This window comes from Crinia signifera, chromosome 6 (assembly GCF_055691185.1).
Source record: "Crinia signifera chromosome 6, ASM5569118v1, whole genome shotgun sequence".
Classification (NCBI taxonomy): domain Eukaryota; kingdom Metazoa; phylum Chordata; class Amphibia; order Anura; family Myobatrachidae; genus Crinia; species Crinia signifera.
The window spans coordinates 64,812,491-64,956,669 of NC_139222.1; the positions used below are offsets into that span (position 1 = coordinate 64,812,491).

The 144,179-nt window shown below is 46.2% G+C and overlaps 2 protein-coding genes, 1 long non-coding RNA gene and 5 pseudogenes across 3 annotated transcripts; 4 read left to right on the top strand and 4 right to left on the bottom strand.

Annotated features, from left to right (window-relative positions):
* Window positions 1-1,415: 1,415 nt before the first annotated feature.
* LOC146007660 (peroxisomal N(1)-acetyl-spermine/spermidine oxidase-like) lies at window positions 1,416-20,046 on the bottom strand. Its single transcript, XM_083146157.1, has 7 exons — window positions 19,692-20,046; window positions 15,827-16,310; window positions 14,999-15,192; window positions 13,963-14,215; window positions 13,677-13,789; window positions 12,247-12,404; window positions 1,416-3,722 (listed from the first exon to the last, which is right to left on the bottom strand). The coding sequence occupies exons 1-7, from the start codon at window positions 20,029-20,031 to the stop codon at window positions 3,573-3,575; spliced, it is 1,692 nt and encodes a 563-aa protein (XP_083002283.1). The 5' UTR covers window positions 20,032-20,046; the 3' UTR covers window positions 1,416-3,572.
* A 1,444-nt stretch (window positions 20,047-21,490) lies between these two features.
* Window positions 21,491-71,529, bottom strand: LOC146006958 (uncharacterized). The gene is made up of 3 exons (XR_014444146.1): window positions 71,365-71,529; window positions 67,981-68,157; window positions 21,491-21,619 (listed from the first exon to the last, which is right to left on the bottom strand). It is a non-coding gene; the product is annotated as an uncharacterized LOC146006958 (long non-coding RNA).
* Window positions 39,119-39,237, bottom strand: LOC146011623 (5S ribosomal RNA; annotated as a pseudogene).
* On the top strand, window positions 42,708-42,826 carry LOC146011625 (5S ribosomal RNA; annotated as a pseudogene).
* LOC146011626 (5S ribosomal RNA) lies at window positions 48,975-49,093 on the top strand (annotated as a pseudogene).
* Window positions 71,530-119,635: 48,106 nt separating the features above from the next.
* ECHS1 (enoyl-CoA hydratase, short chain 1) lies at window positions 119,636-144,047 on the top strand. Its single transcript, XM_083146158.1, has 8 exons — window positions 119,636-119,755; window positions 127,215-127,412; window positions 130,623-130,750; window positions 133,899-133,998; window positions 137,839-137,943; window positions 141,835-141,954; window positions 143,398-143,465; window positions 143,720-144,047. Exons 1-8 carry the CDS (start codon window positions 119,668-119,670, stop codon window positions 143,783-143,785), a joined length of 873 nt encoding a protein of 290 aa, XP_083002284.1. The 5' UTR covers window positions 119,636-119,667; the 3' UTR covers window positions 143,786-144,047.
* LOC146011708 (5S ribosomal RNA) lies at window positions 122,075-122,193 on the bottom strand (annotated as a pseudogene).
* LOC146011709 (5S ribosomal RNA) lies at window positions 124,538-124,656 on the top strand (annotated as a pseudogene).
* Window positions 144,048-144,179: the final 132 nt, after the last annotated feature.

Here is a 144,179-nt window from a genome sequence, read left to right on the forward strand (position 1 = left end):
ATATATGAAGGAGTCTATTTGTTGTTTTTAATTAAATGATGTAAGTACATACTTTATATTTCTTCTAAGAGGCCCAGGGTCGGTGGTGGACTGGTGGTGGAGCCTGGAGGCTGGGTGGCTGACCTGAGCGCTCTATCCTCTCTGGCAGCTGATGGATGGTAAAGCCAGGACTTGGAGCCTAGGAGGGTGGGTGACTGAGGGTGAAGGAGACTGGCTGGGTGGAGGAGCCGCTGCTGACTGAGCTCCTGACTGTCTTAACCTCACCTGGGCCTGCCTGCCTTGCCTTGGTCATTGACGGTCAGAGAGAGAGCGACTAGGCTGGCTGTGTCATCCTGAGGCAGCGCGCCAAATGCGGAGGAGCCGGGAGATTGAAAGAGTTGGAGTCAGACAGTGACACACACACACTATCTGTGTGTGTGTCCATTCAGTCTCCGCCTCCCTCCTCCCAGCGAGCGCCACGGCGGAGTGACGGACAGTCAGTCACTGATAGTGACTGGTCACTCTGCGCCGCGACGCTGCCCCCACCTGCCCTGCATCGTTCCCGCCTCCTTACTGCCTTCAGCAATCATGGCAACCCGCACTCGCCCAGCGCCGCTGCACAGCGTAGCGCTGCAGCGCACCTCAACCATGCTCTCACTTTAAAAACTAGCGGAGGGAGCCGGGCGGCCGGGGCGGGAAGAGAGGGACTCATTCCCGGACTATGTATAGTCCGGGAACGGCACCCGTCCGGACTCCGGACACCCGGTCTAATTACCGGACTGTCCGGAGTAATCCCGGACGGGTGGTAATCCTAGGTGAGGCAGGTGTTACTTGTGCAGAGATAATTAGATTTGGGTGGGGTTTTACACCTGTCTCACCTGCAGTGCACATGGTTTTGTCCATCTAAGGAATATTTTGTCAGAAAGAGTGAACTAGAATAAGGGCCTCAGTTCCTGCTGGAGCCTGCTGAAAAATAGCCCTGGTGACGGCAATCATACATTACCAGGGAAGTCCAGAAACAGAGCATTTTCTCCTGCATGGAGAGGGTCAGGTAGGCAAGTATGACATAACCGAGTAAAACACTGATCGATGGCTGGGTGCAGAATCGCCATCGATGGCAACCATCAATGGCGTCTGCCATAGGCGTGCACAGCACATTTTATTAGGGGGTGCACTGTCAAAGCGGTGTGCCTAGCACCACCTATTGGGCATGTCTAACATCGCCATTGGGTCTAACACCGCCAATCAGGCGTGCACTCACTACAATATAAAACATCTCTCAGTCACACCATTATATCCTGCCTATTTCAGTTTCAGTCTTCTAATTACTCTGTGTAACAGTACATGCAAATAAAGTCAAAATCATATCTGGATGACACAGATATGTAGTGATATGACAATGGTGTAATACAATTAATAATGCAAAACACACATAATTGATTTATGGGAGCTTATTTTAATGGGATACAGGTCTAAAAAACAAAAGTCTTTGGTAAAAGGTATTGCTGGTATTACTAGCAGCAATAAGTGTGGGGGTGGGGCACAGCATTAGGGGGTGCCTGTGCACCCTTAACACTCAATGTGCGCACGCCTAAGGCGTCTGCACCGATGGCCATCCCTAGCAGCAGCAGCAGCAGCCTTGTTATTTTTTCTTTTACTTGCAGTAGCAGCACTGTACTGAGTCTCCTGAGTTAGTACATCTCAGCTGCCACAGGTGGCAGTGCTGAAATGAAAAATGACACTGAAAGTAAAAGAACGACAGTTCACCTTTTTGGGATCGGCGGCTCCCTCAGGGTAGATTTATTATTAGGCAATCAGGGGAATATGCGCTATCCCCGTGCCTTATGGCAGGGGATAGCGTTTCCCCTGATCTATGACACTGGCTGAGCGGGTGTCTAGCGTGCGGCGCTGTGGGGCAGGAGGCATAGCGCAGCTACGATATTTCGTAGTGCGCGCCTGCCTAATTTATGAAGGTCAGCATCGATGACCGTTCCGCCGCCTGCAGCTATCGACTTCGACTGCTGCAGGTGTCGATGCCCTATGCCCACAGCAGGGACAGCGCTGTCCCTGCTACTGGCTCTGAGCTGCGCTGGGGATCTCGTGAGAGTAGCGAGATCCCGCGCATGCGCAGTCAGCTGGCCAAATCGGATGCGTATGACATTGCATCGGGGGCCGTGCATATCAGACCTGGGTTGGAGGTCGGACCTGCATGCATGATCTAACTCGGACCCCCTCCCGTCGGTGGGGAACTGGGGTTACATGCAATACATCACATGTGTAAGGACCGCATGCAATTTATCGCATGCGATCCTTGTGCCCACGCAGCTTGCGCGGGATGGGATGGCCATACACTGCTGCGATACATCGCAGTAGTGTATGGACAGCTTTAGACATACACTCCTACACAATGCATGGTCCCGTGCGAATCATGTCAGAATCAGAGGTCAGACGGGCTGCACATAGGATAAATTGTTTGTGCAGCCGTCATTGGCATGTCACAGGTGCATTTTAGCACCCGCAATGTATTACATCCGACTTCCCTTAAAATCCTCCTGCAGCTTCTCAGGAGGACTTTGACGTGCAATAAAGTGCCAAGTCCGATGTGAGCTTCTGGGGAAGCTCAAGGTAAATCGGGCATGACAGTCGTACTAGTGTATGAGGGGACTTTATAAAGGTGGCAATACGCTGCTCTGACTTATCAGCATCCGATCCCCCTTAAACCTCCCTTCCTCCCTTGAGCAGCGTATGGTCATCCAATCGCCTGCAAGTCCTTCTGCATGTGACAAATCGCATGCGATCCTGCGCCCCGCCGCCGGGAGGCATGGGACCACGGATCGGATGCCAAACACTAGCCTTTACTAGCCTCCAAACAAGCCTTTGATATTTAAGTGCCACATGCATATCCCTCTAAGGCACTTATATAGCTTCCTTTCTGGCAGCGATGGACTGGGCCACCGAATCAGCCCTGGCATTTGTGCAGGCCCGCGACCTTTGTTGCGCACATGTGGCTTGCAGGAGATGGGATTAGCGGCTTGTGATGCCCCCCACTCTCCTGGACCTCAGCGGCGCACAGAGAGACCTGAAAGACCCGATGCGAATCCAGCGACTCTCTCTGTGTGCCGATTGGGAGGCGGAGCCTCCACTTTGCATGAAGAAATCAGCCCACCTGGCCATCGGGCCCTCTGGCACTTGCCAGAAGTGCCTGATGGCCAGTCCGGCCCTGCCTTCTGGACTTGCAACTTGGTGGAACTCCTATGCTATTACTGGTGCCTGTTCTTGTGTTTCCCTCCTACGTCCCTATAGATTGTAAGCTTGCAGCAGGGCTCTCCTAACTCCAAGTCTGTCTGTTGTTACCCAGTTTGTTTTATCACTGTCTACAATTGTAAAGCACAATGGAATCTGCTGCATTATATAAGAAACTGTAAATTAATCAATAAATTCCTTGATTTAAATACACTTATACCATAAAACAAGGTACATTTTTGGTATAGTTATGCATTAGTTTTTTTTATTGGGGTATATTTATTCATTTTACTTAAACATGACTCAAATAATAGATTGAATAATTAGTGTAGATTGGTATTTGTTTTATTCTAGAGCTTGGCTTCGCTATTAGTAGCTCCCAGCCCTGGATATCTGCTAATCAGACGCTGCGCTTCTCTCCGGCCAGATATCAGAGCCCCATGCGTTGTAGAATAAAAATTTCGTTCTGTGGCTTCTCCAGCAAAAAGTACCTGCAAAGGCTGAACGAGACAGAAGAGAAAGATACATCAAGTATTTCAAAATTCATTTTAATTTTGTTTACTTATTAGCAAAAATGAATGTGGTTGTCTTGTGCATAGCATGTTTGGCGTGCTTTGTATAATTGATAAGAATATAGTGTTAGGGCTAAATTTACTAAAGGTTCTAAAAATGCAAAGTGGAGATGTTGTCCATCGCAACCAGAGTCAGGCTATCATTTCTCTGTTGCATCAAAGAAAATAATAAACAGGATCTGATTAATTGCTATGGGCAACATCCCCGGTTCTCACTTTTTTAACCTTTAGTAAATTTACCACTTTATCCTTGGGGTGCTGTGAAAAAAATTCTGATATGCCAGGGCAGACTGATTCAAGAGAGTATGGGAACCCCTAGTATGTGATCCTTGCAAGTCATCATACTGACAGCACTGGAGACTGCTCAGCATTTGGCAATACAACACTATATGGAACTAGTAATCCTGGTTGAAGCTAATGCTTCTAAAGCTAGTCTGCTGCCTTGTGATTGCCTCTGTGTTTGTGCATGTGCGAGAGAGAAAGAGATGTCGTTTCACTCGCTACCAACAGATGGCAGTGTTTCAGAGACAAAATACAGACACTATACCTATATATAATATATAGATGGGGGCGTGGCCTGACGAGCTGTGAAGAGGACGTGCGGGAGAGGAGCTCCTCCGTTACCTCATGCACAGCCTTTGCATGAGGTTCAAAATTACAGGCCCATTGCCCTTTTAAATACTGATGCTAAATTGTACGCTAAACTTATTGCCCAACGCCTCTGCCCTCTATTACCCTCGCTAATTAGTGCTGACCAAGTCGAGTTTGTCCCTGGGAGACAGGCCTCGGACAACACACGAAGAGCTTTTGTCATTATAGAATCTTGTAATGCTGAATGGGTCCCTGTATTAATCCTCTTCCTAGATGCAGAGAAATCTTTTGATAGATTGCGCTGAAAATATCTCTGGTCAATTTTGGAGCGCTTCGGCATCAGGGAAAGGATATTGGATTCCATATTAGCATTATATTCATCCCCTTCTGCTAAAGTGAACGGGTGTTTATCATCTGGGTTGATATCACAAATGGACCCAGGCAGGGCCGGTGCAAGGTTTCTCTGCACCCTAGGCAAACTGTTAGCCCAACGCCCCCCCCCCCCTTCCCCCACCACCAAAATGTGGTCACGCCAGGCTATTATAGCATGTCCTGTTCCCAATGTTTAAAGGGCAAAATGAACCCTGCCCCTTTAGCAGTGCCCTGCTAAAAAAGCCTGCCCATGCTGTCATCATGTGTGCATCCAGCATCTTGGTTAATTAGTATGCGTGGTTGGCTAGGGAAGGGGGGGCTCCGATTATTTTGGGGGGGAGATTCTGTGATGCCCTAGGTCTGTAGATTATATAGCAATATTTAGAAGATATTCTGTTGTTACAGTGCAAAGACCAGGTTTTATATCGCCAATGAAATCCATTTTATCAAAGTTAATCCTATATTACAAACATTTAAATATATTTACTGTTGAACAAGATTCTATGGAACTAGGAAATCACTTGAATGTAATAGAATATGTTCTAGTCACTTAATGCAGACTACTCAGTGTCTTGTAGGAAAATCTCCACTTTATGGCTAATAAGAACGCTGGACACACATGGGCCCTTATTCTGGTTGGTGCGGTCAGAGCCGCACACGGGGCTCCGACCGCACAAACCAAGGGCCGCCCACCCGACGGATCGCCACGGCCGTCCGTACACGGACGGCTGGCGATCCGCACAAAAATGGTGGAGGCTACGCCTCCACCATGGTGGGAGCTGCCCCCTGCCTTCGATGGTCGACGACCATCGAAGGCAGGCCCGCACGCCGCGGCAGCTCCCGCAAGCTCAGACCACACGGACAATCGTCCGTGTGGGAGCTTGAAAGGGGGCTGAAAGCTGACATCCGGCGACGTCAGCTTTCCGCCCCCATGTCATGGTAATGAGGGCGTCATGCCCTCATTACCATGCATACGCCCCGCGTTTGCATGGGAACGCCCATGAAACGCGGGGCGTACACATAGGGTAATGAGGGGCTGAAGCCCCTCACGCCCCTATACGCCCCCTTTGCGGCGGACGAAATCCGTCTGCGGCGAAGGGGGCTGCACATGCGCAGAATGACCTCTGCGCATGTGCAGAACAAAAACATCGGCGGTACGGCCGCACGCGGGCCGTACCGAGCCGAGTAGAATAAGGGCCAGTAGCTGCTGGGAGAGGACTGACAGGCACTGATTTGTACTGTAGCTTATGAGACATACACTGACCAGTGCTAGTGCAAAACTGCATGGCTCCAGACTCTGTGGTACTACACGTGCCAGCATGCAGCAAGCGGTCTCTACCTGTGTTACAGCAGGCAGGGGAGCAGCGGAGAGCTGTCACACACTGGCTCACCCTCCGTCCTGTGAGTGGCCCTGGCGCTGCGATGATGTCACGGTGCGCGCAGTTCAGACTTGGGATAAAGCAGCGTGAAACGCTCCGGGCGGCAGCGATCGCAGTGAGAGGAGAGGCGACTGCCTCAGAAACACAGCGCTCCCTGTCACTGCAGCACCACTGCTACTAGTCCCTTACCACTGTCAACAACCCCTTACCCACTGATACTAGCCCCTTACTACTGCCTAGAGCCCTGGGGAGGGGCAATGAATGCTACCCTGTCCTGCTAGAGCGCTAGGGACTTTCTTCACTGATGGTAGTGGCCCGGTCGGCTGGAATGGTTAATTGGCGGGCGGCTGTATCTGTCTTGGTCCGCATTGCTTCAAAAGAGCTCAGCATGGTGCCGCCCTCTAGTGGCCGGCGCCCTAGGCAAATGCCGTAAGCTGCCTAGTGGTGGCGCCGGCCCTAGACCCAGGCCATAGTTGCCTACCCTCCTGCATTCTGCAGAAGACTCCATGAAATAGCAGCAATCTCCCTCTCTCCCTCATTAGTCTAGCAATCTCCCTCATTTCACCTAGCCCATATTACACTGTTACATTTTTGGGGAAAAAAAGAAAGAGAGATAGATACAAGTATAGTATCTCTTACTAACTGCTTTGGGGCTCATCTACATTTGGATGTAAGTCATTTTAACCCCTTCCTGACAGAGCCAGTTTTTGCGTTCCTGACAGAGCCATTTTTTTCCAAATCTGACATGTTTCACTTAAGTGGGGATAACTTTTTTTTGCTTTTACTTATCCCAGTGATTTTGAGATTGTTTTCTCGTGACACATTGTACTTCAAGTTAGTGGTAAATTTGGGTCGATACAGTCTGTGTTTTTTTGTGAAAAATACCAAAATGTCGTGAAAAAATGGAAAATTTTGCAATTTGCAAAATGTCACATTTTCTGCTTGTGAGACAAATAAACATACCATTAAAAATAGTTAATAACTAACAAAGACCATATGTCTACTTTATGTTGCAATCATTATTTCAACCTCCTTTTCATTTTTTTGGACACTAGGAGGCTTCAAATATGAATAGCAAATTCTCAAATTTTCAAGAAAATTTCAAACACTGATTTTTTTAGGGACCAGTTCAGTTCTGATGTGACTTTGAGGGACTTGTATGTGAGACACCCCCATAAATGATGCCATTTCAAAAACTGCACCCCTCACAGTATTCAAAACAGCATTTTGGAAGTTTGTTAACCCTTTAGGTGTTTCACAGGAATTAAAACAAAGTGTAGGTGAAATTTCAAAATTTCTTTTTTTTTGCAGAGTTTCAATTTTAATACGTTTTTCTAACGAACACAGTCGATTTTACTAGAGAAATGTGACTAAAAATTGATTCCCCCAATTCTTTTGTTTTCATAAATATCCTATATGTGGCCCTAGTGTGCACGTTGACCAAACCACAGGCTTCATAATAGAAGGAGCACCTACTTGATTTTGGAGCCTCCTTTTTATGAGATTTTTTTTAGGCACCATGTAGGTTTCTAGGCACCATAAGTGCTAAAAGTTAGGAACCTCCCCCACAAGTCACCCCATTTTGCAAACTACACCCTTCAGGGAATTCATTTAGGGGTATAGTGTACATTTCAAACCCCCAGGGGTTTCACCAATTTTGATACAACTGGGCTGTGAAAATGAAAAAATAAAATTTTTCATTTTCACAGCTCAGTTGTATCAAAATTGGTGAAACCCCTGGGGGTTTGAAATGTACACTATACCCCCTGATGAATTCCCTGAAGGGTGTAGTTTGCAAAATGGGGTCACTTGTGGGGGGGTTCCACTGTATGGGTGCTTCAGGGGTCATTCAACCAGAATCTGTGCTGCAAAATCCAAAAATCACTCCTTCCCTTCTGAGTCCTGCCATGCACCCAACTGGTATTTTTTGGTCACATGTGAGGCATTGCCATACTCGGGAGAAATTGGGGCACAGATTTTGGGGTGCTTTGTCTCCTTCATTCCTTGTGAAAATGAAAAATTTTAAGCCAGATCTGCATTTTTGTGTAAAAAAATGTAATTTTTTACACAAAAATGCAGTTCTGGCTCAAAATTTTTCATTTTCGCAAGGAATGAAGGAGACAAAGCACCCCAAAATCTGTGCCTCAATTTCTCCCGAGTATGGCAATGCCTCACATGTGACCAAAAAATACCAGTTGGGTGCATGGCAGGACTCAGAAGGGAAGGAGTGATTTTTGGTGGTGGAATGAATGGTGGGTGCTATGTCGCATTAGCAAGACCCCCGAAGCACCAATACAGTGGAACCCCCCCACATGTGACCCCATTTTGGTCACCAGCTTTGGGAGGGGGGCTGGCGCTGCGGCTGGTGGGGGGTTGGGAGGGGTGCTGGCGCTGCGGCTGCCGGGTGGGTGGGAGGGAGGGGGGCTGCCGGGTGGGAGGGGGGGGGGGGGCTGGCGATCGGTGGTGATCGGTGCTGTACTTAACAGCACCGGTCACCACCGATCACTGTGTTACCGAGCGGCTTAGCCGCCGGTAACACAGAAAACGCTGCAATTGGCTGTTCACATTTGAACAGCCAATCGCAGCGATCGCCGCAAGGGGGGATGTCTGCTGTCAGGGACAGCAGACATCTCCAAACTGTCACTGCGTCTATAGACGCGGTGACAGTTTATAAAACCATGACGTATATATACGTCTTCGGTCGGGAAGTACCTCCCGACCATGACGTATATATACGTCATATGTCGGGAATATCTGTCTGGAAGCGCATATATATATATATATATATATATATATATATATATATATATATACATACATACATATACATACATATATATATATATATATATATATATATATATACATATATATACACATATATATGTACACATATATATACACATATATATATGTGTATATATATATATATATACATATATATGTGTGTATATATATATATACATATATACACATACATATATGTGTATATATATATATACACATACACACACATATATATATATATATATATATATATTTATATATATATATATATATTTCACTGCTGCAACACATTTTATTATTTGCTGCTGCTGCTGCAGCTTGCGGGGGGGGGTGGGAGGGGGGAAGCGCTGCGTGCGCTGGGGGAGCCGGGTGAGCCTGCTGTTCCGGGCGGCGGAGCTGCCGGGTGAGTGCCGGTGGGTGGGAGGGGGGTGCTGCCGCTCGGTGGTGATCGGTGCTGCACCGATCACCACCGTTTTCTGTGTTACCGAGCGGCTTAGCCGCCGGTAACACAGGAAACGCTGTGATTGGCTGTTCAGATTTGAACAGCCAATCACAGCGATCGCCGACCGGGGGGGGCACCCCTGCCCCCCCTGGGCGGCGAGGGGGGATGTCTGCTGTCAGGGACAGCAGACATCTCGTAACTGTCACCGCGTCTATAGACGCAGTGACAGTTAGAAGCCATGACGTACATGTACGTCAAATGTCGGGAAGTACTTCCCGACCATGACGTACATGTACGTCAAATGTCGGGAAGGGGTTAAAAGATTCCTCTCAGATGTAGCAGTACACACCCATGCGTCTAGATGCCACGTTCACAATCTCTCCATATACAGTATGGAGCTAGACACACCCTAATGGGGCGCTGTGCAAAATACTACTACCAACTATAATCTCCCTGAAACTAGTTATCAAAAGTAGGCAAGTATGACCCAGGCAATGTTGTCCTCTCTCCCCACTTGTATTTGCATTAGCTATAGAGCCCCTGGCAGAGAGTATCCAATCCTCTGCTGAGATATTAGGACCTGTAATAGGCGGAATTTCTCTCAAAATAAGCCTTTTTCGCTAATGATGTTCTGTTGTATTATGCAGCTGGCTTTATCTTTACCTTACTTACATTCTATTTTAGAGGACTACTCCAGGATCTCTTACTATAAGTTGAATACCTCCAAAACACGCTTTACCTTTTAATTTTTCAAGTGACGATGTTAAAGCTGTGAAAGACACCTATAAATATTCATGGCAAACTAAATATTTAGGAGTATAGTTGGTAAATGATAGCGGCCTCTTGCAATGTAACTATATCCCCTTATTGCGGACATTTGAGACATTAACTAAAGAGTGGTTCCTACACAAAGTCTCCTGGTTAGACCAAGTGGCTGCAGCTAACAGGATTTTACTCCCCAAACTTATGTTTCTTTTTCGTACGATCCCTTGATCTATTCCTCTACACCAAATGAAACAAAATTCTCTCTCACTATATATGGAAAGGAGCCAGACCTACAATATCTAGAAATGTCCTTATCCTTCCTAAATGTGAGGAAACCGCTGTAAAAGCCAATAGCTAAGAAACGCGTCAAGAGGCCTGGGCAATTTCTCCTCTCCTCTGGGAACCCTATCCTATTGTATCTATGCGCAAGAGTACATATACACATAGATATTCATTGTTTACACTTTGGTCCAAATCAGCAATTTTCCAGATTGCTATTGGGAGCAGCCTATTTCCATAATCATCCATTTGCCTTAATAGGCAGAGAGTAATATAATATAACTTACTATAATCTAATTTGCGCCTGATTTCCCCCCCCCCCCTTTTTGTTAACATAAAATATGGCCTTCTACATCAAAATACTGATGTAGACAATGTTGTGTTATTGGTACCCTATATCACATTTTTTTGGTCCTGCCCGATGTGACAGTCTCTATGGTCTATTGTATTTGCACTTATTAATAGTGTTGATGGAAGATGTCTCTGTGGATCCTGTACTAGCCATTTTTAACTACCACCCCAGGTTGCTAGCCGTGGGTGATGCCTATCTGCTAGGTCATATCCTGATTTCCACGAAGGCAGCTATCGCTCAAGTCTGCATCGCTTCCTAGCCTTTCTATTATTATTTAAGGGATTCATAAACATTACATATATGAGACTCAAGGACGTGCGGTGAGGTAAATGGCTGAGGAGTCCCTGGCAAATACAAGAGCCAGATTTGCACACAATATATGAGCCCAGGGGTACATGCTGGCATTATACACATGTGCAGCAGTATATACTGCTGGAGATTCACTGAGTTTTAATAAGAGATGTGCAGAAAAGGTAGCCAGGTGAGGCACGGCCTCACCTGCCATAGACTTTTTACTATAAAAATAGTTTTGACTATAAAAAATATTTAGAATCATAAAAATAATATATTTTATATATATTCTTCGTATTTTTTACATACTTTATATATTCAAAACTCCATCATATACGTTAGTATGACAGGAAAGGCTGTGCCTAACCTGCCTCACCCCACCGCATGCCACTGATGAGACTTATGATTGTACTTATCCCACTTCGGCCTCGTCGCCACTCATGAAATGGTTTAAGTGGGGTGAATTAATGGATAAATGGGGACATTCCCTCCTTGGTACTGCACCTAGTGAGTTTTCTCTAACTTTATAATTTTGTCTCTTGATTTCTCCTTTTGTTTTCATGGCATGCGCCTGGCTCATCCTTCCCTTTCTATACTTCTCTTCTCCTTGCTCTCATTTCCTTCTGCCTATCTCCTTCCTTTTGTCAAGGAGGTATTCCCTTTTCTATGTTTCAGTCTCATACTCAGCAAATGGTCACAATGCAGTAGTTTAGGTGATCAATGTTTTGATAATATTTATTCATCTTCAGGATAATGTTATCCTGAAGAAAAATAAATATATTCGAAGCGTTGATCACCTAAATTACTGCATCGTGACCAGTTTTATTATTTGCTGTGCTGTATGAGAATTGCTATATACGTGTTCCTGACTGGGTCCATTAAAGAAAGCACCAGCTAAGGCTGCTTATACAACGTGAGTGCTTCTACACACAGATATATATATGTATATATATATATATATATATAAAGAGAGAGAGGGTTATCATCTGCCCAGTTGTGCCCAGGATAAGGAATGTCATAATATAAGGTATGAACATGCCCAGTAATGCATGGTCCCAGTTCCTTTATGTTCAATGTAACATAACATAGAATTGTTTTTATTTGCTTTCTATGTAAGAACAGTTGTTTTCCTTTGGTCTCAAAATCTACATTACAAACTCATTTTATTGGCTATTGTTTCTCCATGTACATTACCTGTGGAGCATCTTTGTCTGTAGGCAGTGGCTCTGCTAGAATATCAATATCCTCCCCTGAGCTGCCCACTGCCACATGGCTGTAAGAGCCAACGGTATAAGGCTGGCTGTACCACTGTGAGCGCAGGATGCTGATTGGAGGGGGAAGGTTAGGGTTCCCTGTATGGAAGAAGAGAAATATCGCCATTTTTATCAATAACTTATTTTACAGTGCTGTTGAACCATACCTCCCAACTGTCCCACTTATTGTGGGAATGTCGCGATTTTTTGGGACGTTCCTGCGTCCCTCCGGTGGCCGGCAGTGTCCCGCGGTGGGGGATGGGGGCAGTTGGGAGTCCCCCCTGTCACCCTGAATAGATCCTGTGTGCCACTGCTGGGATGTGTAGTTTCACAACAGCTGGACGGCCACAGTTTGGACATGCCTGGTCTCATTTGACATACCTTAGGTCGACACTACCAAAAGGTCGACCCAAGCTTATGGTCGACATAGGGAAGGTCAACAGGTTGACATGAGTTTTTCATGATTACAAAAAAAAAAAGATGTTTTTTTCATTCTTTACTATCCAAGTGGGAATATATTAGTGTAGCGGAGGGAGGCACTGTGCCTGAAGCATGGCAAGTGAAGCGGTACATATATATATATATATATATATATATATATATATATATATATATATATATATATACGGTGTCCATATCGACGTACGATTACATAGACACCAAAAAATCATGAAAAACTCATATTGTCCTTTTGACCGTCGACCTTCCCTATGTCGAATATAAGCTTTTGTCCACCTTTTGGCAGTGTAGACCTAAGGTATGTTGACACTTTTTTCAGTGTCGACCTATTCACTGTCGACCATTATTCCTTGTGACCTAGTGACTGTTGACATAGACATTGTCAATAATCTATAGCGTATCCACTTTTACACTAATCTGCACTGTTCAGCAGAGGATTCTGTCACCTAGTGTGGAGGGGTAAGGGGACGTTTTATTTAGGAGGGGCGTACACTCTACGACTCGGTATTCGGTAAGCCAAGTCAACCAGAATCAGGCCCAGTGTGTATAGTGCTTAAGGTGGACGAACAGCCAGGTAACCAGAGGTACAGGCAAAATATGGTGATAACAGGCAAAGGAGTCAAGTCAAGATGAGTCGGAACTAGTAATCAGACAATATCGGTCACTAAAGGCATCAGCACGGAGAGATGACCTATCAGAATAAGGCTTATATAGTCTTCAGAGTTGTTGACATCCTGATGTCAAAGGTCACCAGAAAGAATCTTTAGCTCATGCTGTATGCCCACTCCTCAAGAGACCCCTGAACAGGGAATGGTGGCCCAACACAAAGAAAAAAGCTGGAGAGATCAAAATGATAGGCAGAGGAAGGACAGAGGATATGACAAGAGGCAGGACACCTCCTAAATTCATTACCTGTGAACTGTCTCAGAAGAGCAGTCATTGTGGTGAGGACTTCTTCATCTGACAATGTCTCCATAAATTTAGACTCCTCTCCGGCTATGAATGCACACAGCACATGGCCAGGCCTGGACACAGAAGGCATGGTAGGAAGAAAAACAGAACGTTACAGATATTAACTCACCCATGCAAGGTAATTAACTTACTTAGGTAACAGGTTTATATTAGTCAGTGAAATAGCATAAACTCAAGCAATAAAATGAACTTAAGTAAATTGTCCAACAAGTGGTGTCTGACTTACTGTTCTGGTGGCGCAAGGACCACAAATCCAGACAGTTTTTTCACCCAGTTTTGCCTCAGGTCCTTCTGGGTCTCAGTAAGGGAATCCCCTTCCCACGCCAGCATGATACTCGTGCAGTTTGGGTCCCAGAAGGGTTTTTCAAATTCCAGCAGAATCTTATTAACGGCTCCAAATCCTAAATTCTTAATTGCTTTAATTTTACTTGGTGGCAGAGAAGGACTCAGGAAATCCGTGACTCGCTTCTTCAGGAATCCTGTAACAAGACAAACATCTAGTCTGGCTGGTGCAAATACTACAGAAGCCTATGGGCTTCTTACCTCAGCGCTGTGTGAGGGATCCGTCCCAGCATGCCCCGCGGCCAGACCCAGTGATCTGCACATGTGCAGAAGGACTCTCGGGTCTCATACCTGGAAGTCCAGCGCCAGAGCAGCATAGCAAGGTACAGCTCTTATCCTAAGAGCTGTCCCTTACGTTATTAATCACATATGTTAGAGCGTATGCGATTATTAAGAATGCGAAGGCTGGTGATGTGCGGTGATGTAGAGTGGCGGATGTTAGAATATACCGCCCTGTGTTATTTAATAAACTGGCCACACCTCCATTAAGAGGAAAAAACAGGCCCTCCAGCCATAGGTCTTGCCTACTAATTTCGGATGTGCAAATTGCTTTGATCATGCTAATGCATGAATCCACCAGTGTATGCCAAACATCCATACATCCACATGTAGATCACCATGCCCCCACTGTTTCACCACTCATACCTTCAACTGCCAACATTGTATCTGGACTTGCAAAAGATCTGTTTGAAACAGGTGTCCCACCTGCATGCCTAGCTCTGCATGCAGGTGTCTGCATGCTATGGAAGTTGGCTTAAGCCCCATACACACTAGGCAATATTGTTAACAATATCACTCAGAATCAGGTTCTAAGTCAGCAATCCATAGCTTTTTAGGTAGGTGAATGAGAAAGGTGTTTGATTACTTATAAACAGCAAATATCACACACATTACTGTTACCTATGGGACCATAATGTTACCTAAAGGAACAGTGACAATGACGTGATCAGCCACAAAGGTGTTTCCATCCTCACACTGCACCTGTACAGGATACACATGAGAGTCGCTGCCTTGGTAGGATCCATTCCAGTGGATGTTCTTCACTGCATGGTTCAGTAACACAGTGTCATTGGGTAGCTGTGCTTTAATGTGGTCCACAAGGCTTGAAAAACCCCTAAAAGTATGAAAAAACCCTGTAAGACAAATGCGGGACAAGGCACGTGTATAGCCACAAGTAATGCAAACACGGTGGTGGGAAAGATGCTGAAACAAATGGGAGGAGGCTGACCGACACAGGGGAGATCAGACAATGGCTGGAAATTGAGAGTCACAGGGGAAAAGGAAGATACATTGATTCAGACCCATTCTCAGGGCTGCCAATTATTAAACAACCTCACATGCGCTCGGTACACAGTGCGGATGCATGGGATCCCTCTGTGAATAATGCCAGCAACTGCGCCATTCGCAAGATGATTGACAGCCGGTGGCCATTTCTGAGCAGCAACCTGGTGTTTTCGGGGAGTGCCCCGGAAAACTCAGCCAGCTCCCGGCCATCGGGAGAGAGGGCCGCTGACATCATCAGCGTTCTCCATCTCCCCATGACCATGCTTGCTTTGCGGCTGCAGAAATGAGTAAATCCATGCAATGGTGAGGGATTGAGAAAAGGATTTCCCGTTATTGTGCATGGCCACAAATGCATTTGGTGGGGAGCCACTCTGGCAGGGTGTCGTTTACGCGGTCACTGGGATTCGAATATTTGCAGGCCGACGATGAGGTCTGAATTATTATATTTTTTTCATTTTACTTACTTGGGAAAGGTACAATCCAGCCCTGGAAGTGTTTTATACTCCCCTAAGGGACAAAGTGCCACATGGTCCATACTATGGGTTCCTATGACGCTGCACTCCATATCGAGCATCCCCTTCAAAAAAGCCATATTAATGCCAACTGATGCTTTATCCCAATCCTGTGAGCTGCGGGCAATCTCTTGTTGTATGAAACCCCCCACGCTGGCATCTGGATCACAATCGATTTCTGAGACATTTCGTGCTTTCTCCAGCCAGGATGAGTATAAATCCCTGATGCTGACGAACACTTCTTGGCTAATCTGTTTTCCAGAGCTACTGTAGATAACTGGGATGTAGGACGGGTGGCCTCCCAATTCTACTTTCTGGTTCTCCTCAAGCAAAGCATCAGGGCTTAAAAGGCCAAACTCGGCTGCCAGCTGGAAGACGGGATTTCCCGGAGATGGTCCATGGATCCACTGTGCACCAACCTCAGCCAGGCCCTTTGCTGAGATACAAAATGATGCCTTAACATTGTACTGCTAAACAAAACTATACTTATTGTATTCCGCAACCCAACACGATCACAAAACTTGTATCAACAGGTCGGCCAAGGAAAGAATATGCCCAAATATAATACACTCGTGTTACTATCATTAGTAGTAAGGAATGTTTCTTAAATAATAACATAGCTCCTACAGTGCAAATTATATTTTGCTTGTCCATGTGCTCTTTTTCTATGAATATTTTGAGAAACACACTTGAATTTTGCATAAAAAATGACTAAGGTGCTTGGTTGCACCGAAACGGCCGTCGTGCCATGACCTTAATGGAGATGTACCGGTTTTCATCTATGCTGCTAAGTATTTTTTGATTGCACTTTACTAGCATTTACCGGATCTCTTTTTGTATACCTTTGTGTACATTGTCACTCTCGCACTTTAATAATATGCCATAAAATTCTTTTTTGCATTTATCTGATGCTGCTGGCTACCAGTTTGTAAGTCTACAAATCCAACATATCTGTGCCGGGCACTCAGGAGTTGAATCGAGTATGTGTGTGCAGCTTATCCTTCATCTCTCTCTCTCTCTCTCTCTCTCTCTCTCTCTCTCTCTATATATATATTTGTTGCTTGTGTTTCAACGGTGGGAACCCATCAATGGAATAATTATTCAACATTAGTAAAAGACCATTAATGATTTTGAATCCGTGATGATCGATGGCCATCACTACACCATTCTCGCTTTGGCACCTTATTCAGCTGTGTACCGGCATAATGGTCCGGCCAGCTGTGTCTATAATGTTATAATCACTGCTGCTAATAGTCCATTTATGCTACCACAGAAATCTCGTCACACCATACCAATAATTCTACACCCACCTCCCCCCCCCCTCATTTACCCAATCTCAGTTCTCATCTCCCACCTGTGTATCTTGCATATATACATTTGCATTATTATAAATTGCCGCAAGACAATGGGGGACACTCTACAACCCAGCTCTTATGTATGTGGGGAAAGAGAAGAATGTCCTTTTGCTAGGTGCACCTCAAAGATAAGACTTAAAATATAACTTTTAATATTTTATTAGTAAAAGGCTGCGAAAATTTAAAACCATATAACAGACAAGGGTGGGTACATACACATATAAAAATGGGGTGGCAGGCAGGTGTTTTGCTGACAGTATACGTTTGTTGAAGCTCTGTGAGATAGCGGTGTGTGGGGTTAACACAATATCACCAGTATGACCCTGTTAGGCGGAGAGTAGTATAATTCCGCTAGCAGGGTCTGGATAGGTGCCCCTCTCGTGAGTGACTCACTCTACTTTTTACATAGTATGATGTGCTACATAACATGTAATATAGACCTGCTGCATGTGCTGTATTGGTGCTCACAGACCGTGCTGCAGCTATAATATCACAAATTTCCGACAGTGTGTCTACTCCGTGAAATATCGAAGAGACCTCGACACTGGTGAAATAATATACAGACCCAGCAGGTATTGACAAAGAGTGGTATCACTGGGGTTAATTAAACATCCAGTGTATACTGCAGGGGCATATAAGCCTCCAGGCAGATACCACTTTGTATGGAAATGTAGAGACCCAGTATGCGGTATCTCTACTGGTAGCACATCAGTGGGTAGGAGCCCTAATAAGGGCTATAGAGTCACCACACCGCTAAGACATAAATCAAAATGCATTAATATGAAAAATAATAAATCAGCTAAACAGGACTGCCTGCGCACCGCTAGCCGGCACGCGCTTCGCAGTTAAGCTTCCTCAGGGCCCTGAGGAAGCTTAACTGCGAAGCGCGTGCCGGCTAGCGGTGCGCAGGCAGTCCTGTTTAGCTGATTTATTATTTTTCATATTAATGCATTTTGATTTATGTCTTAGTGGTGTGGTGACTCTATAGCCCTTATTAGGGCTCCTACCCACTGATGTGCTACCAGTAGAGATACCGCATACTGGGTCTCTACATTTCCATACAAAGTGGTATCTGCCTGGAGGCTTATATGCCCCTGCAGTATACACTGGATGTTTAATTAACCCCAGTGATACCACTCTTTGTCAATACCTGCTGGGTCTGTATATTATTTCACCAGTGTCGAGGTCTCTTCGATATTTCACGGAGTAGACACACTGTCGGAAATTTGTGATATTATAGCTGCAGCACGGTCTGTGAGCACCAATACAGCACATGCAGCAGGTCTATATTACATGTTATGTAGCACATCATACTATGTAAAAAGTAGAGTGAGTCACTCACGAGAGGGGCACCTATCCAGACCCTGCTAGCGGAATTATACTACTCTCCGCCTAACAGGGTCATACTGGTGATATTGTGTTAACCCCACACACCGCTATCTCACAGAGCTTCAACAAACGTATACTGTCAGCAAAACACCTGCCTGCCACCCCATTTTTATATGTGTATGTACCCACCCTTGTCTGTTATATGGTTTTAAATTTTCGCAGCCTTTTACTAATAAAATATTAAAAGTTATATTTTAAGTCTTATCTTTGAGGTGCACCTAGCAAAAGGACATTCTTCTCTTTCCCCACATGTCTATACTCTTGTCCTGAGGTAGCACACCCCTACTCGTATATACTCAAGATTGTTACACAGGGGTCCTCGTTATTTTTGAGTCTTGTGCGATCATCCTCCAACCCTTCCCCTTCCAGCTCTTATGTATGCCTTTCACATCGCACAAACATCCTGGGTCTGAGTCGCTCCCGGGACTGACTCATGTCCAAATCCTGGGTGCAAAGGGTAACACATTCATTTTTGTAGAATAACATATAGTATACAGTAATTTCACTGTATAGCCTAATAGTACTGTAGGTACTTATGTAGTATCTGGACGCCCGATTATCGCATCGCATCCGACCAAATCGCATGCGATGCAATGGACCCGATTTTCCATAGGATTCTATGGGAAAAAGGGTCCTTTTCATTTCCCCACTATCCAACTACGCATGGAGTTGGATATAAACATGTGGCGAGCGTAGCTCGGTGGCTCGCTACGCTCGCCACAGGTTTATATCCAACTCCATGCGTAGTTGGATAGTGGGGAAATGAAAAAGACCCTTTTTCCCATAGAATCCTATGTTAAAATGGACTCAGTCCATTTTAACATTGAATCCTATGGAAAAATCGGGTCCATCGCATCGCATGCGATGGACCCGATTTTTTAATCGGGCGTCCAGATACTACATAAGTACCGTACTGTATTACCAAATTATTTGATCCCTGGCTGTTATTGCAATTTACAACAAGACAATAGGAACCTATGGCCGCTCTGCACCTCATGCAATCACTTTATGTGGCAGAATTCATATATATCCTGTAGCCGCGTTGCATGCATAGCCTAATTGTAATGTATTACCGAATTTCTGTGTCCGGATACGGCCTCCTGTCCTCCCAGTAGCCTCCAGGATCTTTACGTTTTGGAAGCCATGTTTGTGCAGCTTCTCAGCAGCTGTGAGTCCAGAGATACCAGATCCAATGATCAGTACGACAGGACCCCCAGAATCCATGGACTCAGGTTTTGCAGATACCACAGAGGGATAGTTCGAAGTCTGAACTATAGAGACCATGAGGATGAGGAGAAATCGGGCCCAAGAACTGTCCCGGTGTATTTGCATGTTGTCTACTTTTCTTCTTCTAGAAACACAGTAGATACGACCAAAATACAAAGCAAGAGCCTCTTGTAAGCTATTTTCCATTAGCTTTAGCCCAACCCAATGAATAGAAGCCAAATATATGTGTGCAAACACTGACACAGTGCAAAGTCTTGCAGATGTGCTATGTTAGACAAAACAAATAGCTAAAAAAATTGTGCAATTGTTCCAGATACATTAACACTACATGGATAGATTTATAATGCTGGTGCTGTGTCCACAAGTTACATATTAATAAACAGTGGCGCTGGAACGTTTTTAGGTTGGGGGGGGCAAGATATAATCTAATTTTTGCACCCCCTAAATTGCTATATGTTACCCCCTGATAGTTAATGAAATATGTTTTCATCAATAGTAATAGAGTAACAGAAAAACACTATAGTTTTATTAGTAACAAAATAACATTTGTCCAGCACATGTCCCCACATCCCTCATATGTCCAGCACATGCCCCCACATCCCTCATATGTCCAGCACATGCCCCCACATCCCTCATATGTCCAGCACATGTCCCTATAACCCTCATATGTCCAGCACATGCCCCCACATCCCTCATATGTCCAGCACATGTCCCTATAACCCTCATATGTCCAGCACATGCCCCCACATCCCTCATATGTCCAGCACATGTCCCTATAACCCTCATATGTCCAGCACATGCCCCCACATCCCTCATATGTCCAGCACATGCCCCCACATCCCTCATATGTCCAGCACATGTCCCCACACCACTCATATGCCCAGAACATCAATTGTTCACACACTCCCCATAACTTAATACATCCCCAATGTACATTAACTCAAATTGTGAGCAAGTTTAGAGATCTCCTCAACTTATTTTTTTTGTTTTGCTGCCTGGATCCCTCCCATACACAGCAGGGCAGACACGCTGGCCGCAGCAGGATGGGGTTGGAGCGCGCTGGGGACCTGGATGCTGGATGCCATGCCCATGCGACGCTCGTCGCTGAAGCAGCAGGGGACGGGCGGCCGCGGCGTCGGACACTGTAAGTGTCAATCAAACACCACTGGGCAGGGCGGCCGGCAGGGAGGGGACTGAGTCTGACAGGGAGGACGGATGGAGAGACCCGGCGCAGCGGCGCCAGCGCGCATAGCACTGCAGGATATGTGAGTGTAGAAAAGACCTCACACATACATGAAGACACAGACGGGCCCACGGTACTTTAGCGCCTCAGTAATTTTGGGGAGGGGCAAGCTGCCCCCTCGCCCCCCCCCCCCCCCCCCCCGTTCCGGCGCCCATGTAATAAATACATTAAAATGTTTTGGTTTCTTTCAATCCACTGGAATCCCCACCGTCATCATGGGTGATTTCCGATCCTCAATGATAAACCATTTTTTCCTTCTGCCTCCAAAACTACTACCACATCCTTTTAGAGACATTACCTTCTTAAAATTAAGATTTTAATTTATAACACAATGAAAATGGGATGGGTTATGATATGCAAAGAATCCAGTTATATGAATTGGAAACATTTACCTGTGCATTGAAATTCATAAACTTCTTGTCCAGCATATTCGGAGACTCAAAATCCCGCAGTACTATATCCGGATGCTCTCTTGTTATGTCCACCACTAAGCCATCTATAATAGCCAGTGTTCAAGGACATTGGCTTACTCTGTGGAAGTAGAAACAACACTACCAATGTTACATGCAAATTTTATATTAAGCACCCTACAGGAAGTCAAGGCTGGATATACAGTAAATAAACCTGTACCGTTCACTTACGGTACACTGAAAATACTTTGTATGGCTGGATGTTCTCTATTAGGAGATCAAGGGAAATGCAGCTGGATCTGACATATCGTAAAGCACAAAAAATATTCATAACTTTTTCATTGATGAGGGAAACCATGTGGCTCTCCACATCGATGGTAAAAGTAATTTACATTGGTCATATACCATTGATGATATTGAATCACCATTGGACGATGGTCATTTCTAGTAGGGATGCCCATTGTCACTCATCTTTGTTCACCATCAATGGCAATAGTGTAACCAGCCATCAATGGTAGCATGTTATGATGATGACTATTGATGATCATGTTTTTTGACTAAATTGAAATCATCGTTGGCCACCCTAAACCCAGGGGGGAGTCAAAGTGTGCACCACAACCACAGACCCACAGTTAGCAGGGTGCCCATTACGTAGTCTGCATAGTGGTGTATTGAAATTACCAATACACCACTATGCTGGCTACGCAAACTACGTAACTTACGCAAATGACGTAAGTTAAGCAAATTACGTAACTGGAGCCCTGCTAACACATAAAGGACCATATGCCCACTATCCACGTCATAACCCCAGTGTCCACGTGGGCGTGGGGTTAATTTAATAAAGTGTGGTGAGCGCAGCGAGCCACCGAGCCCGAAGCGTGGCGAACCCCGCGAGGGGACGCAGATACGCGTGCGCTCGCCATGCTTCGGGCTCGGTGGCTTGCCACACTTTATAAAATTAACTCCACGCCCACGTGGACACTGGGGTTATGACGTGGATAGTGGGCATATGATTGTGTAAGTGCGTGTTGTGTGTGTGTGTAGTGTGCATGATATACTTACCATCCTGACGTCTCCGGCACTCGGCTCCCCGCAGTCCCAGCCACCATGACAGTCCGACATCTCAGCAATGTACGCCATTAGCGTAGTGCCACTGGGGGAGCTGGGAAACCATGTGATGCTCCCCCAGCAGTGACTACGCTAAATCGCCGCCATTGTTTCCCGCCGCCTAGAGACTTCGCCGACATCCGGCCGCCGCTGATTCCCCGCTACCCGCCCCGCCGCCAGTAATATGTAAGTTAACCCCTCCTCCAAGGCTACGTTGTCAGCGCAGCGTAGCCAGGCGCCCGGCTAACATATAAGTACCGAATCACCATTGGACGATGGTCATTTCTAGTAGGGATGGCCATTGGCACTCATCTTTGTTCACCATCAATGGCGATAGTGTAACCAGCCATCAATGGTAGCATGTTATGATGATGACTATTGATGATCATGTTTTCTGACTCATTGAAACCATCGTTGGCCACCCTAAACCCAGGGGGGAGTCAAAGTGTGCACCACAACCACAGACCCTCCACAGTGGCTGCTTGCAATGTCCCATTCTCTCACAGCACTTCACCAGACACCTCCCACCCACCCTCCATTCACAAGGCAGCACACTGCATCTTCACACATGACAACAGTATACTCTGAATCCCCCACCACATCACATGTGCAGTGCCCGAAGAGTCACTGTTGGGAGGGAGCAGCGTTGCAGTCTGAAGGTAGAAAATTCCCTGCTGTCCCAATGCTTAATCTCTGCAGGATGGGGGGCTCCCCAGTGGTGACAGATCAGTGGAACACATGGAAATACTAGGGTTGTTTGAAGTTGATGGCTGGGTGGGGGAGTGTGTCACCGCTCAGCAGATCGGGGCTGCCCAATCCTTGGCTGGTGGATAATGCAATAGTGACAGACCCATATTCATCCCTGCATTTCCTTTATTGGGAGGGTACCGCTCTGAGGAGAGGAGCGGAGAGCTCGTCTCCCAGTCCGTGGGTGGTGTCATCATGGAGGGGGAAGGGTGGGATGCAGGCAGTACACATGTCCTTGAGGACCTGCTCAGTATGTAAAACTGAATCCCCAGTCTGAAATTTAGCACAAATTTGAAATCACTGAATATTTTAAAGATAATTATAGGACAGAAACCACCAGGAAAGCAGTGTACAGCATAGCACCACAATGCATGATGCCATACTTCTAGTTTTATGATCAGAATAGTCATATAAACCTTTGAATATGATGGAAAAACAAGATGAACCTAGGACTGAAACACACAGGAAGTAAAGCACAAAGCTGCGCCTTACAGCACAGCATGATGCCATATTTGAGATCAGAGGAACATGGAAAATCATTTGTATGGCTGGGCATTCTATATTAAGACATCAAGGGAAACACAACTGAATCAGTAAAGCACAAAACCATATAATGACAAGTCGCACGGTGCCATACGGCAAAGCATCACGCAGTTTTCTGCCATAGTAACGGAATTAGGGATGCTGATTATAGATTGCACCCAAAAATACAAACTATGAGGGTAGACGCGTACCTGCTGAGCTCTCTCCGACTGGCTCTATATCCCATCTTTTGAGCCAGCTCAGAGGGCTATAATCAGCGCCCTGCAACACCGGAGGGTCCCTGGACGTCCCCGCCGCATATCAGAACATCCGCGACTCCGGGGAGACAGCCGAAGAGCCGCTCCAGATCGTGGCCTAGTCACGGCGCCGGAGCCGCGGCCTCGATTTCCGGCCGCTAGCCCGCGACGCGGCCACCGCAACGATCGCGTCGGATCAGACGCCAGCCAGCACCGGAAGATAGGGGTGCCCTGCCGGCTCCCACACTCACCCGCTCACCCCCTCAATCAACCCCGCAGAGCCGCCCAAGCACCCGGCGGGTGCAGACGAAAACGGGGACATCCAACTCACACAGGCCCCAAGCCTCGGCCTGAACTACAGACACCCCCCCCCCGGAGGCAGCACTGCAGCAAAGAGGACTCTCGCAAACAGGGGGTAAGGGGACTCTCATAAACCCCCTCATCTAGACCCACCGCATGGTGGAAGCATTCCCCTGATCTGCCAGGCACTAATACCAGCTTCCTGTGGCCTGCTGGGCCCAAACACTCCCGGGGACCAAGCCCAGGCTAAAGCCTCATTGTGAAGAGGCCATCAACTGCTAACTCATCACAAACAACTGTGAAAAGTGACCAAGCCTGCAACCCTTCAGAAACCACCAAGTGCTGCATCACCCATAAAAACTCCACACAGAACAGTGCTCTGATACAACAAGTGATCATCCCTGCCAACTAGCTGATGTGGGTAAGCACTACTTTACTGACCTAACTATCCAAGGCCTGTCAAACAAACGACCTACGGCCCTACCCCCTCCACCCCCCCCCCCTCACGCCCCGCCACAAAGTCACAATCCCCCTGCTACTAGCACCTTTGGATAAACGTCTTAGTCTGTCCGGACTCTCTCAACCAATTAGCCAGCCACAGGCACTTACAAGACCATTGAACTACCTTATTGCTGCTCTGACACACTCCAGGCCGACAGCCCCTACAATCAAGAGGACTCCCCGAGGCGGCAGGCACTATTGCTGACCCTTCACCCCTCTCCACATAACCAATACACTGGCACTAGCCGCCCTAACAACTTGATAACTTTGCCCCGGCTTCTTGGGCTCGCTGCGGGTCACGGACTCATAGGACCCCAGGGACACGGCCAAAGCTCTGACTTAGATCGCAATTCTCATCAGACTTTGAAAATATAACATTTCCATAACAATTCCTGACTTTCCGGAGGTACTTCGGATGCCCGGAATGGATAAATACGTGGCCAAACCCCAACGTGGCACCAAGTCCCAACAGCAAGGGAAAAACCGTGTCAGGGAGGCCACCCCCATATCCTCCCCTGGCCCACACTCCCCTGACCCGAGATCTTCCGCCTCGACTGAGGATTCTGCTATCATGCCCCAACCATCTGGGGAACTTGTCTCCACCAACGAGCTAACTACCATACTGGCATCATTATTAGACCAAAAACTGACTCCATTAAAGGAGTCAATTGACTCTGCCCTGACGCAAATACTACAACATGACCAACGTCTGTCAGAAGCTGAACAGAGAATTTCTGATCTGGAAGATGAACTGGCCACCACAAAAGCCACCGCCTCCTCACAGGAAAAACTACTGTCCTCCATCCATGACAAGCTGGAAGATTTGGAAAATCGAAACAGGAGGAACAATGTTAGGATAATAGGCGTCCCAGAGAGCGTTAAACCGGCCGCCCTCATGTCCCTGGTCTCTGAATGGCTACCACGCACCCTGGGCTGTGTCTCCTCAACCGAATCAATCCAAGTCGAGAGGGTACACCGTGTAGGCCCAGAACGCCAGCAGCACAAAGAAAGGCCCAGACCTGTCATCCTACGCATCTTGAACTATGCCGACAAGGTCAGCTTAATGGATGCTTACAGGAAATACTCTGACCTGCGCTACGAAGGTGCTAGGCTACTCATTTTCCAAGACTTTTCATATTTGGTCTCCATGAAACGAAGAGAATTCGCACCGATCTGCAAAGGTCTATACGAGCTGGGATACCGCTTCGCCCTCCTGTACCCAGCTAAATTACGAGTTCAATACAACGGCAAACCATATTACTTGGAAACCCCCGAAGCCGCAAAGAACTTCCTCGACTACTTACCACAACAGCCCCCCACAACCATGGACGATGCAGACTGACGGGTTGACCGTCAGGAGCCTCATCTTTTCCTTACGTTTCTATGTTCATATCTAAGGGACTGGTAATACACAACAACTTCTTTTTGTTCTTTTACACTGGTTTGTTATGTGTTGTTGCTTTTCAGGACTGGTTTGGGAGGTCTAGTTTTATATATGGTAGGGGCCAACATGCCACCTACAGAGGCGAGGGATCTACTCCAAACGATGGGACCTCCCCGAATTATGTAGTGGGGGATTGTGTGTTTCTTGCTGACAAGGTCACAGGGACAGGTATGGGCTCACACCCCCCTTGCCAGCAATTACCAAATAATATTCCCCCTTCCCTGTTGGGATATCCCATAGTTGATTACTTTAAATATTGGTCTACACGACCACTTGTTTTGATTCATGAAAATGTTCAAAAGTTTATTATAATTAGATGGTTACAGTTTACAATATGTGGTACGCGATATATGTTTTGTGATGAGAGGTGGCAATCTGGGTTCATATCGCCCCTTCACAGTCTGCTCGCTGGGACAGACTGGGGGCCCGGAAAAAACTCATTATCAGTAGCATATAGACCCCGTGAGGGGATTGGCTAAAGATGCCCACCATGACAAACAGACCAACTAGGACACAGACCACGTTAAAGTTCGTGTCCTGGAATGTAGAGGGACTCAATTCACCGATTAAAAGGCGCAAAGTAGTAACCCATCTGAAACGTATACGTCCAGAAATAGCCTTTTTACAGGAAACGCATTGGGATATTAAGGATCCTAACACACTAAGGGATTCCTGGATAGGGGAATTCAGGGCAGCCTCTTTTACAGCTAAACGTAGAGGAGTACTAATCCTATTCAGAAAACACCTGCCCTACAAGATTCGAGACACTTGGTTGGACCCAGAAGGCCATTTCTTATTTATAAAAATTGAGATATGTGGGTCAATGTATACTTTAGCAACAATATATGCCCCTAATGGACCTAATGCCCCCTTTTACACATCATTATACACTAAACTACTATCTTGGAAAGAGGGAGACTTAATTATGGGTGGTGACTTTAATAATGTCCTGTCAACAGGGCTAGACAGATCTGGACGAAGGACTGGTGGGGACGGTGCAAATACACCATCCCCCGTCTCTTTATTATTAGACAATCTGGGCCTGTGTGACCTCTGGAGATGCCAACATCCCACATCCAGAGAGTACACCTTTTACTCTCACCCCCATGGCACCTCCTCACGCATTGATCTTTGGCTGATTACAAATTCCTTATATCACCAAGTGGTGGAGTCGGGGATAGGGCCAATAGATCTATCTGATCACGCCTGGGTTTGGTTTACACTCACCTTAAATAGTCCAATCACCACATCTTACAATTGGCGATTCCCCTCCTACCTGACCCACTCTACAGACTTCGCACTACATTTGAAACATGCTTTTTCCACTTATGCATCGGACAATGCACAACATATAGAGAATATACATTTATTTTGGGCGGCCTCAAAGCCAGTGGTTAGGGGACAAGTAATGGAATACGTGGCCAGGAAACGCAAAAAATTAAACCTCGCTATTGCGGATCATAGTAACCGCCTGTCGAAGGCATATAACGCTATGCTCCTCAATAACTCAGAGATATCCAAAACGGCTTATGCAGAGGCAAAACAGGCTTATGATGCACTCTGCACCGAAAAGGCCCAATTCTCCTACGACATCTCCCGTAACAAATATTTTAGAAGCTCAAACAAAACAGGGAGACTTTTAGCTAATCTAGTTCGCTCACAATCTGCCCCACTACACATACTACAGCTGTCCACGCAGAATGGAACGCTGACCTCGAACCCCGTCGACATTTCAACAACATTTCAGAACTACTATAAACACCTATATGAAGCACCTACTGATAAGCCCTTAAAAGGTATGCGGTTCTTACAGCAGGCCCAACTACCTACCCTTACTACCGAAGAGAGGGACGCTCTTGTCGCCCCAATTACGGAGCTGGAATTAAAAGCAGTGCTCAGCACCCTAAAAAAGGTAAATCCCCAGGCCCCGACGGCTTTAGTGCCGAATATTACCAACTCATGAAAGAAAGCTTAACTCCCCACCTGATATCGTTGTTCAACTCTATGTTACAAGGTAACGCACCTCCCCCAGAATTCACAGCTGCACGCATAGTGGTGTTCCCAAAACCAGGGAAGAATCCCCAACTAGTTCAGTCTTACCGCCCGATATCCCTACTGAACCAAGATTTAAAGATCTTTACCACACTATTAGCCGGAAGACTACAACCTATCTTACATAGGATTCTACACCCAGCTCAGACTGGTTTCGTGAGAGGTCGAACCTCAATCCACAATATTCGCACTCTAACAGCGGCACTAATACGTTATAATTCTCTACACAGCAAAGAGGCGATTATTGTAAGTTGTGACGCAGACAAGGCGTTTGACCGCGTTTCCTGGTCTCACTTACTAAGGATATTACAAATGCAGCATTTTGGCCCAGACTTCATTAATATTTTTAATATGCTATACTCCTCCCCCGAAGCATGCATAACCATTAACGGATTGAACACACCAACCTTTAAGTTAGCCAGGGGCACACGCCAGGGCTGCCCTTTGTCCCCACTGTTATTCAACCTGGCATTGGATCCGTTAATACGCACCTTTTACCAGGAAACCACATGGCAGGGGTTGGAGATAGGGGGGTCAGAGGTAAAGGTTTCCGCCTTTGCTGATGATCTCCTCTTATACATTAGCAATCCTAAACAAGCCCTCCCCAAATTATTGGAGATATTAGATATATTTTTTAACATATCAGGCTTTCTGGTCAACTATCAAAAGACGGAGGCATTGGCCGTTCACCCCGAGGCTCAGTCTGGATGGGGAATCACTTTCCCATTCAGGTGGACCACCGAATTTTTAACATATCTTGGTCTACGCTTTTCCAGTAAGGTATCAGACTTATATGACCTAAACTACTCTCACTTCATTGCCCAAATGGTAGCAGACTTTCAAAGATGGAGACACTTACCACTATCATATCTGGGACGATGTAGTCTTTTTAAGATGGTTTCCTTCCCTAGACTGTTATACCCGGTTCAGATGCTACCCTTTTTGCTGAGAGACCAAGATGTCACAACCATAAATAGAGCTCTTACTAAGTTTTTATGGGCAGGTAAGCGCCCTAGAATTTCCCAATTGAAATTGCAGCAACCCCAGTCTAGGGGTGGTATCAACCTGCCCTGTATTCAAGATTACGCCCTAGCTGCCAATCTACGCTATGCTATAGACTGGGTGAGTGGTACAAACAACTACACACACAGAGCATTAGATCAGTCTTTTCTTCACGAATGCACTTTAGACGCCCTACTGTATATACCGCCCACGACTGCCCCACCACATGTCAAAGATAATCCCCTACTCTACTCACCATACAGAGCCTGGCGCATTACACGGAAGCGACTCCGTTTATCACCCACAGTATCCCTTCACACACCATTGATCCATAATCAGGATTTTCAAAATGGAAACCCAGACCCTATATTCTTTACCTGGCATCAACAGGGACTTAGGTCGATATATCAATTTCTAGGTGAAGATTACACCACTCCTCTTACCCTAGCACAGTTGAAAGAAAACTTTCCTCAGACACAATTCCCCATGTTTGCCTACTTCCAGGTCCGAAGTTACATAACAAAAAGTTTACAAACATTATGTAAAACAGGCACAAACAGAGCGTTTGACCTAATGATAGTCTACAGAAAAGGAGAACCAATACCCACCTCAATATTGCACTCCCATATCCGCCCTACCCTAGACCTTTCCAAGGTTAAAACGGGACTGACTCACTGGAAGGAGACCTTTCCTGACACATCAATAGATACCATCATAAAAGCCACAATTTCATTAAACAAATTACTCACCTCATCATCCTATGCTGAGATGCATTTCAAGATCCTGCATAGGGCCTATTACACGCCCAAACACCGCTTCTTAATGGGAATATCGGAGGACTCCAATTGCTTCAAATGCCTCTCCCCAGAAGCTGACATATACCACTGCCTGTGGGCATGCCCCACAGTACAAACCTTTTGGCAGGACGTACAGCAATACATCACCCACACACTAAAAATATCTTTTAACATGACCCCCTCCTGGGCATTATGGAATATTTATGATGCAAATACACCCCCACGCCTTCCCAGAGGCACCAGGTGCTTACTGGCGAAAATTGCGGCAACTGCAAAAAAAACCATCCTATCCCAGTGGATACACTCCAACCCAATTTCACTGCAACTCATGCTCCCAAGACTAAAATTCCTATACCAGATGGACTGGATAGAATGCCTATTGGACACAGAAACAGGGGCCAAAAAATTCTTTGACATTTGGCTATTGTACATAAATTCTCTTACGGCCCAAGAAAAGAACAACATTAGACAGATAGTGTCACTCACAACTTGGTATAATATGGCCACCCTGGAAAGGGGACAACCTCCCTTTTAAAACAACACAAGATGCCCCATAAAATCTACTTGTTATCCATTGGTTGAACTGTCATAACATGCACCTCTAAAATGTATAACCCTCTTCTGCTACTTCTGTTCTATTGAAGCTGATTTGTCACTCATTGTAAATATCGCTGTACCATATCTGACTTGAATCTGTTAATAAAAATATATTTAAAAAAAAAAAAAATACAAACTATTTGCATATTAAGTAAAAGCTGATGACCGGAATGACACTGCCAGGAAGGCAGCTTACAGCTTAACACCACAGTGCACGATGCCATACTTATGGTCTTATGATCAAAATAGTCATGTAAACCATTGGATATTAAGGAAAAACAAGCAGGACATAGCGCTGTAACCGCCAGGAAGGCAGCATGCAGCATAATCAGTGATTACAAATATGTGCTATACCTCCAAGAATCCAACGGGGGGCTCAGTTTTACAAACTGAGCAGCAGGTCCCCTGGATCATGCTCTGCCGCTGCTTATCATGTGGAGCTGAAAGGCAGCCACCCCAGAAACTGGGACAGAGCAGCTGCCGCCTGATTCCCAGCCCTGTGCCTGGGTATATGAGCGCCCACCACACTACCCAGTCCAAAGCATCACCAGCACAGGACTGGGGGAACCCTCTCTGCCCCCCTCCTCACAGAGAGCGGTGCCTGCCTTATGTTACACTCGGAAGCCGGTAAATGAGCCCAATCATGGTCTGCAGCCATCATTGTGTTACTGGCTGGGAAGGGATCAGCTGGCCTCAATGTACCAGGCAGTAACCTGATACCCCACCCAGCCATCATTTCCCCCAACCCCAGTACTTCCATCTGTCCCACAGAGTTGTCACCACCTGGGAAACATCCACATCCTGCAGTGATTCAGACTCAGGACAGAAAGGAATTTTCCCCATTCAGGCTGCAGCTGTGCTCCACCAAAAGAGAATTCAGACTGGAGCACAATAAATCCAGAGTGCAGATTATGCAAAATCATACTTGCCTACTTTTGAAAACTAGGGGTGGGTTGAAGTGTATTGCGCTGCTGATTTAAAGAATTAGTTGTAACACACTGATTTGCTGAATAAAAATCAATGCTGGACACACTGTGTTATATTTTTAAATGTTATATAGGAAAATAGAAAATTAGCAATACATATACATACATTTAATGCCTAGATGTGAAAATAAAAACAAGAATATAAAAAACAACGTTAAAATATCTCATGAATTGGGATCCCAGTAAATAGATACAAATGATTTTGTGCCGTTAATGGCAGACCTTCAACAATAGCTTGTTTCAATATAATGATTCGTTGTATAGAATATATCGATTATGTGAATTTGCAAATATTGAGATGCAGTCACAGATATAGATGGTATGCTCACCCTTTCTAGTAACACTTGCTTCGTGCTGATTTTGTAGGGGAAGATGAAGGGAGGGGTGGATTTCCTCCAGCGATCAGGTCCAGGTATTTGGAGATTAGTTGCTCCCTTGCTGGTGTACCTGACACTCCTCTCGGCACTAGGCCGGTGTAGCCTGCATGCGGTTACGTACGGATTCACCGCACTGACCGCAGCAGTAAAGGAGTGATGTAGGTGATAGATCGGATTCTCCGTTTAGTGTAGGAGTCCTGCTCCCCTGTTGTAGCGTGGAGAGCGGCTGGAGCTGAAGCTGGAACACGGGGTCAGCGGTGAGCCGGCAGGTGGATCTGCGCTTCAGTGGAATCACAGTCGGCGTGAAGCGGTTAAATTGCCGGCAGCGTGGAGCGGATGTACTTCTCCTGAAAAAACAAGCTAAGGTCTGCTATCCTGGATCACCAGTTCAGGTGTGCAGTGACGTCAACGCGTTTCGTCCCCTAGGTCAGGTGGGAACTTTTTCAAGACGGATACCAGTGTTCTTTGGCAAACTTTATTTATAGGGAAGCCTTTGCTTTTAATGGCCAATTAATTAATCAATTGTATTACTTAATGTTTCACCTCAGCGAACTGAAGCCATTTAATGCACAATTTAACCAATAGCTTTTGCTCATAATTCATCTAACTTTCTACACAGTGTGTCCAATAGATTAGTATATTTCATAAGTATCTACAAAACATAAATTATAGATTATTCATAACAGAGTAGAGTGTATATTAATTAATAAATCTATTTGCGGTATACACAGACCCGGCATTTATTTAGTATACCACGTAGAATCGGTACCAATACATGTTATTTTGTCTATATCCCTTCATCGGTTTATATCAAGACTGCTTCAAGAATATTTATAAAATATGGTATCACTTAAGCATTCTCAACACAATTAGAGGTATTTGTCGGATGCTTTATATACTAATACATGATAAAGAACATCCAAACCAATTATAGGTAAGAAAGGCTGCCGGTATATAAATAATGTACTTATATTAGACATATTTATTTAAAAAAGAGAAGAAATGGGAAGATATATTCAAATGTATTTTTTTTTTTTAAACACACTTTATTGGTTGGAACGTGTCTGAATACAAACAGGTTAGAGTACAATGACATGGTTCAAAAAGGATTGCTAAAATTTTACAGGTCTAGTTTGCAACAAGGTCATGTTCCAGAAAAAAAAAGAAGAAAGAAAAAGAATTTTCTGGTTTTTATAGAATGAAGTGAGAAAAAGGGAGGAAAGAGAGGTAAGAGAAAGAGGAGAGAGTGAAAGGGGGAAAGAAAGAAGGAGAGAAAGTGAGGGGGGTCCTCTCGGTGACAGGAGGGCACATTGCTCTATTAGAGAAGGTCAGGTGGTGTCTCTGAAAGACATGGAGAAGGTATGTGGGGAAAGGATAAAGGGAATTAGGAATAAAGGGAATTAGGAAGGGAGGAAGGATGGGGGTGGGTGGGAGGGGGGGGTGGGCCTCCTTTAGTCTAGGTCAAAGGGAGGGGGGGCATTCTGGGACGTCAGCCAGGGTGTCCATACCTTATGAAAGGATTTGAGGGAGTGGCATATTATTGCAGTCATATATTCCATTTTGTAAGTATACCAAATACGGGAGAGTATTGCTTGCATTGGGGCCGGGTCTGTTTTTTTCCAGTCGGCTGCAAGTTGGCAAGTCATAGCTGAGGTAACATGTCGGAATAGTTTATGTTGGTGTAAGGTAAGCATGGGGGGTTTAAGTGGGAGAAGAAAGTATTTGGGGTCTAGGGGGACGGCCATACCAAACAAATTAGTAAGCAAGGTCGCCACTTCCTTCCAGATTGTAACTATCTTTGGACATGTCCACCAGATATGTAGGAAGTTACCCTCCACTGAACAGCCCCTCAACACCTATCTGGTGTGCCGGGAAACATCCTGTGCAGTCTGGATGGGATATAATACCAGCGATAAAGGAGCTTATACGTGATTTCTTTGATTTTCACGCAGATCGAGCTAGAGGCCGCGTTGTCGCGGATTTCCTCCCAGTCCTCATCGTCTAAGGAGAGACCTAGGTCTCTTTCCCAGGCCGTCTCATGTGGGGCCCGGGAGGAAGCCGCGCAGGTGTCCAGGAGGGAGTAAAGTGTTGAGATTAGACCCCTGGAGGAGGTTTGCTTCCAGCATATGTATTCGAAAGATGTTAGGGGTCTGGATGTAAGGATTGGTGTGATTTTGGAATGAAAGTGCCGGATTTGTAGGAAGCGGAAAAAATCTATGTTCGGGATCGCCGTGCCCCTTCGCATTTCGGCGAACTGAGGGAAGCTAGCGTCAACTGAGACGTCGTTAAGGTAATAGATGTTATCTTTTAGCCATCTGGAGAGGGGGGAGCGGCTCAGGCCTGTGGGGAAGGCTGGGTTATGGAATAGCGGTATTAGAGGAGAGGGGAGTGGGGCTAGATTATATAATTTGTTAACCCTGTCCCAAACCGATAAAGCACGGGAAACCACTGGGTGGGATGCGGCTGCGTGAGGACGTTTGGTTTTGGGTAGCCATAGCAGGGAAGACAATGTGGATAATCCTATATCGTCCGATTCTATATTTACCCATACCTTTTGGGCTCCCCAGGGGTTACACCATTGGACGTTCTGAGACAACCGTGAGGCGTAGTAGTACCTCCGGAAGTCTGGGATCCCTAGCCCACCCTGGTAGGAGGGCCGCTGCAGTAGTATTAGCCTTATTCGGGGGCGCCTTTTGTCCCATATAAACTGAGTGGTTTGGTATTGCAATGATTTAAACACGTAAAGGGGGATGTATATTGGTAAGGTTTGGAATAAATATAGGAGGCGAGGGAGGACACTCATTTTGACTGAGTTAATCCTTCCTATCCATGAGATGTAGTAGGAGGACCATGCAGATAGGTCTGTTTTAATTATGTCTAATAATCGCGGGAAGTTGGCCTGGTAAAGTTGGTGATAGTGGTGAGTCAGGTATATGCCGAGGTATTTGATTTTCTTTTTGTTCCAATTGCATGGAAGCTGTTTCATTAGTTCGGATTAAGAAGATCCGGGTATATGAAAATCAAGGACCTCTGTCTTTTCTACATTGATTTTGTAGCCAGAGTGTTGGGAATATTGCTGTATTTCAGAAAGTAAAGGGGGGATAGAACTAGCTGGGTCAGCAAGGTTCAGAAGCACGTCATCGGCATATAACGCAATTTTGTGCTCCGAGGGGCCGGTGCTTATGCCATGAATAGAGGGGTTGCCGCGAATCCTCGTCGCCAGGGGTTCCATGATGAGGGCGAAAATGAGCGGGGATAAGGGGCATCCCTGACGTGTGCCATTCGCTATTTTGAAGTGATCCGACATGACTCCGTTGACAGAGACCCGAGCGGACGGCATGCGATATAGCGCTTTGATGCCTTCTAGGAAGGGTCCTGAGAAGCCTATCTTTTCTAAGACTGCAAAGGCAAAAGGCCAAGAAATACGGTCAAATGCCTTCTCTGCGTCTAGCGCTAAGACCAAGGCGGGGTTTTTCTGCCTCTGGATGACGGGGATAAGGTCAATTGCTCGTCTTGTGTTATCCGACGCCTGGCGACCTGGAATAAAACAAACCTGGTCCGGGTGAACCAGGAGTGGGAGCAAAGAAGCAAGCCAGCCCGCCAAAATCTTAGCATAAATTTTTAAATCTACATTTAAAAGCGAGATCGGTCTATAGTTTGCACATCCGGTCGGGTCTCTGTCTGGCTTTGGGATCACCACTATATCCGCTTGGGTAGCCTCGGGGGAGAAAGAGGCGCCCTCTAGGATGTCGTTAAACAACATCACCAGGTGAGGGGCTAGTTCTTTTGCAAAGCGCTTGTAATATTGGGCTGAGAAGCCATCAGGACCCGGGGCGGCAGAGGAGCGCATTGATCGGATCGCGGATACTACCTCCTCCACTGTTATCTTTGCGTTCAGGGCAGAAAGATGGGATTCTGAAAGTGTGGGTAGGGGGGTGCTGGCTAAGTAGGAAGTTAAGTTATCTTTGTCAGGTGTAGATGCAGGGGGGGGCTCACTCAGGTTATACAAAGCCTTATAAAATGCACAGAATTCCTCCGCTATTTCTTTAGGGTCATAGGTGCGCTATTTCTTTAGGGTCACAGTTTTGAGGAATATATTTTATCAATAGTTCTAGACGCTTGTTGGCGCCGGAGCTTATTGGCCAGGATCGAGTCTATCTTATCTGCTTTGTCATAGAACCGTTGTTGAAGTTTTTTAAGTGTTGGCAGCTCGGTGTGATAGAAGTGTATTTAACTGACCTCTAATTGAGTCTATCTGAGACAATAAGGCAGATGTGGGCGTGATTTTATGTTGATCCATTAGCGAAGTTAATTGGGATTCTAAAGTGTGTATCTGTGTCGCCATCTTTTTCCGGATAGAGGAGACCTTGGAAATTATCAGGCCCCTAATCGTTGCCTTATGGGCTTCCCAGATGGTGTTGGAAGAAAGGTCAGGGGAGGAGTTTTCTTCAAAGTAGTGAGTGATAGCAAGTTTAACTTCTGCTAGCGACGAGGGGTGTTCAAGTAGAGAGTCGTCTAGTCGCCATCTATAGGTCCTAGGGGGACGTTCATAGAGATCAATAAATATATAAATACCTGCATGATCTGTCCAGGAGAACGGCGTTATACCTGCCTCTTTTACTCGAGGAATCAATGGGGATAAAATATGGATCATGTCGATCCTAGAGTACTGTTGGTGGGGGGCTGAGTAATGGGTATAGTCTTTAGAGTGTGGGTGCTTTAGTCGCCATGAGTCGCTCAGTCCATTATGTTTTAAGGCTGCAATAAGGGTGCGGGAAGCTTTAGGGATGTTTGACATTAGGGTGTGTGGGGGTGGGGAAGACCTGTCTAGCAATGGGTCAATAATAGTGTTAAAGTCCCCTCCAATAATTATATGGCCCTGTGCTATTCTACCCAGTCGTTTAAAGAAGGTGTCAAATAATTGAGATTGGTCTTGATTAGGGGTGTATAAAGAAACCAGGGTTAAGGTCAATGAACGAATGGTTCCGATTACCAGCAAAAACCTCCCATCTGGATCAGCAACTGATTTAATTGGGACAAAAGGCACCCCCCTGTGAATCAGGATAGCCACTCCTCTTTTTTTGCAATCTGCCGATGCAAAAAAATTTTGAGAGAAATAGCGACCCTTAAGTTGGGAGTGACTGCCAAAGAAGTGTGTCTTATGCAATAACACAATGGATGCGTTTTCCCTTTTGCAAGCTCCCAAAAGGATCGTCCGTTTTTTGGGAGAATTCAGGCCGTTAACGTTTATGGACATTCATTTAAGGGCCATGGTAAAGTATGTCAAGGCGAGTTATATATAAAACTAAATTACCAATGGGGGTAGAATGAGAGGGAAAGGGAGGCCACCCTGTGGGGTAGAGGGTAGGGAAGACGAGAAGAGGGGGAGAGGCACCGAGAGGACACCAGAGAAGAAAAGAAAATAACTGATAGGAAAGAAGAGAGAGCCCAAAAAGGCTATTACCCTGAAGAGAAGGGTCCCAGGTAGGGACCGCTACAAGAAAACAAATTTTTACAAATAATCTAAACATTTGTGAAAGGGAGTTTGTGGGGGAGTGAAGAAGCATAGTACTGGCGTGTTAGGGACCGCCGGGACCGATAGCATCCCAAGCTATAGAGAACTATCGAAACTAATTAAGCTAGCATATTGTAAGTCTCTACACATATAATTATTAACTCTACGGATAGAACTAAACAGAATTAACAATATAACAGGGGTGGATCTCACCCATAGAAGGTCGTTGTTGTAAGCACACACATGGGGCCTACTACGATGTACTTCAATTTAGGTAAACACGAGAGAGTTCAGTTAGGCTCGCCATTTTCCACTCGGTGACGAGAAACCCTTGTCCAATCTGGTGGTGGAGGGGAGTGTCGCTGTGGTCTTGGGGTAGAGGGACTCGCTTCGGCTCCTGTTGAAGGGGATGGAAGAAGGTCTAGTTTGGCCAAAAGGTCTTGACCTTCGGTCAGAGTCTTGATGTTGTGCAGTAAGTCATTTGCCGACACTTGTAGCATGAAGGGAAAACCCCACCTATAGCGAATCTTGTGTTGACGAAGGATTTTAGTGACCGGTTGTAGATCGCGCCGTTTTTGGATGGCCGAAGCTGGCTAAATCTTGAAATATTTGTAGTTGCATGTCTCGGAATTGGGTGGTTGGGGAGTCTCTGGTGGTTGAGAGGATCTTATCTTTTGTGTGATAATAATGGAATCGGACAATAATATCTCTTGGGGGTTGTGATGCAGGGGGTTTCGGGCAAAGGGCTCTGTGGGCCCTATCTAGAAGGCAGTCCTCGTCCGAAAGCGATGGAGCTATTTGTTGAAAGAATTCTTTCAGGAATGTTTGTAGGGAGGAACTAAGAACAGTTTCCGCTACATTGCGGATGCGCAAATTGTTGCGCCGGGAGCGATTTTCTTGATCTTCTTGTCTCTCTTTGAGGGCGAACACTGGGGTTTTTTTTCGTCAGAAAGAGAGTCCGACAAAAGAAAGAAAAAAACGCTTTTTGGGCGCACTCATTTGTTAAAGATGTAGTATGATATTATTAAAACATAGCTTTTATTTAGACTTTATTTAAAATAAATGGCACAAAAGTAGTTTGATGTTTAGATATTAAAATGTAGTGTGATCCTTGGACTGGTTTGGTTCCAGGGAAATTAGTAATTTAGTCACACATTTAATTTGTCATTCAAGCACTGATGTTATCAGAGGTATGATTACCAATGATTATAGGCAGTGAAATGATTCGATTCCCCTAGGTATGAACAGTATTGTGCTTAATAGCATAAGGTAATACACCTAGTATTGATGGTATGGGGAAAAAGAAAAAAGATGTCACAGCCTCTATATATGTTAATAACTTCTTTAATAGACACTCTCTCTGGCAGTCATGTTACAGGCGTTTGTTTAATACGGCGGCTTATACCCCTAATTTTAATATTGCCACACCTGGGCTTCCCCAGGGGTCTCCCACCTGAGTACTGTCCTGGCCCTCCACTGCTTGGCTTCCAAGTTCGGGGAGGGTTTGGGCAGACCAGTGGGGTATGGTGGCAATATATTGGGGTTGGTATCTGATCACAAATAGCCTGTTGGGCTGCAAAGGGAGGTGGCTCAGCAGGCGCAGCACATGAGTCACACTGTCACTGAAGAAAAATTATTATATATATCTATGTTAAATTTATGGTGGTTGTGCTGATATTAATGAAAAAAGAGTGGAGTTAGTTACTGAGTGCTATAACTGCTGGGGAGTAGAAAAAAAACAGAAAAGAGCAACATTGTGTGTTTACACAGAAATTAATTAGTAACAAAGTTATCACTGAATAATACTCTTCTGAAGGAGACAGTCAGCATCAGAAATGGTGGCACAATTAGTAATTAACAATTAGGTTGTCACCAAGTATTTAAGCAGCTGATGAGAGATAGTAGCGTCAAGCAGACATTAATCAATTCCTGTATTTCACTGGATACATTAGATCTCCATGGGATACAAGGTAACAAGGTAACTGTGTCTGATCACTCATCTATAACAATTGCAAGTTGCTTTTTGTAGCGATGTACAAGATGTGATGACAGACACTCTGTGCACGATATGAGGATTGCTGATCGCAGTCTGATTGGGGTTACAGATAGTACAAACCCAGTTTATTTAAGAAAAAGGGGGCTCATGAATAATTGGTAAAGCACATCTCCAAGGGGAGATGATCACAATTTGGACAGGTATAGCGAGCACATCTCCAAGGGGAGATGATCACAATTTGGACCGGTATAGCTGACAGTACAGGGAGCGCTAACCGACTGCTTGCTGCAGTAGCGGTGCGCTTATCTGACCTGATGCCGCTGCCTGAGTTAGCGGCTTGACGGAGATAGGGATCCTGGGTGGTCGCGCTGGCTGGCGGCGAAGTTGTGAGCAGAGACCGGCCGGATACTCTGCGCCGGAGCTGGGCGCGTGGAAGTCTGGATACCTGATCTCTCGCTGTCTGAGCCGGAGCTCCCTGGGGAGTGTGTCAGCGGCGGCGTGTGGACGCTGAGAGTTGCTGCCGGTATTGGGTTGACGGTCAGAGAGGTGAGAGGCTGGACATCGGGGCTGTGGACACGTGTTTCGCCTATAGGGCTTCTTCCTGCAGTGCCATTTTGGATGAGGGCAAATGCCCTTGCTTTATTCTCTCTCATTTTGATGGACAGCCTTTTTGACCAATCAAGTCTTGAATGGGGCTGTATTGGTTTAATTCAGGGGATATTTGTTCCTCTCCTGGATACATTGGTTAAAAGTTTTTGTTATAAGACGCATATATATTAGGTTGCATGGTATAATTGGCTAGTATATGCAAAACGCATATATATTAAGATGATATCGGCTGGTATGTTTGTATCTGGCATTCTTTCTGTCACTCAGCATTTTTATTATTTTGAGAGATTGGCTTGTAAGGAATGACTGGCTTATGAGGAATCCTCTCCTGGGTACATTGGTTGAAGGTTTTTGTTATAGATGCATATATAAGACGCATATATATTAGGTTGCATGGTATAACTGGCTAGTATATGCAGAATGCATATGTATTAGGATTATATCGGCTGGTGTGTTCGTATCGGACATTCTTTCACTCTAAATTTTTATTATTTTGAAAGGTTGGCTTGTGAGGAATAATTATCCTCGGGGTATTGTGAACTGGATAGTGATGTGCTGAAGATTGGGGAGTGAATAATATTCTATAGTGATGTTAGTCATAAGTAGTAAATACATGTATATACTAATGAAATAGGTTAAAATAAGTTATTGGTGAGACCTCATGAATTATCGTGGGTCTGAAAATTACCTATTCGGGGGATGTTTTTTTGGGGGTAATGGTGATAACTGATTGGTGCCAAAAGTGACAAGAATATTATTCACTCCCCAATCTTCAGCACATCACTATCCAGTTCACAATACCCCGAGGATAATTATTCCTCACAAGCCAACCTTTCAAAATAATAAAAATTTAGAGTGAAAGAATGTCCGATACGAACACACCAGCCGATATAATCCTAATACATATGCATTCTGCATATACTAGCCAGTTATACCATGCAACCTAATATATATGCGTCTTATATATGCATCTATAACAAAAACCTTCAACCAATGTACCCAGGAGAGGATTCCTCATAAGCCAGTCATTCCTTACAAGCCAATCTCTCAAAATAATAAAAATGCTGAGTGACAGAAAGAATGCCAGATACGAACATACCAGCCGATATCATCTTAATATATATGCGTTTTGCATATACTAGCCAATTATACCATGCAACCTAATATATATGCGTCTTATAACAAAAACTTTTAACCAATGTATCCAGGAGAGGAACAAATATCCCCTGAATTAAACCAATACAGCCCCATTCAAGACTTGATTGGTCAAAAAGGCTGTCCATCAAAATGAGAGAGAATAAAGCAAGGGCATTTGCCCTCATCCAAAATGGCACTGCAGGAAGAAGCCCTATAGGCGAAACACGTGTCCACAGCCCCGATGTCCAGCCTCTCACCTCTCTGACCGTCAACCCAATACCGGCAGCAACTCTCAGCGTCCACACGCCGCCGCTGACACAATCCCCAGGGAGCTCCGGCTCAGACAGCGAGAGATCAGGTATCCAGACTTCCACGCGCCCAGCTCCGGCGCAGAGTATCCGGCCGGTCTCTGCTCACAACTTCGCCGCCAGCCAGCGCGACCACCCAGGATCCCTATCTCCGTCAAGCCGCTAACTCAGGCAGCGGCATCAGGTCAGATAAGCGCACCGCTACTGCAGCAAGCAGTCGGTTAGCGCTCCCTGTACTGTCAGCTATACCGGTCCAAATTGTGATCATCTCCCCTTGGAGATGTGCTCGCTATACCTGTCCAAATTGTGATCATCTCCCCTTGGAGATGTGCTTTACCAATTATTCATGAGCCCCCTTTTTCTTGACTAAACTGGGTTTGTACTATCTGTAACCCCAATCAGACTGCGATCAGCAATCCTCATATCGTGCACAGAGTGTCTGTCATCACATCTTGTACATCGCTACAAAAAGCAACTTGCAATTGTTATAGATGAGTGATCAGACACAGTTACCTTGTTACCTTGTATCCCATGGAGATCTAATGTATCCAGTGAAATACAGGAATTGATTAATGTCTGCTTGACGCTACTATCTCTCATCAGCTGCTTAAATACTTGGTGACAACCTAATTGTTAATTACTAATTGTGCCACCATTTCTGATGCTGACTGTCTCCTTCAGAAGAGTATTATTCAGTGATAACTTTGTTACTAATTAATTTCTGTGTAAACACACAATGTTGCTCTTTTCTGTTTTTTTCTACTCCCCAGCAGTTATAGCACTCAGTAACTAACTCCCCTCTTTTTTCATTAATATCAGCACAACCACCATAAATTTAACATAGATATATATAATAATTTTTCTTCAGTGACAGTGTGACTCATGTGCTGCGCCTGCTGAGCCACCTCCCTTTGCAGCCCAACAGGCTATTTGTGATCAGATACCAACCCCAATATATTGCCACCATACCCCACTGGTCTGCCCAAACCCTCCCCGAACTTGGAAGCCAAGCAGTGGAGGGCCAGGACAGTACTCAGGTGGGAGACCCCTGGGGAAGCCCAGGTGTGGCAATATTAAAATTAGGGGTATAAGCCGCCGTATTAAACAAACGCCTGTAACATGACTGCCAGAGAGAGTGTCTATTAAAGAAGTTATTAACATATATAGAGGCTGTGACATCTTTTTTCTTTTTCCCCATACCATCAATACTAGGTGTATTACTTTATGCTATTAAGCACAATACTGTTCATACCTAGGGGAATCGAATCATTTCACTGCCTATAATCATTGGTAATCATACCTCTGATAACATCAGTGCTTGAATGACAAATTAAATGTGTGACTAAATTACTAATTTCCCTGGAACCAAACCAGTCCAAGGATCACACTACATTTTAATATCTAAACATCAAACTACTTTTGTGCCATTTATTTTAAATAAAGTCTAAATAAAAGCTATGTTTTAATAATATCATACTACATCTTTAACAAATGAGTGCGCCCAAAAAGCGTTTTTTTCTTTCTTTTGTCGGACTCTCTTTCTGACGAAAAAAAACCCCAGTGTTCACCATTGATTCTAAACGCTGGGCGCACCGCCAACCAAGTAACTACCAGAATTTGTCAAGTATAGTAGTTCATTAAGTTGGTATCAAAATCACTACACAGATTACAAGTCTGTGCGGATCTTCAACCCCTTTCTTACCTACTAGAATTTCCTGAGGCCTTTCTCAGCTCCAAGATCCAGCACGACACTTTGGTATTGGCACCATATACAGACTTTACTCATACATATAATTTTTGCTTTTGCTCTCTCTCAACTTCTCTACTCAGTCCTCGTCAACCCAAAATTACTCAATGTCAACATTTAGTCTGAGAAATGAACTAGCATCCAAAAGAAGGACTGACAACTTGGATAATATCTTCCCTACTACCGTCAATGAGAACGTGCCAGATTCCAACTGGAATGATGATATCACCAGACTAAAGTTTACATTACAAAAGCAAATTAGAACAAATTGGGATCTAACAAGCCTAGAAAACTATTGCAAATTAAAAATTACCCCACGAGGTCTTAGACCAAGGACCTTTCCAGCGTTTGAGTTATGCACCGAAAACCTCAAAAAAGAGTGGGAAAATAGCCTTTTGAAGTGTTCCCAGGAATTGATGGGAATCCTAATTCAACATAATCACCTTGTACTAGAGTCCATCTCTAAAGAAGTTGAAGCATTAGGTAAGAAATTGGAACCGTGGGAGACGAATACTTCCTTCCAACTCCACTTTGAAAAAAACAAAAAAGACCTAGAGGAGTATGAAAAAGTAATAATTGAAAGGAAGAGAAATAAATTCCATCGTGACCAAACTGACTTCCACACAGGACGAGTCTTCCGCTGGACTAAGCGAAATCAACGCAGGGATCTGAACCGACACCAGCATCTGAGACAGACTACTCTAGCACGGATGAGTTAAGTGAGGACAGCCACCAAAGGGAGGATCCCATACCCAGAAGACCGACCAACCATTTCTACCACTCACAATCAATCGGAGCAACTCAATCCATACCGGAACCTTTTTTAGAGTACAGCAGAGGCCGAGGCCCCAAACAAAACGAAAGACCAGACGCAGCAAAAAGAAGAGGAAGAAGAAACGCATCACGATGGGGGCCGCATATACCGAACCGATATCCCCTGAGGGGCACGGAGACGCAAGAACAGACATATCACAACTTCAGATAATTAACTTATCTTAACATACTTTAACAGCAATACAAGAACAAGTTCTCCAGAAAGGTTTAACTTTCTGCCCCACATCCTCTTTCGACAGGTTCCAATGGGAAACCAATTTGCAATTATTTAGTAGGAAATTACTACTCACCAAATTTCATGCCAAAAAAGACGACAATATCCTCCACAACACCGCATGGACCAATCAAGAATTGGAAGCCCTACAAGCTTTGGAGGAACTTGGTGACACTACCACCCAGGAACCTGAGAAAAGACCGGCATGCAAGAAAAGATCAACCTTCTTCCCCCCACCAAACATCTGCCCTGAGGTACAAGTTTTTACCAAGATGGTCGCCCAGGACTTTGATAAACTGTACAAAAAAAGGAAACATCATGTATATATTGGTAATACCAATAAAAAGGAAAGGAAAGCAATTAAAGAACTAAGAGAATGGAAGGATGTCCAAATCAAGCCCTCGGACAAGGGGGGCAATATAGTTATATGGCCCCACTCTCTATACTTACAGGAAGCCAACAGACAGTTGGATGATGCCACCTGCTACACTAAGACCATGTTCAATCCTACATCAAATTTCCAAATTGCATATAATCGGCTCATTGATGGTGCATTAAAGGATGATGTCATTACCAAAAATGAACATCAATTCCTACAAACCCCTAACCCACGCGTAGCAACTTTTTATTTGCTACCAAAGGTTCACAAAAACCTACATGAACCTCCCGGACGCCCAATTGTGTCAGGGAATGGAGCATTAATAGAGAAAGCATGTGTCTTTTTAGACACACATCTCAGACAACATGTCACATCTTTGCCCTCCTACACACAGGACACTGCAGACGTTTTGAAAAAACTACATGATGTCTACCTGGATGAGGAAGAAATACTTGTCAGCATGGACGTTGAAGCACTTTACACCTGCATCAGCCATGACCTGGGTATTAAGGCAGTAAAATATTTCCTTGAAATGGACAACATCGGTGACTTTCAGCTGTTTCTACTGGACCTACTAAATTTTGTCCTGCACAAGAATTACTTTATATTCAATAACCGATACTACATCCAAGGGAGGGGGACGGCAATGGGGGCGGCTTGTGCCCCCACGTACGCCAACCTCTTCCTTGGATGGTGGGAGCGAGAGGTGGTATTCAGCGAATCAAACCAGATCTATGATAACTGCATCACAACATGGATGCGTTACATAGATGACATCTTTATGATATGGAGAGGTACCGAACAACAACTGAAAGAATTTGTCAACCATTTGAACACCAATACTTTAAACCTCAAGCTGACATATACCCAGGACCGTTCCAGCATTTCGTTTTTGGACCTAAAAATTTACAGAGGCGCTCATAACATGATAGAAACAGAACTGTTCCGCAAGACAACGGCTACCAACAGCCTTCTCCATCAGTCAAGCGCGCATTTCCCGCCCACTGTGAACAACATCCCAAAAGGAGAGTTCTTAAGATTACGCAGGAACTGCTCAAATGATGAAACCTTTAAATCCAACTGTAAAGACCTCACCAAGAGGTTAAAGGATAGAGGATATTCTAATAGGTCAATTAAGAAAGCAGAAAGAACCGTTACCCTGACAGACCGATCCAAAATGCTATTCCAAGACAAGGGATCCTCAGCCAAATCCATGGACAATACCATCAGGTTCGTGGGCAACTACTGCTCAGAATGGAAAGAAATCAAGAACATCATACAAAACCACTGGCCCATAATTCTCAGTGACAGCGATCTGGCCGCAAAGGTGAAACCACAAGTAGACATGAGCTGGAGGCGTGCCCCAAATCTAAAAGATCAATTAGTGCACAGCCACTTCACTAATACTACGACCAAAGCTCCACTCCTCAAGGGTACCCATCCCTGTGGAAGCTGTAAAATCTGCCCCCATGTCAACAAAACACTTACAATAAATGATAAATATGACAATACCATCACAATTAAAGACTTCTTCAACTGCAAGAGCAAAAATATCATTTATTGTATAACATGTGAGTGCAATATGAAGTATGTGGGACTAACTACAAGGATGCTCAAGCAGCGAGCCTTAGAACATCTTGGCAACATCCGCAATGCTCCATCAGACATCATTAAAATGAAAAAACTGACCACGGTCGCCAGGCATTTCTTAAAAAAACATGAAGGAAAACCAGCCGGTTTCCAGATACGTGGCTTGGAACAGATCCATTTAGGATTAAGGGGAGGAGACTTGAACCAAATACTCCTTCAAAAGGAAAGTAAATGGATTTTCAGTTTGGGATCTTTGGCCCCTGACGGCCTTAATGAGGACATTAAATATGGATCATTTCTGAAGTAAAATCACCAACATGCATACTCCTTGATTTACAATCAAACAGTGGGTAACTCCCACTTACCAACCAATCTCCGATAACCAATCTCACCTATTGTCCCCACACACTCACACCGGGTCATCCTCTCCTACACACCCAATGATTGGGCACTATATACTGTGTGATCTCACATTGAATACTGGAATCTGCACCAGCATCACCTAATCCATCATGACCCCCACAACCATATACCTCACATGTTATTATTAACCCAATAGATCTCACCATGCAACCGTCACTTTGGGGTGTATATTCCCCCAATAGCACGTCACCATGTCACAATTTTTTGCTTGATTTTCTTGTCACTTTTGGCACCAATCAGTTATCACCATTACCCCCAAAAAAACATCCCCCGAATAGGTAATTTTCAGACCCACGATAATTCATGAGGTCTCACCAATAACTTATTTTAACCTATTTCATTAGTATATACATGTATTCACTACTTATGACTAACATCACTATAGAATATTATTCACTCCCCAATCTTCAGCACATCACTATCCAGTTCACAATACCCCGAGGATAATTATTCCTCACAAGCCAACCTTTCAAAATAATAAAAATTTAGAGTGAAAGAATGTCCGATACGAACACACCAGCCGATATAATCCTAATACATATGCATTCTGCATATACTAGCCAGTTATACCATGCAACCTAATATATATGCGTCTTATATATGCATCTATAACAAAAACCTTCAACCAATGTACCCAGGAGAGGATTCCTCATAAGCCAGTCATTCCTTACAAGCCAATCTCTCAAAATAATAAAAATGCTGAGTGACAGAAAGAATGCCAGATACGAACATACCAGCCGATATCATCTTAATATATATGCGTTTTGCATATACTAGCCAATTATACCATGCAACCTAATATATATGCGTCTTATAACAAAAACTTTTAACCAATGTATCCAGGAGAGGAACAAATATCCCCTGAATTAAACCAATACAGCCCCATTCAAGACTTGATTGGTCAAAAAGGCTGTCCATCAAAATGAGAGAGAATAAAGCAAGGGCATTTGCCCTCATCCAAAATGGCACTGCAGGAAGAAGCCCTATAGGCGAAACACGTGTCCACAGCCCCGATGTCCAGCCTCTCACCTCTCTGACCGTCAACCCAATACCGGCAGCAACTCTCAGCGTCCACACGCCGCCGCTGACACACTCCCCAGGGAGCTCCGGCTCAGACAGCGAGAGATCAGGTATCCAGACTTCCACGCGCCCAGCTCCGGCGCAGAGTATCCGGCCGGTCTCTGCTCACAACTTCGCCGCCAGCCAGCGCGACCACCCAGGATCCCTATCTCCGTCAAGCCGCTAACTCAGGCAGCGGCATCAGGTCAGATAAGCGCACCGCTACTGCAGCAAGCAGTCGGTTAGCGCTCCCTGTACTGTCAGCTATACCGGTCCAAATTGTGATCATCTCCCCTTGGAGATGTGCTCGCTATACCTGTCCAAATTGTGATCATCTCCCCTTGGAGATGTGCTTTACCAATTATTCATGAGCCCCCTTTTTCTTGACTAAACTGGGTTTGTACTATCTGTAACCCCAATCAGACTGCGATCAGCAATCCTCATATCGTGCACAGAGTGTCTGTCATCACATCTTGTACATCGCTACAAAAAGCAACTTGCAATTGTTATAGATGAGTGATCAGACACAGTTACCTTGTTACCTTGTATCCCATGGAGATCTAATGTATCCAGTGAAATACAGGAATTGATTAATGTCTGCTTGACGCTACTATCTCTCATCAGCTGCTTAAATACTTGGTGACAACCTAATTGTTAATTACTAATTGTGCCACCATTTCTGATGCTGACTGTCTCCTTCAGAAGAGTATTATTCAGTGATAACTTTGTTACTAATTAATTTCTGTGTAAACACACAATGTTGCTCTTTTCTGTTTTTTTCTACTCCCCAGCAGTTATAGCACTCAGTAACTAACTCCCCTCTTTTTTCATTAATATCAGCACAACCACCATAAATTTAACATAGATATATATAATAATTTTTCTTCAGTGACAGTGTGACTCATGTGCTGCGCCTGCTGAGCCACCTCCCTTTGCAGCCCAACAGGCTATTTGTGATCAGATACCAACCCCAATATATTGCCACCATACCCCACTGGTCTGCCCAAACCCTCCCCGAACTTGGAAGCCAAGCAGTGGAGGGCCAGGACAGTACTCAGGTGGGAGACCCCTGGGGAAGCCCAGGTGTGGCAATATTAAAATTAGGGGTATAAGCCGCCGTATTAAACAAACGCCTGTAACATGACTGCCAGAGAGAGTGTCTATTAAAGAAGTTATTAACATATATAGAGGCTGTGACATCTTTTTTCTTTTTCCCCATACCATCAATACTAGGTGTATTACCTTATGTATTACCATTGATTCTAAACGCTGGGCGCACCGCCAACCAAGTAACTACCAGAATTTGTCAAGTATAGTAGTTCATTAAGTTGGTATCAAAATCACTACACAGATTACAAGTCTGTGCGGATCTTCAACCCCTTTCTTACTCTCTTTGAGGGCCTCCATCTCTTCATGGAGTCTGGAGTGTTCTTTATCCAGACGGGATTGGGAGCGACATAAGTCGTCCGTTTTAGATTCTAAAGCGTCAGTTCTGTTGCCCAGAGCTGTCAGGTCGGACCTGAACTCCGAGACTGCCTTGGCTAGCTCCTGTTTGAAAGCACTTTGTACCCCTTCCAGGAGTCCGTTCATAACTGCTTGAATGTGGGGGTCTATAGTCGTTTCTGCCGTTCCAGGTTGGGAAGGGGAGTCTGAGAGCTGCATGCTGCTTGAAGAACTCTTAGATTTGGAGCCAAAGAAGTTTCCGGATGGCTGGGGAGTTTTCTTGTGTCTCTGAGACATAATAAACAAGACCGGTCGTGGCCTAGATCAGCGACCAAAGTGTAAACGTAGTATTTGTGGAGTGGAAATGGCTGAGGTGATCGGTAGTGGAGGATAGCTTCGGTCCCCGCAGGTTACAAAGTTTACTCAGGTGAGCATATTGGTGATTGTCCTGACCTCCAGGGAGGAGGTTGAACTATTTAGAGTAGGGAGTCTCTCCCCTCTGAGCCCAGGGACCGGCCCTTGAGCTGATATTTCGCCGCCAATTGCACCAGGGGGAGCAAATAAACGGTCTTGCACGGCTATCAGGGGGGTGGGAGGGTTGTTATAATGAGAGGGTCAAGCCGAGGCTAGAGCTGGAGCCAGGGGCTTCTGTAATGGTGGTGGACCAGACGGAGGGAGTGTGGGGTCGCTGGGTGCAGATTGAGTCTCACGTGGCCCCAGGAGTCGGTCACCGATTTGAATGAGAGGTCCTCACACCAGTCCCCAGAGGGGAGGAAGCAGTCCCCGACACTCAAGCTGGGGCACCTGGTGACGTCTCAAGTCCCAGGGTCAGTTCTCTGCCCGGGAGTCAGCGAGGGCTGTTAGGGAAGGTGTCTGCTGGGTTCGGGGCACTCCTGAGCCACGGGGCACCCACAGATCTTAGTCAGCTAAAATTCCTGTGCCCGGGGTCTCTCCAACTGTGTCCCCGCAGTCTATCAGGCCTCTAAACGTGTAGCCGGGCCCACCAGGGGAGGGAGGGGAAAGGAAGGGCAGCAGGGGTTTTCACTTTGACCTTATGTGAGGTGAGTGCCCATGGGAGAGTCTGATGCTTGTCTCCGGTGGTCCGGGACTAACCTGCTTGGTGCCTGCCTCTCCCCGGAGATATCCAAGATGGCGGCCGCCCGATGATCGGAGCGTCCGCCTGAGCTGCTGGGTCTACTCTGGTCCTGCCGTTGGGGACCAGCGGCTCCCCGACGCGGAGGGGTCTCCGGGCTGCTGGGTGTCCCGCCGAATGAAGCGGGTGGATCGCGGCGCCGCTCCGAGCGGCCTCCTGGTCCGTTCCGGCCGGCCGCGTCTAAAATCGAGGCCCCGGCTTCACTGGATTGGGTAGGCCGCAACCCGCGAGAGCGCACGGAGCACTCCCCGGCTCCGCAGCTGCTACCCGATCGTAGCTGGAGGGTGGTGGGGACGGCTGGGGGTGAGGGAGAGGGTCCTGGGGTAGAGGGGATAGGGTAAAGAAGGCTTCAAAGGAAAGCAGAACGGGAGCTCAGGCTGGATGCGTCTGCTCTCCTCCACAGCGTAGCCACGCCCTATTCAAATGTATTTTTATAGTATTATTTTATTTTATTTTATGTTATAATACACGAGAAGAGAAAACATAGTAAAATTATAATGAAAATGTTCGAGAAGAGAGAGCATTGTGAAATTATAAAAATGTAATTATGTTAGAAATAAATTTGTTAGCGAGATAGGGAGAATGATTGGACAATATTGTCTCAAAAATATCTATATATATAGTACTAGACTATATTACTTTTTTTATTATTGTTTTATTTTATAGAACCAGTGTATATTTATTTATTTGTAAGGAAAGATTTTTATTATTATTCTATCGAGAAAAAGATCTTATAGGATTAGCATATGAAGTTTGTGCTGGTTATAGCCAAGATCTGAATTTCTTTGATAATTCTTATCAGAAGTCGACACCCATTTGACATCTTCACAGTTTCACTTCTGTGTCGATACTCCTGTAGTAAATTATTTTTCAGTGTCCTATACCCAAAACATTTAGTTGTCCAATAATTCTTATCTTATAAGTGAATTTTCTTTAAAGGTGAATCTATCAAGGGGGCGGGGCAAGTGGGGTCTGCAAACCCGGGATGTCACAATTGATGCGCATGCCGGGTAGATCCCTGTCGCTCCGCCCCGTGAGAGGTCCATAAGTCAACTATTGTATTGTATTTTGATATTATTATTATTATTTGGGGGAATTTATTTAATCTAGACAGGTGAAGTCGAGGGCCCTTATAAGATAAGAATTATTGGACAACTAAATGTTTTGGGTATAGGACACTGAAAAATAATTTACTACAGGAGTATCGACACAGAAGTGAAACTGTGAAGATGTCAAATGGGTGTCGACTTCTGATAAGAATTATCAAAGAAATTCAGATCTTGGCTATAACCAGCACAAACTTCATATGCTAATCCTATAAGATCTTTTTCTCGATAGAATAATAATAAAAATCTTTCCTTACCAATAAATAAATATACACTGGTTCTATAAAATAAAACAATAATAAAAAAAGTAATATAGTCTAGTACAGGGGTGGCCGAACGGTCAGAGGTAAAGAGCCGAAAAATATCGGTAGTCAAACTAAAGAGCCGAAGGCACATGCGCCAAAAAAGGGGCGTGGTCTATTTTGACCCCTTGGGTGGGTGTGATACAAATATGCCTCCAATAGTGCAGTGCCATATATACATATGCCCCCAATAGTGCTAGATACACATTTGCCCCCACGGTGCCAAGTATGCGCCACACGGTGCCGGGTATGCCCCCACAGTGCCAAAAAGCTGGTATGCCCCCACAGTGCCACAAACTGCTATGCCCCCACAGTGCCACAAACTGCTATGCCCCCATAGTGCAAATTTCCCAGCAGCAGCACTCACCGTTGTTGCTGCTGCTGCCGGGCGGGGAGAGGACAGTCTGGTGTCCCCCTGCAGTCCTGTCATGTCACTGATGGGAGGAGAGCACAGCACACCACGCATCTCCTTCCCCCTCACTTCCCTGTGACTGGGCCGCCCACCAATCAAAGCTCACTGGCTGGCTCCTGATTGGCTGCTGGCCCACGAGCTCTAATTGGCGGACGGCCCAGTCACAAGGATGCACAGTAAGGGGTGGGAGAGATGCGCGATACGCGCTCTCCTCCCCTCAGAAGGAGAAGGGATTCAGGGAACCGGCAGCAGGAGGGACTGGGACAGATGGTGGGCGGCGGGCAGCAGTGGGAGCAGGAGCCTCACTTTACAAGGGGGAGAGCCGCATGAGGCTCAAGAGCCACAGGTTGGCCACCACTGGTCTAGTACTATATATATATATATAGATATGTATGAGACAATATTGTCCAATCATTCTCCCTATCTCGCTAACAAATTTATTTCTAACATAATTACATTTTTATAATTTCACAATGCTCTCTCTTCTCGAACATTTTCATTATAATTTTACTATGTTTTCTCTTCTCGTGTATTATAACATAAAATAAAATAATACTATAAAAATACATTTGAATATATCTTCCCATTTCTTCTCTTTTTTAAATAAATATGTCTAATATAAGTACATTATTTATATACCGGCAGCCTTTCTCACCTATAATTGGTTCGGATGTTCTTTATCATGTATTAGTATATAAAGCATCCGACAAATACCTCTAATTGTGTTGAGAATGCTTAAGTGATACCATATTTTATAAATATTCTTGAAGCAGTCTTGATATAAACCGATGAAGGGATATAGACAAAATAACATGTATTGGTACCGATTCTACGTGGTATACTAAATAAATGCCGGGTCTGTGTATACCGCAAATAGATTTATTAATTAATATACACTCTACTCTGTTATGAATAATCTATAATTTATGTTTTGTAGATACTTATGAAATATACTAATCTATTGGACACACTGTGTAGAAAGTTAGATGAATTATGAGCAAAAGCTATTGGTTAAATTGTGCATTAAATGGCTTCAGTTCGCTGAGGTGAAACATTAAGTAATACAATTGATTGATTAATTAATTGGCCATTAAAAGCAAAGGCTTCCCTATAAATAAAGTTTGCCAAAGAACACTGGTATCCGTCTTGAAAAAGTTCCCACCTGACCTAGGGGACGAAACGCGTTGACGTCACTGCACACCTGAACTGGTGATCCACGATAGCAGACCTTAGCTTGTTTCTCAGGAGAAGTACATCCGCTCCACGCTGCCGGCAATTTAACCGCTTCACGCTGTCTGTGATTCCACTGAAGCGCAGATCCACCTGCCGGCTCACCGCTGACCCCGTGTTCCAGCTTCAGCTGAAGTGCAGCATATTCCCCCCGCTGCCGGCCATCAGCTGTTCCAACCAGCCGCTCTCCACGCTACAACAGGGGAGCAGGACTCCTACACTAAACAGAGAATCCGATCTATCACCTAAATCACTCCTTTACTGCTGCGGTCAGTGCGGTGAATCCGTACGTAACCGCATGCAGGCTACACCGGCCTAGTGTCGAGAGGAGTGTCAGGTACACCAGCAAGGGAGCAACTAATCTCCAAATACCTGGACCTGATCGCTGGAGGAAATCCCCCCCTCCCTTCATCTTCCCCTACAAAATCAGCACGAAGCAAGTGTTACTAGAAAGGGTGAGCATACCATCTATATCTGTGACTGCATCTCAATATTTGCAAATTCACATAATCGATATATTCTATACAACGAATTATATACGATCTGGATAAATTCCTTCCTGATATCAGTGCAATTGACTGCATCATTATATTGAAACAAGCTATTGTTAAAGGTCTGCCATTAACGGCACAAAATCATTTGTATCTATTTACTGGGATCCCAATTCATGAGATATTTTAACATTGTTTTTTATATTCTTGTTTTTATTTTTATTTCCACATCTAGGCATTAAATGTATGTATATGTATTGCTAATTTTCTATTTTCCTATATAAAATTTAAAAATATAACACAGTGTGTCCAGCATTGATTTTTATTCAGCCAATCAGTGTGTTACAACTAATTCTTTAAATCAGCAGCGCAATACACTTCAACCCACCCCAATTTTCTCTTGTTTGTGTGAGTCGAGACAGGCTCACAGAAGTGCATGCTGCAGCTGTATAAAATTTGAAAATATATAAAAGAATTTGTCTGAATACATTTTTAAAAGCACTGCTAAGCGCCAGGAAGTGCGTCTCAGGGTACTCCAATTTTGGGTCACCTTGATACACACCCACCCCACCTACTTTTGAAAACTAGTTTCAGGGAGATTATAGCTGGTAATAGAATTTTGCAAAGCGCCTCATTGAGGGGACGTGTCATGCTCCACCAAAAGGGCGTGTCTAGTTCCATATATGGAGATTGTGAATGTGGCACCTAGAAGCGTGGGTGTGTAATTTAAAATGACTTATATCCAAATGTAGATGAGCCCCAAAGCAGTTAGTAAGAGCTACTATACTTGGTAAAGTGCTGGGAAATGGATGACTCAATGTAAATGTATCTACAGTATCTCTCAGTGTAATGTGGGCTAGGAGAAATGAGGGAGATTGCTAGACTAGTGAGGGAGAGAGGGAGATTGCTGCTATTTCAGGGAGTCTCCTGCAGAATGCAGGGGGGGAGGTAACTGTGATGTAAGTGTAATGTGGGCTAGGTGAAATGACGGAGATTGCTAGACTAATGAGGGAGAGAGGGAGATTGCTGCTATTTCAGGGAGTCTCCTGCAGAATGCAGGATGGTAGGCAACTATGTGCAAAATATATACATCCAGAATATTCTAAAACATGTGACAAAAGGTACAATAATAGTGCTCTCATAGATAATAAATACCCAATAGCAATAAGATGACAGAATAAATAAATAAAAATCATGCAGCACATAATACTCCTATTGATGGTATGATATGTGACTGATAATCAGCAGGTTTCCAGATTGTGCTGGAGTTTCCCACTTCACATATATATGGCATTAATGTGTATGAGAACATCAAAAAAAGTATCCCTTTTAAATGGTTATTTTTTATGTTAAAATGCACTTACAATAATTGAGGGAAGAAAAAGCGTAAATGTGAACGTCCCACTGAGGCAAAGCCGCAAACTGGTGTCCTGGATGTCCAGTAAGAATATGGAAAAACATCGTGCAAGAATCCAGATCAAACAGTCTGCTCACCAGCCAATAAACCAGACGAAAGCATGCACTTTATATCTACACAACGCTGAGTCAATCTCCGTCTGAGACTTTGCCTAGTGAGCAGACCGTTTGATCCAGATTATTCCAGATTCTTGCAGGCTGGTTTTTCATACTCCAACTGTGGACATCCAGGACACCAGCCTCTTTTGCTGCTTTGCCTCAGTGGGACATTTAGATTTTACGATTTATTCCCTCATTTATTGTAAGAGCATTTTAACATTTAAAAGGTTACTTTGCACTATCCCATTTCTGGATGTTCTCCCACACAGTAATGCCATATTTATGTGAGGTGGGAGACTCGTTACAGTGCAATCTGGCGTAGGATCCTGCTGATTGTTATTCAAAAAGGTATTTACAGCCACAAATTGCACCAACAATTGGAGTATTATGTACTGTATGATCTTTATTGATTCTAAGTCAACTTATTGATAAAGGATATCTATGATTCTGCCATTCCTATGCATATTTTACCTTTTTGCAGCTGTACTCCCCAAACAGTGACCCCGCAGGCCCAGCACCTCCGCACAAGTGATGTGAGGGTGGGGTCCGGAGTATGCTGTTGCAGTCTGTGTGGAGGGGTGCAGTATACTGCCTTGTACATGGAGGGTTTGTGTGTGTGCGGGGTGTCTGGTGACGTGCTTTGAAAGCATGGGAGGTAACCCATCACATCGCAAGCAGCCACTGTAGAGAGACTTGTGGTTTTGGCACACACATTCTCCATTTAACTCCCCCAGGTTTAAGATGGCCAGCAATTATTTCAATCAGCAAAAGAAAAACTGATCATCATCAATAGTTAAGAACATTGATGTCATCCATTGCATAACATGCTACCATTGTTGGCTGCTAACACTATTGCCATTGATAGCAAACATTGATAATGCTTGTGCCGATGGCCATTCCTACTAGGGATGGCCATTGTCCAACAATGATTCTGTATCAATGTCTATGACCAATGCTGAACACTTACCATTGATGGGGAGAACCAGAAGGTTTCCCCCAAAGTTATTGAATAATTTTTTATTTTTTCACCACCTCAGCTCCTCTCGCCCCTTTAAACCCATCACCCCACTCCTTTGTTTTACCCCCTCTTGCTCCCCATCTCCTCACTTCCTTTCGATCCCCATGGAGTCACCGCCACCCCCTCACCTGTTGCCTTATCACCTTTCGCCGCCCGTTTCTTCACCCCTTCTTGCCGCCCAACCCTGTCTATTCCTTTTTTTTCTTTCTTCTAGTCCATTTCTCTCCCATGCTCTCCCCCAACCCACGCTGTCACCCTCTCAGCTGCTTTCTCCACTCTTTTTCTATCCCCTGCTTTTTTAGCTCTCTCTCTCAACACCAAGTCTCTACTCTTGCATTTCCCCTCTTCTCTCTCACAGTCTCCCTTGCTCTTTCATACCCCCTCACTGGTGCTGTTTCTTGCACACTCTCTATGGGCCTTATTCTGGTTCGTGCGGCTGGGCCGTACGCGTACGTTCCGGGGTTTTTTTTGGATCTGCGCATGCGTACCATCTCCAATGCGCAGGCGCGACCACTCCACAACGCTCACGGACGGGTCTTTCCGTGCGAAAAAACCTGTACGCGAGAGTGCGGTCATTGTGGGCGGCATAGGGGCGTGTTGAGGGGAGCGGCCGGAATAATGAGGGAAACTGGGCGTAAACATGGGCGTACACGGGGGTGTGCACAAAAAATGTACGGTGCTACTACCGCTCGATCGGCAAAAGCACCGTTCATTTTCGGACACAAAACAGGCGGCCGCCACCGCCACCTCAAGCCACCCCTACAGATACCGCATGAGAGCGGACGCCTGGGTCTGCTAATTAATGCTGATTACTACTCAAACACATACACCTGAATGTAATAAGCAATGCTGCCTATTAAGTCCAAACCATTATTTCACTACCTGCAAGCTACACACAGCACTCAAACACATTGGATTTTTACTTTATACACTTCTCTACATTTAAAGGTTTGTTTAATTTAAGGTAAGAATCATTTTAAGACCTGCTTATATATGCTAAGGTAGGTATTTGTTAAACATTTATACACATTCACTACGTGTTTTCATATACTTTACACAGTAGCACACTCAATCTACACAAGTCGACATGTGTCAACGTGTTCACTCTAATACAAACATATGTTTTGTATTTATGATACAAATACATAAACCACATCTAACAGCTACAAAGGATGTTTCAGCAATGTTTTTAGCCCATGCCCACTATTTTGCACACAATCTTTGTATAGTACCCAAAATACAGAACTGTACCACTTTCTGATCTGCTATGAATTGGATTTTACTACACTCTGGATGTAAGATGCCACCAATCACATTATTGCAATCACATCTCTCTAACAAAGGATTCCTACATCTGCTTATGACACTGAAAACTCATATATTTACATATTTAAACATGTTTGTTCACAAGCAATTTTATCATGTTGGGCCGATTCACACATCTTTAACATACCTGTACCAACACATGACTGGTTTTTTAGGGAGGACACATATGCATTCCTACACAAATGTCCCTTTTGACCCTTGTTTGCCTACCTCACCCACTCCATGAGGAAATCATTGTTCTGGACCTGCTTTTACCTACTAATGTAGGAGCTACCTCACCTGCACACAAACTGCTTTCTCACCTATTAAGTTGCTCTGCACATGTGCTGACACAAACTAATTAGCTGGGAAAAGTTGGATATGAACATGTGAATGGCCATGGAGAGGGTTACACATGGGAAACTTCTACAACACTTTAAGAAATACACAAAAATACCCTGGTCAGTAAGTACACATAAATGTATTATTTGTTTGACACAAGAAATTACACATACAACAATTGTGTGGTAATTGTCAAAATAAATTTATTTGCTGTTCAGCATCACAGCTTATTTGACACTTTATTGTCATAAATAAAAATAAAATATACAATATAGACAAAAATAACAAACAGCCAGAACAAGAGGTTGCATATCTCCAAACATGTGTTACCCTGTAAATGCAATGGTGAAAGAAATGTGGACACCAGAATACGAACTGCAACAACCAGGGAGAATACTAAGCATGATACACACCACCAAAAATTAATCCTGCATTTCTAGAGGTCAAAATAAGAACTTTACTGCCCATGGCACGAAAATGGATAGATGGCCAACTCAGAAAGTGGATGTCCAGTGCAATTTAAACATTTGGGGTCCAACCACAGAGGAAGTGAACCAGGTGTCATTATTTTGGCCCTTTTTTCCCCTTTTTAGATGGGGCCTTGGGGACAGGGGCCTTTGGCTCTGATGGCTTGCGCCGTCTTGCCCTAGTGGACACAAGAGGGTCAGCAGAGGTGGAAGGTTGGGGAGCAGCTTGGGGTGGCCCAGCAGATGGGGGATTGTCCCTTAGGGACCTGGCGGTGGTGAGCAGCTCCACCAGAATGTCATTCTGGCGGCTGAGTTGTTGGGCAATGCTTTGCATGCCAGCCGCCAGAATGCCATTCGTGCGGTTGAAGGCCTCACACTGCTGCCTGTTTGTGGCCTTCCAATCTGCCAGAAATTCCCCAACCTGCTGCTGACGGACCGCAGCATCCAACCCTTGCTGCTCGATCCTCTCCAGCATCACCATCCACCTGGCATCCCATGTGTCCTGTGGCTGGGGGTGTCGTGTTGGTGGAGGCTGGACCACTTGCTCCACCTGTGGCTCTGCAGAGGAAGATGCTGCCGGTTCATCCTGTGTTTCTGCTTCTTCTAGGATAATAATTAAAAACAATGTCACCATCACATACACACAAAACACTATCTTACCAAATACAATGCATTACTGTGACTTACCATCAAAAGCAGCATTAAAGACCTCCACCGGGAGCTCACTATCCATATTGGATATCCCCCTGACCAATGACATCCAAGGCGTCCTGCTCCAGGGGGGTATATTCCAAATTATCTGGCATAGGTCCCCTCCCGGTGGACATGCTGTGGTTGTACCGGTCAGTCATCTTCCTCTTCAGTGTAGTTTTGAAGTCTGACCACCTACAAGTTCAAAAATACAAATATCACCATGAGATATGTGCACCACTGTGCTAGTGAACATCATGACTACGTTACATTTCCTAGTGTGGGTGATCTTATGTTTTTTAGGCATATGTTTCCCACACACACATTAATCTCTCCATTATGAGGCATTTCAGTGTCTCATCTCATTCATTAGGCCACTAAATGCACATACATAGATCACTATGCAGAAATGACATCATCCATGGTCAAATTATGCACCTCCACCTGGTGTGAAACTACACATTCCACCATAGCTTGACAGTGTTGTTATTATGGAGTAATTTAACTATGGGAAGGCATACTGGGATGTGTAGTTTCTCACCAGCTACATGTGCACAGTTTGGACATTTTTGTTTCAGTAGCATCATATGGAACATGTTACAACAACTCTTTTTCAACAACACACTTTCTGTTGTCCCATCACATACTTCACATGAGCAGAACTGTGCCCATAACCTCACATCACACCAATGGTGCATGTTTCATATATAAATGTGGGTTATTAGACATGGTTGTGTTCACATGTGACATTGAAGTGTAGCACTATCTACAAACACACCTTTCTATTATTCTCAAAACATACATGTAACATATGTACATATGACATTATCAGGGGGAGAAACACACTTGCCTTTTCTTCACTGATAGCCAATCTCTGACCACTGGTGACACCTGGTTCACTTCCTCTGTGATCTTCTCCCAAAGGTTTCTCTTTGCACTGGCACCCGGCTTCCTGGTTGGCAATTCGATCCATTCTCGTGCCCTGGGCACTAAAATTCTCAATTCTGCCTCTAGAAATGCAGGGTTTCTCTTTTTGGTGGTGGTATCCTGCTCAGTCCTCGCCCTAGATGTTGCAGCTCGTTTTCTGGTGGCCCCAGTTCTCTCACCATGCACCTGCTGGGTCACACCTGTTTGGAGAGATGCAATCTCTTGTTCTGGCTGGTTGCTTGGCCCTTGTGGAGCTGGTGGCGTTGCAGTAGTGCTTGTTAGTGAGGGGCCCCTAGCTCTTGGGTCCTCCTTGTCCTCTCCTGCTCCCTCTGCCTCAACCTTTCAAGCAAGGATTCTGCTCTTGCTCTCTGTAGATCGTCCTCAGCTGCGGAAACATCTGAGCTAGACATGTTTGCAGCAATTATGGCCTGCATCTGACTGGATATTTATATGGTAAACTCCCGCCATGAACAAGGGGGCGTATATTTTTCACCGCAATGTAGTAGCTAATTTACGCCGATATTTTACGCCGATAATTCCCGCTTAAATTACGCAGGTCTCAACGCACCTGAACATTCACCTGTACATGCACATACACAGGTTGTTGACCATTGTGTGCTACATGGTTAAATGTGTGCACCTGTCATTCCAATGATGAGTGTTTTTAGGTGGTCTCTGTTGGAGTTCGTGTATGCTTTCTTAAACAAATTTAAACACATACCAACGTTACAATGCTTTCCTTACATTTGTTATGAGGATTAATTTGTCATACACCAACATGTTGTATGTGCGTTGGTATCAGCGTATGTATTAGTAGATGTTGCGTGTATAATTTTTCGCACACTGTATATACAGTACGTGTCTCCCTACATTGAAAGCATAATGTATGTTATGGTATGCATATCGGAACGGTCCGCGAAAGTTTTTATTCGCATACATATTGTTAATGTAAGATGGATTAATAAAGTTAACAAAAAAAACCTACCATTTCGTCCAATCAGCAACCACCAAAACTTATATATGTACCTGCAATTAATAACTGCGCCATTGCCAATATGTCTTTAACCAGGGCTAACCCCTTTTCTAATGAGGAGCTGGTGGCCTTGGTTGAGGTCATGGACCGGCGCCTGGGGCCCAGGGGCCCATATGTAGCGAACAGGGAGAAGAGGCGGGCGTATAATGCTGCCCGCCGCTTGATCCTAGCCCGGATCGGCGTCCGCAGAAGCCTGGGCCAGGTGGAGCGGCGCTGGTCTGACCTGCGGCGGCGGCAGCCAGTGCTGCTAGGCACAATTCGCCGGCATATTAGCTGATGTAAGTATATATTTACAAAGATGTCTGCATTTGTTAGCAATGATTTCTGTAGTTTTTAGAAATATGTGCATGAGTATGTGGGTGTATAGGGGGTCTATAGGGGGTGTATATGGGGTGCATATGGGGTGTATAGGGGGTGTATATGGGGTGCATATGGGGTGTATAGGGGGTGTATATGGGGGTATATGTAGTCCCTCTGTTTTTGGGTGTAGCATATCAATTAGTTAGCATGATAAATGTATTAAATATAACTGAAATTATAATTTGTAAGGTTATGAGCATGACTAATGTGAATTTTTCTATCCCCCATTTTTATGAAACCCAACCTTCGATTTCTATGCCATCAACATGAACATTTCAGCACGCGCAAGGGTACGCATGGCAGCCCGGGAGGAGGCAGCCCGGGAGCAGGCAGCCTGGGAGGAGGCAGCCCGTGAGGAGGAAGAGGAGGAGGAGACATTGGGGCCTGCTGGTGCCCACCCCATTTCAACCTCCCCTTCCACCAGCCACTCCCCTACCCCCACCCACACCCCTACCCCCACCCACTCCCCTACCCCCTCCCCACCCCATTTCCAACCCCCCTACACCTCCCCACCACCCACCCCCAACCCTCTCCAATCCCCACTCCAACCCACTACCTCAATCCCAAGTCCAATTTCATCCCCCTTGCTCCTGACCCCCGCAACCACCGGACACCCAACCAGCGGCGAGCAGGATGGCTCAACTAGCCGTAAGTAAATAATGTGGCTAATGTTTACCTACACATTTCTACACATAAACAATCACAACAACCACATATGTGTATCCAACATCAACATTAGTTGCAACATATCACTGCAGGGCGACCATGAGGTGTGGCCTGTCCTTCTCCAGGAACAAGGGTCCCCTTGGTGGTTTTTTGGAGTGTGGCCATGCCTCACCACTTGAATAATTGACATAACAGTACATCCAATGACATATCTGACATTAGTGGTGTAGTTATGTGGGTCCAGGTGTTGTGTAACTCCACTTCCCAGCATGATGTGCAACATTAATTTATAGATTGTTTTGTTAATAGTGTGTGAGGCCATGCGGATGCATGCTTTACAAACATAGCTTTAGGCCTATAATTTGTACAGCAATGGCCAACATTTTACTAAGTAAGGAGTGGTTAAGCCACAACAATGTCATTACCCTTAAATAGCACAGGTTAATTGTGAGGTTAGAGGTGATTCCACCAAAACAAAACTACCAATTGGGATACAGCATACATTCATCCAAGAAGCAGTAGATTATTTAATGTTATGTAATATGTACAGTATGTGTGTGTCAACAGAATAGTATTTAGGACCGTGTTTACAGCATACCCATCTTCAATGTAGTTGAAAAATGTATGTGGCCTTCACACTTAACTCACAACTTCTTATTATGTACAAATACAACAAACATTTGTGTATGTTATATATTATTATTTTTTTTATCCCTTCACTACAGACACTGAACAGCACCAGGAGGAGGTGGCCCATATACTACAAGAAATGTTCCTGACCATCCTCTACTTGAATATTCTTTTCGCCCAACTGCAGGCCCTTGTTTAATTTTTTGTAATATTAAAATTTTATAATATTAATAAAAAAAGTTGATGTTCAGTTAGAAGTTGCCTGTGTTTTTAATCATAAATATGTGAGAGGGTTTGTAAGGGCAGGTACATACAGATGTGTAATGTAAGTTATATTTGTAATTAGAGGTGAGGGGTAACGATTGATGTGTGAATGTGTGTGTTTTTGGGTTAAATAACACATAGTGAAAATGCATGAATGTTTAATGTTGTTAGATTAAAACATCACACATAACATCAGGGTAGGTATACATGTTAAAAAATCAGATCAAACTAATTATGGACATCATTTAGTACATATACACAAACACCAACATAACTTGATTTAAAAGTAACAGCAATGTGGGGACACATAGATAGTGATTAAAATGCAACATTAGAACATAATAAATATACATGTAATGAGGGTTAAAATGTTGTTTTATTAGGGTCTTTATTAAGGTAGACAATTGAGTTAATAGAAAACAATAATTGAATAACATTTAGAATAATTAATTAATTGTCTTAATTATAGTTGAAAGGCAAGATTTGCAGGTTGTTATGTCAGCACTGCCATTTGGGTCTTGTGTGGTCTGCAGTGCCTCTGGTTACTCAGAGGTGCTGCTATTATTATTTGCATCCTGCAGTGCCTCTGTGTGGCCAGAGGTGCTGCTGTTTGGCCCTGCATGCGGGGTTGTGGTCTGCGGTGCCTCTGGTTACTCAGAGGTGCTGCTGTTATTATTTGCATCCTGCAGTACCTCTGTGTGGCCAGGGGTGCTGCTGTTTGGCCCTGCATGCAGGGTTGTGGTTTCTGAGGACAGTCCCAGCTGGTGTAATCAGCTGGGCTGGGCTGTTCTCAGAGTGCCATCCCCAGCTGCAGCACATGTGAATAATTGTGGGTTTGTCTCTATGGGCTGCAGCCATTGGTCTGGGCTGCCTTTAAAAGAGGCATTGGCCCTGAGCTCAGGGCCTTTTCAAGTTCTCTGTTAGTTCTCTGTTTGTTAGCTTCCTGTTAGTTTGCTGAGAGCTTTCTTATGCCATGTCCTGTATCCTGAGTCCTGTATCCTGAGTCCTGTAATCGTGTTTTTGTCCTGTATCCTGAGTCCTGTAATCGTGTTTTTGCATCTGTTCCTGTAATTGTATTCTGTACCGTGTACCTGTTCCTGATCTACGATAAAGCAGTGAGTTCCATCCATCCTGCCTCTGTCTGTCTGTGCCTCCAGCAATTATACCTATCGTGCTGTCCAAAGGGACTCCTAACATTATCAAAGGCCATACCGAATTGCTGGAGGGGGAACAGTGTAACTTTTGCCCTGTCTTGTTATGGAGCCTGTTAACCGCAATCAAGTCCTGGCAGATCAGTTCATGGCCTTGACTCGTACCCTGTTGGACCTGTATCGGAAGGTGCAGCCCCCCAAAGCGGTGTCCAATGTGCACTTCCGCAAAGCTGCATCCGATGCCTCAGCCGATGGTGTGCCCCCAGGAGAGGTGGCCGATCCCGTAGCTGATGGTGTGTTCCCAGGAGAGGTGGCCGATGTCATAGCCGATGTCCCGGTCTCCGCCAGAGGGTCCGATGTCCCGGTCTCCGCCAGAGGGTCCGATGTCCCGGTCTCCGCCAGAGGGTCCGATGTCCCGGTCTCCGCCAGAGGGTCCGATGTCCCGGTCTCCGCCAGAGGGTCCGATGTCCCGGTCTCCGCCAGAGGGTCCGATGTCCCGGTCTCCGCCAGAGGGTCCGATGTCCCGGTCTCCGCCAGAGGGTCCGATGTCCCGGTCTCCGCCAGAGGGTCCGATGTCCCGGTCTCCGCCAAGGAGCCCGATGATCCGGTCCCCGCCAAGGAGCCCGATGATCCGGTCCCCGCCAAGGAGCCCGATGATCCGGTCCCCGCCAAGGAGCCCGATGATCCGGTCCCCGCCAAGGAGCCCGATGATCCGGTCCCCGCCAAGGAGCCCGATGTTCTAGCCCCAGGAGCTGGTTCCGTCTGTCTAGCCCCAGGAGGGGGTTCCGTCTGTCTAGCCCCAGGAGGGGGTTCCGTCTGTCTAGCCCCAGGAGGGGGTTCCGTCTGTCTAGCCCCAGGAGGGGGTTCCGTCTGTCTAGCCCCAGGAGGGGGTACCGTCTGTCTAGCCCCAGGAGGGGGTACCGTCTGTCTAGCCCCAGGAGGGGGTTCCGTCTGGTTAGCCCCAGGAGGGGGTACCGTCTCTCTAGACCCAGGAGGGGGTCCTATCCAGCCCCAGGAGGGGGTTGCTATTGCCCTGGCCTCCGGGTCAGAGGACGTTATTGCCCTGGCCTCCGGGCCTGAGGACGCTATTGCCCTGGCCTCCGGGCCTGAGGACGCTATTGCCCTGGCCTCCGGGCCTGAGGACGCTATTGCCCTGGCCTCCGGGCCTGAGGACGCTATTGCCCTGGCCTCCGGGCCTGAGGACGCTGTTGCCTCCGCGGCCTCCGGGCCTGAGGCTGTTGCCTTTGCGGCCTCCGGGCCTGAGTCTGTTGCCTCCGTGGCCTCCGGGCCTGAGTCTGTTGCCTCCGTGGCCTCCGGGCCTGAGTCTGTTGCCTCCGTGGCCTCCGGGCCTGAGTCTGTTGCCTCCGTGGCCTCCGGGCCTGAGTCTGTTGCCTCCGTGGCCTCCGGGCCTGAGTCTGTTGCCTCCGTGGCCTCCGGGCCTGAGTCTGTTGCCTCCGTGGCCTCCGGGCCTGAGTCTGTTGCCTCCGTGGCCTCCGGGCCTGAGTCTGTTGCCTCCGTGGCCTCCGGGCCTGAGTCTGTTGCCTCCGTGGCCTCCGGGCCTGAGTCTGTTGCCTCCGGGCCTGAGTCTGTTGCCTCCGCGGCCTCCGGGCCTGAGTCTGTTGCCTTTGCGGCCTCCGGGCCTGAGTCTGTTGCCTCCGCGGCCTCCGGGCCTGAGTCCGTTAATGCCCATGTCATTGAGCATAAGTTGAGAGCCGCCGTGTCGGCTGTCAGTCGCAATGTTCTTTCTTTTAGTGCACTAACGCCTGCCATGCCAGAGGTCCGTGAGGGTCCACCTGATGTGCCAGAGGTCCGTCAAGGTCCAGCCCCAGAAGGGGGTCCTTGCATCATAGACCCAGGAGGGGTTCTTTCTGCCCTTGCCTACGGGCGTGAGGTCCCGTCTGTCTGGAGAGCCGTCACGGGGGCCGTCATTCTGGGAAAAAATTTTTTCGAACGGAACAAGATCTTGCCGGTGTCTGTCATCGCAGAGGTCCTGTCTACATATGACGTCCTTGTCGTTCTCAAAGAGACTGTTGCTATTCCCATTAAAAGAGGCATCAGCGTGAATTTTCCCAAAGGCGTCTGGAATCCACCTTCTCAAGGGGGGCATTATGTTATGTCAGCACTGCCATTTGGGTCTTGTGTGGTCTGCAGTGCCTCTGGTTACTCAGAGGTGCTGCTGTTATTATATGCATCCTGCAGTGCCTCTGTGTGGCCAGAGGTGCTGCTGTTTGGCCCTGCATGCGGGGTTGTGGTCTGCGGTGCCTCTGGTTACTCAGAGGTGCTGCTGTTATTATTTGCATCCTGCAGTACCTCTGTAGGGCCAGGGGTGCTGCTGTTTGACCCTGCATGCAGGGTTGTGGTTTCTGAGGACAGTCCCAGCTGGTGTAATCAGCTGGGCTGAGCTGTTCTCACCATCCCCAGCTGCAGCACATGTGAATAATTGTGGGTTTGTCTCTATGTGCTGCAGCCATTGGTCTGGGCTGCCTTTAAAAGAGGCATTGGCCCTGAGCTCAGGGCCTTTTAAAGTTCTCTGTTAGTTCTCTGTTAGTTCTCTGTTTGTTAGCTTCCTGTTAGTTTGCTGAGAGCTTTCTTATGCCATGTCCTGTATCCTGAGTCCTGTAATCGTGTTTTTGTCCTGTATCCTGAGTCCTGTAATCGTGTTTTTGCATCTGTTCCTGTAATTGTATCCTGTACCATGTACCTGTTCCTGATCTACGATAAAGCAGTGAGTTCCATCCATCCTGCCTCTGTCTGCCTGTGCCTCCAGCAATTATACCTATCGTGCTGTCCAAAGGGACTCCTAACACAGGTCCATATATGTGAAGGGTATGCCAGCGTGCACGGACGTACGCTCACTCTCACGAGCGGTGACATAAGCTGAGTTTTCCATTGAAAACAATAGCGACCCGTCCGTGCAAGCTGGCGTACGCAAGCTGACGTAGTCGGTGGGAAGACGGACGAGAGACGTCCGTAAACGGTGGCGTACGCTCTGTTGTACGCCAGTTGTCGGAGTCTAAGGGGTGATCCGTCCGTGTACTTTGGCGTACGCTCAACTGTACGCCACTCCCCTTTGTCGGTGTTTGTGCCCGTACGTATGCGGCTGTTTTGTGGGTGGACTTTAGCTCAACGGCCACGTACGGAGAGCATACGTTGATATGGAACGTACGCACGTTTGGCCGCACCAACCAGAATAAACCCCTATGTGTCTAACCCCCCTCTCATTGACACAACCTCACCTCTCATTCCCATACCCCTTTCTCTATTGAACACTCTCTTTATCGCACCTCTTGTTCTCTCATTATCTCTTTCCATTAAGCTCTTTCCCTGACCACTCCTCAGTTTAATATAAAATGACTTATGGCACTATATCACATAGTTTTAGAGACCTTCTAAAGAACAAGATTTTAAATGAAAGCAAGCTATAAATTTAATGGGTTACGGTATGCAGGGCTAGTATTCTTAAATGGAAATATTTACCTGTGCTTTGAAATTCATAAACTTCTGTTCCAGCATCTTCGGAGACACTGCACTGAATCCTGAAGACCTCCTGTACGTCCACCACCAAGCCTTACATAATATCCAGTGTAAGAAGACCTTGGCTTTCTCTTGGCCAATGGATACCCAAAAACCTCAATATTCAAATGAGTAGCTGCCCTAGTGAGAAGTGGAAACAATAAAAATTAAACAATACCGCTTGAACCGTTCGAACCAGTTTCAGCAAAACCGCTGCACTTGTAAACTGTTCGAAAGCAGCAGTTATTAATGTTTACAGAGAGTAGACTACCAAGCAGAAAACCGTGTCTCATCGTCAGGCTTGTGGTCGTCACAAACTACTGAATCTGTCCAGTCCAACGGAAGAGCAACATGTCAGGGGGAGACTGGAGCAAGTGTCAGTCTTACTCTTGCTCGCAACCCCTTGTCTTCCTCATCCCCCTATCTCTATCAGAACGCTTTCTCTTGCACCTCTCGTTCTCCCATTACCTCCTTTCTCCACAAAGCTCCTCTCACTCCCTGTGCAATCACCCTGTCACCCCACCCCCTCTCACCCCTAGTCACTTCACCCTCTCGCCCCATAGTCTCACCCCCGCCAGCTTAGCCCTGTCGCCTCACTGTTGCCTCACTGTAGCTTGTGGTCGTCACAAACTACTGAATCTGTCCAGTCCAACGGAAGAGCAACATGTCAGGGGGAGACTGGAGCAAGTGTCAGTCTTACTCTTGCTCGCAACCCCTTGTCTTCCTCATCCCCCTATCTCTATCAGAACGCTTTCTCTTGCACCTCTCGTTCTCCCATTACCTCCTTTCTCCACAAAGCTCCTCTCACTCCCTGTGCAATCACCCTGTCACCCCACCCCCTCTCACCCCTAGTCACTTCACCCTCTCGCCCCATAGTCTCACCCCCGCCAGCTTAGCCCTGTCGCCTCACTCTCGCCTCCTGTAGGCTCACCCTCTCCCTGTCTTTCCTCTTCTGCTCTGTCCCAGGACCCCCCTTTCTCTCTCCCATGCTTTGCCCCCGCCCCGTCTGTCACCCTCTCTCTCAGCTGCTGTCTATCCTTTCTCTCCGCTTGTACCCCACTGCCCTACTTTATTCCCCCTGCCCCTTCTTTCAAACCTCACTCTTACTCCATCTCACCACTCATCTCTCTCAGCCCCTGGTCTTTCTCCCCTCTGCATTCGAGTTTCCCCTCTTTCCTCCCTCTCTGGCAGTCTCTCCCTTGTACTATCACCCTCCTCTCCCTGGCATCATCTCTCTAGCTTTCTCCTTGACACCCTCTATCTCTGTCTACCCCCCTTTTCTCACCGCAACATGTTCTTTCGTTGTCTGTGCGACACCTCCACTCCCCCCTTCTCTCTCTGACATTGACACTTGCTCCAGTCTCTCCCTGACATTCTTACTCCTGCTCGTAACCCTTCTCTTCCTCATGCCCCTTTCTCTATCAGAACGCTTTCTCTTGCACCACTCGTTCTCACATTACCTCTTTTTCCACAAAGCTGCTCTCACTCCCTGTGGAATCACCCCATCACCTCACCCCCTCTCACCCCTAGTCACCTCACCCTCTCACCCCATAGTCTCACCCCTGCCAGCTTAGCCCCGGCACCTCACTGTTGCCTCAACCCCTCTCGCCCCCACCCTGTCTTTCCTCTTTTGCTCTGTTCCAGGACCCCCTTTCTCTCTCCCATGCTCTGCCCCCACCCCGTTAGTCACCCTCTCTCTCAGCACCCATCTATCCTTACTCTCCCCTTGTACCCCACTGCCCTGCTCTATTCCCCCTGCCCCTTCTTTCAACCCTCACTCTTACTCCATCTCACCACTTATCTCTCTCAGTCCCTGGTCTTTCTCCCCTATCAAATCCAGTTTCCCCTCTTTCCTCCCTTTCAGTCAGTCTCTCCCTTGCTCTATCACCCTCCTATCCCCAGCATCATCACTCTAGCGCTCTGCTTGACACCGTCGCTCTATCTGTCTAGCCCCTTTCTCTCTGCGACATGCTCTTTCGCTGTCTTTGCAACACTTCCACTCCCCCCTTCTCTCTGACACTGACATTTGCTCCAGTCTCTCCCTGACTGTCTTACTCCTGCTCGTAACCCTTCTCTTCCTTGTCCTCCTTTCTCTATCAGAACGCTTTCTCTTGTACCTCTCGTTCTCTCATTACCTCTTTTTCCAAAAAGCCCCCCTCGCTCCCTGTGGAATCACCCCGTCACCTTACCCCCTCTCACCCCTAATCACCTCACTCTCTCGCCCCATAGTCTCACCCCTGCCAGCTTAGGCCCGTCGCCTCACTGTTGCCTCAACCCCTTTCGCCTCTTGTTGGCTCACCCTCTCCCTGTCTTCCCTCTTTTGCTCTGTCCCAGGCCCCCCTTTCTCTCTCCCATGCTCTGCCCCCACCCAGTCTGTCAAACTCTCTCTCAGCTGCTGTCTAACCTTTCTATCCCCTTGTACCCCACTGCCGTGCTCTATTCCCCACGCCTTCTTTCAACCCTCACTCTTACTCCATCTCGCCACTCATCTCTCTCAGCCCCTGGTCTTTCTCCCCTCTGTACTCCAGTTTCCCCTCTTTCCTCCCTCTCACAGTCTCTCCCTTGCACTATCACCCACCTCTCCCCGGCATCATCTCTCTAGCCCCTTTCTCTCCACAACACGCTCTTTCGTTGTCTTTGCGACACCTTCACTCCCCCTTCTCTCTCTGACATTGACTCCTGCTCCAGTCTCTCCCTGACATTCTTATGTAGGGTACACACCAGGACGACCCGCTCACGATGCACATCGTGAGCGGGTCGTCAGTGTCTCGTCCGACCCGCTCACGGTGACGCGGGGGGGCACGACCCGCTCACGATGTGCACCGTGAGCGGGTCCGATCCGATGGCGACCCGCACCCGGCTGTATGGTCGTCATTGAGATCCTACCTGCAGCAGGTAGGATCTCAATAACGACCGACCGACCCGCGGGACCGCGCATCGGATCGGTATCGGTCCACACCAGGACAGAAAAGGGCCCAATCACCACACAATGTACATCCAATTGCTCGGAATTGGATCTAGATTGAGGGGATCGGGCCCTAGTCGTCCTGGTGTGTACCCAGCATTACTCCTGCTTGCAATCTTTCTCTTCCTTAACCCCCTTTCTCCTTCAGAATGCTATGTCTCGCTCCTCTCGTTCTCTCATCCCCTCTGTTTCCATGAAGCTTTCCCTGACCACCCCTCTCCTTCTTCTAGCTCCTCTCTTTTGCACTTTCCGACACCCTGTCACCCATGCCACTCACTCTTACTTCTGCCACCCTAACATACATTGTAGTGACAGTAGGGGGATGGGGAAACTTAAAAGGATAATATAAGAAATTGGGAAAACAAATTAAAATCTATATTTACCTGTGCATCGAAATCCATAAAATTCTTGCCCAGCATCTTCAGAGACTGCAGAACTGTATCCTGTGTCCCACCACCAAGCTGTTCATAAAATCCAGAGTGATTGAAGCCTCTTGCAACATTGCAAACTTTTTCCTCAGGTACCCAAAAACCTAAATATTCAATAGAGTAGCTGCCCTAGAGAGAAGGGGGAAACCATTCAAGTAAGTTTTTGTATTAGTTTACAAACCTATCAAATTTAAATGCACAACACTGTACAGGAGGTCAATATACCGCATGATGCTATTATGAAAAGCACCATACAAAAACAGATATAGTTAATGTCGGGATTGCCCATAAGGGTACAGGGTAAACCCACAGTGGACAACTCTGTCCAAGGGCCCTCTTACTCTTCGAATAGGTTTCCAGAGTGGAAACTTGATATTATTATACATAACCTCAATTTTCAAAAACACGCTAATACAATTTAGAAAACAATATATGAAACACAACTAAAGGCAGCCCAACAACTGTTCCCTGAAGGCTGAAGAACATAAACTAGAACATGCACCACAATAGTGGTATGGTGCCTGAATATTAGGATATATATATTAGAATATTAGGATTTGAACCACAATTTAAGGTACAGTATTAAAGTCCAAACTCCAGTGAAGCAAAGAGGTATTCATCCAATACGTGTTGTATTTGAATGATCCTTCAATAGGCTGGCACAGAATATACAGCAGATTGTTCCTCAATCATGAGTACATATAACAGAAAAATCTCAAAGCGCTTAATCTATGACAGACTTCATCAGAGGTAATATTATGCATCTTCAAAATTAGATGACTCTCTAAGGAGATTAGGTACTTCTGTAGTTTCACGGCGCCGCCGCGCGCACACTCTGGCTCAGAAACTTGGCAGACTGCCAGAGGCTCTGATTAACCGTACGCGTGCCGCTCTAGCTCAGACAGAGTGTGCTCGCGCCGCTGTAGCTGTACTGACAGCTACGTAAACAGCATGGCGGCCGGGCAGCAGCGCGCTGCCCAGGCGCTGGCAGGTCACTGTGGTACTTGTAGTTCCACAGTGAAATAGGCAGCGCCTGGGCACCGCTGACAGCTACGTAAACAGCGTGGCGGCCGGGCAGCGTAAACAGCGTGGCGGCCGGGCAGCAGCAGCAGCGCGCTGCCCAGGCGCTGGCAGGTCACTGTGGTACTTGTAGTTCCACAGTGAAATAGGCAGCGCCTGGGCACCGCTGACAACAAAAGGTATCTTCTTCAGCAGGGCTCGACAAATACCGGGCACCAGGTCGCCATGGTGACCAGATTCTGCTTCCTGGCGACCAGATTTTTTTTACAGGGATGGAGGAAGCAGAATCTGGTCATGGGCAGGTCAGCGGCAGTGCGGGCAGATGTTTCCAGATTCCCCTGCTGCTGGAAGTCAGCAGCAGCGCTGGCAGCGGTACCTGACCCCCCCTCCTGACAGACAACCGGCAGCGAAGGCACCGATGCTTGACCCCCTCCCTTCTAAGTGACCAGCAGCAGTGGCCTGCCCCCGGAGCCTGCCCCCTTCTCCACCTCCTAACAGACAGCCAGCAGCGCAGGCACCGGCGACCCTGACCCCCTACCAAGTGGTACGCGGCCAGGGCCGGCGCTACCCGCTCAGCAGAGGATGCAAAGCAGGTAGGCGCTGGACAGGAGAGGCGCTGTCCCTGCTCTGCATCCCCTGCTGTCTGTCTCTGTCGCTGCTGGCTGCTGCTGCGCCTGTCACACTGCACGGCACGCAGCAGTGCCGGAGGCACAGAGCTCCCTCCAGGCTCCTAAACAGGTCAGCAAGCAGTGCGGACGAAAACGGGCGGAGCTACACGGATGAAGGGGGCGGGGCTATGAGGGAGCAAGACTGTCACTAAAGACACAGGAGAGGCTGAGCTGCCAGGAGACTTATGCTGGGTACACACCAGGACGACTAGGGCCCGATTCTGACAATTTAGATCCAATTCCGACCGGTTGTATGCAGATTGTATGTACTTTTGTGCATTTTTGTCATTTATTTGATCCGATTCCGATCTGATGCGCGTACACGTCACTCGTTTGGTCGCATCTTTGGTCCTACGTGCTGCAGGTAGGATCCGTCAATCCCAGGCCGACCGACCGTCAATCGCATGCAGATCGTGAGTGTTTTTTGCCGCCTCCGTCGGCCGGCCGTCGGTGCGTCCGTCGTTTGATCCAGCCTATTTGAGTGGCATTTCCTAAACACTCCCCCCGGCGCCACTCCCCCCGGACTCTCCTTCTTGTCTCATCTCCCAGAACAACAACCTGGTATGTTTGCACTCCCAATGCTCTCCTATGCATGCCCACTGTTGCCACCAATGTATATAGTGTGTATAGAGCACTGGTTTGTCAACCGTACACCTGAACATGTCACTGTTTGCTCGGGTGGGCCCCATGTGTGTGTGTATATATATATATATATATATATATATATATATAAAACCATTGTCCACTATTGCAGTATTCCATGCACTCCTCTCTGCTAGGCCCCATTCACCTGTGTGTGTGTTTGTGTATATATAGATATATACATATAGATATAACCATTGTCCACCATTGCAGTATTCCATGCACTCCTCTCTGCTAGGCCCCATTCACCTGTGTGTGTGTTTGTGTATATATAGATATATACATATAGATATAACCATTGTCCACCATTGCAGTATTCCATGCACTCCTCTCTGCTATGCCCCATTCACCTGTGTGTGTGTGTTTGTGTATATATAGATATATACATATAGATATAACCATTGTCCACCATTGCAGTATTCCATGCACTCCTCTTTGCTAGGCCCCATTCACCTGTGTGTGTGAATAGCAATCTGCACAATAAAACGTATAGTGGTTTTCATAAAAGTTTATTAACATTTTAAATACTTAAAACGTAAGAACTAGGTAAACTGGTAACTATAACTATAAAAATTTAAATATGAAACAAAACATGGATATAACTATAACTATAAAAATTTTAATATGAAACAAAACATGGATATAACTATAACAACTAAAAATGGTTTGATCTTTTTACAGTCCCAATGTCCAACGCAAAAGTGTCAGGGTCCGCCACGGCTGCAAAGCATTGCGCCGCGTCTCATACTCAACGAGACGGGCGCTGTCCTCATGGCTCTGCTGTCGGGTCCCCCCGCAGGCTCTTGGTGTCCCCGCTGTCGGCATCGCTCCTGGGTTGGCAGCTGTCTCCTCGGGGGTCCGGCGATCCCCGTGGCCGGCTCCCGGGATGGGCGCCGCCATCTTGGATGTGGCACCTCGGGCTGCAAAGGCGGGGCTTGATATAACCTCTGTTGGAGGTTGGGCCCTGTGACATCATGGCCTGGGGGAATAAAGGCAGGTCTGCCTGTCATTCTGTGCTGATGCCTCTGCTGACTTAGGTCAGTGTTCAGCTGACCCTCCGTGACTCCAGTCTGCTAGTAGCTTGCTGTGCTCCAGTAAAGCCTGTACCTTCAGAGATTAACCACCAAGAGTGTGCTTTCCTGAGTTCCGTTATATTGCCAAGAAGTGCTTTCCTGAGTTCCGTTATATTGCCAAGAAGTGCTTTCCTGAGTTCCGTTATATTGCCAAGAAGTGCTTTCATGAGTTCCGTTATATTGCCAAGAAGTGCTTTCCTGAGTTCCGTTATATTGCCAAGAGTGTCTTCCTGAGTACCGTTATATTCCTTGTGTTCAAGTCCCGCCTAACTTCCGTCTGCAGCTCTGTCGCAGCCGTGGGTACCCAGTGCCCAGCTCCTGTACCTACTGTCCTCGTCTTACAAGTGCCCATACCATCCGGCTCCAGCCAGCGCTCCAGCTCCCCTAGGAGGCTTCCATTAGAGGGCCGCGACCTGCTGGGTGGACGCAGCGAAGCCCAAATTCCCTTGCGGGGATCCCTGGTGAAGACCGCCACTCAGTTAGACTCCGCGCCTCTGATTGGGAGTTTCCGTCAAACTCCTAGGGGACTTTGCGCATGCGAAGACAGTATATCAAGCCGGCGATCCTTTCTCCGCCTCACCCATCTAAATCAGAGCCACCGCCATCCGTGGATCCACAACAACCCGTTGTAACAGTAGGCATCAGCCAAATGGATTCCACAACCGGGGTGGACTTCAATACTGAACTGCTGCAAAGGATCATGGCTCGCCTTGAAGGGCTAGAGGTCTCCCAGGGGCAGCTCACCCAGGGCCTCCAGCATATCGCCCGTTGTCAGGAGGTGTTGCAGGCTTCGGTCTCCCGTGAGGGTCCAGTCCCGCCCGCTCCCGAACTGGTACGAGTGGTAGCTCTACCGACAGCACCATCTGGACATTTACATTTGTCGACACCCAGTAAATTTCATGGAACCCCAAAACTATGCAGGGGTTTCCTTAATCAGTGCGATGTACAATTTTCACTGCTAGCCACCAGTTTTCCAACTGACAAGTCTCGAGTCGCCTACATCGTCTCCCTCCTGTCAGGAGCGGCCCTGGACTGGGTATCCCCCCTCTGGGAGAGGAACGACCCACTCCTCTCAAGGTACGACGATTTCATCGCACAATTTCGAAGAATCTTCGATGAACCAGGACGCTCTTCCTCAGCGGCTCAGGAGATCATGTGCCTGAGACAAGGGAACCGCTCAGTAGCCCAGTATGTGGTCCAGTTCCAGACCTTGGCTTCGGAAGTCTCCTGGAATGAAGAAGCATTGGTTTCCGCTTTCTGGAGTGGCCTGTCCGACAGGCTAAAAGACGATCTAGTGTCCCGTGATTTACCCTCCAAACTAGAGGACCTCATTTCCCTTTGTAACAAGATTGATATGAGATTTCGAGAACGCCAAGCGGAGAGGTCTAGGGGTGATCGTTTCAGGGGTTCTCTTCCACCTGTTCTTCAGGCACCGTCTTCTTCTACACAAGATGAACCCATGCAGATTAACCGAGCCCGGCTCACTCCCCAGGAGCGACAGCGTCGTTTTCAGGAGAGACTATGCATTTATTGTGGAGAGGCCGGTCACCAAGTTGCTCTATGTCCTCATCGCTACAATCGACCAGCCCAGAATAAAGACAGGGAGGTAAGATTGGGACAACTTTCCTCCTCTCCCGTATTGCCTGATTCCATTATTCAAGTCCAACTCTTTTTCGCAGGTCAGACGCTGAAGACAGAAGCCCTGCTCGACTCCGGAGCAGCGGGAAACTTTATTTCATCTAGTTTTGTTGATTTATATTCATTACCCATTAAAGCTATTGAAAATCCCATGCGTCTGACTGCTGTTGATGGGAGTCACATCCCGAACGGGTTAATTTCCTCTTGCACGATACCGCTATCTCTGGGCATTGGCGCTCTGCATCAAGAGTCAATAGAATTTCTAGTAATTCCCCGAACTGCATTTTCAATGGTTCTGGGGCTCCCCTGGCTCCAAAAACATAATCCCTGAATCGATTGGCCCACTATGCAGATAGTGGCATGGGGATCGTTGTGTACCCAAGAATGTTTGTCCCGTGTAACACCCCTCCGGTCTACAGGTACGGGTACTAAACTCCAGATCCCGCCTCCGTATTTATCATTTTCAGACGTCTTTAACAAGCAGGCGGCCAACATTCTCCCTCCACATCGTGAATAGGATTGCCCCATCGACCTGGTCCCTGGTAAGGTGCCTCCACGGGGTCGGATCTACCCCCTGTCGTTACCCGAGACACAAGCGATGAGCGATTACATCTCGGAAAATCTACAGAAAGGGTTTATTCGGCCTTCCCCTTCCCCAGCCGGCGCAGGGTTTTTCTTTGTTAAAAAAAAAAGATGGAACTCTACGGCCCTGCATCGATTATCAGGGTTTGAACGAGATCACAGTAAAGAACAGGTATCCTCTACCTCTGATTCCGGAACTTTTTGACCGCATAAAGGGAGCCACAGTCTTCTCCAAACTGGACTTAAGGGGAGCCTATAACCTCATCCGTATAAGGGAAGGAGACGAGTGGAAGACCGCCTTTAATACCAGAGACGGGCATTATGAATATCTGGTGATGCCGTTCGGCCTGAGCAATGCCCCAGCAGTCTTCCAAAACTTTGTGAATGAAATCTTTAGAGACTTATTGTACCAGTCAGTCGTAGTATATCTGGACGATATCTTGATTTTTTCCAGAGATTTGGTAACCCACCGGATACAAGTAAAAGAGGTTCTCCAGAGACTTCGTAACAACCAGTTATACTGCAAACTCGAAAAATGTACCTTTGAGCAGTCCTCTGTCCCTTTCTTGGGGTACATCATTTCGGGACAAGGTCTACAAATGGATCCGGAGAAGGTCCAAGCCATCCTGAACTGGACTCAACCCACTACTCTCCGGGCAGTGCAGAGATTCCTAGGGTTCGCCAATTATTATAGAAAGTTTATTCGGGGGTTCTCCACCATTGTGGCACCTATCACAGCCTTAACCAAGAAGTCAGCTACCCCTGCGGTTTGGTCCCCTGAAGCCATATCTGCTTTTCAGCAATTGAAGCAAGCATTCATTTCGGCTCCCGTTCTTCATCAACCTGACCTTTCGAGGCCATTCATTTTAGAGGTAGGCGCTTCTTCCGAAGCTGTGGGGGGCAATTCTGTCTCAAAGATATGAGGACGATGCAATTCATCCTTGTGGCTTCTTCTCCCGAAAATTTTTACCTGCCGAGAGGAACTATGCTATAGGGGAGCAAGAACTTCTAGCCATTAAGTTAGCGTTAGAAGAATGGCGATACCTCTTGGAGGGGGCTCAGTTTCCAATTCAAATCTATACGGACCACAAAAATTGACTTTATCTCAGAAACGCCCAATGCTTAAATCCCAGACTGGCAAGATAGGCAATGTTCTTCACCCGCTTTCAGTTCAAGCTATCCTTCCGTCCGGGCCCTCAAAATGTTAAAGCAGACGCCTTGTCACGATCCTGTTCTCCGGAAACTGAAGAGAAACAACCCTATCCTGTTCTGGACTCTTCTGTTTTTGCCGCCACAAAAATAGTTCGGATTCCCCGAGGCAAGACTTACGTAACTCCTAAGCTTCGTAATAAACTACTCCATTGGGCTCATTACTCCAAGTTTTCTGGGCATCCAGGAACCAAAAAAACCTTGGAGTTCCTTCAAAGAAAATACTGGTGGTCAACAATGGGGTCAGATGTCCATCGTTTTGTGTCTTCCTGTCCAGTATGTGCTCGACACAAATCCTCCCGTCAGCCTCCCGTGGGAAAACTTCTACCTCTCTCAATACCCTCGAGACCCTGCTCACCTCTCGATGGACTTCATCACAGATCTGCCATCCTCAAATGGGTATAACACTATATGGGTAGTGGTTGACCGTTTTTCGAAAATGGCCCACTTCATCCCCCTGAAGGGTCTACCCAGTGCCCCAACCCTGGCCCATCTTTTCATCACCCAGATATTTCGATTGCATGGTCTGCCATCAGAGATCGTATCGGATCGGGGTGTTCAATTCGTGGCTCGTTTTTGGAGAGCTCTCTGTACAGCCTTTCGAATTGATCTAAAGTTTTAACAGCCTATCATCCGCAAACCAATGGCCAAACCGAAGGGTTAACCAGGATCTGGAGTGTTTTATCCGGCTTTACCTGTCATCGTCTCAAGACAACTGGCTCGAGCTTCTACCGTGGGCAGAATTTGCCCATAATAACACCTATCACACCTCCAGTCAAACCACGCCATTCTTCACGGTCTATGGAGTACATCCCCGTGTCTTCTCCGAGCTTCCAGGTAGTGAGTTACCCGCAGTTCAGTCTTCTGTGCAATTCTTTTCTAGCATATGGAAGAATGTACAAAAGGCGCTACAAAAATCTTCCAGTAGATACAAAACCTTTGCCGATCGCCGAAAAAGTGCTGCTCCAGCCTATAAAGTGGGGGATCGAGTATGGTTGTCAACTCGATATATCCGTCTCAAAGTTCCGTCTATGAAACTGGCACCAAGATACATTGGCCCCTATTCGATTCTGGAGATTATTAGTCCAGTAGCAGTGCGCTTAAAATTGCCACCTTCTTTACGAATCTCCAACACTTTCCATGTCTCTCTTTTGAAACCCCTGATCCTCAATCAGTTTCATAAGGCATCGCCAAGGACTTCTAAGGTTCAAGTAAATCGGAACGTGGAATTTGAAGTAAAACAACTTCTTGATGTCCGACGACGACAGGGGAAGTTACAATTTCTAGTGGACTGGAAAGGATATGGTCCCGAGGAGAGAATGTGGGTTGACGCCTCTAATATACATGCGCCTCGGCTGGTGGAGAGGTTCTGGAGAAGTAATCCGGATAAGTGTCCAGGGTCCACTCTTAAAGGAGGGGGTACTGTCAGGGTCCGCCGTGGCTGCAGAGCATTGCGCCGCGTCTCATACTCACCGAGACGGGCGCTGTCCTCATGGCTCTGCTGCTGGGTTCCCCCGCAGGCTCTTGGTGTCCCCGCTGTCGGCGTCGCTCCTGGGTTGGCAGCCGTCTCCCCGGGGGTCCGGCAATCCCCGTGGCCGGCTCCCGTAATGGGCGCTGCCATCTTGGATGTGGCACCTCGGGCTGCAAAGGCGGGGCTTGATATAACCTCTGTTGGAGGTTGGGCCCTGTGACATCATGGCCTTGGGGAATAAAGGCAGGTCTGCCTGTCATTCTGTGCTGATGCCTCTGCTGACTTAGGTCAGTGTTCAGCTGACCCTCCGTGACTCCAGTCTGCTAGTAGCTTGCTGTGCTCCAGTAAAGCCTGTACCTTCAGAGATTAACCACCAAGAGTGTGCTTTCCTGAGTTCCGTTATATTGCCAAGAAGTGCTTTCCTGAGTTCCGTTATATTGCCAAGAGTGTCTTCTTGAGTTCCGTTATATTCCTTGTGTTCAAGTCCCGCCTAACTTCCGTCTGCAGCTCCATCGCAGCCGTGGGTACCCAGTGCCCAGCTCCTGTACCTACTGTCCTCGTCTTACAAGTGCCCATACCATCCGGCTCCAGCCAGCGCTCCAGCTCCCCTAGGAGGCTTCCATTAGAGGGCCGCGACCTGCTGGGTGGACGCAGCGAAGCCCAAATTCCCTTGCGGGGATCCCTGGTGAAGACCGCCACTCAGTTAGACTCCGCGCCTCTGATTGGGAGTTTCCGTCAAACTCCTAGGGGACTTCGCGCATGCGAAGACAGTATATCAAGCCGGCGATCCTTTCTCCGCCTCACCCATCTAAATCAGAGCCACCGCCATCCGTGGATCCACAACAACCCGTTGTGACAAAAAGAACAAGAATTTTTAGAAGGGTTTATCAAAAAGTATCGTTCCCATGAATGCCTATGGCGAACAAAGTCCAAAGAGTATTCGAATAAAATGAAAAGAACCCAAGCCTTGGAGGACTTGTCTCGCTACAGTCTCCCATTTCATCCAGAGGCCAATGTAGAATGGGTGCGGAAACGCATCCAGAATCTGCGCACGGTTTTCTTAAAGGAACACAAGAAGGTGGAGGCTGCAAAGAAGTCTGGTGCTGGAGTCGACGAGATGTATCAAACATCGCTATGGTACTACGACAGGTTGACGTTCACCCTCAGCCAGGAGTCGATGAGGACAGGAGTAGTCCTGGTGGTCGAACACGAAAACCAAGAAGTCACGGCGCAGGAGGAGGATAATTCGCAGTCTGCATCGGTGAGTCTATTTTTTTGGCTATCTAATTGATTCCCCCTGCCAATCTACAGCCCCCTCCCCATTAAAGTAGGCCATATACTCTTCCCTCACCTGTTTGGCTCGTGCACTCCCTGTGAAGTATTGTGTTGGGGTTTGCAAGGAGGATATCTGCACTACCTCCTCTGGCAGATCTTGGTCTTCTTGGAGTGCTGTGCCTGTAGCCCTTTGCTGTGTGGCTTTTCTGTGGAGCAAATTGTGCAGGACATAGCACGCCGTGACAACCCAGTCAATTTTGTCCACCCTCAGGTTAATGGCAGTGTGGAAAATGCGAAACCGGCTAGCCAGGATGCCAAAAGCATTTTCCACAACACGCCGTGCCCTGGATAGCCTGTAGTTGAAAATCCTTTTGTCATGGTTCAGGCCCCTTTGCGCATATGGCTTCATGACATGCTCGTGCAGGCCAAAAGCCTCGTCTGCCACAAAAACAAAGTTAAGCCCCTGTTTAGTTTCCTGGACAGACGGCAAGTGAAGGGTGTTCGCTATGAGCCTTTCGTAGAACTTTGTGTCCTTGAAAGTGCCAACATCCGATGCACGGCCATTCCTTCCTACATCCAGGAAGATAAACTCATAGTTCGCATTAACAACAGCCATTAGTACAATGCTAAAATAGCCCTTGTAATTAAAGTAGTAGGAACCACTATTGTTAGGCTGGGCTATGCGGACATGTTTGCCATCAATGGCTCCACCGCAATTTGGAAAGTTCGATCGCTGTTCAAACTCCTCTGCGATGACTTTCCATTCATTCACGCTGGTAGGGAACTTGAAATTAGAAGTAAATAGAATTGATTAGTAAACATGTTCAATTTTTTTACAGCTTGCTGACTACCCACCTGCAACCCCAGACCTGTCTGTCCTATCAGATAATGCATGCACATCGAGCGAAGCTCCTACTCCGGCACGCACACCGCCACCCACCCTGGAACCCACTCCACCACTCCCCCGTGCCAAAAAAATGCGTGGCAAAGGAAAAAAAGGAGAAGCAGCAGCACATGAAGAATTTATGATGCGGGCACAGCGAGTCCTGCAAAGAAACCCAGACAAACATGACAACTACTTCACTTGAGTGTGTCCGCAACATGGCTCCGGACCAGCAACTTACTTTTGAAAAGTTATGCATGGAGTTGGTGTATAATGGCAGTTTAGGGTATCTCAACAGTGGCACTAAAATAGTTGGCATGGGTAGTGCACCAGACACACCACTGTCATTAGAATCACCAGTGCCTACTCCGCCTGCCACCGTACCACCTACTCCGCCTGCCAACGTACCAGGCCAGTCGAGCACAATTCCAACACATACCCAGTCAACACCTACACAGCCTTCTCAACCCTCCCAGTACCGTCAATTCTACAGTTCTTTACTGATAGAAGATCCGGAGTCTCCTGTTTTTGAGGATCTGTCTTAAAAAATAGGCTATTTTATCATTTACCATCGACATGGTCTCAGCTGCAGGTATGTAATGGCCACTGCTCACATGGCGTATGGCGCACATCAATGGGGCCGGGACCATTGCATCTGCGCCATGCGCCATGTGGGCCGCAGCCTTTACATATCTGCAGCAGACATCCTCTGCCACACAAGGGCCTGTTTCATAAGTTACCAGAGTGTCTTTTTTTTTCTACGTATATGCTGCTACCTGTACCTGCATTACCAGAGGGAGAACAGGATTCTCCTCAATCTGGAGAGCAAACTCCATTTATTGCCCTTTTTTCTTTGCCAATAGTATGGGGTACTGTGCGACAGACATGGTCTCAGCTGCAGGTATGTGATGGCCACTGCTCACATGGCGTATGGCGCACATCAATGGGGCCGGGACCATTGCATCTGCGCCATGCGCCATGTGGGCCGCAGCCTTTACATATATGCGGCAGACATCCTCTGCCACACAGTAGCCAGTCCTTATTGGGAAAGTTTAAACTGGGTCATACATACTTAAATGTTTATATATAGTGTGTTTTTTTGTACAATATCTTTTATATGGTATTATAATATATTTGTGTTGACACAATAAATCTATTTACTATTTTACATGTTTTACATATGAAAGGCCTAAAAAACCTGTTTCTGTCCTAGGCCTAAATTATAAATAAAAAAATTTTGTTTGCACAATAAAGTGTACGGTGTATTTTTCATCCTTACCTTGCAATACTGGTACTGCAGCACCTTCACAATGGCTTTGCAGGTCTCCGGGATGATGAGGCCCAAAGCTTGCGGGGAGATGAGGGATCCAAACTTCAGGTCAGCAAAAGACCGTCCTGTCGCCAGAAACCTCAGGGTCACCACCAGCCGTTCCTCAGCAGGGATAGCCACGCGATACTTGGTATCCTGCTTCTCGATGTGGGGAGTCACCAGACGCAGCAATTCCTGGAATGTGGCATCATCCATCCTCAAAAAGTTCCGGAAATCGTCTGGGTTATTTTCCCTGATGTCCCTGAGCAGTGGCATGTGCGAACGAGTCTGACGCTGCAGTAGCCACTGCTTTGTCCAGCATGATCTTGCTCTCCTGTGCTGGGCCCTCTGATGCCTGAGCTTCAGCACTGCATAATAGAGCAGGTAATGTTGCTGGTGACTACCCATCACTGCATTCTCCATAGTGCAGGGTTAAAAGACACTTTGTAATGGCAGGCAAAACAAAGTAATGTGTAAATAGCTATGTCCAGCGTTCAGCAGGTATAAAGCAAGCCTCACTAGTAACAAAGCAGAAATACACTGGTTTAAAATGGCTGCTGCTATTCCTATCCCCCTCTGCTAGTCCAGCCCCTTCATTCAAATTTCAAAGGCCAATCTGACGACGGTCGCATGTGTTCTTGCAAAAAAACAAAAACCAGCGATCCGACCGTCTTAACGACCATCACGGGCGCATCGGGATCGGATCTAGATCGTTCCGCAAAAAAAACACAATTTTTGCTAATCGTTTGCTGGGGACTGCCTGGGAGCTCCCGGGAAGTCAAAGGGAAATCGTTACATGGTCGTCTATCGGTCGTGGACGACGGTGGTCGTCCTGGTGTGTACCCTACATAAAGTGTAAGTGTAAGTGTAAGGCAGCTCTACTAATGTCAGCAACTGATGTGAATATGTGTACAGGCAGCTCTACTAATGTCGGCAACTGGTATGAGCACGTGTGTAGACAGCGCTACTAATGTCCGCAACTGGTGTGGGCACGTGTATAGTCAGCGCTACTAATGTCGGCAACTGGTGTGGGCACGTGTATAGTCAGTGCTACTAATGTCGGCAACTGGTGTGGGCACACGTATCGTCAGCGCTACTAATGTCGGCAACTTGTGTGGGCACGTGTATAGTCAGCGCTACTAATGTCGGCAACTGCTTTGGGCACGTGTATAGTCAGCGCTACTAATGTCGGCAACTGGTGTGAGCATTTGTGTAGACAGCGCTACTAATGTCGGCAACTGGTGTGGGCACGTGTATAGGCAGTGCTACTACTGTCGGCAACTGGTGTGGGTATTATGTGTAGGCAGCGCTGCTAATGTTGGCAATTGGTGTGGGCACATGTATAGGCAGCACTGCTAATGTCGGCAACTGGTTGTGAGCATGTGTGTAGACAGCGCTACTAAGGTCGGCAACTGGTGTGGGCACGTGTATAGACAGCGGAACTACTATTGGCAACTGGTGTGAGCACATGTATAAGCAGTGCTACTACTGTCAGCAACTGGTGTGGACACATGTATAGGCAGCACTACTAATGTCGGCAACTGGTGTGGGCACGTGTATAGGCAGCGCTACTACTGTCGGCATGTGTATAGACAGTGCTACTAATGTCGGAAACTGGTGTGAGTAGGTCTATAGGCAGCGCTACTAATGTCGGCAACTGGTGTGGGCACGTGTATAGGCAGCGCTACTGCTGTCGGCAACTGGTGTGGGCACGTATATAGGCAGTGTGACTGCTGTTGGCAACTAGTGTGGGCATATGGTTACATAGTGCTACTAATGTCGGCAACTGGTGTGGGCATATGGTTACACAGTGCTAATAATGTCGGCAGCTGGTGTGGGCATGTGGTTACACAGTGCTACTAATGTCGGCAACTTGTGTGGGCATATGGTTACACAGTGCTACTAATGTCGGCAACTGGTGTGAGCACTACATATAAGCAGAGCAACTACTTTGGCAACTGGTGTGGGCGTTATGAATAAGCAGCCCTTCAAATGTGGGCATATCCAGGAGTACTCGGGGCATTATGTGTAGCATAATGTGTGTCAATGTCATATGGGCATTATGGTGCAAGGCATATTTTGTAAGGGGAATTACGATGTGTGGCATCATTTGTAATGGGCATTATGGTGTGCTGCATATTGTTTAAGGGGCATCATGATGTGTGGCATAATGTATAATTTGCATTACTGTGTGTGGTATAATGTGTAATGGGCATTGAGGTGTGAAGCATAATGTGTTATGGGGATTACGGTGTAATTGGTATTTTTATGTGACCACGCCCCTTCCCCATGGAGCCACGCTCCTACATTTTTGCGCGCTCCTACGGCGCAAACTCTCCCTGTTTTTTAACTCATGGCACCAAAATGGCTAGTTACAGCTGTGTAAGGTGAATAATATTGTGCTACTATGTGGTGTAATTTGGAGTGGGAGTACTATTGTGTGGCCATTCCCCTTCCCTGTGAGATCACACGTTTTTCTTTTGTTGTGCGCTGTCCCTTTGTAAAGCTTGGGTGGGCGCAAATTTATAGTTTGCAGGAGGGCGCCGAACCCCCTAGCACCGGCCTGCCCACAGCATGGTAAAAATGAGAGGTGTGGCGCACGGCAGCAGCATATCCTGCGAGACCATAGTCCTTGTAGCAAGGCTGCACCATTTTACTGGTAGAGTGGTCACACCCAGAGCCGGCCCTAGCCTAAATGACGCCCTATGCAAGACTTTGGCTGGTGCCCCCTAGCACCGCCACTAGTTCTGCCTTTGACCCTGCTCCCCTTTCCCAGCACCATCAACCCTCATCATAGCAGTCATCATTTTGGTTCTCCTACCCACAATATTTTAAATAGAAACAGTCCACACATTCGGTGCGCAGCCCAAACAGGGGTGTGTTCTTGCTGGGAAGGGGCATGGCCACACAATAGTACCCCCAATTCAAATTATGCCACACAGTAGTGCCACTTTATTCACATTATATCATGCGATGGTGTCCCTTATTCACGTTACATCACACAGTAGTACCACTTCACCTTATGTACATTACTCCTCACATTATTCACATTATACCCTTAGAAAAAATCCTGAGAAAATATTGTATTTTAAGCACCTCCATGGCCACACTGCAACCCAGCACAAAGCAGTTTGTGCTGGGCAGAGGAGAAGAGCTGCAGCTGCTTCTATCACTTAAGGGGAGGGGGCCCTTCCATCAGACCTTGGCCTGGGTAATTTGTACCCCCTACCCCTTTCTCTCGGCACCCCTGATGCCCCTTACACATGATACACATTATTAATGTCCTTATAACCATAATGCCCCTTACACATTATGCCAACCTTTATTAATGGCCTTCATAAACATAATGACACACATAATGCCCATTACACATTTGTTGCACATTATTAATACCCTTATACACATGACACACATAATGCCTGTTGCACATACAGTATGTCGCACATTATTACATGACACACATAATGCCCCTTACACATATGCCGAACACTGTTGCACAACCAACCCACCCGCAGACAGCACTCGCACAGCCGCTAACACTGTGACCTCTGCCTCTGCTTGGATACAGAAGTTTCCGCATACATCTTGCCTCAATAGGCCATGCAGCTCTTGGCCAGTTCTGCTAACGTTGGGGGCATTTTTTGCTGAAAATTCGTCTTATTTGCATTGTTATGACCAGCACACACAAGGAGCTTCCAATGATTAAAATGATATGTGGCATGCCTATATTCTGTGTGCGACTGTGGCTGTACCTGCATACGGAATGCTATGTTACAGTGATTTCCATGAATACACTATTTCATATGCAGATACAGCCTCACTCACACACAGAATATAGGCATGCTGCATATTATTTTAATCAGTAGAAGCTGCTGATGCCCCTAGGCATTCCAAATGCCCTAGGCAATTGCCTAGTTTGCCTATGCCTAAGGCCAGCTCTGGTCACACCCCTTATGGGAGCATGGCATAACTATAGCTCCCACTGCTAGGGCCCCCCCTGTCCAATTGAGTATGGCTGGTAATGTGAGCGGTTTAGAGTACGCATAAACCTGTGAATACAGTACCTCTATCTTGGGGCCAGCTGAGTGATAACCAACCAATCGTCTCCTACCTGCCATGTCACATAAGCTGTGTTTGAAAAATGTCAGACAGGAGCTGATTGGTTGGTTTTTTTTATCTTTCTCCCGCCCCCCCCCCCCCCCCCTGTAACGACCCCCGCACGGCTATGAATGGATGATTTACATAATCATTCATTCGCAGGTGGGGGAGACCATCAAAAGATTTCTTCAGCGCTCGCAGAGATACCTATATAGTGACTGAACTGCGGGCGCCATCCGGTGATGTCGGATGTCAGCTGCCTGACCCCCGCATGTACGTCAGCCTCATTAGCCTGAGAACACCCTTGAAGCACTGGGCATTACAATATGCTAATGGGGCTGCCCTGCGCCATCCGCTCGACGTGGGGTGCGTGCACCCGGCGAACCAAATGTTTGCTATGGGTGCACCTACCCTGTGTCTGCACATGCACAGAAACACACCTGCGCAAATGCAAAACACTTAAAAATCAACGAGGACCGAACAGATCAGAAAAACGTCCTATGTTGGGTGATATGGGGGCATATATATTAGTGTCCGAGTTCTCCAGAGGTACAAGATGCTGGCCAAACTCAGGCTTGTTTTAAAGTGACAATAATTTGCAAAGTTTTGCAATTCACCTGCAGATTTAATCAGGGCACATTTTTTTTTTCTGTCTGGCCGGCGGCTAACTACCTACAGTCATCTGAAATTTGCAGGTGACCAATCAGGTCTGAGGCCAGTATCAGTCAATCACTTTCTGTTTTTGTTTTCATGTATATTAACCCCTTTCCTAAGTGTATGTGTGCCAGTGACTGATCCCTATGTGTGTAGCAGGAAGAAAAAAAGTGTCTGCTTATTTGCTGAATGACCAGAAAGCAGCTATAACACAGACATCATCCAGTAGTTCATTTATGCTCTGCTATCACTGGGGAGGAGTCATCGGGAGCAAGCTTCTGTGTGCTTGGGAAGACGGCAGAGAAACGATTCCCCCACAGCAGCGAGAGGAGGCATTGGACTGAAAGTGGGGGAAATAGAATACAAACATCTAACAGCATTGCTGGCCTGTACTTGTTTTTCAGGTGAGATCTGCATTTGGGGACAACATCTTTTGTAATATAACATATAGAATAATGTGCCCTTAGCTAGCTGGATGTAATTCATTACAATAGATACTACAGATATTTAAAACCACCATGGAGCCAAGGTGTATGTATCTTTTTATTAAAGCATCAGGAATTTACATTGGGTTAAATTAAAGTGATATAACCTGGATTATAGTTTAAAGCTATGGCGTGAGCAGGCAAGGATGTAGACAGTCTTGTAATATTTTGTATTTGCAGGAAAATCATATTTGATACTGTAATCATGATCAGATACTGTATCTATATTATGCTCCCTTTTGTCTTATAATAAACATCATCATAATAATAAAGGGCTGTGCATTTATAATCTCCTTTGCTCTCTCCTCACCTTAATCCAGCTCTGAGTTAATACATCCCCATGTATTATTCATGTTTCTACAGCTGATCTACCCTGGCAGATCTGGCTGGAAATGACCCATTTTTGATCAGACTAGAATTCCTGAGCTGTCTGCTCTGCCATTTTCCACTGATATTCCCAGCTCTGCGGCATATCAATCTGAGGGGACCCAAATTAGCTACATTATGAGCTAATTGGCAGATGTGTGTTTTATTCTCTGCAGGAACCCTTGTGTGCTTCAGCAGAGGGGCGAGGGTCCCTCTAATGTTACCTGCAAATGATGCTTGGGTTCAAATTGACGTTTGGAAAAAATAATTTAGCAAAAATCTGCATTCAGGGCAAACCACTCTATACAGGTCAAGCAGTGGCGTAACTAGCATACAGCAACCCCCGCAGTGGCTTGGAGGAGCCGGGGGTCTGCGGGGCGCTCTCCCTGACTTGCCTTCAGTTCTCTGCTGCTGTGCAGGATAAGAGAGGGCACTGGGGTCACGGAGCTGCACTGATTTATTTCTTCTGTATGCAGTCCCGTCCTCCCCAGTCCTCTCAGGTCTGCTAGAGCTCACACAGTCACACGCTGGATTAAGGGATAGTCTGTAAACTATTTTCTACTTTACAAGTGTATTCATACACTCTTGATTACACTTGTATAGCAGCAAGTAGTTTGCAGACTGTCCCTTACTTCCCGCGCGCTGCGTGACTTCTGAGACTTTTCTTACAGGGTGGACTCTCTGGAGCCTGTAGCACACTAGCATGGACTGGAGCATAACGGGTGTTTAAGAGAGGGTGAGTGTCACACAAAGTGTGTCACAGTGTGTGTGTATATCCCATTAACTATGCAAAACCCAGGTGTCATTTTTTCAAATGTATAGATATCTATATTTCATTTTTTATTTCATTTGTTAAATTTCCCTGTTTTGGCACTCAGATGAGGGGGGGGGGGGGGGGCGCTCCAATTATTTTTGGCAGGGGGGAGCAAAATGTATAGTTACGCCACTGAGGTCAAGTCTCCCTTATCCATATAGGGGGGGGGGGGGAGGGGGGAATCCTCTTCAGTGTCATCCCCGTCACACGGGCAATGCACCCCTGGGACCAGAGAGATGCTGCTGAAGAGGACTCTGAAGGCCGCTGTGGATGCCAGGGGACACCGTGTATATCGGGGGACCAGGTAACTATGAAAAAAATCCAAAATCTGCAGAAATCCCTTAAACAAAATGTTTGTGGTACCGAGCATTTAGAATAAGGGATACTCAGCCTGTATTTACATGGATTTTACAGTTGCGCAGTTTTGCAAAGTTTGCACTCATTATGCCCAATGATTTGGTCTGGTTTTAACTTTAAATCAGCCACGTAGATAAAAGAGGGCAACCCTCCCGGATACTGGCAGCCCCACCACATCTCCCCCGTGGCAACGTTAATTTCCCACGATTCACGATCTTTCTGGTGGAGGGGCTAAAGATGCAAATTGCGTCATTTGGCCCCACCTACTCCTTGAAGACCCGCGAATTGTGGGATTTGCCTACTGAGGGGTGTGGGTTAGTGACGTCTGCATCAGGCCCCACCCCCGAAGTGCTGCTGACAGTCTCCTCTCCGGGCTTCTCCGGGAGAGGAGACTTTAAAAGTAGGCAACCCGGAGTTAAAAAGATTAAAAAAAATGACATAAGTTATTTTACTTTATTTTACTTTGTTATAACAGAATTTTGATTCCCATTTCAGATCTCATACATATAAATGCATATTGTAGTCTTTTCCCTTCCCCAATTGTTCTTTATTAGGTGCACATGCTGTATGTCTATTCGAGGTGAATGTGTTTTGCCTTGGCAATATGACCACTTTCACACAGTTCTCTGTTCCAAATGGGCTGGGATAGAAATCATGTGTGTGTGTGTGATGGGGGGGTTGTAGATGGGACCAAAGTTCTGTAGGGGTCTGTCACCTAGGGATCATCAGAGCTGCTAGATCCAGATGATAGTTGATCTATTGACTGTCTATCTAGACACTGACGACCTCTTAAAGATCAACGTGCACAAGGTCCACATTGACAAAAGGTTCACACAAGCAAGATGTCCATATGACATGGTCGACACATGAAAAGGTCGACATGGTTTTTTTTCCAGATTTTCTATTTTTTTCCACATTTTTGACTTTTTTTTTCATAGTTCACTATCCATGTCGGCTCCAATTGGAAACGATAAAGTGTGCCAAGTGTGGCGTTAGCAGAGCGAGGCACCTGGAATGAAGTATGGTAAGCACAGCGCTGCGCCGGGGGGTCCTCGTGTTCAGGTGTCGACATTGATACAAAATTAATTTGAAAAACTCATGTTGACCTTTCAATGTACAGTATTGACCTGTTCCAAAACAACCTTTTGCTTGTGTTGATCTTTTACCAATGTCAACCTTTGGTCAATGTCGGCCTTTTTTCACTGTCAACCTTGTGCAAGTCGGCCTTTTGGTGTCAACCCATTATCTGTCTAAACACTGTAAACCTTTTAATCCGGAACTGATCTAATTTGCTGAATGCATGTAAAGGAACCAATAATGCAGTCTAATAGCAGGATTACCGTGTACTGAACACGATTTGTTTTTGTAAATCAAGCATGATTCCTACCTGTTTAATAATGTTTCTATTAATGTGTTTCGTAGTGTGGATCTTAAGATAAAAAGCTGTACTTAGATCTACACTTTCATGGAATATGAATAAATAGTTTGCTGTGTTTTTGCCCTTCATTTGTACTCAATGAAATCCCCCCTGCTGTCATAATCTTGCCACCTCTCCTTCTGTTGCTGGAGGAACCAGACGCATTTGCTCCCTTTACATTATTACTCCATCTCACTTTTGCTGCCAACTCTGCAAAGGTTACAGGACATTTTACATTTGTACTTAGATGCAAATAGTGTTCAGTCCACAGGCAGTCCTTAGAACATCTATCCTATTCATAACGAGAGATTATTTTAGTGTTATATTTTTAAAATGGTTAGTAAAATGTATTGAGGGGCTTATACAGTGTTATCTGCCCCTCTGTCCTGCCAACTCAAAATCATAATGACACATATAACAAATTAACATTACGGGATGTGGATCCATCGCCCTATATAACTGGTGTGTTGCAATCCATTGGAATGGGAATCCTTCATGACTGCTACTAACAGGTTCCTAGAACTCCCCTCAAACGTAATCCCCCCTTGTTGCTTCACTGTTGCTTATCCATACCTCAGTCCCTACCTTTTCCTTACCCAACTAAGCAAGGCTTCTAAATACCGGATATGCCTCCTTCTCTACCTACAGGGTAAATGTCAGTTCTCCCCCTGCACTACTGCATACTGTATATGCCATCTGACAGCCATTGGTGCTGAAAAATCATTAGATCATCGACCATCAATTGTAAGCCCTAGTGACAGCGCTATTATTGCATGCTTTATTATTGTAAACCTCTGCCAAATATCCATGTAACGTATAGAAATGTTGATTTAAAGGTGACAAAATATAAAAGGTATATATTTTATATGCCTTTACAGTTTACATTATTTACTCTAATATTTTGTATCCCAAGGTATCTGAAAATGCGGGGTAGCTCTGCCCTTTGTTGGTCAATCGTGCTGCTGGTGGCACTTTTCACTCATAGTGTTACCACAAAAGGAGGTCGTGGCGGTGCCAGAGGAGGAGCACGTGGAGGGTCACGTGGGACATCTCGTATGCGTGCAAAGTTCCCTACACGCTATGGATCCTTCAGGGTGGCTGCTGGGGCAGCGGCAGCAGGGGCAGTGGCAGGAGCAGCAGCAGGAATGGCTGGAAGGAGAAGGTGGAAATACGATGATGACTCAAATACAGGGATGCAGTGGAATAATGGCACAGATGACGGGACCTACAGCTACAGGGCATGGACATCTGGTGCAAATAGCCTTTCCAAATGCCTTCCTATCACCCTTACCTCTTTTGCTACGACCATTCTCAAGTTGTATTTATTTTAACAATCAGCTGTACATGCAAGATATTGGTAATAAGCTACATCATGGAGATTGAAACCATGAAGAAGTATATTTTAGAATGTCCAATATGCCCGTTACCTACACACCAGCAGAAGGAGCTACCTGCAACTTGACCTTTAATAAATAACCCCCCCTACAATTGGTATTCATGCCGCCAAGTTCACTTAGGTGTGACTGCAAAACACCAACACATCGCCGCACTAGTATTGGTAATACCTATGCAGGAACCCACAGTCAATGGTAAATTTACTAAGATGAGAGTTCTATTGAAGATGGGATGTTGCCCATATCAACCAATCAGATTCTACTTCTTTATTTAGCACCTTCTGTAAGATATTAGATAAAATCTGACTGGTTACTATGGGAAACATCTCATATTCATAAGAACTGCCATCTTAGTAAATTTACTCCTCAGTATTGGTGCTTAAAAATGCACTTGATTTATCAATACTGGCTTTTGATCCAATATGTATTTTCTCAGAAACCTGGAAGCAAAGGAACAAAATCATTTCTATGCTGTGTTGAATTAGCTCTGGTGTTCTGGTTCGTAGGGGCCGGTGAGATCACTAGATCTTGACTGCATGGAGTCAGGCGATGTCAATGTGTGGAACCGTGCATCGCTGTCGCTCGGGGGCATACACATGGGCCCTTATTCAGATCTGATCGCAGTCCAAATTTGTTCTCAAAATGGGCAAAACCATGTGAACTGCAGGTGGGGCAGATGTAACGTGCAGAGAGAGTTAAATTTGGGTGGGGTTTGTTGAAACTGAAATCTAAATTACAGTGTAAAAATAATGCAGCAAGTATTTACCCTGCACAGAAACAAAATAACACACAAATCTAACTCTCTCTATACATGTTACATCTGCCCCACCTGCAGTGCACATGGTTTTGCCCATTTTGAGAGCACATTTGTACTGCAATCAGATCTGAATAAGGGCCATGGAGCGATCCATGCTTAATTTCTAACTGATCTAGACAGATTGCTTAGAAAATTATCTAAAATCTCCCCTTGTGTATGCCCCTTAAGCTCTGGTAATCATATGGTTTAATGGTTTCCATCTATGCCCAAATAATTCCTTGCGTTATAATCAATCACATACTTGCCGACTCTCCAGGAATGTCTGTCAGTCTCCCAAATATCAGCCTATCAGATACTACTCACTTCAGCAGAGAGGTGTGTCCACAGTGAATTGTATGATTGTAGCTCCTCCCCTGCTGCAGTATGCTGCAAAATGTGCCATTGTACAGCGGGTGCTGGGATTTAAAGACATGATTCGTAGTGTCAGGCCAGTTGGACGTCAACAACAGCATTGACCCCGAAGGAGAGATGTAAAACCTAAGCAAGTATGCTTTAATGAAGAAAATATATTAATGATGCCAAGACTTTAGGTGTTCTATATACTTTCAAATTCTATCAACACCAACTAAAAACCTACATGGATTTCTTCAAGCTAAGTAAAATATGTAAAATTGTGGCCCTTGGAAGTCACAAGCAGACCAGCCAGATTGGTAATGATGACATTCCTGTGCAGCAAGCACAGAACAAGATTTCACCAGTGTGCTGAACCAGAATTGAAAACACTGCCTTTCGTGTTTTTATTTTTTACCTGTTTCTGTATTGTCATTGTAATCCTGAACATTTCTACTGTATCCATGGAAACACCCTTCATCTTGGGTAATGTAATGCTTTTGAATATATTGCCGTTTTTTTTCCATTTTAAAACGTTTAAGGCTGCAGTGTGAAGGTGCCAGAGTTGATTTACCGGTTAAAGTTAACTGGTATTTCAACACGGTTAAAAAGCAGAGTCCTACACGTTTCAAAGCCGTTTTTAGGCAGTGTGAATGACTCTATTTCTATGGCTTGAAACGTGTCCCTTGGGGGTTAAACAGGTTGAATGTGTGAATGGTATTAGATGCTTTTTAAAACGGTTTTCACCTGCAATGTGAAAGGTCTTAAGGCTCAGACCCGTTTTAAAGTCCCATTTAAGAATACAGGGTCAATACCCGTTTCTGCAATGTGAAAGCAGTATAATATGCTCTGGTGACAACACTGCCTCATCTTTCTGTACACACACAAAAAAACATATATATACCAGGGGAAAATGCAGGATCCATAATATTGTGCCGGTCTCTTCTGTGTCAGCGGGGTTTCTGGGTACTTAGAATCCCCCACGCCACCTGGCATGCGTTACTGAATGCAAACTCACATATGTTAAATACTGGCCCATACAGTACTATTCACACAATGGTCTTCCTCTGTGCTGCTCTCTGTCTGAACAAACTCTCTCGCTCTCTCTTTCTTATGTCACCTCCTGCCTGCTATACTGATCTGAACTGCCTCCTAATACCCAGTATCGGATCATTTTCAATACTATCGACTGGCTGCTTGACCTATGGTCTCGCACAAGCGGAAAAACAGTAAGCTTGGCATAAGGACGTACTGTATACAGTGTAATTCAGCGACAACTGATATATATTTATTAAAATGTATATAGCACCATCATATTCAGTTACACTTTACAATTGGGAATAAAACAAATAAAACGATACAGGGTAATAACAGATATAGGCCTTTTTGACCCCGTCAACCGTTCCCATGTTGACCTTTTGACCCTGGCTTACTGCATGTTGACCTTTTGTGGTCGACCTATTGACTCACTAGTTAGAGACTGTCTACTGTCCACACCCGATTTACATGGCAAAACCATGTCTTATAAATGATGGGTGACTGATTACTGCCCGACAGTCAGCATTCTGACGGTCAGTACTCCAACATCGGAATCCTAAGGCCGGTTTCACACACTCTGGCTGCTGCCGGACTGTGAAATCCCGCACGGCCAGGGAGCCGTGCCGCACACATTAGTTGTGAATGGACACTACTGTGTCCATTCACACGGGACGGCCCGGCTGCACGGCTGCAGCCGGATCCCACCACTGGAAGGGACGGCTGCCGGGCTGTGGCCATCCCCTCCATGATAAAGTACTGTGTGCGGCACGGCTCCCTGGCCGTGCGGGATTTCACCGTCCGGCAGGAGCCGGAATGTGTGAAACCAGCCTAACTGTTTGCCCGACAGTCGGGATCACAACTGACAGGGGCTATTCTCCCTTGTGGGGGTCCACCTAGCCTGCAGAAGGGGCTTCTTTGCGCTTGCCCCCTTGTCAGAGCACCGGCAGTCGGGATTCCGATGTCGGGATACTGACTGTCAGTATACTGATTGTCAGAACGACATACCACACTCATAAATGATTAGCCCTTTAAAAAAAAATTCAGCGTTTGGCCAGCACCTTCCACGGCTACCAAACCCAGGCTGCATTACATCCTGCACAGGAATTTTAAACATAAAGATGAATGCTACATATTGTCAGTTGGTTTATACGGTCCTCAAGGCTCACCAACAGTGCAGGTTTTAGTGATATCCAGGCTTCAGCACAGATGGTTTAATCAGAATCCCTCAGATACTAATTAAGTCACCTGTGCTCAAGCCTGGATATCTACAAAACCTGCACTGTTGGTGTGCCTTGAGGACCGTGGTTGGGAATGCCCGGTTTAGGCTGTTTACAGAGGTCCTCGGTGGGCTGTATGCACGATCCAGTCGCACAGCCATGTTGAGTTGGGATCATAGAGTTGTGTGAGTGTAGAAATAAATCATATACGTTTTGTGTGACCTATGTAGGGGCAGATAATCGAAGTAGATGAGCTTATATGGGAAATTCAGGAATTTCATGAGCTTTACCTGAAGAGATTCGCTTGCAGGGAACGTTAGAAGGTTTGGAGACACATTTTCGTCTCCTAAATGTTATAATCCCAACAGTAAATGAAGTAACAACAAGGTATGAGCCATAGATACACAACATGACAAATTGCTTGGGCAATAAAATCGGTTACAATACATCTCATAAATTTCCTATGCAATTGTATCCACTTGATGTGCACATATGTATATAATAAAACAGGTATCAGAATGCAAACTAGACCCTCACTTTTGCATTGTGGACCTTATTCAGGTCTGTTCGCATGGCCAAGTGTGAACGTTTGCGTGTGGCGGGGCGGACCATTAGCATATGGGAATGCCCAGTGTGTCATGGGCGTTCCCATGAGAATGCTGGGTGTTCTAAAGCAAATGAGGCCTTGACGGACATGCGGGGGGCAAGCAGCTGACATCACCGGATCCGAGCAGAGCAACCTTACATATGTGTGCAACTTCCACATCTTTCGATGGTCATCGACCATCAAAAGATGTGGGAGGTTCCCAGTGGCATGCGAATGGCTGTTTATGTAAAACCTCCATTCGCAGCTATTGTGAACGTACGCGCCTTGTGAATGGTGGGCCGGCGTACGACCATTTACAAGGCGGGATCTGGTTCACTCGCAAGGATGCAAATGAACCAGAATTTTGCAAGGTGCAGGTGAACCCCATTTTTTTTGCATTTAAAATGTGGAAGAGCCAGTGATAATTTCTCCCAAACACTTAATTAGCTAATGACAACCATAATCAACAATTGACAAGTTACGTTTTGCTAATGCTTGTGATATATATACAGAGAGACATCCCATGTATCTTACAATAATATATTTTGTGTATATAAATGTGTTGTATATAGGAAGGAGACATATACTGGGCCGCAGAGAGGAGAGAGAGCCACATATACACAATCAGTCCCAGGGAGGGAATACAATAGATGGAACGTGCAGTCTATCTAGCCCTAGGTATGGTATAATGTTTTATATTGTATGAATGTTTTGGACTTTTGTTAAGCGACTGTGTACTGTACTTTGCAGTAAATCACTATAAGCGCCAATCTTTATATCCAGATGTTTCTATGTGTTCTATTTCATAATAAATGTAATTTCTGAACGTTGGCATGGTGATGTGTTCTTGCACTTGTCAGAAGTCAGGTTAATGAATCTAAAGCCCCATACACACGGAACAACTGCTGCCTTTGTGCTGAGAGACGGACTAATGCATGATCGCTCAGCACACATCGTGGTACACCCGTGATCAGGGCCGGACTGGGACCAGAAATCGGCCCTGGCAATATGAGCACACAGGACCACCTGGAGCAGGCGAGACCCTTGCGCGGCAAAGCCGCACTGCAAAAAGGGGGCGTGGCCTAGTGGAAAGGAGTCATGGCATGACAAAAACGAGGCATTACACATTATGGAACACACCGTAATGTCTATTACACATTATGGAACACACTGTTATGCCCATTGCACTTTATGGAACACACTGTATTGCCCATTACATATTATGACACACACTGTAATGTTCATTACACAGTATGACACACACCGTGATGCCCATTAAAGACTATGACACAATCTGTTATGCCCATTACACATTATGACACACTCACCGTAACGCCCATTACAGAATATGACACAATCCTTATGCCCATTACACATTTTAAATGGCTCACCAACTAGATGATATAAGGTGCTGTATCTCTGCCATTATGAAATGCTCCCATGTGGAGCGATTGGTGCAAGGTACGCCGGCAGGGCAGGACGGGTCCCAGTCCTCTGCAATTGGTGGCTGGGCGGGCAGTTGCAGGAGTTTTACATTTCTGCAGCGGCGTGTGGAGGCTGCAGCGGCAGGTGTAGTCTGGAGTCAATGGCAGAGGGCAGTGCATAGTGACTAACTGCGGCAGCCAGTAGGTAGCGGGCTCAGGGATGGCCGCAGCATGATGCTGCGGTGTCATGGCGTCAATATGCAAATGACACAGGGGTGGCGTGGCAGTGGGTTCAGCGCTACTGCAGAAAGTTTTCAGTACTTTCTACACAAAATGGGCCCACAAGGCCATCGGCCCTTCTGGCATATGCCAGAAGTGCCAGATGGCCAGTCCGGCCCTGCCCGTGATGCACACCGCGATGTGTGCTGAGCAATCTGTGCAGAGTGGGGCTTTGCCTATTGTTTATAGGCAAAGCCCCGTGATATAGCAGGGAAGACAGTGCAAGCACTCTTTCCTCATTGGTGATGACAACTGGCGGGACTTTGCATTGCAGTCACCCGGACTCAGTGATGTAGCGTGTTCCCACAGTGCCCGGAGCATGAATGTGCTACGGCGCCCCCTCCACTCCAAGGGCAATATTGAATGCTGGTGAGAACGGCTGGCGAGAGGGTTAAACGTCATGTGCAACTGGCCATGAAAACACATTACACTCAGCTACTGTTCCCATTTCTTGTGCCAAAATTCACATTGTGCCATACAAAATGAGACAAAATTCACTTTATGCCACATAGAATTAAACAAAATTCACAGTGAATGAGTCAAAATTCTCAATATGCCACACAGATGGAGACAAAATTCACAGGGAATGAGTAAAAATCACATTATGCTGCACGGAATAAGCCAAAATCCACACTGGATGAGCCAAAATACAGAGAGAGTGACAGCGTGGGGATGCGGGCACAGGTACAACAGGGGTTGCGGGCACAGGGACAGTGGCAGAGGGGGATGTGGGCACAGGGACAGTGGCAGAGGGGGATGTGGGCACAGGGACAGTGGGGAGAGTGACAGACAGCGGGGAATGTGGGACAGGTACAACGGGGACAGTGGGCTGGAGCATGACTACAGTACTTACTTTTCAAGAATAGTAAGCTTCAGCGGCAGGAGAAGGAGGGAATGCAGGCTTCCCAGCGGGGTCCGGATATACACGCGCAGCCAGGGGCGTAACTACACCTTTCTGGGCCCCATAGCAAAATTCCTAAAGGGCCCCATAGCAAAATTCTAAAAGCCCATAAGCCCAGGGGCGTAACTACACAGCCTAATGCTGCCCCCTGCAGTGGCTGAGAAGGGAGTGGAGGGGCAGCATTAGGCAGATTGAACAGATAGTATTATATATATATGACTTGAGAAAAGTTGTGAAAAAATACAACTGAAACGTTGTCCTTAACCACTGTTGTTGGTATTATTTCTGCCATTTCGCGCTGAGTGCCGCACCTACACTGGACTCTGCAAAATTATTTTGTGCAGGCACCAGCCAAAGTTAACAACTGTTGTTGGGAGTGCCGGACCCTTGGATACAATATATATATATATATATATATATATATATATATATATATATATAACAACTCCAAGTCTGCCGGCACTCAATGTAAATTTGCAGGTACAGCGGGCCCCGGTGCCCAATAGTAAAGTAATACAATGTCCAAAATCAATGGCACTCCGGAGGCAGGTATAAGCAAAAGAAAAGCGTGTATTTAGGAAACCTAAATACACGCTTTTCTTTTGCTTATACCTGCCTCCGGAGTGCCATTGATTTTGGACATTATGGGGGAAATTTACTAAAGGAAATTTGTAAAAAATAGGTGTATTTGTATCCAGAAATACACTTATTTTTGACATTTAATATCCCAAAAATACAGCAATTCGTATTTGTATTGATAGCACATCAATACGACTACGAATTGCCGTATTTTCGGGATAGTAAATGTAAAAAATAAGTGTATTTCTGGATACAAATACACCTATTTTTTTACAAATTTCCTTTAGTAAATTTCCCCCATAGTATATATATATATATATATATATATATATATATATATATATACAGGTTGAGTATCCCGTATCCAAAATGCTCGGGACCGGGAGAATTTTGGATAACGGATTATTCCGTATTTCGGAATATTTAAATATTTCAATGATGTATTTTGAAGTATCTTGCATTTATGCTGTATAAACACATAATATACACACAAATATATTTTATTACCACATAAAATACACACAAATATATTTTAATTGTTCAAAAAACAAGGTTTCAAAACGTGAAACAAAATGTGTGTACTATCTCAGCACTGAATTTGAATGCCAAGCAATCATTGTCTTGCACATATATAGTGCCAGTTACATATCATGTCCCCAGTGATGCTGTTACAAATGTCCCCAGTGAGTTTTTAGCAAAAAAATTTTTTTTTTTCACTTTCTGGAATGTCCGTATTTCGGAATAATTCGGATAACGGATATTCGGATACGGGATACTCGACCTGTATATATATATATATATATATATATATATATATATATATATATATATATACACACCTGTCGGTTCGGCACTCCCTTCAATTATTCAATGTGCTCTACAAATAAGTATATACAGTAGACCAAGTGTAGGTATCCCATAGAGTACCCAGATGACATGGCACTACAGCAATAATCACAAACCGCATCTCTCTCTCCTGACCCTCACCTGCACAGTCACCGCACAAACCTCCACCCACAGACCATCAATATGCAGTGAAAAAATGCTGCCCTCACCTCCAGCAAGACACTACTCCACAGAAGAGCAGAAGGTCGGCGCCAAACGACACTCCCACGCTCTGTGCCACAAGCTGACAGCAGTCCCCTGTGCTGACAGTGACACACAAAGAGAAAATGGGGCTTGCGGGGCTCCGTCAAGGGAGGAAAGATCGCACCCGTCCACCATCAGCTGCTGCAGTGCTGTCGGCTCTGCTGGGACGTCCACACCTTCTCCCACAGACATCTCAGCAGAAAAGTCTGCACGGCACCGCGGCGGTTCAGCTTATGTGACCCTGCCCACTGCCTACATTATGCAGGAGCAGCATGACTGGGTGCAGGGGAGTGGCGGGCCCTACAGACCTCTCGGGCACCATAGCAGCCACATCCCCTGCACCCTGGGTACTTACGCCACTGGCCGCAGCGGTAAGAGAGCCGGGCGGCAGGACCGCCGCTGCGGGAGGAGGAGGGAGTTCAGCTGGGTTCTACCTTCTGCCAGGTGATCACAGGGGGGAATGTGGCTGCCGGGTGATAACAGGGGCTGGCTGCTGGTTGATAGCGGCAGTGGGGTGCCGGCGTCTCACTCAGTTCTGGTAGGGCGCAGCAGTGCTGTCATCTCCCTGCACTGTGGCGCCATCACCAGAGCAGGCGCCTGGAGCCCGAGCTCCACCAGAACCACCCTCGCTACGCCTCTGCCCGGACTATACATGATTCTAGAAATGGAGTGAAAATCACCCAATGTATATGCTCCATTAAACCCCTTTCAGACACACAACCTGGGAATTTTCCTGCTCAGACTTGGGTTTTTGTTGCCTGCCCCCCTGTCACACTACACCAGAACCAGGGAAGTTTGCAGGTGGTCCCTTTTCAGAGATAAGCAGGGTGAGCCCTGTTTTCTATAGACCAAGGCTGCCAATCTGCTTTTATATCACGCAAATGCACATATGTCATACACATTTCACACACGTCACACATAAACACACTCACACCGACTTCTGGTTCCGCCTTGATGTGAGGAAGCCACAGGGAAGCGGAGCTCTGTGAGCGGTGAGTTGGGCGGCACCCCTAGGCCACCGTTACATGAACCCACAGCATTCTAGCAGCGGTGCATGGAGAAGTATTTTTCTCCCATTCCGTACCGCAAAAGCCGCCGATACACAACCCCGGCATCTCAGCGCAAAACCAAGATGACGGCCACACCATCTACCCCCAGGAGAGGCCCTGTGGTCAGCATCTCGCAAACAGAAATCCCTGCAATGGGAAGGTCACAAACTGCACCTACTGTATTTCAGGATTACTCTGCGGAGGTAACAAGAGCAAGCAAGGAGTTTACTGGAATTACAGCTGATTACAGAGGGCCACAAGTGTGCCCTGTTGTATCCAGCTCGTCTGCGGGTATTTGAGGGAGACACCTTTAAAGATTTTTCCACGGCAGATGACATCCGGGCATATCCCGGGATGGGGAACATGGCCTCTGTACCTCCAGTGGGATGATTTCCTCAAGGGATATATTCATTTGTCATGCTTACAATGCTAGCTACGACCACTGACTGAGACAAGGAGACTATTTACCAGCGTAAGAAGTGTTAATTTTTATCGCACATTGTCTCTCTGCCACATGTTTGTGGCATCACTACTGATCATCCATAGAGGCAATGCCGAACGTTATTTGATTGATAGTCGCTGATCATTTCTGCTCGCTGTTTCTACAGTATTTCTATTACTATAAAGCATATGGTCAAATTTGGGATCACAGACCGCAGCAAATTGTTCTATATATGATATTGGAGTGATGACAATGGTGTTCAAGTTGTCTACGTCACTTGGAGTGGCCACCTTTATGGAGGGACAAATATTATTGCATGTCTTAGGCATGTTTTCAAGTTGTTGAGGAATAATAATAGGCTGAATATGCTAGACTACAAACCGCCTTATTTGAACATTAGGAGTATAGTGGTTCAATAGGTTTAGTTTTCTTTATTTAGATTACTAGGGGTGCCAACCCATTTATGCAGCTCGGGAGGGCTGATGTTTGCTGAATACTCCTGCAGGGGAGCTTTGTACGTAAGTTGTATGTTACCATCTGAGGTTAAAAGTTTATGCTGGGGTTCCAGGGGAGAATTCTAGGTTTGGGGGGTTGGGGGGCGAAGGGAGGGGTTAATTGTTGGGTTTGCAGAAATTCCAGTGATGCTCTATTTTATAGTGTTGTGGTAGAAATTTCTCAGTTGAAGATCTGTTCATGGAATGTGAGAGGAATCAATTCCCCCCATCAAACGCAAAAAATTCTATTGTATCTTAAACAACAAAAGGCTGATACAGTATAGCCATGTTGCAGGAAACGCACCTTACAGATAGTGAACATGTTAAGATTGGGGTGATGGGGTATACATTGGCGGCCTCTGCATCCTATTCATCAAAGGTGAGGGGGTGGCTATTTTGGTTAGATCGGCCTTGGCTCCTAAATGCTCCCAGGTATATGCTGACCCGGCGGGTCGCTTTGTGATTGCTGAGATCTCTGTGCTTCAAGAATCGGGGGTTTTTTTGCAATGTGTTTGCCCCTAATGTTTATTCAAAAAAAATTATTCCGCAGGTTATTGAACAAATTATATCTATATGCTGATGCCCAGTTTTTAGTTGGCGGTGACTTTAATATGGTAGCGCTTCCGCTCATGGATCGGTCCACCTCTACTGCAAGGCAACCCCCTAGACGGGACATAGACATTAAACATATTCCAAACCAACTTCAGCTACTAGATTACTGGAGGGTGTTACACCCGATTGATAGGGATTATACCTGCCTATCAGCTGCCCATGGTACGCTATCGTGTATAGACTACTTGCTTCCCTCTTCCACTCTATTTCTTAAATTATTAGACGCAGGAATCAATACCATGTGTATATCCGATCATTCATTGATTTGGTGTCTGATGGACACGGGTATCGATGTTGAATCTCATAGACAATGGAGGTTCCCATCGTACTTGTCTACTTCAACTAAATTTAGTGCTGGAGGCAAAGTGGGTAGACTAATCTAGTACAGTAGGAATGAAGATCACACAAAAGACCCCCTGCTATACTGGCAGACAGCCAAGTCAGTCCTAAGGGGGGAGGTAATGTCATTTCTTAGCAAGTACAAGAAAGACCGTTCTAAGAATATCCTGGCAGCACAGGACGCCTTAACAGCTTCCTATGCTGCGTATAAGAATGCTCCAATACGACCACTAAAGCCACTTAGCATTACTTACACGCTAAGACACATTTTGATTCAATTATGAAGTTCCAGACCACTAGGCATATTTCTAACACGTCATTCCAGTTTTACAGACATGGAAACAAGAATGAACGTTTGCTGTCTAATTTCATTAGGGGCTCAAGGCCCTCAGCAGTGATAGCAGCCTTAAAGACACCGGAAGGGGTGATGAAGAGTGGGGGAGCAGATGTTCTAGATATCTTTAGACAGTTTTATGAAAAACTATACTCCCAGGGGCCAATTGATACCAGGCTAAAATCTAAGTTTTGGGACACGATTACGGTGCCGCAGATTTTAGAGGCAGCCAAAACTAGTTTGATGAGGCCTGTCTTGGCGGAGGAGGTCTCTCAGAAAATCAAGAAACTGAAACCCCTGAAGGCCCCTGGGCCAGATGGGTTTTCGGGAGAATTTTACAAAATATTAGTGGACAAAATTAGCGGGCCCCTGGCCGATGTATTTAACGCAATGTTGAAGGTTCTCCTTTACCATTGTATTTCAATTCGGCGGTGGTCAGGGTGCTGCCAAAGCCTGGACGCGATGTGGAGGATCCGGGGTCATATCGCCCAATCGCTTCTTAATAGCGATTATAAGTTATTGACCAAGATACTGTCAGATAGGCTCAAATTCATAATGCCCACGCTGATCTCCATTGACAAAACAGGATTTATATATGGGCGGCACTCGGTGGTTAATGTGAGGAAGGTGTTGGCGGTGTTACAGCACCTGGAGTGGATGGGTGGTTCCAGGGATCATGTTGTGATGTCTATGGATGCGGAAAAGGCATTCGACTTGGTCACCTGGGACCACCTGTACAAGTCATTGACCCGATTTGGATTCCCCAGGGAGTTTGTCATCTGCTTAGTATACTCTACCATGAACCACAGACTCAAGTGGCTTGTAATGGTTATATATATCATCATACTGTAATCTATTAGCTTTCCAAGATCTGGTCACAAAAGACTCCATTGACAATAAAGATTTTTTTTATGTATCTGCAGATTAGGCACTTTATACAAACTATGTATCCAGCTATGATTAAAGAAGGGGCCCAAGATCCTTTGCATACTATCTTTGTCCTGGGTTTCACTGGTCCATATAGACTCAGGTACCTATATCCAGGATTGTTGCCATCAGACCCTGAGGCCATGTGGGCAGGTGTGGCGACAATATGGCACTCCTATATACCATTGGTTACTTCCCAAGACATTCTGACTAAACACCTAGAAAAAACGATTAAAATCCTTCATTCTGCTATGCTGCAGGAAGTGCACCCTACATAGAGCGTATATATCGCAGGCACAACGCAAATACTTTGTTCCAGGGGAGATGGGTCTTTGCCTTAAATGTAGGAGCGCACACTCCACCTTTTTCCATAGTATGTGGGATTGTGGCAAATTAAGACGGTTTTGGGACAAGGTAAGGGGACTAATCAATAGTATATGCGGCTTACACCTGGTAAAGGATCCCTTGGCTATGTTAGTGGCAAACTCTTCTAATTGGAACTAGAGGGAAGGAAGAGAATATTAAACCCGTTTGTAACAATAATAGTGATATTTAATTAGGACATTGTCATGAGACAAGCTGGAATATATTCGGCATAGGGGAGGTTGAAGGGGGGGGGGGGTTGGGAGGAGGGGATAGCACTTAAAAGAAGTTTAAAAGTAAATTTGCACAGTACAATATGACAGCTGGACTGTATTGAACGTTGTAAAATCACAATTGCTTAATAAAATTGTTTGTTAAAAAAAAAAAAAAAAAAAAAAACACTCACGCCATCAGATCTTCACCCATCTTTAGTCACCAGACCTTACAACAATAGGCAGCATCTCTGCACCTAGTGTTCACCAGCCGCATCTATACACTGCAGCGCAGACTGGGCACCTCTTTACAAGCCATCAGGTACTCGGTTTTCATCCCTGTTATACAGGCTGCCAAACCACTGACTTCTCTCCCAGGATATGTCAGAGGGGAGATATTGCATGCAATCCCCCTTGAACTGCCTGGCCGATTCCAGCGTGGCAGGATCGCATATGATACACCATATGCCTTCCCTTTGCATACTATGGGGCAGATGTATTAGCCAGCGTTAAGTGCATGTGCTGCACTTAGCGCTAGTTAACTGGAGGGATAAGATTTTTATAATGTACTATCATGCACCTAACGTAATGCTCGGCGCAGCTGTCCCCTTCATTCCCCCCAGCCGGTTACAGCTTGGGTGATGCATGACCAGCCTCCTAGGCATACATCGCCCGTTAGCCACCCTGCATGCTTTGCTAGCCCAGGGCTAGCGTTGTCCTATTCCCACTGCAGGGACAATGCTAGCCCTGATGCTGACTCCAGGCTGCGCTCGAGATCTCGTGATAATATTGAGATCTTGCGCATGCCCAGGAAGCTGGCGGGGGGGAGAGAGGGGTTTTTAGAAATGCGCATGAGCAGCGCTGACGGGGCCACTGATAAGGAGAGCCATGGACACAGGACATAACGGCTCCCTTTATTGGCAAGGTGGAGGTTAATTCATTAGACACTTGTCGTTATGCAGGAGAAGCGGGACCCATTATTTTACAAACATTATGAGCATATTAATACATCTGCCCCAGTGCAGGCCCGCCGACAGGGGGGGTCTGTGGGGTCTGGAGTCCCGGCCCTCACAGAGAAGGGGGCCCGGACCTGGTCCTGGTCCTACAACTACTAACATCAAAAAGTTCCTTACCAGCTGTCTATATGCCCTGTCCCCGTGGTGTGTCCATCGGCTCTGCTGCAGCCAGATTCTGCTCTGGTCTCGGACAGCAGGGACTGCTGGGACATGTAGGTTTTTTTTAAGTGTCTGGCAGCAAGGCATTTAAAAAAAAAAAAACTAAATGTCCCAGCAGCCCCTGCTGTCAGGGACCAGAGTAGACCAGACTAATGGATGGCTGAAGCATCTCGGTAAGAGCTGCTTCTCAGGAGGTACAGAGTGCTGCGTGGAGATCATGGTGCACTGCCTGTGCGGATGAGGGAAGGAGGAGGTCCCAGCCAGCAAGTCACAGGGATCCAAAAAAAACAGTGCAGCAAGGCTCTCCCTGTCAGCCACCACCGCAGTGAGTACTTGTATTATGTAGTCTTATTCAGGCGGGTGCCGTACGGCACCCCGACAGTTGGGATTCCAACAGTCATTACCCCAATGTCTGAATCCGGACTGCTCCCTCGTGGGGGTCCACGACCCCCATAGAGGGAGAATAAAATAGGTGGCAAGCGCAGCGAGCCACTGTGCCCGCAGCGTGGTAAGGGGCTTTGTTGCGCTCCCCCCGCTGTGCAGTCGGGATTCCGACGTCGGCTAATGCCTGTCGGAATCCCGACTGTCGGTGTGTTATACCACACCAATTCAGGCTGACCTCTCTGTTGCTCCCTCCTCTCTCTCCCAATTTCTCCTTTCCCTCTCTCTTCTGTTTCTCACTCTGGCCCTTATTCTGATTGACGCGGACTTTACCGCGTACTTACGGATCGCGTCTTTACGGCGTCTGCGCATGCGTGGCGAACGCTACGCGCATGTGCCACGCCTTGACTCGGTACCAGTTCGGGCAAATCCCGTCCAAAACTGTTCACCGCTATCAGTCGGGAAATAGGGGCGTATTATGGGCGTCATGCGGAATGACACATCGGCGTAGTTTCAAAGTGGGCAAAACGGGGCGGAAACATGGGCGGACACGGGGGAGTACACTTATGTTGGGGGGCGTACATTCGGAAACCACTCCGAATGCACGCGATCAAAAAGGGCAGAAATGTGCGGGGTCCACAAGTGTACTATTGCTTTGCGGACACCACTCGTTCATGCGGTAGGCGAACGTACGCCTAATGACTACAACCATTAACACCTGAACCCAATAGAATCTACTCCTTTACTCATTACTCACTAATAGGCCGCTTGTCAGTGCTTTAATTGAAACCATTGCTGCTTCAAGGAAACCTTACTAGTCCCCCACATATGCTGTACTTGTCAGACACTTTCAAACTGCTAACAATGGACATGACAGAATATTAATACTAGCAATACACATGTGTTACTTCATAGTGGGTTGTTTGGCGTAAATACTCCGCTTACGTGCGGTAGCACCGCTTGGCTCCCGTTCGGATGCGGTATTCCCGAGCATACTCTGTAATACTCTGTAATACCGTGCCGAATCGGAGTGTTTCTCCCGCACACGCATGCTTTGTATGTCGTCCGTAAACACGCCCTGTTCTTAAAGAGTGAGTCCGTCCGAATGCGGAGGACACGTGGGCGTTTCTACGGACGATGGCCGCACGCGGCAAAACACCGTGGCGTGCGGACCGCTCCGTAAGAATGCGGGAATATCCGCACCGATCAGAATAAGGGCCTCTGTCACACACTCATCAATTTCCCCTATTCATTCTCTCTCACCCTCCCTCTTCCATTTCCACCTATTCCCTTCTCTCTCTCTCTCACACACACACACACACACACACACACACACACACACACACACACACACAGCCCTGCCCCAGTGTATTGTATGTGATCCCAGCAAGTGCAGCAAGATCTGACAAATAATGAAGCTGGCCATACACGTATAGGATTTGGGCCCTTTTGACCTTATTTCGACAGATTGGGCCGAGAAATCTGGTGAAAAATGGCAAATCGTTTTGTCAGAGTCAGAGATCGCAAGTGCGGCACTAAGGATTTGTGGGATCCTGCATCATTTGCTGGGATTGCATACGATACATTGTATGCAGAAGGAACTGCATAAAGGTGTATCCTTCAAAGGGTATTGCGTACAACGTTTTAACTTGGAGAAGTCTAAATGGACCCCCAGTTAGTGTAGCGTGTCCCCTCGCTTCGCTTGCATTCTTCGGGTATGGTGTCTCACTTCACAGGAACTTTGCTTGAACAAGTTGGTTTAAAGGAAAAAAATGAACAACCAGTAAGGATATGGTGCAAGGTGCATTACTGTGTGGAGGTCTTACAGGATCCCAACCCCTTCCTATGTCTTCTGGGATCTAATGTTACCACTCTGTGATGTTTTCATCCAAATCCATCCAGTGGGAAGGCTCAGAATAGGCAAACTTGGTCAAAGTCCTGCCCAGTGTACACGGCCGTAGGGGGGCTCAACTCATTAGGGGCCCATTTATCTTGTTATATTTGCGGCTAATTCCCTGAAAACTGTTGACCACAAAATGTTAAGTACCAATATCGGAGATTCCTGCGATCTCTCTATTATTATAATTATTAGTTGACGAATAAGGTCGATGAGTGTTTGAGTGTGGGAGAGCTGTGAGTGAAATGTGAAGAGAAGAGGGCCTTGACAACAGGAGGGAAAAGGGCCCTGCTCTGAGGAGCTTACAGCCCATGCTGCCTGCTCCTCTTCTCTGTATCCTGACTATTTGTCTACAGCAAAAAGATAGACAACCATTAGGTCGACACCATTAGTTCGGCAAGCAAAAAGGTCAACATGTAAAAAGGTCGACATGCAAAAATGGTCAAGGTTGACATGCAAAAAGGTCGACAGTCAAAAGGTCGACATGGGGTTTTCCACTGTTTGAGCCGACGTGCCGACAGGCGGTATTTCATACCCTACCATCCACTAGGGCGAGGTGTGAGAATAAAATAGTGTGCCGAGCGCAGCGAGGCACCGTGCCCGAAGCAAATCGCAAGCGAAGCGAGGGGCTGCAGTTCACTTCAAACTGTGTCCATGTCGACTGTGTCGACATTTGGGGTAAAAAACACAGTGGATAAACCCCATGTCGCCCTTTTGACTGTCGACCCAGACACTGTCGACCTTTTTGCCCATCGACCTTATTGCATGTCGACCATTTTGCATGTTGACCTTTTTACACGTCAACCTTTTTACATGTCGAACTAATGGTGTTGACCTAATGGTTGTCTATCTTTTTTGCTGTAGATCCCTTGTCCTGCTTCCCTCTTCTCCCCATGCCACCTGCATACCTCACAACTTTTCTATGGCAGGAATAGGGACATCGCCACGCGAGCGCCCAAAAAGGGGGTGTGACTTATGCAAAATAGGGTGTGGTGTACGCAAATTAGGGCCGCGCCCCATTATCGGCCACTGTGCCTCTGAAAAGACGCTGTGCACATGCGCACAGCATCTATTCTGTCAGATTTGGGGGGACTCCCAACTGTGGGACGCTCCCGCATAAGGGACCTCCCCTGCCGCACAGGGGGTTTACTGTCAGCCTAGCTGCAGCCCCTGCAGCTGACCTGGGGCTGCAGCCCCTGCAGCTGACCTGGGGCAGCAGCGTACCAATGCCCCTTCCCACCTCCAATGCCGCACGCTGGAAGCCACAGCACCCGACTCTACCCCGGCTCCCTGACCCTGACCTGTGTACAGGGAGTCGGCGCATCACTCAGCCAGCCAGTGCTACCTGAGAGACAGCTTCCCCAAATGCAGTGGCTCCCAGCACCCTGCAGCCTCTCTCTGCCAATTCCACCCAGGGGTGCAAACAAAGGCTAGCCACGGACACCGGGAGGGGCTGGTGTTGTCAACTCGCACCCACACAACATTTACTTTCAGCACTCGCCCCCAACACATTTTTACATTTGGTGCCAAGTGCACATTGTCCAGTGTCCCTGCAATGCTGCAACCGACATTAGCAGTGTGCTCCTGGAGTCTCCGGCCACAATAATGTCTATATATTCATGTCCGATCCCATCACACCTGCACCTCCCCCACCAACAGCACCCTCCCGCACCCCACCCACCCCCACTACATTTACACATGCCTCTCCCTCACCTGGGCCCACCCCGCACCTGACCCAGAGACAGTATCCTTGCACCCTCCACCTCCCCACAAACGCCACCCCTGCACACACCCGCTCCTCCACAACCTGTGGCACCACTGCACCCACGCAAACCCCGAAACCGCACGCAGTACGCCCACATCACTTGGGAGCAGGTGTGGGTGCTGAAGCTGCTACGCATGTGCTGCGCTTCCTGCCCGCCAGCACCTCCTGCCCTGAAAGCCGACCAGCCCCGGCACCATCATCAGTCACTACGCGCTCATAGCATCATCCGGACACCTACTCCCCACCCTGCATGCCCGCCCCCTGACTGGGGTGAGGTGGCCCACCTCCACCTCAACATAGCCAACATGCTGCTGGCCCCGGGACACCTGTGCAGAATCGGGTACTTCAGCAGTGAGAGCCGCTGCCGGGGAGGTGTAAAACAAGCCCCCAAAGCAGACACCATAGCCTGCCGACTCAGGGCTAACACCACTCTCGCCAGCTGGGACTAAGCCACGATGGCTGCCGCCTTTGGCAGGAGCACGGGTACAATGTGGAGGGTCTGAGGTATGCCACGTCTCCGCGTACACCCACCACCGCCCCCGCCACTTCACCACCCCCACATGCACCTGTATAAAAACTACACTCAACACTCACACACCCACATCTCCTCCACCCACAACACATTGGGATCTCCCCCATCCACAACACAGCCACCCCCTGTCTACACATTTATTTTTACTTATAAATGCTATAAAGGCGCTCACAGGTCAAGGGGGCGGAGTACCTTACGACGGTGTGAAGAGTGCCTGTAGGGCGCGATGAATCGCCTAGTTAATAATAATAAATTACAGCAATTTGATGTAATGTTGGGGGGTATGAAGCGGTCATACAAGTTCAGGATCCTCTAGAACAGGGGTTCTCAAACACGGTCCTCAGGACCCCACACAGTTCTTTTTCCAGGTCACCCGGCAGGTGCACAGGTGCGCTCATTACTTATTGACAGATTTTAAAAGATCCATAGGAGGAGCTAATTATTGCATTTGCGATTCTGTGAGGAGACCTGCAAAATATGCACTGTGCAGGGTCCTGAGGACCGAATTTGAGAACCACTGCTCTAGAACATACAATACTATTTATTCTTTTTCACCCCACATACATTAATTAAAATGGTTACTGTTGTGTTCACGAAATAAGGCCGTCAAGAACTGTCGCCCATAAGTTTTCATAATTTCTCTACAACATACACTGGTTCTGGAATGTGTAATCTTTTAAATTTTCTTTAACCCCTTCAGTGGTGGGTTTTGCTGGGGCAGGACAAACCTACCAGGGCAGGTTTGTCCTGCCCCAGCAAAACCCACCACATGATGCAGAAGGGTCCCCCCCTCACCTCCTCTCCGGCGTTTGTACGCTGGAGCTTTCCTGCCACCGCTGCCCCAGCCGCCAGTCACAGTCAGCAGTGATATGTGGCGGCAGGCTCAGGGATGTTCGCGGCGGCTCAGGAGGACTCGGGCGTCTGAACTCCTCAGCAATCCTGAGTCCCCCCGAGCCGCACCAACCATTCCCGAGCCTGCCGCCTACGTCACTGATGCAAATAGTGAATGGCGGCTGGTGGCAGGGGAGCTTCGCCATAAGATCGCAGGAGCGGAGGGGGTGGGGACCGGGGGGACCCCTAATGGTAGTGTGCCAGTGGTGCTCCACTGGAGACACCACTGGCGTGCACCTACTGCAAAGTGGAATGCTCTGAAATTTCCGGGCATACCACTCAAGTGGTTAAATACTAGCACAATTTTGTGCAAAAATACACTTAAATATTTCTCAATACAAGTCAATCATGCTCGGACACTTCGTCAAGTCAGCGCTCGTTCTGCACATGGGCAGTACGTAACCACCACCAGTAACTACCATCAGAGTAGTCAGAACAAAGATTCTCCAGTCTTCAACTGTCATTTCCACGCACTGCTCAAAAGCATAACAAAAGTACATCTATATTTCTGTTTTATAACTGTACAATTGTCATGCTTGTTTCTTTTATATTTACCTGTTTGCTGTAATTCTATGTGCAAAATTTATAACAATAAACAGATTTAAAATAAATAAATACATATATACCTCAAGGTGCCGATACATGCAACCATGCACATCCCAGCGCACAACTCCAAAAGTATGTGCTGCACTAAGTTCCGATCTCATTGCAAGCAAATCGCATGCGATTTGTGTGCGATGTGATCGGGACCAAAACACATCCAATTATTGCAGCGTGTATGGGCACCTTCAGCTAGAGGTGTAGCTAGGTGACATAGTGCCCGGAGCAAGGGTATGTGTCTCCCCTTTTCCTTCTGTTGCCAGGTGTTTGCAAAAGATGCAGCTTTCTGCATCCTCTCCTGGCGGCGCCAGCGTTTCATGAACTTCTGGGTAACTGCAATGGCGTAATTATTAGTTATGCGTGCCCTATGGCATTTTAGTGTCAATTAGACAAATTACTAGTTCCCATTTGCTGCAGGGACTCTGCTGCTCACTTCACATACGCAGGGGAGCCGAGAGAGGGGGGGAGCGGGTACTAATTACCCGGGCCCACACTTGCTGAAGGGGCCCCGCAGGGGCCCTGGTCTGACCCCTCCCTTCCCCCTCCATCCCTCCCGGGTAGCAACAGTAGCACACACTTCTACAGCATGTGCTGTGCTGACAGCAGGCTCAGCATGAGTGTCTCACTGACAGCGTGAGAGGTCATGCTGAGCCTGCAGTCAGCACAGCACATGCTGTAGGTGTGTGCTGCTTCTGAGATTACAGTTTTTAGAGTTTTCTTTCACCCTCCTCTAAACATTTTGGGGCGTGGCCTAATTGTGGGAGGTTCCCACAACACACACTTAGGCCACGCCCCCCAAATTTTACCGGGGCCCGGCATTCCTCTCGGCTGCCCTGCACATACGCCGCATGGACCCCCTGCCTGCCAGCCAGTGGTGGACCTGCAGGAGGCAATGGAGAGGGCATTTCTCCATTGTCTCTGGAGTCCGTCTTCCATGTGTTACTGCTTGCTGGTGATATTGTGGGTCAGAGCGGAGCTTCATCACCTTTCAGTGTGGCTCCGAGTCCTGCTCCGTGACCCGGACTATTGGGGCTCTAGTGACAGGCAGCAGGTCGTGGGTGTGACGTGTCATTTTGCGCGACCTTATTAGAGGGGCGGAGTCACACTGCCCCCATCTCCCGACGCCGCGGCCGCACACAGAGCTCTCTGGATTTTCAGTTTCACCTTCCACTGTCCCAGTCCCGGAGCCTCTAATCCCCCCGAGTATATCTAGTTGCCTGTGCCTCTCTCTCTCTATATATATAACAGCCTGCAGATGCGGCTGTTCTGAGGAGGAGACGGAGACAAGCAGGAGGGAGGGACAGTTGTCACCCTGTCGCCCACCCTCACGCTGCCCAGGTACGGGGAAGGGGGGTGGGAGATGACACCTCCATCCGGTGGAGGGGGATGATGCCTCCATCCGGGGGAGGAGGGGGGATGATGCCTCCGTCCGGCGAAGGGAGGGCCCACAGACCTTTTTGGCCAAGGTCCCCACACACTTTAATCCGGCCCTGGTCCAACATGACCCATTCCATTAGATACAAAATGCTCTGTTCCTGGACTTCCCTGCCAGTGGCAGTTGCAGAGTTGGGTCTCCAGCACAGTCCAATATTCAAAAAGTGGAGCCACACCTAATGCTACTCCAAGCATCACTGTCCTGGACTCACTGACAGTTGATGTGACCCCCTCTTTTGAATTTTGGACTATGCTGAAGTCCGACCTCTATAACTGCCACTGGCAGGGAAGTCCAGGAACAGAGCATTTTGTACTTAATGGAAAAAAATTGGAGGTTATGAGGCATAGTTGCCTCCCCTCCAGCATTCTGCAGGAGACTCCCTGAAATAGCAGCAATCTCCTTCTCTCCCTTATCCTAGCAATCTCCCGCATGTCACCTAGCCCGCATTACACTGTTAAATTTTTTTGTGAAAAAAGGAATGAGAGATAGATTTTTCATACACTATTGACTTCTTGTTCTGTAATACAGTTTCCTGCTGTGTTTTCCAATGTCTATTGTAAGATTATTGTAAGGCGTGTAGAGAAGAAACGACAATGATGTCCCAAAAAATGCAATAGTAAAGATGGAAAACATTGTTGATACTAAGCATAATCTATATAAGAAAATCAGATGCTAATGAGATAAATGGACAGATGAGGGGAGAGATGAAGAAGAGAAAATCAATTGTAGAGCGCAATGGAATATGCTGCGCTATATAAGAAACTGTAAATAAATAAATAAATCAGCTGTAGTATCCCCCCTCACTGGTGTATGGGCCCCATAAGTCTGTCTGAGTGGTTGCCATGGTGACAGTGTATTGTGACATCACAATAACAGAAGAGACTATCCCAGTGGTGAAGAAGAAAAAAGAGGCTCCATGTGGCTCAGGCGCTGTCCCAGCAAGATTTAAGCAACATCTTACTAATCGCAAGCCAGAGATCCAGATCAGACGCTGCACATCACCCTGCAGGAAAACACCATCCAACCTCCTACATAAGATCGGCAAATGGATAACTGGTGCCTTGAAACGTATGAGGAAAATGTGGAATTATATGCCTTTCCTTCCAAACATACCAAACTTACTAAAGGCACCAACTCAAATGGTACATATTCCAGAAGGCCAAAGCCTCACCCTTCAGTGCCCAGGAGCCAAACCAGGGCAAATTGTGGCTTGGGATAAGGAGGAGGAAAAAGTCACCCATAGACTATATCGATCACAGTACCTACTTGGGCCTTCTGACAATCCCAGAGTAACAACAGACTACGGAGAGCATCTGAACATCCGTTCTGTAGAAATCAGTGACACAGGATTGTACTACTGCTGGCTCCAACAGAAGATGAAGGCTGGATTCAGGATGACTGTGCTAAAAGGTGGCTTAAAAACTCGGTTTACTGATCCAGAGGCTATTGCTGCCATGAAGACCATCTGCTTAAGCTTGTTCGGTTTAGGCATGTTCATTTGTCTCATTTACTGTGTCAGGTGTTGCTGCTATAACTTCATGTGTCCATACTAACTGCAGAGACTGCTGCCACATTGCCCAGCCACAAGGCATCACCAGATGCCAGCACATACTTTTTGTACTAGATCTCATCTCATGGCAAAACCGAGATGTGATGAGATCCGATGTTGTATACAATATTGTATATAATAATTGTACCGTGTATGGGCACCTTAACATCTATAACAACAACATAACCTCCAGAGGACATAACACCTCTCTGGAGGCCACTAACCCAGCCTATGTGACTATCATAGCCGGTCTCAAGCCCGGATAAATGGGGAGGGGTGGCTTCTATGGTGAAAGAACCAACCAATGCAAGGCTGCACTTTTTGCAGATAAACAAAACCACGCTGCAGTGCAGGTGGGGCCAGAAATAGGCCCTGGCATTTTTGAGCACACAGGCCCAGCAGTAGTAGGCGGGACTCTTGCGCGGCATAGCCGTGTGGCAAAAGGGGGCGTGGTCTCACAGAAAAAAGGCGTGGCATCACAAAAAGTAGCATTACACATTATGTAATGCCCATTACACCTTGTGGCACACACCGTTATGCCCAATACAGAATTTGACACAATCCTTATGCCCATTACAGAATATCACACAATCCTTATGCCCATTACACATTGTGGCACACACCGTAATGCCCATTACACATTGTGGCACACACACCAACACCGTAATGCCCAGCACAGAATATGACACACACCATATGCCCCCACTAGTGCCAGGTATGCCCCCACTAATGCCAGGTATGCCCCCAATAGTGCCAAATATGCCCCCAATAGTGCCAGGTATAGAAACATAGAAATGCCCCCAATAGTGCCAGCACTCACCATTGTTGCTCTGATAATCTGATGTTCCCATCTGCTGTGGCTGCTGCCTGCTACCCTTCTTCCGAGGACAGGAGAGCAGCACAGCACATCGTCACACAGCACAGCCTCTCTACTTCCCTGTGACTGAGCCATCAGCAATTCAAAGCTCACGGGCCGGCTCCTGATTGGCTGCCGGCCCGCGAGCTCTGATTGGCTGATGGCGGCACAGGAATACACACTGAAGGGAAAGAGAGATGCGCGATGTGCTCTCCTCCCCTCAGAGCTAGCGGTGGCGGCAATCAATGGAGGGAGGCAGAGACGGACGGGTGGACGGGAGGCGGGCATCTGCAGTGGCGGCCACCGCGCCATGACGGTCTGACGCGTCGGCGTCATGATGTCAGTATGCAAATGACGCGGCGGCCAGTATGACGGACTGGGAGGGCGGCAGCGGGGCGGACACAACATTAACATTTACTGCAGCACAATATCGGCCCACAGGTCCATAGGCCCTTCTGGCATTTGCCAGAAGTGCCAGATGGCCAGTCCGGCCCTGGGTGGGGCAGATGTAATAGGCGCAGAGAAAGAGGTAGATTTGGGTGAGTTATTTTGTTTCTGTGCAGGGTAAATACTGGCTGTTTTATTGTTACACTGCAATTGAGATTTCTGTTTGAACCTACCCCATCCTAATCTTACTCTCCCTGCACCAGTGACGTGCGGAGATTTCAGTGGCTGGTGAGGCACTGGCTAATATCAGAGCCAGAGTTGTAGGGGAGGGTGGTTTATGGTCAGGCTGTAGGGGAGTGGGGGGGGGGGGGGGGGGTTAATCCCTGATGAGATTTTCTTTATTGGGATGCTGATATGAACTCCAAATATATCGATAATCACCCCTAACCCTCAACCCTTAATAAAATGACCTCTCCCCTGTGGGAGCACAGTCAGGCAGCTTCACACCTGCCGCCTCCAGCACCTCGGCATTGCAGACACCTACTAGCTCTCACCGGCGCCTGCAGCAGCACAGGAGCAAGCATCACTGCAGCCCGAGGGTACAGCCACAGGTGCATGCACTCGGAACAAGACTACTTTTCTTCCTCAGCAGCGCTGCTTGCTCCTGTACTGCTGGTGATTACTGATTACTAGAAGAAGACGCCGGTGCGGGCGCCCGAGTGAGTCCTCACCTCAATAGATGGTGCACTGTGATTGCCTTCAGCCCTGCGGGGGGTGCCCAGTGCCAGGCGCTATTCTGGGAGCGGGTTTGCCGGTGCCGGGTGCTCGGCAGTGTCCTGAGAGCCGGGTTGCCGGGATTTTGCGGTTTCATGGCACACAATGGGGTCCTGAGATGCAGCCATGTCACTCTCTATGTGGCTGCGCCTGTTTTAATTGCCGGGTCGGTCCTGAGTGGAGGTCCGGCTCTGGCACACTAGCAGTAGTCTGGTGGCTGGGAAACTCAGCTGTCCTCCCGGGGAAGACGAAGGGGATTGGGTAAGTGTCTGCAGATTGTTCATTGGTGGCTGGATGCTGCAGGGTCATCTGCTGCCCAGTCACATTTGCCTCAGTGACAGGGGCATCCTTTCATAAAGGCAAAAAGCACGTCCCTGTCACTGAGGCATTGCTATAGGTGCAGCTTTTACAGCTTTTTTAATGGGCTTTAACAGCACGGTGCTCGGCCCTGCCTCCCTACCCGCCCCCTCACTCTGGACCTTTTACATTGAGAGCCGGAGGCATAGCTCTCGATGCCTCGGACACCAATAGTAAAAAAAACCTTATGTAGTAAAAATTATTAAAATAATATAAAGCAAATACTTAAAACACAGAATATGTGTCATAAGTATTTTCTTTGTATTTTTTAGTTATTTTAACCATTTATGACAGGGGAGGCTCTGCCTCCCCTGACTGCACGTCCCTGCCCTGCACGTTACATCTGCATGAAATTTTCGGGAGGTGTGGCCTAATTTCGGGGGCGTGGCCGATAGCGCAGCTCTTCCGCGTGGCCACGCCCCCATTTTGCCACTATGGGGGTGTGAGCCTCTAGCCATGCCCCCAGCCCCTTGACTGCGGGAATAGACGCTGTGCACATGCGCATAGCGTTTATTCACCGATGCTCAGCAGCCGACATGCCCCCCTCACCGCGGGAGGGACAGCGGGACAGGCCCTGATAATCGGGACTGTCCTGCTGTTGGGAGGTATGCATCTGTCCCACCTGCAGTGCACATGATCCATTTGAGGTGCATGACTTTATCTCCAGATACCAGCGAAAAAGAGATTTGGCTTTTGCGAACAACTCTGAATTAGGACCATTGTTTGAAAATATAGTATTCTGAGCACTTTCTGTCAAAATAAAAACATACATTTCTAAGATGTATCTAAAAATACACTTGCCGTGGTCATGAAACAGTCGAAATTGATTAGAATAATAGGTGTTGCATACTTCCCAACATGACTCTCTCCAGGAGGAACACAATGCTCTATTCCTGGACTTTCCTCTTAATGCATGATTACCATCACCTGTACAGAAGCACATTTCTTATCAATGAACCGGTTTAAAACAGGTGATGGCAATTGTGAATTAAGAGGGAAGTCCAGGAGCAGAGCATTGTGTCCCTCCTGGAGAGGGTTATGTTGGGAGGTATGAGATTGGCTGTGTACTGTACCGTATGTATGTAGTGACAAACAATGAGACTGAGCGCTGCCTCCAGTCCGTACCGTTGCCCAGTAATTAATATGATTGGACTCTCCGGCAGCCTCAGCTGGCAGAATTCGCTCGGTCAGAACATATTGCGCATGCGTGCTGTCGCCGCTTACATACAGTGAGCGAGCGGAGAAATGTGCGCATGTGCATAACAGCTCAAGATGGCGGCGCTGTGCAGGGGAGTCCTTCGGCTCACGCTACTGCCCAGATGTCAAATACGGCAGGGGTTATCCCGGGAGTACAGTGCCGGTATATAGATGTAGTGACGTAGACTCATATATTGTTAGAGGAGATGTATATCGTTGTTTCAAGTGCATAAAAGTATCGAAAAGCTCACCCGAGTTAGGCAGCAGTAAGCGACCTGAGGTTATGTGCACTGATAGCTGGCTAATAAGTAGCAATGGTGGTGCAGCCTCACTGGTACATGTGTGATCGTTGTATAATGTTACTGCATTAATAGTTCTGCAGTTTACACGTGCATATACTGTGTTGCATAGTCTACTAAGTGTAATAATGCAATAGGTAACAAGATAAACGCCTGATGTTGTGCATGGAGTTTAGGGTGTACCTGTAGGCTAACGGCACTGCTGCTAGCTCTGAGGAACCTGGTGGTTATGGCCAGCTTATGATTAACGTATACTCCTTGTACAACCACTCTTCCACAAGCAAACAACATGATAAAGTTATACACAGATTTGGTCTGATTTTGAGTCACATGCAGGGATGTTGGATCACATTTGGAATGTGTGGATATTATTTTTTAACAGTGTCAATGCATTTATGCCCTTGTCTGCAGATGTACGCACTGTTTTAACTACGCAACAGTCCTCATCAACAGCGGATCCTACCTCCTGTTTCCCAAGAGTTCTGCAAATAAGCATGTGCGGGTTCAGGAATCCATGCATGTACATAGAAACATAGAATTTGACAGCAGATAAGAACCATTTGGCCCATCTAGTATGCCCCTTTTTTTTACCCTTCAGGTAAGCATGACACAAACAAGCTTCTAAGGACTGCACATGCTTGATCCCCTAGAAACTGTAGGTCTGCCACCCGTTACAGCCAGGGAGTGACTTTTCTTTGGAAGTGCTCTCTCTGCTAACTGCTGTCCGTACTGGCAGTCCCTAGAAGAGGATAAAACTTCCCTGTGTGGCTGTAACAAACAAGGAGAAGTTTCCATGGGAGGTCACTGGGTTTGCAGGGTATACTGGGGATGCTGCAGCCCCTAGGTAAATCCTTCACTGGTAATCACTAGTGGTAAGTACCACTTACTCAAACATATTATTTTCTTCCATCTGCTAGGGAGCACAGGGAACACCAATGCTGGGTACATACCAGGACGACTAGGGCCCGATCCCCTCAATCTAGATCCAATTCCGACCAATTGGATGTAGATTGTGTGCTGATTGGGCCCTTTTCTGTCCTGGTGTGGACCGATACCGATCCGATGCGCGGTCCCGCGGGTCGGTCGTTATTGAGATCCTACCTGCTGCAGGTAGGATCTCAATGACGACCATACAGCCGGGTGCGGGTCGCCATCGGATCGGACCCGCTCATGGTGCACATCGTGAGCGGGTCGTGCCCCCCCCCCCCCCCCGCGTCACCGTGAGCGGGTCGGACGAGACACTGACGACCCGCTCACGATGTGCATCGTGAGCGGGTCGCCCTGTTGTGTACCCTACATAAGATCTAGCCTTGAAGGTGCATAGACACGGGGGGGGGGGGGATATATTGCTTGCAATATATTGCTCAGTGTCTCCTTTTCATCAGCGACCAGAGATGGTCGCTGATGAAAAGGAAACCTCTGCTGGGGGTGCCGCTGAGGTAATTAGCTGCAGTGGGGCAGAAAACGGGAGTGCGCACCTGGTGATTTATCGCTGGGGCACACTTCCATCACTGGCAATATGGTCGCCTGCGACCATATTCCCAGCGATTATAGCCCATATCGCCCCCGTGTGTACACAGCATAAGAGGAGAGACTTTGGGCACCAAATTAGTTTTTTTTCCAGCAGCACCAGACTCCCTATCCACTATAAAAAAGGGGGGTTGTCACAAGGGTGACTGCAAGGGAACATACATAAGGTTTTTTGGGGCACACTTTGACAAAGATAATTTGAATGATATGGTTTGATGATAGTCTATTAAAATTTAGATTTTTATTAGATATGCGCTAAAAAGAGAAAAAGGTGAGCTGGTCACTTGTTTTAATTGACAAATGAGTAAGTTAGTCACCTGTCGGTGAGAGTCCTGAGCAATATTGCTGGAGCCGGCGCAATGAGAGGATAAGTGTATACACCACCTGTCGACCAAAGTCACTTATGACAATAAAGAATACAATTTAAACATGTGTAAGGTTCGACAGAGTGGTCTATTATGGACGCTTGACACAAAGTACAAATAATATATATGCAAATATAGATATGCGCAGCCTCCGTCTATGAGATAGGTAAAAGGTACAGTGAAATAAATTGAGGTGGAGTACCACTGTGGAAGAAGAGAAGAGGTATAGAATTATAAATTTAAATTTATAAGCTTGGGTCAGACACTGGGTGCTTCTGCTATTCCGTAGTATTACTACACCGGATATTCCCAGTGGGTCCCCCCCACCAGTACTAAGCCGGCCAATCACTGCTTAGCTGCTGAAATCGGTACGGGATCAGGCGATCCAGTGATGTATGGTAGTAAGTTTACCAAGTGAGAGGGCACCTGTGTTGATACCCAAGGAGATGTAGAATGCTTCTGCTTTCAAAGGTGCCACCAGGACATCACCCTGTTACCTGCCTGTATTGCAGGGAGATTTGTGGTGTGACACAACTGATGAGAGAGCATGGAACTAGATAGACCAATAGGAAGTGGGTAGGTGTCTCCGGCGTGTCTCACCTTCTGCTGTCCACCATCTACTGATAGTATCTAATGGTGGATGAGAGAGGCGAGTAACGTCCACCCCTTCCCTGAGGAATAGATTTATAGACGTAAGTGAGTGAATAGGAGACAGAGGGGAAAAAGGGAAGGAAAATTAGAGTAGTATTAGTAATCTAGACACCGGTTGGTATAGGTACGAAGATTTGACAGTTTCTAGGACAAAAATAATAGATGTATCCTCTTTGCTGATGCAAATGGTTTGTCACCAGTATCAGTATAATTTTACTGGGACCACTGTGAACCTGAGGAATTTAATCCTAAATTGCCTGGTCTGTATGGTTTTTAGGAGGGTTTGGTGGGTGAATTGACATCTGTCATTCCCCTGACCAGGACAAAATAGTGCAGACAGATATTTTGCAGAGAAATATATTGCAGACAGGTATAGACAATATCTATTAAATTGGCTTTTGCCTTGTACTGTTCACAGAACGAACTAATATTCCCCAAGGTATCAGATTGCAGAGAAATACATATTGCAGAGGAATATGGCAATTATGTAATAGATTGACTTTTGCATTGCACTACTCACAATGAGGATAAATTAGTCACGCGGTATCAGAACAGGTATGCTGCGATTTCACAATTGATGTGGCCCGTGTGCTAAGCACAATCGATCAGTTGCGCTAAAATGGAGAGATTACAGCGTGCATGTGTGTTTTACAATGCAGACTCCCCATGCCGTGTTCCAAGCGCTGGGAGAGAATGGAAGGGTACTTAGCTTGTATTTGCCCTGGAGACTGTAGGGCGAGATGAACCGGGTTCTGGATGCAACGGTGGAAGCGTGAACCACTGGGGGTCCACTGAGGGTCGGCGCCCGTCACCAGATTGGCGGGGATGCCGTGTCGGATGAAGTGCCGGGATCGGCAGTAGCGACGGAGGCTGGGGGTGTGTCAGAGGCGTCGTCCTGACACGTGTTTCGCTGGGCTTCGTCAGAGGACGCTGACGAAGCCCAGCGAAACACGTGTCAGGACGACGCCTCTGACACACCCCCAGCCTCCGTCGCTACTGCCGATCCCGGCACTTCATCCGACACGGCATCCCCGCCAATCTGGTGACGGGCGCCGACCCTCAGTGGACCCCCAGTGGTTCACGCTTCCACCGTTGCATCCAGAACCCGGTTCATCTCGCCCTACAGTCTCCAGGGCAAATACAAGCTAAGTACCCTTCCATTCTCTCCCAGCGCTTGGAACACGGCATGGGGAGTCTGCATTGTAAAACACACATGCACGCTGTAATCTCTCCAGCTTAGCGCAATTGATCGATTGTGCTTAGCACACGGGCCACATCAATTGTGAAATCGCAGCATACCTGTTCTGATACCGCGTGACTAATTTATCCTCATTGTGAGTAGTGCAATGCAAAAGTCAATCTATTACATAATTGCCATATTCCTCTGCAATATGTATTTCTCTGCAATCTGATACCTTGGGGAATATTTGTTCGTTCTGTGAACAGTACAAGGCAAAAGCCAATTTAATAGATATTGTCTATACCTGTCTGCAATATATTTCTCTGCAAAATATCTGTCTGCACTATTTTGTCCTGGTCAGGGGAATGACAGATGTCAATTCACCCACCAAACCCTCCTAAAAACCATACAGACCAGGCAATTTAGGATTAAATTCCTCAGGTTTTCACAGTGGTCCCAGTAAAATTATACTGATACTGGTGACAAACCATTTGCATCAGCAAAGAGGATACATCTATTATTTTTGTCCTAGAAACTGTCAAATCTTCGTACCTATACCAACCGGTGTCTAGATTACTAATACTACTCTAATTTTCCTTCCCTTTTTCCCCTCTGTCTCCTATTCACTCACTTACGTCTATAAATCTATTCCTCAGGGAAGGGGTGGACGTTACTCGCCTCTCTCATCCACCATTAGATACTATCAGTAGATGGTGGACAGCAGAAGGTAAGACACGCCGGAGACACCTACCCACTTCCTATTGGTCTATCTAGTTCCATGCTCTCTCATCAGTTGTGTCACACCACAAATCTCCCTGCAATACAGGCAGGTAACAGGGTGACGTCCTGGTGGCACCTTTGAAAGCAGAAGCATTCTACATCTCCTTGGGTATCAACACAGGTGCCCTCTCACTTGGTAAACTTACTACCATACATCACTGGATCGCCTGATCCCGTACCGATTTCAGCAGCTAAGCAGTGATTGGCCGGCTTAGTACTGGTGGGGGGGACCCACTGGGAATATCCGGTGTAGTAATACTACGGAATAGCAGAAGCACCCAGTGTCTGACCCAAGCTTATAAATTTAAATTTATAATTCTATACCTCTCCTCTTCTTCCACAGTGGTACTCCACCTCAATTTATTTCACTGTACCTTTTACCTATCTCATAGACGGAGGCTGCGCATATCTATATTTGCATATATATTATTTGTACTTTGTGTCAAGCGTCCATAATAGACCACTCTGTCGAACCTTACACATGTTTAAATTGTATTCTTTATTGTCATAAGTGACTTTGGTCGACAGGTGGTGTATACACTTATCCTCTCATTGCGCCGGCTCCAGCAATATTGCTCAGGACTCTCACCGACAGGTGACTAACTTACTCATTTGTCAATTAAAACAAGTGACCAGCTCACCTTTTTCTCTTTTTAGCGCATATCTAATAAAAATCTAAATTTTAATAGACTATCATCAAACCATATCATTCAAATTATCTTTGTCAAAGTGTGCCCCAAAAAACCTTATGTATGTTCCCTTGCAGTCACCCTTGTGACAACCCCCCTTTTTTTCAGTGTTATTACTGAACATCTTTTGGGAGCACCACCAACCGGACACTGCAAATCATTCAGTTGCCGCAGTAAAAATGTTGGTCATTCATATGTACAGCTGAAATTCTGTAGATTATACTGTCATTCCAGCCAGTGCTTTTCCCCCCCCCTTTCATTCCCTATCCACTATACCAGGGGAATACAGCCGTTCGGTCGACACTTTTTGGGTAGTGATACGTTGGGTCAACCACTAAAGGTCAAAAGGTCAACACAAGTATTAGGTCGATATTGGGAAGGTCAACAGTCAAAAGGTCAACATGGGTTTTCACTGGCTTTTTTTGAGCTGACATGTGCCGACAGGCGGTATTTCATGCTCTACCCTCCATTAGGATGTGGAGGGTGAATAGAATAGTGTGCCGAGCGTACTGAGGCACCGAGCCTGAAGCATGGTGAGCCATGCGAGGGGACGCAGTGTACTGATACCAACATTTGGGACAAAAAGAGTGAAAAAACCCATGTTGACCTTTTGACCGTCTACCTTCCCAATGTCGACAATGCTCGTGTCGACATTTTGAACTACGACTACCTTAGGCATGTCAAAATTTTCCTGTGTCGATCTAAGGCCTGTCAACCTTCAGGGGTCGATTCAACGTATGTCAGCCTTAACTTGGTTGACCCATACCAGGCTCCTGGCCTCCAGCCTGTTTATGTTTAGCACCTTCAGGAGCAGTTACCATTTTGTGGGGAGCTGCTTTTATCTGGCCCCTGTGTTTACATTATTTAATTTTACTTACACTTTTATTTTTGTTGAGCTGTCAGTACAGGCATCCTATAGGATGCCCTCACAGCCGCTCCAACTCCCAGTGCAGGTGGCGGCAGCACCGCCAACTGGGTCAGTGACCTCTTCCATGGGTTGTAAGGAGGGAAACGCTCCCTGAACTCACACCTGCACATCCTGAGCCGGTAAGATACACTGCTCCCTGCTTACAAAGGTGGCTGTTCACCGCTGGTGTTGGAGACCACTGTCTGCACGGGTTTGTTTCGACCCAGTGCGTTGTTCCACACACTGGACTATCAGGGCAGCGTGAAACATTACACAGTCCCCGGGGGGGGGGGGGTTTCTCATCTTTGCCCCTCCCCATTCACCGATCTGCAGATATATCTACAAACTGATCGTGCAGCGCATTCTCCATACACACTGCCCGATCCGTTGGGACTGACATCCCAAATGCGCCCACCCACTGAGCTGTCAGTTACCACTGGCTCGGTTCCTCCTAGTCACATGTTCCTGTGTTCTCCTGATGAATGCTCTAGTGCAGGGATTCCCAACCACGGTCCTCAAGGCACACCAACAGTGCAGGTTTTAGTGATATCCAGGGCTTCAGCACAGATGGTTTAATCAGAATCCCTCAGATACTAATTAAGTCACCTGTGCTCAAGCCTGGATATCTTCAAAACCTGCACTGTTGATGTGCCTTGAGGACCGTGGTTGGGAATGCCTGCTCTAGTGGTACAGATCTTGTTTCTGCTGATACGCATCTTCCTCAGATCTCAGGGATCCTGCAGGTCCATCACAATTTGACATTGGACTGAAGCAGGGTGTTTCTCAGGGTGTTTCTCGTGGCTTCAATTTAGCCACGGCGGCTGTGAGGGGTAGGTCTTCTACACCTCTTCCTAGACCAGGCATGTCCAAACTATGGCCCTCCAGCTATTGTGAAACTACAAGTCCCATCGTGCCTTGTCATGACCTCCCATCATGCCTTATCACAGTTTTGCTATTATTATAGTTTAACAACAGCTGGAGGGCCACAGTTCAGACATGCCTGTCCCAGACACTCCTCTGCTTCGTTTAGTGGGCATAGAGAGGATCCTGCTTGTATGGGTGTGCAGCCTACACTATTTTTACATTTAGCTTTTGATACACGTTGCATTGCATTTTAAGTAAAAATTGGATTTTTATAATTATAGCTAATTTGTTAATCTGATTATTAAAGGCTTACTGCTGAGCTACTTAAATGGAGCCTGTTTGTTTCTCCTCTTGCAGGCCCATCCTATCAGTACATTGTGGTGCAGCGCAAAGGACAAAATGAAAATGTTGGTTTTATACAGCTGAATCGACCAAAGGCGCTGAATGCATTGTGTGATGGACTGATGACCGAAATTAACCAAGCTCTGGACTCTTTTGAAGGGGACCCACAGGTTGGAGCAATTGTTATCACAGGGAGTGAGAAAGCCTTTGCTGGTTAGTTGTTGTCTGAGAAATTGAATGTAAACCTCTTGATTTTGTAAATGGAGATTCTATTGTGTGCTAGGAATGCAAATAATCGAGCTGCTGGTGAAAAATGCCCTGTGCAGGCTGAGATACATATTCTGCTAATCTCTGCTTGTAAACCATAAATGAAAAAGTGCTCAATGGGCCTAATTCAGGTCCTATGGTTATGGTTTTATTGCAACGTACCAATGTACATTGGCCCTTATTCAGATCTGATCACAGTACAAATTTGGGTACTTGTTTCCTAGCACGGCCACCCCGATTTACATCGGGGTGGTCGTGTCGGAAAAATCGGGTCGATCGCATCGCATGCGATTTGGTCGCATGCGATGCGATCGTCGCGACCGACCGATTTTGGACCCGATTTTTTTTTTTTTTTGAATTAAATGTAAATCGGGTCCCTGGGACCCGATTTTACATTGGATTCAATGTAAAATATTCCCAACCCCCCCAAATGTCACGGCGTACACCCCACCCCACGATAGACGCCAACCCGAAGCGTGGCGAGCGCAGCGGTGCGCGTCCTCGGACCTTTTCATTCCCCTACTATCCACGTCGGCGTGGAGTTGAGAATAGAATAGTGTGGCGAGCGCACGCGGATACCTTCACAGGTAAACGCGTCCCTTCGCGGACTTCACAGGTGTCCGCGTCGCCACGGACACCTGTGAAGCCCGCGAGGGGACGCGTATAACTGTGAAGGTATCCGCGTCCCCTCGCGGGGCTCGCTGCGCTCGCCACGCTTCGGGCTCGCTGCGCTCGCCACACTATTCTATTCTCAACTCCACGCCGACGTGGATAGTAGGGGAATGAAAAGGTCGGAGGACGCTCACCGCCGCCCCTCGCGGGCTCGCTGCGCTCGCCACGCTTCGGGTTGGCGTCTATCGTGGGGTGACGACGGGGACATCTAAAATGTGAAATGGGTCATATTGGCCCATTTCACATTTTTCACATTTTTTCAGGATTTCAATGTTAAAAAATCTTTTAACATTGAAGCCTATGTAAAAATCGGGGGCATCGCGTCGGGACCTATGTTAATGGTCCCGACCGACGCGATGCCCCCGATATTTTACCTTTCCCGACACGATTTCAATGTTAAAATATTTTTTAACATTGAAGCCTATGGGAAAATCGCGGGCATCGCGTCGGTCGCGTCGGGACCATTGTTAACGGTCCCGACCGACGCGATGCCCCCGATATTTTATCCTAGCCGGCCAAATGGACCTGATTTCAAAGGAAATCGGGTCCATCTTATGGATCGTGTACCTTAACTAAAGGTACACGATCCATAAGATATGTGGCCGTGCTAGGAAACAAGTACCCAAATTTGTTCTCAAAATAGGCAAAACCATGTGCACTGCAGTTGGGGCAGATGTAACATGTGGTGTGTTGAAACTGAAATCTAAATTGCAATTTAAAAATAATGCAGCCAGTATTTGCCCTGCACAGAAACAAAACAACTCACACAAATCTAACTCTCTTTATACAGGTTACATCTGCCCCACCTGCAGTGCACATGGTTTTGCCCATTTGAGAACAAATTTGTACTGCGATCAGATCTGAATAAAGGCCATTGGGCCTGTGACTGTTCTCAGAAGCACAAATGGTTGCAGTAGTCAGTTGACTAACAGTCTGCAGCAGTTTGGAGATGGCAATGACCTCAGTTTCCTATATGGGAATGCCAAGACGAGCATCTCCATCTTGGTGCGGTGGCTAACTTGTGTGACCCCATGGGTTATCGCAGCTGGCTGATGAAGTCGCAAGTCATTCAATGCTTTGGCACAAATGCATACAGGAGGCATCTCATTTTACCAGACACCTCTTGCTGCACAACAAAATCAGTCTGAATCAGTTATTTTGTGTTATTGTTCTTATTAGGCTATTTTTTTTGGTCTACTGCTTATTCCTTTAATAACCAGCAAATACACACTGTCTTATCTGGTTCCGGTGGATATAACTACTGTCTAGATAAACAGTCATCGGTTCCACACCAAAAGTTGGACATGGTAAAGTGGTAGACACGAGAAAAGGTTGATGTGAGTTTTTTACAATTTTCTTTTCATACTTTACCACCCACATGGACTACAATTGAGAAAGGTAAATTGTGCTGAGCGAAGCGTTTCACCAGGCCTGAAGCAATCCATGCGAGGGTACACTTCACAGTGAATGGTGGACCATGCCGACTGGTGTTAACATTGATAACAAAAAATGTCAACAACTTATGTAAACTTTTTCATGTTAACCTTTTGACCCTGTCAACCTCTTGCATGTTGACTTTTCGGTGTCCACCTCTTGACTGTTTATCTAAGATGCTGTCTAGTTAATAATCCACTCCCTTACTATTATGACTTTGTAGAATAGGGCCTTAAGGCCCATACACACTGGGCGACTCCCGCATCATCGCCGGGAAAGCCGTTCATCTGCTGGTTATACCAGCAGATGAGTGGCTTTCAGGACGGCTTTGCATAGTCGCCCAATGTGTATGGACCTTTAAACTTCAGCATCTTAACGCTGGCAACGGCACCTGATTTTGTGCCCTTCTGGGGTGAAATCAGCCCCACTTTGCACAAAAGTATTCGGAATCTATGGCGCAGTGAACACGTTTAAGACCTATTTGTATGAACGGCAGCAGAATTGTGCCATTTGGCAAATTATTCTCAATAACCATCTATGGCATGAATTAGAAAAAAAACAAACAAAAAAAGAATATATATTTATTTTAATTCATGCCATAAATGGTTATTGAGAATAATTTGCCAAATGGCACAATTCTGCTGCTGTTCATACAAATAGATCTTGTTTGTTTGCCATGGAAGGCCAGTTACATGTCCCTTTATGTTATGTGTCCCCATAAAGTGGCCACACTTTAGGGTGCAGCAGATGTCAGACCACATGGGGACATCATTAAGAGGTACAGTATGGCATAACCGCAAAGAGGTTGTTCTTGTAGTATATTCTACTTATATAAAACTTTATTGAATAAGTAAAATTCACAATCTCCTCGTGCGACCCTTAAATGAAGAAAAGTTTGTGACCCCTATTTTGATTGCTAAGGGATACAGCACATTTGTTTTATTTGCATTGTGTCATTAAATATGCCTCTATGTTCAGAATTCTGCTATTGGCCTAATCTTAATCTATAATATTTTCCTGGAAGCAATTGAATTATTTTATGTCTGGTAGCTGGGGCTGACATCAAAGAGATGCAGAACAGGACCTTCCAGGAGTGTTATGGGGGAAGCTTCCTGTCTCACTGGAATCGCGTGTCCACTGTGAAGAAGCCGGTTATTGCCGCTGTTAATGGTTTTGCAGTAAGTCACCTGACTTGCTCGTCACTCACTGTCCTATCTATAGAAAATTTTATATCTTCATTTTAAAATGGAATTGTGGTGATCCTTCTATTTAGTTATGTTATTTACTGCATTTAAACATTTATTAACAGTTTCTCACAGTATATAGCACACACATATTCCGCAGCACTTTACATATTTGAACATTCATATCAGTCCCTGCCCCAGTGGAGTTTACAATCTGTATTCCCTACCACATGTACACGCACACACAGACATTCTAGGGTTAATTTTGTTGGACCAATTAACCTACCAGTATATTTTTGGAATGTGGGAGGAAACCGGAGTACCCAGAGGAAACCCACGCAAGTACGGGGAGAATATACAAACTCTGCACAGTTAGGGCCATGGTGGGAATCGAACCCATGACCTCAGTGCTGTTAGGCAGTAATGCTAACCATTGCACCATCCGTACTGCCCAATTCACTTCAACTATATGCAACGCACTTCCCTCGTATATGCAACTCCACTTCATTTCATGTCTATGCAACGTTATGCTTATTACACCATCTAATCAATCATCGCATATATACGTGATCCCTTTACTGAATAATAAATACCGTTCTTCAGACATCGTATCAAGATAGATTATTGAAAAGTAAAGGAGGGTTATGCTGTAAATTTTGAATTTGCCAAGCGGTTTAGTGAGAGACTGAACAGTACCCTTTAATCAGCATTACACACCACTTTTGACCTTTTCAGGTTTAGTTGTTCCACGGCAGATTAGTTTGGTGATAACTGGACACATTGTTTATTTTTAATGAAACCATGTTTGTTTTTTATTTTTTATTTTTTTTATTCAATAATTTTTATTGAGGTTTTTTTTTTTTTACATAAACAGCACACCCCAGTACAAACATATGGGTAGTTGGAACATCTGTGGATCATTGCAATTAAAAGAAAAAGACGGGAGATAATACAGTATATAAAAATACCATCGTATGTAGCTAAGTAGGATTTACATAACACATGTATGCACATAATCTTCAATGACTAGCAGGATAGCTCGTGCACCGAAGGCGCCACTCAGGCACGAACAATCAAAAACACTGTACAGTATATGTTGTCATTGTAATTGTAGACTGAGATATCCAGCATCTTTTTTTTATGTTAAAGGCCATTTATCATTACTGGTAGTAACCGTATTAGCCTATATTGATAAGGACAAATAAAGGAAAAAGTTATGCCCAACTACCCAAAATAAAAATAACCCATAATTCCAAAACAACCCCCCACAAAAAACCCCCCACCCTGTATGACCTAACCCAACTCTAGGTATACCTGGAGCCCGTAACTAACTAACCCCTAACCCGTTGCCTATACTATATCTAAGCTAAGTTACCCACCAAGCCACTCCAACCCTCCCCCCAACCCATGAACCAGGGGACAAAAGATTAATGGCCTTAAGCTAGGCGGAGCGTGGCCCAGCCCCCCCTCAACAACTGGAGATATGTATCAAATGCGTCATTCTTAAGTGTGTCATATTCCAAGCAAGCATTAGCATATTCATAAATTCAACAAAATATGTATAAGGATACATCAGCGTACATTATAGGAAACATAGAAGTAAGAGCTAAGTAATAAGCAGGACTTCGATAAGTGGGGAGCCATCCTCACCCTCTGAACATTATATGGAGTTAATCGGGCCAGTTTTTCAGTCCCAAGAAGGATCGATATGTCGCATGCAGAAGGACTGCAAGCATGCACGTAAACACTGGGAAAGGACCAAAACATTTGTGAGGTACCATCCAGGATTGCAAAGCTACTTGCAGAAGCAGCAAATCTAAGGCGGGGGAAGCCTCATTAACCTCTGACGAAAGATGGGTAAAGCATGACATGTTTGTAAATCCAGTCAGACCCGTCATGTAGCAGTCCTCCAGGGCTTGGTAAAACACTGAGTCCACATGTGTTACATCAGCATGGTGATAGAAAGGGAAGGCACCATCCTCACCTCCATTTCCCAGAGTGTAAGCAAACGTAGAGACACTAGGGGCTAGGACCGTTTGTGCCTGAAACTTGAAATTTTCAGGCAAGGAGCACTCCTCCGGGATACAGGAAGATTCAGCCTTAAGTGGCAAAAGTTCAGCAGCTTGATCTTGAGGTGTAATAATAGTGGATAGATCAGCAGGATAGCCTTCTGCAGGTGAACTAGATAAAGCGCAGTCTCGTATTGCAGCAAGCTTTCGGCAGAGCCTACTGGCAGACGCATCTATAGCCCGCAGTACACAGAGTAGAGGACTCGCCATTTAGGAAGAAGACTGTATAAAGCTGGAGACCAAGCCAGTTGCACACTCCACCCACCCAATGGAAGGGGATCCTTTAGTATATCTGGTGGTGGCTAGCACACCACCAGCTCAGCGTTAATAGATGGCAGGGGCAGACAAGCCAACATAGGCCCGGCAGCAGAGAGACTCAGCGAGATCCAAAATGGCCGCGACCTCACCGGGAGCTTTACAGGGTAAGTATACTTGCAGGAGGAGCGGTCCGCAGACACATATGTCGCCGCCGGATTCTGGGAGGGTAAGCGAGGAGGCCCCAGCCTGGATGTAGACAAGATCGTCTGCCGGAGATCTTTGCAGGGGGGAGCGTGCAGGGTCAGGAGCGCCGCAAAGACGGAGCAGGCCAGCACCTGCACCCGGCCAAAAGGAGTCGCTCAACCCGCAGAAGCCTTGTTGAAGGAGCCCAGGGGTGATCGGAGAGGATAATCCACCTCTCTGTGCAGTCTTGCGGCAATATCTTCGCTAAAAAACAGGAGTTTGTGCAGGATTTGTGAGGGAGAGCTGGAGAACACGTCCGGCTGCTAGCTAACCAGGCCACCTTGTTTTTTATTTCTTTAAAAGCTTTGTACATAACATTCATAATAAAAAAAAAAATCTAACGATTAATATAGAAGTGGATATAACACATAACAATTTAGGTTATTTTATTAGAAAGGTTATTTTATTAGAAAGACTCTTCATGATCTGCTCATTTTGTAGCTTCTTGGACAGGGAGTTTTGCATGAGGCACATACTAACCTCTATTTTATAATAAATGTGCTATAATGTTGAACGATCAGAGGTTACGTTCTAAATAAGCAATGGCAATGTTTATGTATGCTCCTATCTAGCTTGGAGGAGGATGTGAGCTGGCCATGATGTGTGACATTATCTACGCTGGGGAGAAGGCACAGTTTGGGCAACCAGAAATCCTACTTGGAACCATTCCAGGTATATTCTGCTTTTTCTGATCGCTTCATTGTATTGTCTATAAAAGTAGCATGACCTTTGTTTTACATTTTAATTGTGAGACCAGGTCATTTTAATAAAAAAAAATTATCTGGACACATAAGAATAATTGTCCACGCATCCTTCCAACCTTACGCCCAGAGGCAGTGGAAGCATTAGTCTCCAGGTGCTGCTGAGTAAGAACTGATCTCTCTCCACACATGTATTAAGTCACTGCTGACCAGTGTCCTTGCTCACAAGCCCCCTTGGTGGCGCCTCTGGCCGGGCTTTGAGCTGAGGAGTCCTGGGATGTGTGCTAGAAACAGCAGATTAACGTCACAGTGCATATACAAATAGCAGTGGCATCTGCTTCTGTGACATACATAATGAGAAAAAGGAGTGCAGCAGTTGTTTTAACGTAGTGTACTAACTCTCTGAGGGGATACGGTAATTAGATCAACACCATTAGGTCTACATTCAGAATGGTTGACATGAGTCAAAGTCAACATGGGTGTAGGTCGACAGGACATTAGGTTGACATGGGCAAGGTTTTGCACTGTTTTTTGAGCTGACATGTGCCGACAGGCAGTATTTCCTGCCCTACCATCCACTAGGGCGTGGTGGGAGAATAAAATATTGTGCCCGAAGCAGTGCTACGTTTCGACATTCGGGTAAAAGACTGTGAAAACCCCCATGTTGACCTTTTGACTATCGACCTTGCCCATGTCAACCTAATGACCTGTCGAACTACACCCATGTCGACCTTTCTGCATGTCGACCTAATGGTGTTGAACCAATGCTTGTCGACCTAATGATCCATACAACTCTCTTAGTGCCTGGTATGAACTCCCCACTCACCCTGTTGAACACAAAATCCTCTCGCAATATGGGGTATATTTACTAAGGGTCTATGGTGGGCGACCACACGCATTTTTTTTAAATATATTTTTAAATGTGTGTTTTTGGCCTGGAAGCTTGACATGGACATTGACATTGAATTAGATTTGGTACTTCTTTACTTTCACGGCGCCACTAGATTAGGACAGATAGGAAATCGCGGTCATCGCGGGCATTGAATGCACTAAAAAATCGGGTGCGACGCGATGCCCGCGATTTCCCATAGGGACCAATGTTAAATTTCTCAATGGACACGATTTTATGTTCAATGCCTCAATTGACACGATTTTTCCATAGGAAACAATGTTAAATGGCCCACAGAGGCCAAATAGGCACCCTCAAGTTGTTAACGCCACCCCACGATCAACGTCAACCCGAAGCGTGGCGAGCGCAGCGAGCCCGCGAGGGGCGGCGGTACGCGTCCTCCGACCTTTTCATGCCCTACTATCCACTAGGGCGTGGAGTGAGAATAGAATAGTGTGGCGAGCGCAGCGAGGGGACGCGGATACCTGTGAAGCCCGCGAAGGGACGCGTTTACCTGTGAAGGTATCCGCGTCCCCTCGCGGGGCTCGCCACGCTTCGGGCTCGGTGGCTCGCTGCGCTCGCCACACTATTCTATTCTCACTCCACGCCCTAGTGGATAGTAGGGCATGAAAAGGTCGGAGGACGCGTACCGCCGCCCCTCGCGGGCTCGCTGCGCTCGCCACGCTTCGGGTTGACGTTGATCGTGGGGTGGCGTTAACAATTGTGGGGGTCATTTCACACTTGAGGGTGCCTATTTGGCCTCTGTGGGCCATTTAACATTGTTTCCTATGGAAAAATCGTGTCAATTGAACAGAAAATCGTGTCCATTGAGAAATTTAACATTGGTCCCTATGGGAAATCGCGGGCATCGCGTCGCACCCGATTTTTAGTGCATTCAATGCCCGCGATGACCGCGATTTCTAGTGGCGCCGTGAAAGTAAAGAAGTACCTTTAGATTTTTATCGATCTTTAGTAAATATACCCCCATAGGTCATTTGTGGCGCCTTATAAATAAACGAACTACTACTACATTCCCAGACCTGGTATTAAATAATATGGAGAAAGGAATGTGTCCGGTTTTTAACACAATTAATCATTAGACTCAGACCCCAGAGATACAGTCATTAATCAGTAACTTTGCTACCTAGTTCATGGATTTCGTGTCTTATGACCTACATACCCTCTGCATATTCATAGACAATCCTATTGCCTATGCTAACACTAAACTATGATTTGACATTGTCTTTTACCACTTCTTTAATGTCTCCAACTGAGGGGGGTATTCAATCTTCGGGTCACGGCAGACGAGCTTGCTCGCCCGCCGTGACCCAGTCCCGTTCTCGGTCAGCTCGACCGAGAACATGCAGGCGGGATTCAATGTCCCGTCTGCAGCGGGACGAGAAGGGAGCGTGGCCGCGAATTGCGGCCGGGAAGTGACGAGATGCAGCCGGCAGCTCGTCACTTCCCGGCTGTTCTCGGCAGAACGAGCCCGACAGCTAGAGATGTCGGGCCCGTTCTGCCAGGAAACCCTGTCGGGGAAGACAGCATTGAATAGGGCCAGTCAACGGCGATTGAATATCCCCCTGAACCTTCTAGCTATTCCACTGCAACTTCTATTCCTGCAGCCATAGCTTAGCTTGTGTGCCCCTACACTCAATCCCTTTTTACTGCCCTTACTTGAGTGCTTCATCTCCAGCCACAAAGCTAGATATCTTATAATGTTTCCCGATTTCCCCTTTTTTACAAAGTAGCAGTGCAGACGTACCGGTATATTAATTTGAAAAACGACTCTCTTCTGTGGTGTATGGGCAGCAATGCCTGTGGGTGTCCGAATGCTCAGTGCCTTTGACCGTTCATACATTGGGGTAGATGTAAATGTAGTCGATATGGAGAAGTGGTATCAGTGCTGATACGGTACTTATGTATTATCTGGGCTCCCATGTTAAATGCACCCCATTTTTTCATACCCCTACTATCCAACTACGCATGGAGTTGATTTTATATAGTGTGGCGAGCACAGCGAGCCACCGTGCCCGAAGCGTGGCGAGGGGACGCGGTCTCATAAGAAAAACGGGAGCCCAGATATTACATAAGTACCCTGATACCACTTCTCCCCGTGTGTGAATGTACCAGTGTGCAGTGTGCCAGGGGCACTATATCAGAACTGCTATCTACAAGATAATATGCAGGGGCTATGTATGAAAAATGTACAGCACTGGCCACACAGACACCTGCAGCTATCGATACCGAAGGCCGCATGCGTCGTTGCCCTATCGCCACAGCAGAGACAGTTACAGTATGTCCCTGGGTGCTCTACGGATCGCCTGAGGGGGGAGATTTCACTAATACTGCTTCTCCCCGTATAACGACCTGTCTTACATCTACCCCACAGTATCTGGCGATCCGCACCGTAACTATGACACACAAAAGGGATCTGCTACATGTAAAAGTGCTCACGTAATGCGTAATCACGTCTTCCTTTCTGTGTCTATGCCATTACCTCCCTCACAAACCATGACTTTGCCACAGACATTCTTTCAATGTGTGTTATTTTTATTGCTTTCATTGTTGACTTGGTATATGTGTTATGATATTTGTAAGGTTAGTCCTTAATGTTAAGGTTAGTCCTTAAATACAATTATTAATAATACACGTTCTTTACTGTTGCTGAAATAACAATGAAGAGTATGCTTACTTGATCACATTTATTTCCTTTGTTTAATATCATGATTATTTAATATCACAAGTATATTATGTGTGTATGTATATAGTATATATCTATTGTCTACATGATTATATTTATGCAGTGTCAATGTGAAGGCTGCATTTTAACATGAGTAAAGGTAAAATGTAGGGAATAAAAAGGGGAGTTTTAATTATGTGGAAGATGTCCTATCTCCATACATTCCTCCTTTCCCTCAGGCGCTGGTGGAACTCAGAGGCTCACTAGAGCTGTTGGGAAATCTCTGGCTATGGAAATGGTCCTCACTGGTGACCGTATATCTGCCCAGGAGGCCAAGCAAGCAGGTACAGTTCTACATAGTTTGTTCTTAACATACAGTGTGCAGAATGTTTTATAATTTATCTAACTATTTTTCACAGTGCTAGCTTACTGTTTACATGTGGGGTGCATCTTACATCACCCTAATGCATGCAACTAATTTTTTTGTTTTTGTATTTAATACTTGTTACAATTGCTAGAATAGCAGACATAAGCTTGTATTATCCTGGAACTTAGAATATTGTTATAAAGTGATCTGCTAAGCTTTCCATTAAGTCTATTTGAAATGGAGCAATGATAGTTTTATGCCTCCATCAACAATTATTAATTGGGGTCCATGTTTTTATTAGGAAGTAGTTTCTTAGATTTGCGCAGCCAGTGCCTGATCAACAGTTAGGAGCTTCTTACAACTCCGCTAATAAAAGCATTGTCCTTTCACATTGTCCAGCATTTACACGATCGGGACTGCCATGTATTAGAACCCACTTAGTAAATAATCCCCTTAGGCTAATTAGCTGGCACCCTGGGGTCCGGAAAAGGCAGGAGGGTCCAGAAAGTTTGTGGGCGGGTGGTGCTGACTGCACATGTAGCTGCTGCAACCCAAAACATGGCGACCCTGTGCTTGCCTTTGCAGAACACTACAACTGATGTTGAATTAGGCCCCATGTTCTCTATGCTATTTCACATGGCTTCAGCAAGCTGCCACGTAAGGAAGGAGGTGCTTTTCTAAGTAGGCAGCGTCTGTGGGGTCGATATGTGACTGGGCGATATGGAGTGGCAGAGGTATCAAGTTGTGTGTGCTGATACCGCCCCTCCCCCAACCCCCATGGATTACACTGTGTGGTAAATGAGTATGCGCTCCAATCTATATCCACACCCCTATCTAAAGCTATGTAAACACACTTCGTTTTGCTTTAGATTCGATTTTATATTAGATTTGGCATTAGATCTTCCCATTCAATTTGACATTAGATCTGTACTTATGCATTAGATATCTATTGCAATATCGAATTTGATTGACATTCATGGTACATTGTACACATTCGATTTACTGGATCGAATTCGATATTTCCTTGGCTGCTTCTTTTTTGATTTTTTTTTTTTAGGAAACTGGAGCGCTCATCGAATCAAATGCAGATCGAAAGTGTCCTAAAAACAATTTGATGTTAATTCGATTTTGCTCCTAGAAGCAAAATCAAATCGAAAACGGGGAAGAATCGAACTATGTGTACACAGCTTAAAAGATAGCATGCTGATATGCAGGGCGATGTGCTGACCAATCAGACACCTGCATATATCGATTTTGACAGCTGTAGGTGTTGTTATCCTATCTGTTCCGAGATATCGCACATGCGCCACAGGGGTCAGGCAGGTAGACACCGTGCATCAGCATTTCGTTTTTTTTTTTCCTCTGCTTCGGCTGACAAGATGTTAATGCATCTTGTCCATGTAGCTTCCTGCTTTGTCTCTGTGTGGGTTGGTTAAACTCTACACAGTGGCATGGACTGTGAGTCACATCTCAAATGACCAATCAGTTTTTTATCCATATAAGCTCCGATCAGTTGTATAGGGGCTTCAGCTGTTCAGCTGCAGGTAATGGGGTGGGAAAATACATGTAAAGGACTAATACGAAATCTGTCCAATTGAGCAGCAGTTCTAGGCAGGAAATGGATACATGAGATGGGCACCTCCCTACAACTGATGGGATGCGGTCATTTGGTCGACAGTCATTAGGTCGACATAGTTCTAGGTCGAAAGGTAATTAGTTCGACAGTCAAAAGGTCGACATGGGTTTTTTTGAGCCGACATTTGCCAGCAGGCGGTATTTCATGCCCTACCATCCACTAGGGTGTGTCGGAAGAATAAAATAGTGTGCCCGAACTTTAAACTGTGTCCATGTCGACTGTTTACACTCAGGTAAAAAAAACTGTGAAAAAACCCATGTCAACCTATTGATTGTCGACCTAGACATTGTCGAACTAATGACCTGTTGAACTAATGACCTTTCAACCTATTACTATGTCGACATTTTCTCATGTCGACCTAAGGACTGTCGAGCATCATGCTGTAGACCAAATGATCCCAACCCCATCGGATCCTCTACTGATAGTAAGGTATATTGGGATTTGACAACTAGAATTGGATCGTTACTGCATTACACAGTATAAAATATGAAGATAACCCTGTTTTTTGAAGCGTTGCTGGTTCAGGCCATATTGCCGAACGTGAAAGCTGAAGGTATTAAGAGCAGACGAGGGTACAAGCTGCTACCCAAAGATTTTTTTCTAAGTGTTTTAGTGAAGATTAATATCATCTTGAAATAATAAAAAGGATTCTAGCGTAAACTACTTAGGTGGTGCGGTCGGATTCTGGTGTATTAATGTTCATCTTATTCAGAAAGAAAAAGAGATTTCACTGCTGCACTCAGTGGTTGCTCAATAGATGTAGTTGTATCCCTTCCATTAGAATATGTTCGACTCAGCAGGTCAGACACTACTACTTAAACATTGATTCACCAGAACGCTAGTGAATGGTTCATTGGAATTTACTGTATAATGATGTTGGTAAGTCTGGTTTATATGTAAAACAATACATGACTTTTTACACATTAATGTTAACATTCTTAATTTGGCATGATGTAATTTGCCATTTCTTTGATTATTTGTTAAGTTTCTCATATAGCGCACACATTTTCCGCAGCGCTTTACAGAGTATAGTCTAATATTCACATCAGTCCCGGCCCCAGTGTAGTTTACATTCTATATTCCCTATATTACATGTACATGTGCACACAGACATTCTAGGGTTAATTTTGTTGGAATCCAATCAGCCTAACCGTATATTTTTGGATTGTGGGAGGAAACTGGAGAACCCGGAGGAAACCCACGCAAGCATGGAGAGAATATACGATCTCTGCACAGTTAGGGCCATGGTGGGAATCGAACCCATGACCTCAGTGCTGTGAGGAAATAATTTAACATTACTGTCTCACAGCACTGAGGTCATGGGTTCGATACCCATAATTTAAAGCTAGGGCATCACAGACGGTGTAATGGTTAACCTATTACACTGTCCGTGATGCCCTAGCTTTAAATTACGGTTAAATTGTCTATCCACTGACTGCATACCGTAAATGACATGGAAGCCTCAATTTGGTGCTTACTCTGTCAGTGATGAAATGAAACACTACTAACTCAAAAGTTTTTGGGGTTTTAGTTTGTTAGATTTTGAGAAAATTACATATAATCTGAGAAATGGGTTGGAATAATAACAAATACGTTTATAAAAATAAAAAAAAACAGCTAAATCAGTCATGTGACACAAGGAAGTTCTATTTCTTTCATTCACTTCCCACATCTTATATTTTGGAAAATGTGCACAGTCCTCCTCCCTCCTGCTGTGAGTACTGCCCCGATGCAGTGCACCAACTGCGCTGCCACTATTTCCGACCTTCCCTGGATTTACAGCTCCTACGTAATATGGCCAAAATAGCGCCAAAATCCGAGATTGCCAATTGTATTTTCTAATTCCTATTATATAATAAAACAATGATATAAAATGAATCTGGTTTAGCTCATTTGAGCCATTAAAATTAGAAAGATAAACCGATAAATTGATATTGGGTAGGGTATAATTATTGCATGTGCTAACTATTATCTGAAACTCTTCTCTATAACCTCCTGTGGCAGGCCATAATGCGACTAGAATATTGGAGCATTGGAGTGTATTCACTGAGATTAGGAAAGTGTTCAGGACAGTTTGTAAAATCAGGTGTGTCCTGTATAATATGAGGATCGGATGAAGTCTGTGCCTCCTACATAATGAGACCAACCTGAATACATACTTATTTTGGGCATTGTAGAGAACACTGAAATGAGGCTGAATGGTTTTTCTTTCTATTGCTCTACTTTCTGCAGGGCTGGTCAGCAAGGTGTATCCAGTGGAGAAGGTTGTAGAAGAAGCCATCAGCTGTGGGGAAAAGATAGCCAAGAACTCCAAGCTCATTATGGCAATGGCCAAAGAGGCTGTTAATGGAGGTGAGTGAAAACCATGATCATCTCTTAACCGTTTTCTCAGTTGTTTCAATAAACCTAAAAAAATTTTTTAGCCAAAAGTATAAGACGTTGCTGAAAGACTGTCACCTTGTTATGGTAACTGTATTGGCAGACTTAATGGATAAATAGATATGTAAGTTTGTTGCTAAATCTAAAGCAGCCATCTAGTGTAGGTAGTAATAGGCAAACGCAAGGGGGGTTTATGGTTGCCCTGGAAACCCCCTCCTTTTGGCAAGTGCCTTAAATTATGACAATAGCACTGGTATATAATCAATAGAGCTGCCATTACATCTTGCAGTGTAAGGGACAGAGCAGAGTTTTTACACTTGACCAGTGATAGGAGCTTCTTCTACCACATTTACTGTAAGCGTGGATCAGTGCCCTTAAACTTTGCAATGGACCAGAGAGTTGCTGCAAGGAGGAAGAGACAGGAGCCTTACTAGTCTGAGGTTATATGTGCAGTACTGGTTTTCATGACCACTTATCTTATTTAAATAATTGAAACAGCCTATACTATAGACAATCTGTACTGTTAAATATTAATACTCTATTTCATACATTCTCACTTCAATGTGCAGCAGAGTGGGAGATTTTAGGGTACATTTGGAAACGCCCCTTCTAAAAATCCTGCGTTTGCCACTGGTAGTGTTATGCTAATTTTCACTAACAGGAAGTTACATAGGGTTAGTCACTCTGGGGTGAGGGACTGTACAAGTAATGTGCCTCCCTAGAGGATAACAGCTGTGTTAACAGTGAGACCAGCCAGGGATAGTGCCAGAAAAATGGGATTACAGTAGTTTGGTGGGTAAGGGAGAACCAGGTGGAACTCTGACTCTATAGGGTGTACACACGGAGCAAGTTTTGCTAGTGAGCGACTTTGACTAAGTGATTTCATTAGATGCACCAGTGATTTTGACTAAGCGATTTTGTCTATGGGTGATTTTTGCCTATACTACAATTAACATACTTGATTGGTATTTAATTGCAGATCGCCTAGTGAATATCGCCCTCAGCAGTGAATGCCAGCACATTAGACTAGACAGCCATTAATCTAGTCAAAATATTCTTGCCTGGCAACTCTTTTTTGCAAAGCGATATTATAGGGGGATTTGTTTAACCTTATAAGCAATTTTGACTATTTAGTCAAAATCACTTAGAAGGATCACTCCATGTGTGCACCCCTTAAGATTGATGAGACTGATGGCTATCAGAATGTTATTAACCTGGTGTTGGACAAGAACTTGTCTATTATCAGTTTGACAGTGGTGGACTTTCTGAGGACAGATGTCAAACTTATTGCAATGCAACCTCAAGTATGCTACGCCTGCATAGTGCAAAATTAACCATTTCTAGCCTGAGCAGCCTTCTTATCGGCAATGACATTTGAATTTAGCATTTAGGCTAAACTAATTTGTATCTCTACAGCATTTGAACTGTCCTTGGCCGAAGGAAACCGACTGGAGAAACGACTTTTCCATTCTACATTTGCTACGGTAAGAGATTGTTAGGGATTATGGGTGAGATGTGTCAAACACTGAATAGAGAGATAAGCACCGACCAATCAGCACCAACTGTCTTTTTTTCAAACAAAGCTTGTAAAATGATAGAAGCTGATTGGCTAGTAATTTATCTCTCACCTTTCTCTCTCCAAAGTATCATACATCTCCGCTCTGTGTCTGTTTAGTGACTGTGCCATTGAACATGTACTGTACATATAATCCTATTCCATATGTGATTTGATTTCCAGAATGACAGGAAAGAAGGCATGACGGCTTTTGTGGAGAAGAGGAAGGCAGACTTCACTGACCAATAGAGTGTGAGCATGGACTAATGCAAAAAGGATTAAGCTGAAAGCAGGAATTGTGATATTTCAGATGATCAAAGTGCTTACAAACTCAGCCTTAATCCTTCCAAAACAGCACTTAGTGAATGAGTTTCATATTAATAATCCAGATTACATGACACATTTGCTCCTGTTTTCTGCCATGTACGCCAGCCACATAGGTTTATGTAATTCAACAGTGGAGTATATGAGAATTGAGTGCTAAGGTCCAATAAATGTATTTCAATAGAAATCCTGAATTATTTTTTTTTACGCTCTAAAACCGTGATATTCCAAATGAAAATTATTTTATTGCAGTCCCCATAGCAGATTTGTATGTTCCTTAAATGTTATATGATTTTTATGATGCATAAAATACATATAC

Coding starts and splice junctions, on each gene's coding strand:
- LOC146007660 (XM_083146157.1), bottom strand. CDS start 20,031: ATGGAAAATAGCTTACAAGAGGCTCTTGCTTTGTATTTTGGTCGTATC. Junction 16,311..19,691: donor TATCCGGACACAGAAATTCG/GTAATACATTAC, acceptor TTTGTATCTCAG/CAAAGGGCCTGGCTGAGGTT. Junction 14,216..14,998: donor CATTGTCACTGTTCCTTTAG/GTAACATTATGG, acceptor GTCTTGTTACAG/GATTCCTGAAGAAGCGAGTC.
- ECHS1 (XM_083146158.1), top strand. CDS start 119,668: ATGGCGGCGCTGTGCAGGGGAGTCCTTCGGCTCACGCTACTGCCCAGA. Junction 119,756..127,214: donor ATCCCGGGAGTACAGTGCCG/GTATATAGATGT, acceptor CTCCTCTTGCAG/GCCCATCCTATCAGTACATT. Junction 130,751..133,898: donor CCGCTGTTAATGGTTTTGCA/GTAAGTCACCTG, acceptor GCTCCTATCTAG/CTTGGAGGAGGATGTGAGCT.